A 144,179-nucleotide genomic window follows, 5' to 3' on the forward strand; every position below is an offset into this window, starting at 1 on the left:
GAGTCTCTTGTCAGCCTGGATCAGGTCCTTTAGTATCTACACATGAACAGAGCCCCCTACTGAGCCATAGTGTACATGGGGTATGAGGGAGAAATACACTTGGTGATTTAAGCCACTGAGATTTGGCGATTATTTGTTACCACAGCATTACTTGGCCTATCCTGACTGATCCAGGGGCCTCACTAGTATAACTAGGATACAAATGTAGAATATAAAGAAACAACATGACTCAAGTAGAGGTGATTGAAGGACGGTTTCTTGAAAGAGATGTTTTAGGGAAAGGTTTTAAAAAAAAAAGACTAACAAAATAAGAGATGAGCATTACTAGTAAAGAATTATTATGTTCATATAGCTAGTCAATTTGAAATATGGCTATAAATTAGATGGTCAACAATAATTATGTGATGTTTATAGATAATATCAAAGTACTAATCTTTTACACTCTATAATACCTAAATTGGCCTTAAGGAAAATAAATCATTGACCTGAATTTCTATCAGGCTTGTATATTAAAGAGAGTAATAAAAATTCTAACATGAAATTTTCCTTTTTTCCAAGTAGCACTTATTTTATTTATTATGCCAGTGGAAGACTCTGTGAATTAGAAGCACAGATATCATTTTTAAAACATTAGAATTTGTACAAAAACGAGACATAAACAAGTAAGTACAAATTCATCAACACATTTCTCATCCCTCTTCATCTCTGCTGAGTGTCAATTTCAAACTCTTGATGAGGAAAGGTGCCTCCAAGTCTTTATGTTACCACTCTTGCCCACACCTTCTCGGGGTGATGAAAAATGACCCAGAAGATATTGCTGAGTGAAAGGATACCTTACCAGGGTGATGACACAATGAAAGAGAGAAATAGCCGAACAATGAGCCCTTTGATGTCGAGCCCTGGGATTTCCCAACAGCAAATGAGACTAATAGGACTAATCAGTAGTTATGAAAGGAGTAGCTCCAACTCCCATTAAAACAACAGGCACACCTCTTTCCACAACTCCGAAGGAGAAGCCCACGGAGAGCAGTTCGTGGCGCTCTTCGACCCAGACAGGTTGAACTTCTTTGCCCTTCCTGAGTGCAACATGAAGAAAGCATCTACGCAAGGGAAATATTTTTGTTGGCAGTCAGATCAGAGCATGTTGACATCCCTGTTTTTGACAATCCACTGGTCAGCCTGGGTGTGGTCCCTCTGTTTGAAAGCTGGGTCTTGAGGAAGTAGGTCAAGTGAGCCAATGTTGTTGTTGTGTTTTCCCAAGTGGGGCTGCATCCTTGCACGCAGCCCGTGTCGCTTTGGAACCCGTGTCTGCTGATACAGGGTTGCCACCTACTGATTCAGCAGCCGGCATTTCTGGTTGTCCCAAATGACCAGCAGGGCTGGACGAGCAAACAGCCTGTTGTGCTGAGAGTCAGAGGAGTAGGCTCCGAGTACCAAAGGTAGCTGAGGAAAGCCTGGTGTGTGACGTTGAGGTAAATAATCTAAGGGGACCTATACAGGAATTGAATGCAGACAAGGACCAGAGACAAGCAGACAAAGGGCTTGGAGGGGAAGTGTAAGCAGTGGTTCTGATTAACAGCCCACCAGCGCTTCCCTCCATTACTGCAGCCGAGACTGCATCTCTTCCCAGCTCCTCTTCTTCCCGGCATAAAGCTGGGCTCCATTTTCCAGATGCCTTTTGGCGAATGTAGCCAGGAGACTCCATTTTGACTGATGAGCACAATGTGCTATTTTCAGGCCTGGCCCATAAAAACCATCTACTCAAATCTGCTTTTCCCCTTCTGTGGTGGGGACATTGGGAGCCATGTGTTAAAGACAGCTCAGCTGCAACCATCCTGGGTCTGTGCGAGGAGCAGAGTTCACCTTCTCCTTTCCTACTCCTGGCGACTGACTTGAAATGACTCAGTCCTGTAAAGTGAGAAAGAAACTTCTTGTTTTCTCAGGCACTGAAGTTTTAAGATCTTTTTGTTACTGCAGCAAAGCCTATCCTGACTCTTACTGTTTTGTTTTGTTTTTCCACAGCCATGACATTATCTGACACCAAGTATGAAATATATTTACTATTCTATAGAAGTGTGAATATGCTAATTGACCATCACACCCTCAAAGATGGTGACACCCACAGCCACAAGATGAAGGCACCCAGACACCTTAACCCCACAGGAGCAGCAGGTGCACGGCATGGCCAGGCCCACCCCCAGGCGGGTCTGGCTGCTCTGCTTGCCTGCCTCTGAAGTCGCCCAGTCCCTCTCAGTCCCCTCCTGGTCTGTACCTGGTTAATTCCTACTCATTCTTCCGATTGTGGCTTAGACATTATTATCTATCTCTTCAAGACTACATTAGGTGACCTCTGTGCTCCCACAGCACCCTATCTTACAGGTCCGACTATACTAGTCTCCGTTCAGGAATCTAGGCTCCATTAGAACATGAACTGTGTTTGTGATCTTTATAACTGAATCTCCATCTACTAACTTGGTACTTCCCCTCAATAGATATTAATTAAATGAAAGACTTACTTTTGAAGTAGCTATCAGAATGCTAATTTAGCCCTAGCTGTTTTGGCTCAGTGGATAGAACAACAGCCTGTGGACTGAAGGGTCCCAGGTTCGATTCCGGTCAAGGGCACATGCCTGGGTTGTGAGCGAGGCAGCTGATCAATGACTCTCATCATTGATGTTTCTATCTCTTTCTCCCTTTCCCTTCCTCTCTGAAAGCAATAAAAATATGTTTTAGCTGAAACCGGTTTGGCTCAGTGGTAGAGCGTCGGTCTGCAGACTGAAAGGTCCCAGGTTCGATTCCGGTCAAGGGTGTGTACATTGGTTGCGGGCACATCCCTGGTAGGGGGTGTGCAAGAGGCAGCTGGTTGATGTTTCTCTCTCATCGACGTTTCTAACTCTCTCTTCCACTCCCTTCCTCTCTGTAAAAAATCAATAAAATATATTAAAAATATGTTTTAAATGCTAATTTAATCATCTGAGTTAATGTTTGAGAACAGCACAATGATTTTATGCCTTTTTATGATTCCATAATTTAATTCAATCCCTTGTACATGAGTGTTACCTATACATGTTTAAGTGACAACTTTCTTTGATAAAAACTTGTTTTATTACTTAAGGGAAAACTGAGTGAAGTTTTGATGCCTCATCCAATATGTGCATTTTATTTAAAAAAAATGACTCTTTTATCCATTTTCCTAATGTATAAGTAAAATTTTTCTTGAGTGATAATTGGGAAAATTCCAGAAAAAGTAATGTAACAATTAAATATAGATGAGGAATAAATTTCCTGATAACTGATGTAGATGCAAAGGAAATATTTTAGGTAAATAGGCCAATATCAGGTCAAGTTTTGATTTGAGGCCAAGGTATTAATCTAAAAAGTGCAGAAGATTTTAGTGGGTTGTTAAAACGTGTAGGACAGCAAATAATAATCTGATCAAGAGCTCTTAGACTTGTGAGAGCCTTTTGGAGAGAAGCAATTTCAACAATAGAAAAGTGTATACACACTCACATACAGGCACACAAGAATTCTAAGGGAATGGATTCTAAAGAACTAAGTCTAACAAGGTCAAGAGGGGATAAGGAGGAAAGAAAATCTTATTCTTGTCAGGTTTTGAATTATAATGGCAAATCTTGACTTTCCAGGTAAATTTTTAGTAACACACTTTGTACTGGTACTGTATTATGATGAGAGATTGCCTTATAGTAGATCGTTAAAGTTGTATATTCTTCTGAGCATATTGGAAGCAGACAATCCTGAGTTGTAGACACAGGATGAGTGCTCATCACAGTTGTAGGTTCTATACCCATGACTTTTCACAGGAATGGTCTTAATCAGAATAAACTGGAAGCAAATGCTATCATTACAAACTTCCAGGGTATGTATAGTACCTCAGGGAAAACATGTCTAACACCACTTTAAGGATCTAGGTAGCGTATTGGACAAAATACTTGAGGATTAAGAGGGGATCAGTAGCTTAGAAAGTAGAGCAAGCCTCAGTCCTTGGCTTTGGAAGAGATTGTCACTGGAGAGGTTAAGCCATGAGCAGGTGAGCAGCCTTAAGAAGGGAAGTCTTCCTTTCAGAGGGCCTCATACAACATTTGCAGTAACTGTATAATAGCACTATAAGCATTTGAAAGTTATCTATGAATTGGAAACTTCACAAGGTAAGGAAAGGGATTCAGGGGCAATGGGAATTGGTCAAGCAGTTGGTGCAGGGTAAAAGCTCTCATTAGGAGCGTCATACTTAACAGTAAGAGCCAGCCCATCTTGAAGTGAAAGCAAAGCTACCAAATCTGAGTCCTGCCAGCAGAGGGCAGACCATTGAACTTTGACTGGGCTTAAATAAGTTTGGCAGATGTTAGCATGAACCAGAGCCTGTTAGTGAATAAAAGGTGATGGATTGCCTGTGGAAGATAAGGAAAGCAACAGAAGTGAGCCTACACTTCTGATGAGCAGATTTTAGAAGTATGACACTATGGTTTTAATTTGCATTTCCCTGATTACTAGTAAAGCCCCTTTCCATGTGTTAATTGGCCATTTAAACATCTTTCATGAACAACCTATTTAAACATTTTGCCCATTTTTTAAGTGGGCTGATAAATGTTTTCTTACTAATGTCTCAGAATATGAACTTTTCCCAATACCATTTATTAAATAGACTGTCTTTACCCACATAGTCTTGCCTTTTCTATTCTTTTTTATTCATAGATTAATTTAATATACAGGTATGGGCTTATTTCTGGGTTCTATATTCTATCCCATTGATCTATGTGTCTGTTTTTATGCCAATATCATGCTTTTTTTTAAATTATTACTATAGGCCGAAACCGGTTTGGCTCAATGGATAGAGCGTCGGCTTGGGGACTGAAGGGACTCGGGTTCGATTCTGGTCAAGGGCATGTACCTTGGTTGCGGGCATATCCCCGGTGGGGGGTGTGCAAGAGGCAGCTGATCGATGACTCTCTCTCATCGATGTTTCTAGCTCTATATCTCTCTCCCTTCCTCTCTGTACAAAATCAATAAAATATATTTTAAAAAAATAAATAAATAAAATTATTACTATAGGATTATTGTAGTTTAACTTGGCATTGGGTAACATGATATCTTTGACTTTGTTCTTTATCAAGATTACTGTGACTATTGTTTTTCTTTGTGGTCCCATATAAATTTTAGGATTATTTGTTCTAGATCTGTGAAGAATGTCATTGATATTTTGATAGAGATTACATCGAATCTATAGATGGCTTTGGGTAGTATGAACATCTTAATGATGTTAATTTTTCCTATCAATGAGCATGGTATATGCTTCCATTTGTATCTTCTTCAATTTCTTTCCTCAATGTCCTATAATTTTCTGAGTACAGGTCTTTTACTTCCTTGGTTACATTTATTCCCAAGTATTTTATTTTTTAGATGCAATCATAAATGGGATTTTTTTTTAATTTCTGTTAGTTCATTATAGCTATATAAAAATGCAACTGATTTATGGATATTAATTTTATATCCACTGCTTTACTGAATTCATTTGTCAGTTCAAATAGTTTTGTCGTTGTTTTTTTTTTGGCAGAATCTTTAGGTTCTTTATACACAGTGTCATGTCAGCTGCAAATAATGGCAGTTTTACTTCTTCCTCTACAATTTGAATCTTTTACTTCTTTTTTTCTTTATTGATTTTTTACAGAGAGAAAGGGAGAAGGATAGATAGTTAGAAACATTGATGAAAGAGAAACATCAATCAGCTGCCTTCTGCACACACCCCACTGGGGATGTACCCTTGACCGGAATCGAACCTGGGATCTTTCAGTAAGCAGGCCAATGCTCTATCCACTGAACCAAACCAGTTTCCACTACTTCTTTTTCTTGTCTAATTACTGTGATTAGGACTTACAATAGTATATTAAGTAAAAGTGATCAAAGTAGCCATCCTTATCTTGTTCCTGATCTTAAGGAAAATACTTTTATCTTTTTCGAAGGAGTAAGATGTTTGGAGTTTGGCCTTTATTATGTTAAGGTATGTTCCCTCTATTTCTACTTTGCTGAAATTTTTAAATCATAAATAGATGCTGAATTTTGTCAAATGCTTTTTTCTGCATCTATTGATATGATTTTTATCCTTCACTTCGTTTATATGGCATATCACTAATATTGAACTAACCTTGCATTCCAGAAATAAATCCCCTTTGATTATGATGTAAAATTTTAAAAAATGTATTGCTGAGCCCTAGCCAGTTTGGCTCAGTGGTTAGAGCATAGGCCTGTGGACCTAAGGATCCTGATTTTGATTCCAATCAAGGGCACATACCTCAGTTGCAGGCTTCTCCATGGCCTGGGCCCTGGTCAGGGCTCATGCAGGCGGCAACCAATTCTCTGCTTCTCTCAGATTGATATTTCTGTTTTCCTCTCTCTCTCTCTCTAAAAATCAATGGAAAAATAGCCTCGGGTGAGGATTAAACAAACAAAGAAAAATGTATTGCTAAATTCAGTATGCTAATATTTTGTTGAGGATTTTTGCATTTATGTTTATCAGGGATATTGGCCTGTAGTTTTTTTTTTTTTTTTTTGGTAACATCTTTGTCTGGCCGAGACCGGTTTGGCTCAGTGGACAGAGCATTGACCTGCGGACTGAAAGGCTCCGGGTTCAATTCCGGTCAAGGGCATGTACCTTGGATGCGGGCATATCCCCAGTGGGGGGTGAGCAGGAGGCAGCTGATCCATGATTCTCTCTCATCGATGTTTCTAACTCTCTATCCCTCTGTCTTCCTCTCTGTAAAAAAATCAATAAAATATATTAAAAACAAAAACAAAAACCATCTTTGTCTGGTTTTGAAATCAGGGTAATGATGACCTCATAATATAAGCTTTGAGCATTATTTTTTATTTTTATTTTTTAAAATAGTTTATAAGGATAGATGTTAATCTTTAAGTGTTTGGTAAAATTTATCTGTGAAGTCATTCAGTCTAGATCTTTTCCTTGTGGGAGATCTTTTATTCTATTTCAGTGGTAGAATTTTCTTGGTTCAGTTGTGAATAAGTTATATTAGCCATTATAATTTTCTTTCCTGTTTTCTGTATAGTCTAGTCAGATTTTTATATCTAGGTTATGTAACCCTAATAAATGAATTGGAAGATAGTCCCCCTTTTTCTATACTCTAGACTACTTTGTATAAAATTGTGATTATTTTCTCTTTGGATGTTTGATAGGCTGAAAATCATCTGCGTCTGGATTTTCTTAAGTTTTTAATTCATTTACCAGTTATAGGTCAATTTTCTTTCCTTTTTTCTTTTTATGTAGCACTCAAACGATACAGTTTTCCGAGAATTTGACCATTATACTGAAATTTTAAAATTTATTGGCATAAAATTGTTCATGTCATCTTTGCCGGCACTATGCATATAATTCTGTCTACTGTCCCATTCTGATTTTGCTCATTCTTTTCATTTTCTTTTATTATTATTATTAACCTTAGGAGAGTTTAATGAATTGTATCAACCTTTTCAAATACCTACATTTTGGTCATCAAGATCCATTATCCCTTCCCTTCCAAGTCCAGAGTCAGAAAAGGCTATGGACATTAGGTCACCTCCAGCTTCCTGCTCTCAAGGCTAGGGAGAGGCAAGGTCCCTAAGGCCCCTAAGGAGCCCCAAACCAGGAAGATGGGGGACGGGTTCCTAAGCACCCCCTGCAGGTCCCTCCCTTAGCCTCCCGCCAGAAGGCCCCAGGCAGCTGGAGGGGGGGGACTTCCGGGAGGAAGGAGGCGGGGGAGGCAGGTTGGCCCCAGCAGGGGTGATGGGACCTGGACTCCTCCGTGCAGCGGCCCGGGCTACCCTGTGGGGCGCGGCCCGGGGCGGCGTGGGTCCAGCTCCAGCTCCAGCTCCAGCGCGCGCCCTGCGCGGCGGCGCGGGCCGGTGTGCGGGGCGCGTCCCCGGGCCGCCTGTGCCGGGCGCGGAGGCTCCAGGCAGCGGCCCGGCGGCCCCGTGCGCCCGGCGCTCCGGCAGAGGGAGCTGTGCGCCCGGCCCGGCGCACGCACGGCGCCGCCCGCTCCCTCTTGCCGCCGCCGCTGGGCCCGCCCGCCGGGGAGGGGCTCCGGCCTCGGCGACAGCTGCTTCCTGCTTCCCGCACGCCTTCGCCGCCGCGCGCCCTGGCCGCCGCGAGCTCCCCGCGTGCCGCCGCCCGCCCAGCTCCCGCCCGCGCCCCGGCCTCGCCCCGCACAGCACGGCTCGTCCGCGCCCGCTCCCGGAGCTCGCGCCCCACGCCGCCCTGCGCGCCCCGGCCATGCTGTCCTTCCAGTACCCCGACGTGTTCCGCGACGAGACCTCCGTGAGTGCCCGCTGCTGCCCGCGCCCATCGGCTTCCCCCGCCCAGCGCGCCGCGCCGGCCGCCGCCCGCAGCTCCGGGCCCCGCGCCCCCCGCGCCCCTCCTCTCCCCTCCCCTCCCTCTCGGCCTTTGTTCCCGAGAAACGGGGCCGGGGGCGCGGGCTCCTCCCCAGCCGCGGAGCCTCCGGGGGCTGGGCGCTCCCCGCCTTCAGGCGGCGCGCAGCCGGGGATGGGCCGCTGCTGGGAGGTTTCCTGAAATCAATGGGGAAATCAATGGGGTCAAGGGCAGATGCCCAGGTAGGAGGAGGGATCCCTGCTTTTGGACCGGAGAAGCTCTTGGGTAAATGTAAATATGGTGGTAGGAGAAAGTGTGAGGGGATGGATGATGTAGGATTTATACACAAAGCAAACTTTTTGAACTTCCAAATGAAGAATTCGTAGAGTTGAAGTTCATTCATTCGGTTTTACAGCGTGTCCTGAGCGCGCTTACCCTGCCTGCCCCAGGCCGGAGGGGCGTTGGGGAGTTGGGGATAGGACAGAGGAACGCTGAGTGGAGCAGGGCTGATCCAAGTTTTCCTAAACTAGAAAGGAGCTGAGAGGGAGGGAGTGAGAGGAGGACTTAGAAGGGAGAGGGGATGGCCTTTTTTTTTTTTCAGGATGAGCTTGAGTTTTGCTTAGTGGAGGGGTTAGCCACCATGAACCTCAGCTGTAGATGAACTCAAGGTGGCTGTTGAGATCAGGTGGGTGGAAATTACCCTTTATGTGCGAGGAAACGTCAATTTGGCACCTTAAGGACTATAGTGCGACCAAATGTTGTAGGCATGATTCTCTTAGGAAGAGCCAGGTTTCTCAGATTATTTAAAATAGGATCAGATTAAAACTATTTTTTGTGAAATACAGTTGTGTTCTCTTCTGCTTTCTAGGGCCCAGTTTACGCCGGATTGTGCGTTAAAGCACATATCACTTTAGGTTTAAGGGGACTACGGCTTTATCATAAAGGATGTTGTTTTAAATGACAGAAAATATGTGGCCTTTACTCTTCCAAGTGGCACTGATGCACTCATGGTTCCTTTGACCAGTGGCCATCCGGTGACCATGTTTTCTCAGTCTGTCCCGCGGCTTGCTTATTACATTTGCTCCAACAACCCAAGAACCCCTATTCCTGTGGTTCAAAAGGTTGTTTCCTTTGTGTTTGGGAGTGAAGTGATCCTGCTGGAGTGGGAAGAGGACAGACAGAGCAAGTGGGGAGGCCCGGGGGCTCGCTCTGGTTTTGTCACTCACTAGCAGGATGCCCGGTGGCACGTCATTCACCTGTTACAGGTCTTCTTTCTCCTAAGTGGGATGGATATTTAGGGCTGGCTTGTTTCCACAGTAAAAATATCTTTCATTCATTCACATGACAGTCTGGCCCTGCGGAGAGAGCTAGGCTTTAGTAATGGGACGACATGGCAATGAATATCTCCGTTCGGTCTTGAGGATCTTTGAGGTTTCAGGTTTGATAAAAATGTAAACAATTGCCCATTAGGTGGTTTGTTAAGTGCCCTTTCAGAATTGTACTGTTTTGTGTAGTGGGTTTTTTTTTTTGGAGGGGGTGGAAGGAGGGTTGTTTCTCACTTTATTTTCCCTTGTTTGTGTTACCAGAATCCTACGGTTTATTTATTTATGTTTAATAATACTTGAAAGGGTTAAGTGAGGGTTTCATGAAGACATCAAATAAATTATGAATAATTAGGTCAAAAGAGTGTATATACTGTGCCATGGGTTTTAAATCTCTCCAGTTCCTTCTTCCCGAAGAACTCATAACCCTGAGCCTCATGGACAAAGGGAAGGTGGCTGAGGTCCACAGTGTACTCAGCCCAGCCCTGATAGTCTACACCGGGTATCTTTTCCCTGTGACAAGAGCCCCGATTACTAAGCTCTTGGCTGGACGTAGCATTTCCCCAAGGGATAGCCTTGACTGCTAGGATGGGTCTATTTCTGTCTGGCAGGGACTAGGGATTGCTGTAGCTCCCCGTCTCTCTCACCTGAACATCTTTCAGCCACATACTGGGCAGTGTCCTGCTGCCCTGTGGGGTTCGAGTATACAGTCCCTTTTGGTGGATTTCTGCTCATGAGCAGAAGTGTGGAAACCATGACACTTCCTGGGTAATGCCATTGCCCAATCCGTGGGACAGGCTTGGCCCAGGCATTAGAAGGGTGTGTAGGGTGAGTGGGGAACGCAGGAGGGTGGGGGTTAATTTCTATCAGGAGCAGAAGATAATACTCGAGTTGAGCCTTGAAGTTGGCAGGTTGGATAAGGCAGAAAGGACACACCTTGCCTTATGACTAAGAGAAAGCCGTAGTTATGTGGGGCTGAATGGTCTTGAAATGGCATGTTTGTAGGATGGCAGGGAAGGCCGTTGTGAACAAGAGCATCCATGGACGGACACGCTTGGATGGGGTTTGAGAAATCAGATCGGGACAGGTTTCAAGGGCTCCGCCTGCTGTGTGTCCAAGAGTCTACATTTTGTCCCGAAGGCAGCAGGCACGTCGTTGAACCTTCAGAGTAAAATATTGAGTAGCAACAGTGGCCTGTCTAGGCTCTCGTTTTTGAGCTCTTGGGGGAGGTGAGGGGTGATTGGCAAACTTAAGTGAGGAATGAGAAGCTGCATAGCTTGAATTCAGGGGCTGCGGCTGTGCGAACTCCCAATTGAGGATATGGTACGGTGAAAGAAATAGGGGGAGGGGGCGCTTGGCCGCTTGGGGTTGCCTTGGGGAGTTCTCATCCTGATTGCTCATGTCCGCTCAGTAACTGACCTCAGTCTGGTTTGGATGACAACACTGGTTCTGAGCAGACGAGGCCGCGTCCTCGGTGGTCAACGCCGCTCAGGGGGCAGCGTGCTGTAGGACACGTGGGCTCCGAGTCAGGGTCCAGCTGCCCACCTGCCAGCTGGCACCTGACCCGGCTCCTTGGCGAGAGGTTAAGGACACAGGCTTTGGGGTTGGCTCGGAGGGGGCCACAGCCCTACCTTAGGAGCCACCTGAGCTTTATCAATTGCTGCCGCTCTCACTGGCTTCTGTTTCCTCACCTGAGGAATGAGGGGGAATGAGGACACACGAGGTGATGCGGCTGCTGTCTAAAGCGCAGTGGTTAGCTCACAGGGGTCTCTGAGCAGACAGCAAATATGTGGCCTTTCCTCTTCCTAAGCTCTCCAAATAACATCCCATCATCTGTAAAAGAGGAACATCTAAAACTTGGGGCACAACAGGGTGGATATTCAGTTAAGGTTTATTGCTTCAGGCTTAGCGCTTGGCAACGCCTTCCCTTAGTCATAAAACTATCACAGTCTCCAGTTAATCTTTCCCGCTTCCTTTTGAAAAGGTAAGTCTCTGGATGTGTCAGAGTCTTAGGAACACAGTCCCCGCGGCTAGTCCTTCCCCTCTGAGGAATATCGGGGGGAAAGCTGTAGGCGGGTTGTTTTTAGTCCCAGCTCTGGTTCCGAACTCCGTGTGGTCCTGGGCGTGTGGCCCAGGCTTGTTCTCGCCGTGCCTCGCTCCTAAAGATGTCCAATTGGAAGATCCTTTACCCGGTTTCCTATTGTCAGGAAAAGGACGGTGGTGGTTTTAAGCATAATTCTTAACCGCTTCAAGGTGTGTCAAATGTAAAAGACTTGAGGATGGGAAGATGAGTAGCCTTCATTCGGTTGTGACAGCTGACATGTAGAGGCCTTAGGTAGGGATTGAAAATGGGTGTGTGTGTTTCCCCCCCGAAGACTGGTCATTTTATGAAGACTCCCCAGGAGAGGTGTTAGCCTGGCTGTTGAGAGCAGGTCCCGGGTGTTCCACCTGAACCGCCCATCCTTCCGGGTGACATTTCCCCAGGTGTGTGCTTACACACACACACACACACACACACACACACACACACACACACACACCACCACCCCCCCCCCCCCCCCCCCCCCCCCCCCGGGGAGGAGGACAGGTGCAGACCCTTTGCATCCTGACGGCCTGGGCTTTCCTGCTCATACAGGTTCTTCTCACTTGGCAGCAGCTGCCCTGGAACTTGGACCAGAAGTAGTAACAGCAGGTTTTTCTCTTCCAGGAGAGTGTCTGCTTTCCTTAGGGCAGTGTTTCCCAAACTTCTCTCATGACGAGAATCACCTGGTGGAGTTGTTCAACGACAGATTCCTGAATCCCAACTAAGAAGTGCTAAACTAGAATTTTTGGGAACATATAGATAAAATTGTATACTTAGTGCTCAGTTAAGTATACAATTTCACATGTATGTTCCCAATTTTACCTGTATGTTCCCATTTTCCTATATGTTCCCATATAGGAACATACAGCTCCACCAGGTGATTCTCGTCATGAGAGAAGTTTGGGAAACACTGCCTTAGGGAATAGCCCCTACCGTCTGGATAGAAGGGAGCAATAAAACTGATGAAAAGTTCATCTGAGATGGTAGGGGTCTTCCCAACAACCTTCTAGGACACATGTGTCAAACACAAGGCCCGCGGGCCAAATCCGTCCCGCCAGGCCTTGCAATGTGGCCCGAACCGCGCTGTCATCACTGCACTCCGCTGCGTTTCCATCACAATGACAGTTTATGACTGTTCAGTAAACCATTTGGCCCGCGATTTAGGCTGGATTTTAGATTTTGGCCCCTTCTCTGATTGAGTTCGACACCCCTATTCTAGGAGAAGCCGTAACCAGAATGTTGGGATTGTTCAGAGAGACTTGATTGGAAAGACGTCGTCAGTGGCGTCTCGGTTATCTGGATTAACCCGGGTGGTTTAATGTGGGAGGGATTGTAACGATTTTTGCCTTTGCAAACTGTCTTTAGGCATTATCGCCTGAGGAGGCATGATTCCAGGTGGCTGCTCCAGACTGGGACAGTCTCCGAGGCCAGGCCCAGGAATCCGGGCTTCCAGAAGCCCCCCCACCTCTGGTCGTTCTGAGGACCAGCCCCCAGGGGAGCTCCCGAAGGCTGCCCCTCAGCCAGGCCCTGCTCACACTCAGCAGTTTTATTGCTGTCAGGGTGGCTGTGCCTCCTTTTATAAACAGCGAAAGAAAGCATTTCATTACAACACACACAAAAGGGAAGGAAGGCTTCAGTTTGGAAGTGCTCCTTCATTGCATCGGAGGCGGCATTTTCAATTAGAATGGGCTGGTGTCAATTGGAGTCCTTGTTAACTACACATTAGTTAAGTTTCTTGTGGGCAGGTTAGACAGCAGAGCAAACTGATCGCATTGGGTATTGAAGGGAGGCTTTCTCATCGGGAGCACGCTCGGTGAGAACAGGGGAGTAAGCGCTTGGCCGTGCCCTCCGCCATCCCGGCTGCGCTGTGTCATTCTGTGCTGTGCCGCGGGCAGCGTGTTTCTTCAGCCCAGCAGCAGCCTTGGCTCGGTGTACAGACAGAGCTGCTGCCTCTCCTGACCTTTCCTCTGTCTTCCCTCTCCAGTAAAGCATTCCTTTCACGGAGGGCGGCCTGACACCTTTGAGAACCTGCCAACTCCAGTCCACGTGGCAGTGTGGGCACAGGCGCCGCTGCCCGTGAGCCAATGGGGTGTTTGTGTCTGTCCCTCTCCTCTCTCTCCGTCACATTCGGAAAAGACTAATGTCGTTGGGGACAGACACTAATTACCCACTAACACATTTTGTCTTTTGCAGGTGCAGGATTATCATGGGCATAAGATTTCTGACCCGTACGCTTGGCTTGAAGACCCAGACAGCGAGCAGACAAAGGTAATCCGGGCTTACGATTGGTTTCGACAGCCTCAGTGGCTAGCACCAAACTGTGCACACCGGTCACCAGGGCTGTTCCTACCTGCACTTTCTGCTCTGGTATGGCGGATGGGTGAATATACTTGTAAGCACTACCACGTTGAGTCAGATGATTCATGAGAAAAGTTGAAAGCACGTTTAGCCCCAGAGAAGATCAAGTAACTGGTTTCACATTATGTTTATGGTTTATAGCACATGTGTCAAACACAAGGCCCGCGGGCCAAATCCGTCCCGCCAGGCCTTGCAATGTGGCCCGTACCTCGCTGTCATCACTGTACTCCGCTGCGTTTCCATCACAATGACAGTTTATGACTGTTCAGTAAACCATTCGGCCCGCGATTTAGGCTGGATTTTAGATTTTGGCCCCTTCTCTGATTGAGTTCGACACCCCTAGTTTATAGTGACACCGATGAACCAACTATTTGAAATGAAAATATTAGAAAGAAAATTGATTAAAAAACAAAAAACAAAACTAAACAGCGACAAAGTAAGAATCTTAAAAGCAGCCAGAGAGAGAGAGAAAGTTACATACAAAGGAACCCCCATCAGACTAGCAACTGATTTCTCAACAGAAACATATCAAGCCAGAAGGGAATGGGATGAAATATACAAAGTCATGCAAAGGAAGGGTCTGAATCCAAGAATACTGTACCCAGCAAGGCTATCAATCAAAATTGAAGGGGAAATCAGGAGTTTCACAGACAAAAAAAGACTGAAGGAATTTATCTCCACCAAACCAGCAATGCAAGAAATGCTAAAGGGTCTACTGTAAAAAAAAAAAAAAAATACTGTGAAGAAAACAATTGCCTAATACATTTTTTTTCCCCTAAAGAAAGAAAATCTTATAATTGAACAAGAATCAGGTCTTAAAAACTAAGTGCTGATATTAGATGACTTCTTGATTTTATTGCAACAACAAAAAATGAATGAAATGATAAGTAAAATAGTAAATCTCCTATTTTATAGATATAAGGGGTGGAGGAGAGGATTTTCTGCTCTGTCTAAAAACATAAAACTTACCCATTATTTTGGAGAAACACTTTCCTATTAGTTTGGAGAAACGCGTAGTATTTTGAGTTGAAGTCTCGTTTCATTAAAAAGCTACCTCTGAGTGCTACAGCCCTCAGGTATGTTTTCTGCCTTGTGCTCAGGACTTGGCCCTTGGACTCCTCATTTACATATTCCGTGAGTGGTTAAGTTCTTCTGGGTGAGGGAAGAGTGTTTCTCAGTCCACTTCAAGTTCTTGGACTCTTGCTTATAACCGTATTTACATATACTTAATACATAAGAATATATTTACAGTTTCTAATAGGTTCACATTCCAGAAGTTTACTTGAGCTTCTTTTGAATCCCAGAATATTTACCATTGTTTCAACAACAATGAAAAATCTTAAATGCACTCTCAAGTTTTACAGACCAGCTTCCGAAAAGCCTTCGTCTCAGTACCCTCTGTATTGTGGCCCCTTGATGCTGTATGTACCACTGTTCTCTGGAGAACTGATCTGACTTCCAAGGCCGTTCAGATTTGCCAGGAAAACACTCACTCCTGATGTGAGGGGGGAAGAGCTTGACGGGTTGAGGGGAAAGGAGTGGGGTTAGCTGGGCGAGATAATCTGTGGAAGAGAAAACGTAGAGGCAGGAAGAGGTTGCTCCTGCTTGAGTAAATCCCACATCATCTCTTCCTTTTTCCTTCATTCCCATGTGCTCCTCTCACTTGCCTTCTTTTTTGCCACCCTCACATATTCTTTCTGGCATTTTTCTTCTCCTGGTACAAATGGTGGCAAGAGACCACAGATACTAGAGGTGCTACCAGTGAGACAAGACTGCAGAAACGACTGCAGCTTCTTCCCTATCCTTACTTTAAGGATAATAGACTTTGTAATGCTTTTTTTTTTTTTGAGACTTTGCAATGGTTTTTACTTCTGTCTACTAGAGGCAGCCCGTTGCACGAAGATTCGTGCAATAGGCTTTCCTTCCCCTGGCTGCCAGCACCAGCTTTCCTCCGGCACCCGGGACCCAGGCCTTCACTCCGGCCACAGTGAAGAAGCCAAACCTTGAAGCTTCTCCGCTCCTGTCACAGCAAGGATTGGATTCTCTGCTCCAATCGCAGTGGAGAATCCAAGCCTCTTCAGTCGTCTTCAGCTGGAACCTTCTGTCTTCACTCCGCACCTGCATATGCATATTAACCCTCCATCTTTGTTGGGTTAATTTGCATACTCCTGATTGGCTGGTGGGTGTTGTGGAGGTATGGTCAATTTGCATATTTCTCTGTTATTAGTGTAGATAATCCTCTCCCTTTCTGGGTGAGAATAGTATTTGAACTTTTCCCTTTTTCTTTCACGAAACACTGGGTTATAGAGCTGGGTGGGTAGAGCTTTCCAGATGAGAAACAGACGGGTATCTTGTGTAGCAGGCGAAGGCTCTCCCTCCGCAGGGAAGGCTAGGAGGAGCAGGGAGGAGCTGTGGGGCTGCCTCCTCACCTGGAACCTGCCACAGGCTGCCTTGATGGCCCAGCATTGGGCCAGGCTGGGACGGGTTGAGCCTGGGAATGGAGAATCACAGGCAGCGGCATAACCGGTGACGGATGGAGGGCACCCACAAAGGGAGCGAGCCTCCTGTGCGTCTCCGGGAAAGCCTTCCCCAAGGACTGTCTCTGTGATGAGGTCTCAAGTACAACCTGGACTTTTTCAGTCTTTGATGGTGATGAAGTCATTCAGCAATGTCAGAATAGCCCAGTTTTGGTTTATATGTTAATGAACACACACTTTGCTATTCCTTAATTAATAATGGCTGGTCCTGTGGTCAACAAGGCACTTATTAGTAGATGAGACCTGGGTAATTAGTGATTTTACAGTCAACCTTTGATGGAACTAATGAGTAAACCCTGTTATTTTCAAGGTGTATGTTTATCGGATGCTTACTGAGTGCCAGGTAGTTCACTGGTAGTTTTGCCTGCTCTATCTCATTTCATTCTCAAACTCTTAAAATAGATCTTTTTATTTTTCCCATCTTACAAATGTAGAAGTTGAATTACTGAGTGATACGGCCAAGATCGGTCCGCTAGTAAGTGTAGAACTGGTATTGGAACCCAGGTAGGCCAGGTTGTCTTCAGCTTTAGATTTAAGAGGAGGACTTGGGTGTAACAGCCTTGGGAATGCAGGCGGAGGGAACATATTCATGCCCTGGGACGTGATAGGTCCTCCTGTGTGGGCTCACCTGCCCACACCTGCCAGCCTGTTCCGGCTGCGAACCTCAGGTGTCAGAGGGCCGTGCAAGTTCATCTTTCCCTCGGTATCCTCCACGCACGCCTTTCTCACTTCTCTGTGAACAGGCTTGTTATTCACAAAAGCTCGTATGCCATCTGGGATCTGATGAGTTGAGTTTGGGTCTCAGACTGAAAAGGTAGGGTATGTTTTTCAAATGAGCAGAAGAGCAGCACAGACATTTTCTACTCATAGTTATTTGCGTGTACAGAAAAAAAAGTGCATTAGCCATATGCCTTCGGGTAAAGAGGAGAATCTTCACGTTGCTTCCAAAATAAAGAAAAGGCTACTTGTATTTATACGCTAGCCCTTTACCCTAAGATCTGAAATGTATCAGTAGTTCTTTGATTTAGTCCATGGCTAATACAGGTTATCGAGTTCTGACAGTGCCTGGCATGTAAGGCTTTGCCCTCCGGAAAGGAATACCAGAGCAGATTGTCACTTAGAGCATTCTCTAAAGCGAGGGTGGGCGAGTTGAATCTGGATGAGTCCTAGCCAGCTCCCAAAGCCCAGAGAAGCGTATTTTATAGCAAATGTTCCAGGTTGTGGACAATCCTACACGGCTTAATTGATTCTCTGGAGTCAATCCAACCTTGATATGAAAGCTTATCAGAGATGCTTTGCAAAGAGGAAAGAGTAGGCCCATGCTGCTCAGTAGATATCTGACACCAGCCACATATAATTACAATTTTTCTTGTAGCCACATTTTAAAAAGTAACAAGAAACAGCTGAAACCGGTTTGGCTCAGTGGATAGAGCCTTGGCCTGCGTACTGAAAGGTCCCGGGTTCGATTCTGGTCAAGGGCACGTACCTTGGTTGCAGGCACATCCCCAGTGGGGAGGGTGCAAAAGGCAGCTGGTCAATGTTTCTCTCTCATCGACATTTTCTAACTCTATCCCTCTCAATTCCTCTCTGTGTAAAATCAATAAAATGTATTTTTTTAAAAAGTAACAAGAAACAGGTGCAAATAATTGTAATATACTTATTTAGCCTAGTGCAGTTGGCCCTTGAACATTGCAGGAGTTAGTTGCGCTGACCCCCGAGCAGTTCAGAATCTATGAATAATTTGGGAGATTGGATATAGGGCCCCCTACCCTCCCAAACTTCAGATTCCAAAATATGGGTTGAAAATACTGTTTTCGGTCCTTGGTTAGTTGAATCTGATGAGAATGCAAAACCCATGATACAGAGGGTGACTATATATTTATTGAAAAAAATTCATGTAGAAATGGACCCATGCAGTTCAAATTTGTGTTGTTGAAGGGTCAGCTGCATACTCAGAATATTAACATCTTAACATGTAGTTAATATAAAGTACTAAGGTATTTTACATTCCCTTTTTCAAACTAAATTTTTAAATCCGGTGTATGTTTTACACTCATACCACCTATCAACTCAGACCAGCCACAGATGCTCAAGTAGCTACATGTGGCTAAAAAGAAATTTAAAAAATCTATCTATCTATCTATCTATATATATATATATATATATATAATTGATTTTTTACAGAGAGGAAGGGAGAGGGATAGTCAGAAACATCAATGAGAGAGAAACATCGATCGATCAGCTGCCTCCTGCACACCCCCCATTGGGGATGTGCCCACAACCAAGGCACATGCCCTTGACAGGTATCAAACCTGGGACCTTTCAGTCTGCAGGCCGACGCTCTATCCAAGGAGCCAAACCGGTTTTAGCTAAATAGAAATTTTAAAAAGAAATTAAAGAAAATCTAAAAATCTAACTTGGAATAATAGTGTTTTAACAAGATGACATCTCAATCAAAACAACAACCTAAACATTTGGTTGACTGTCTCTGTCACCACTATTTTTATGTTTGCAAATCTCTGACCAGTGCAATAAAACATGAGCCAAAATATGGATAGCAAAAATAAAATTATCATTCATTGTAGATTATGTAATTGTGTATCTAGGCAACCCAAGATTTCCAACTTAAAATTTTGTAGAATTAATTAGTTCAGTAGTGTGAATATGTACAAAGTAAATATAACATCAGTATCACTTATATATACTGTCAATAATGAAAAATTAGATCTGTCTGATAGCAATAGCCAAAAAGCAAATAATAGGGAATGAAGAAGCAATTTCAAGTCTACTGGGAGAGTACTGTCATGTCTGGTCGAGCAAAGGGCCAGTTGGGGGCATTATTTATAGTGAAACATTGGAAATGATGTCTGTTTCCAGCAATAGTGTAGTGTGTGAGCAGAAGATAGTGAGTCTGCATATAGTGAAATCCTAGGTGCAGTTGTGAAAATGTTGGGCTATATAGACGGCTTACTAAGATGAAAAAGTGCTTCCGATAGACTATTCAGTGGGAGGAGGATACAAGATTTCAGTGCTCCAACTGATTAGAACTTTAAAAACTATCTTTGTAAAAACGATTCTAGGAGAATTTATGTGGAAATACAAACTAAAGAACAAAACTAAGATAAAGGGAACGCTCTGGTAGCTACTAACTATTACATGTATTCTTGAAGAGCCTGAGCTGTGGAGAGGTTTCACTGGTGTGGAGTGGGAAGTGTCAGCGTGAGGGGGGTCATTGCAATGCCTGGAAGACTGGATAGGCAGATCCAACAGGCAGTTGGCCCATACTTCTCACTCAACAGGCATTTCCAGTGTGTCCTTTGCAGATCGTAGGAGGAAGTTTGTAGTGTCCTGTTGTACCCCAATATTTCGACACTGAGATAATTTGAGCCTCCATTCTACTAATAACAAGTCTGCCCCATATGCGAGTGGTTGACTACCTAATCTTTTAACTTCCTAAAATGTCCCTCTAGTTTCCTGCCTCAAACAAGTGAGCAAACCCCAAGGCCCACGCTCTGCCTCAGCTCTTTTTTCTTCCCTCGGTCGGTCTCCAGGCCCCTTCAGGTGTGCCCTGTTCAGGTCGGCCATCTCCCTCTTTCCCTCTGCCTGTCCACAGGCCACTCTGCATGCCCCTCCATGTGGCTGGAGCCCCCCTCCTCTGTCACTGCTCCCAGTAACCTCTCCCATCCATATAAGTTGTTCTCGTTATGATGAGCAGTGGCCCAGTGGCCAAATGCAGAGACTTTAAAATTGTCATGTGATCTTCCCAGCGTAGATGATCATGAAGGGAAGGGAATCTGACTCTCAGGCCTTTGGAGTTGCTTGCTTTGCTTTCCTCACGGAGGCGGCAGTTCACTGACAGGTCGCAGAGAGCACTAAATGAGTAGGTATGTGTTTTCCTGGCCCCTCTGCCCATTGCCGTGCAGTCGGTCCGCACTGCTCCGCCATTTGCTGTCCTTCTTTCCAGTGATCAATTCTCTTGATTTCACTGGGCTTGGTTTTGCAGCCCCAAGGTCCACCTGGAAGCACCGTTCTTGCTACCTCTTGAGGAGTCTCCCTATCGTACTATTTACTTATTTATTATTATTATTATTATTATTTTGTAGTTTCAGTTTCATAGTTGACTATTCCAGAATTTGTTACTGAGTTACTGAAAGGGAGACAGAGAGAGAAGACTGTATGCGTTTCAGAGGATAACTGCCTTAATTGCCACTAATTGCTCAGTCTAATTGTCACAGAAACTGCCCTGGGGCTTTGAGGCAGGAGGGAACCAACTGTAGAATATTAGCTGCATATTAGAATGACTAATTTTTTTTCTTTTTCTCCCTGAGAACAGCCCTGGGAAAAGGGAGAGAAGCAACAGCTTCATTTCCTTTGTGGGTCATTTAGCTGACTCCCTAAATCAGAAGAGCTGATTTAGGGAATCAGCTAAAAGCACAACATTTGTTTTTGCTTATATCCATTCTTTCTGAAAATGTGAAATTACTGTTTGTTTCGGAGAGGATCGAGGAGTACACAATATGGGTCTTCTTTCCTAGGACATTCTTTGCTCTCTCTTCCCAGATCCCAGTTTGGCTGACCAGTTAGGGATAGTCCATGACACCTCATAAGTGGCGAGGGAGAGGAGAGAGGAGAAATCCTTGTCTTGCAGGGTAGGAAACGGGAATTTTACCTTTCTCTTCCCCTGTCCGCATGCTGTTTCCTTCCTTGGCAGGGAAGGTTTAAATCTTAAAGGACTTCTGATCATCTCGAGGATGTTTAGGTAGCCTCAGATTTCTGTGTAGGTGTTTAATGTCACTGTTTGGGGAGGCCAGCAGCTGTTTTTGGGTATCCTTCCTATTATGAAATTTTGGATTTTTGTTTGTTTCTTGCTTTTGTTTTCATTCTTCAAGGTCAACCCTAAAAGTGTGTGGTGTGAGGAATTTCTGCTCAGTTCTGGCACCAGTGTGGCCTTCCCTAGGGTGGAACAGAACCAGCATGAGCAGAGCTAAGGGGAGTGAGGGGGGCAAGAATTCGCCTGCCCAGGAGCCACTGTGCTGTCAGCTGTAGAACCAGCAGGAGAAAGCTAGTTCCTAGGACTTCCATTACCGTGAAGTTCTAGTTCAATGTCTCTAAGCCAAAGACAGCAGATACAGCCTCGGGACTGAGGAATGCATTCAGTCAACGTATAAAAGGCTGGTTTGGTGTATGATGTTCTCTGAGGACTTTAAGACAAACTGTGACTATCCATTTTGCGAATAGCTCCTTCATCCTGTGAGCTTTGCAGGCATTTGGGATGGTATTTCTGTTGGGAAGCAGGGTGAAGGAATAGAGTGTTTTCCAGGAGGGACCAGAAGTCAGAACACACAAATCGTAGCCCTTCATGTTCTTGTTCAGTGAGCATAGTAAGTCACGATACCCAGATGCATTTTCTTCATCTGTAAAACGCATGTAATCATACTCAGTTCATCTAGCTCCAAGGTGTGAAGGATGCCTGGCTGAGCAAAGGCCTATAAAGATTCCGGTGCTGTACCCAGCGATGGTCAGACAAAGAGTGCCGCTTGGGCCCCCTGCTTACATGTATTGGCATACAGACCTTCAGGCTCCATACCTCCAATTGCCCCATGAGAATGTTGAACTTTAAAGACTTAATTTTCATTCATGAAACTAAGCAGAATTTTCCTTTTGAATTCTAGGGTTGTTGTTGTTGTTTGGGGTGTGTGTGTGTGTGTGTGTGTGTGTTGTTTGTTGTTTGTTTTGTTTTTTGTTTTTTACAAAAAGACTTAACATTCTGAATACTGGTTTTTTGTGTGTGTTTTTTAATGGACTTATGCCTTCTGAGTGTTGTTCCATTGTTCCCAGGCATGATGACTAAACTAGGCCAGGAGTACCTTAAAGCTGTGTGGTAGCATTACTTTTAATTACTGCCTTCTGAACCCCATTGGCAAGGCTGTGAGACGCCCATTAGGGTTTCATTAAGGACCTGGATCATCACCCCTTCTCTAGTGGAAGCGGGGAAATGTTTTAGGTAAATATATTAACCCCGTATTATTCCAATCTTCAAGATGTCTGAGGTCTTAAATGTCTCACCAGCACCCATGGAAATGTTTGGCTTTATTATAGTTTGTAAACAGACTTCTCTCAAGTCCACAGTTGAAATATGTGCTTAGGGAACAACTTATCTTTTGATCTGTGGATGAGATAATCGTCCTAACCAGGGCAGGCATTGCTGGTACTGGGCCAGCTTTTTCTAAGCACTGCTTTCTTCTTCCTCTTTCTGCCTCCTCTTGCCTCCTGCAGCAGGGTTTTTCATGTAAGCAGTAGAAGCTTGTGGTGGCAAAGTTAGACACATAAGCAATTTGCAAGTTAGACAAGCATAGGCAGCCAGCTCCTGGGACAGAATGAAGGGGCCAGGCATGGAGCTGGCAGGGACCAGATGGTTTCAGTGCTGCAGGGCGGGAACTGCCACTTTCCCCCCAAACAGTGCGACTGGCATGAGTGATCTCCAGACTTCACCCTCTGCCACTTGTTCAAGTGACCGTGCCCCAGGGAGGGAGTTTTGGTCCCCGAGCTCCAGAAGACTGCTCACTCCTTGGCTGTGCTGCCGGGAATAAGAAAAGATTCGGGAGAAGCCACAAGGACCCTCTTAGTGTTCTGTCCGGCAGGACAACTGCTGGCGTTACCATCCCGCTAAGAAAGCAGGAAGGACCCCGGGGAAGGAGAGTGGATGCTGGCTGCCCCACCTGCCACAGTGCCACCCGCTTCCTTCCCTCTTACCTCTGTGTGTGCTTGGTCCCTCCCTCTCTTCCCCTGCCCCACGTTCGCCTCTGAGCCCACTGAGAATTCAGTTAAATGGGAGAGCGGGCAGAAAAGAAGGGATACACTGTCACAGGCAAGACAGATGTGGCCGACGCCAGCATGGAGTTCAGTACTAGCCTAGGAGGACCAGATTGGAGATGGGGCAAGCCACTTCACCTTTGAGCTGCCAGAGGTCAGTGCTGAAAGGAGGCGGAGCCACGTCTTAGCTAGAAGCCAGGCATCTGGCCTTGTTGGCTCACCATTTTAGAAAAGCAGACCCTAAACCACCGATTTAATGCTAAAGTGCTGGTGTACAGTTAGCATCGACACTTTCCCTGTAGGCCTTTGCTCAGCTTTGGTTTCAGTCACCTACCGTTTCTGAGAAATGCTGCTCTCAGGTATGGTATTTTTGGGAAGAACTAAAGAAGACTGAGCCGAAACCACTTTGGCTCAATGGATAGAGCGTCGATCTGTGGACTGAAAGGTCCCAGGTTCGATTCTGGCCAAGGGCATGTACATTGGTTTCGGGCACATCCCCGGTAGGGGGTGTGCAGGAGGCAGCTGGTCAATGTTTCTCTCTCATCGATGTTTCTAGCTCTCCCTCTCCCTTCCTCTCTGTAAAAAAATAAAATAAATAAAATATATTAAGAAAAAAGAAAAAGAAAAAAAAGAACTGAGATAACTCTGACTTCTCCCAGGCTTGCTCTTTTCTGTTCTTCCTCCACACTTAGGTACCTACAATCCACTCACCACCCCATTCTGCCATGTTGAAGGGAGAAAGTACTCGGTCCTAGAAATCACCTGGCCACTCTTGAGTATTTCCCAGCTCTACTCCTGGAGCATCTCATTTCAGTAGGAATCTGTTTCCCAGGCACCTCACCAGGTAATCCTTAAGGTCCAGAACGCTTGGGAAACCTACCCTAGAGACAGCTTAGACCTGATGAGGGCCAGATAATAACACCTTTGGTTATTACGAGACCCACTTTCAAGGAGCTGGAGTTTAGTAGACACCTCACTGTTGTTTACAGCATCTTTGTAAATTGGGGGGTTGGGGGGAGGGAGGAGAGAGGGTGACCGTGTTTGTGGCTCTTAATTGTTCTTCTTGGGGGAAACCAAGGCTTATGCCATAATGAACTCTTCTGTATAATGTTGGTGCTCTGACTGTTGGAAACTAATAGCTTTTCTCATTAGCTTTATCTATAGAAAGACAGGTTTGAGTCTTAGCTCTAGAATTTACTAGATGTGTGACTTGGTCATGGTGTTTAACCTCTCTAGGTTTCAGTTTTCTGATTTATAATTTGGAGAAAACCGTGTGCGATTGTGGTGAGAATTAAGTGATAGTGTTTTTGAACGATGCAGCTCAGTGGTAGATACAAGTAAGTGCTTACTAAATGCTTGCCGTCGCATTTATTATTGAACAGTTCAGATAGCGTGGAGATTTTCTGATGAATAATTGAGAGACCTCATCTGTTGAGCTATCTGAGGGAAATTATTTTATTGCAATTTGGGGCTCTTTTCCCCAACCTTCTTTCATGGTTATTGCTCTGTTCAGATCTTTTTTCTTTGTGGATCAATTTAGTCATTTGTATTTCCTAGAAAATGGTCTGTATCATTGGGATTTTAAAAATTACTAGCAGAGGTTATGCGTCGTATTTTTTAATTATAAGAAACTTTACTCTTCTTGTCTGTAGTTATATTCTTTATTGCCTCTAATTTTGAGTTGCCCTTAACTTCTCTCCCCTTTTTTGCTTAGTTTAACCAGAGCTTTGGTCTAATGTGTGAGTTTTTTCTTTTTTTAAAAAGCAGCACTTATTTCTAGGTCTTTTAAGTTATGCTCCTTTATTTTTCTCATTTTTTTTTTGTTTTGTTGCTTTAAAATTGTTTTGTTTGAACCATGGGCTTAGGTTTCAGCTTAGAATGAGCGCTTTGCTAGTGACTAGATTTGAGAACTAGATTTGAATTTCAGGTCAAAACTTTGGTTGACAGTAAGTAACTAGCCCCTGTGAGGGGCCTGGTTTGCCCTGATGGGGACAGGCAAGAAGGTGGAAAGGCACCTGGTCTGCTCAGTGTGTGCAGCTGGGAGCTCCGGAGCTTGCCTTACCTGAGAGCAGGTGTTCTCAGAAAGCAGACTCTCCGGGGTTTTGGAGTTAGAAGACAAGCCCAATGAATTCCAGATTTCACAGGTTGAATTCGGTACTTCTCCTCTTTGGAAATGAGTTGGGGTGGGGATTGGGGGGTGAGGCCAGGGAGAGAAAGGCACCTCACTTAGTTGAGGTTAATGGCATTGCAGCCACAGTGCTGCTTGGGCTTCAAGGATTCCTTTGTTGTCTGGTGGACTGCTGATTTTTAAAAATATTTAGTGAGTACGGGAAAATAAGGGAGACGCTTTACTCTTTGAAGTAGTGAGCCCACTTATTAGTCTTACTAGAATCTCGTTGCAGGAAGAGTCCTGCAAGAATAGGTCTTCCTGTGGCCATCTCCCCAGCCCTACCTGCTTCGTCCCTTCTCAGCCCACTTGCTTCTCCACAGCTTCGCTCCCTTCTGCAGCTCTTGGCGCTCTGTGTCTGGATATGCAAATTAATTGCAGTCTTGGTTGGGCTAATTTGCATATTCGCTCCTGATTGGCTGGTGGGTGTGGCTTGTGGGCATAGCAGAAGTAAGGTCAGTTTGCATGTTTCTCTTTTATTAGATAGGATAACATGCATTATTCCATCTATAGTCTCAGTTTCTAGGCATGTTCCCTAAAGCTACTGCCTCTTTCTGTTTACTGCGTGTTTTCTGCGAGTTTTCTGTGTGGCTGCTTGGCCCCCCTGGCCCTGGGTCCTGTAGCTTCAGGGATGAGTTTTGCCACCTGTTGACTTTTTTTTTATGGGGTTATCCCTGCCCGTCCAGATCCTGCTAAACTTCCAGCAGAGGGGGTGCAAGTGTGTGTCCCCTCTGGCCACCTGGATGTGTGGATCCTGGTGTTCTGCCAGGCCATGCTGTGACACCCACATTGCCTTCCTCAGAGCCCCCGATAGTGGCTTAAACAGGTCATCTCACACATACCACATCTCCCTCTCTCTCTCTCTCTCTCTCTCTCTCTCTCTCTCTTTCTCTCTCTCTCTCTCTCTCTCTCTCTCACACACACACACTTGTGATTTGCAGTAGTGGGATGTAGATAGCACTACCCTAGCTTTTATTGGTATTTGGAGGTGGATACTGGTGCCCAAGTTGGTCTTCTCCCTCCTGGTTGTCCTAACATGACCTCTACCCAGTCTGTCCCACCTTATCCTGGAAGTGGTGTCCCTTCATTTGTCTTCCTGTAGCACTTATTTTTATCCTTAATTCATCTTTGTAATTCCATGTTATATAGTCATGCTGATGAGTGAGTGTGTGTGTGTGTGTGTGTGTGTGTGTGTGTAATGAGTAACTATGCATCATTTTTTATTACATATGTAAGAACTGTACTTGTAAAAGGACTCGAGGTATTTTGTGGATTGAAAGACAGGGCAAGTGAGGACAATTTGAAAAAATTCTTGCTGAAGGCAGGAAGGCAGTTGGGGTAAAGCAATCTCCAGCTCCCATACAGAATGACCCTCTGCGAAGGCACTTTGCTTCCCCCCCCCCCCTTTAATGGTAAGAATTAACTTACATGAGGCCCACCCTCTTAAAATTGTATGTGTACAATACAGTATCGTTAACCACAGGCACAACAATATTGTACAGCAGACCTCTGGAATTTATTCACCTTGCATAACGGGAACTTTGCTTTGAAGCTTTCTAATGATATGTGGACAGGATTTCTTTGTTTTGAGCAGCTTTTCTTAGGAAAATGTGTTCAGCTGTAGCATCTGAACTGTTGATCTTTTGGAGGCTTTGCTGCAGGTGTCGTTAATGGCCTCTCAGGTTTCCGTTCTTTTGATAACGTCGTGACGTGTGCCTTTGGATACTGAGACATCAGAGGAACGAAGGGGCTTTTAGTTCTCCCCAGTCGGCTTCTTTATCCTCATGTCATTCTTCCTGGTTTCTTCCTTTAACCTTTCCCCAAAATTTCTCCTAATTTTTAGACTTAAGAAACCAGACTGTTAGATCCATAAAGGAGCAAGAAGGTGTTTTCCTGGTTAAAATGCCAGTAGAATTTTTATTGGCATTCTTTGGAGCCTTAGATTTCACAAAGCCCGTTTACAGAAAGTTTCCCACCACCTCCAGGAAAAGGATTTGCCCGAGTTACAAAGACTTCAGATGTGAAGGAATGTGAACACTGCTTGGTTTTGCGTCTGGGTGTTTGACTTGGAAGGGTGCAGTCCTTACCTACTGCTCCGTGTAAAGGAATTGCCTAGCACTTGTGGGTGGGAGGTGACAGATTTGGGTGTAATACTCCTAGAGTCACGTAGATATTCGGTGGCATTGTTACACCTGGCCTCGCAGTTTTGTGAACATTGTAAACGGGAAGAGCCACACGTCTGCTTTCGCCTGTGGTGGATCCTGTTGCAGCGGTTGTGATTGTGCCAGGAGGCGTGTGAGAGAAGCAGAGCAGCATTGAGACACGACCAAAGAACACAGTTCCACCTTTCCACGGAGCACACCCGGGCAGTCTGTGACACTGGGACTCACCATGGTCCGCCTGGAGCCAGGCTGTCCTGCAGCCAGGGGAAGGCCTCGATGCAGCCTCATCCAAACACAGATCAGAGGACGAGAAATGACGTTTGCAGGCCACCCTCCTCAGAGGGCGGGGCCAGGCCCTCCTGGGAAATAGCTGTTGGAACGACACATGACTGTGCACTGTGCTCATTTTCCCCATCTCACTCCCCTTGTAATCGCCATTCCTGCTCCTTTTAGGGACCAGCCGTTCCATGTGGTTTCTTCTCTCGCTGAAGCCGGTCTTAGGCTTATCCCCGCCTCCATTCACCATGCCAGGATTAGTAGTGCTGAAGCACCCTAGGTTCTTACTAAGTCCTCATTGGCGGTCCAGCACCCCAAGGTGCCAGTCCTGCCCAGCCCCAGCAGGAGAAAATCAGAGGAGGCCCGGGCTGCCCCCCTGCTCCCCTCTGCTTCGTCTCCACGTCCCGTATCAGACGTGGAGTCAGCTCCAGCCACTGTTCAGCTTCCGTCACAATCTCTGGAATAAAGTAATTCAGAGCTATTACTAACTAACTCACTGCATGACCTTGATTGGAGACTGGCCCCTTCCAAGGCCATGTCTGCCACGCAGGTCTGGCTTTCCTTCCTGGTGAAATCGGGTAATGCTCCTGCTTGTGCTTAGTAATCTACAAAATGCTGCCTCTTGAGTGGCTTTGCAACAATGTATCCATTTTGTAGCAAAAATCAAAAGCTACTTTCTAGCTGCTAGCTGCTTAGTTATCAACAGGGAGGATATGCTTGGCTACAAGTGATAGTTGTTGTAAAAAAAACGATTCTGGCAGGGCCCCTGCCTTCCTGCGTGCCACCACTTGTTCTATGTCTAAACCATGTACAATATTATAGATATTCCATGCCACTCATTTTCCAATTTTAAAAAAATATCAGTGCCCTAACTGGTTTGGCTCAGTGGTAGAGCGTCGGCCTGCAGACTGAAGGGTCCCAGGTTCGATTCTGGTCAAGGGCATGTACCTTGGTTGCGGGCACATCCCCGGTAGGGAGTGTGCAGGAGGCAGTTGATCGATGTTTCTCTCTCATCGATGTTTCTAACTCTATCACTCTCCCTTCCTCTCTGTAAAAAATCAATAAAATATATTTAAAAATATTAGTGAAGTTGACAAGGTCTTAGAAGTAAGTCAAAAACAAAATTGATAAAAGTAGTGCCTAGGTATCCCTAACCTTATTTCTTTAACTCTGATGTTGTTTGGGACCCCAGCTGCTGACTCAGCAGCCAAAGCCTCAGCACAGCGTGCGTGTGGTTTGCTGGCCGTGTGTGACCCCAGCAGCCGCTTGTTCAGAGCATGAATTCACAGGAGCCTGCTCAGCCATTGCCTAGCTGCACGATGCTGGGCAGCTTTGTAACCCCTCTGAGGCTCAGTTTCCCTATCCACAGAGGTGGGCTCATTAAAGAACCTCCGATTATGAGTTCCAAATAAGTTCATACTTGCCCGGTACGAAGTTTGTGCCATGTAAATATTCCTTATTATCGAGGGAAAACATGCTTTCACTGTTACATTTTTAGTCTACCCCTACTCTCGCCCCTAGTTCTGTGTAACATTAAGGTATACAGCATAATGACTTGACTTACACATATATTGTGAAATGATTACCACATTAAGTTTTGTTAACATCTATCATCTGATATCGATACAAAGAAAAAAAGAAAAGGTGTGATGAGAACTCAGGATTAACTCTCCTTACAACTTTTTCACAAATAGAGCATACAGCAATGTTAACTATAGTGATCATATTGGACATTGCATCCTTGATACTTACTTACTTTATAACTGGAAGTTTGTACCTTTGACCACCTTTATCCAATTCCCTCCCTCCCTCTCCCTCCCCATCTCCCTGCCTTTGGTAACCACAAATCTGATCTCTCCTTTGTGAATGTTTGTGTGGGGTTTTTTTTTTAGGTGAGATCATACGGTATTTGTCTTTCTCTGCTGACTCATTTCACGTGGCATAATGCTCTCAAGGTCTATCCCTGTTGTCACAAATGGCAGAATTTCCTCCCTTTTGTGGCTGAGTAATATTCTGTTGTACACATGTATTTATCACGTTTCCTTTATCCATTTGATCCATCAGTGGACACTTTGGTCATTTCTATATCTTGGCTTATGGTAAGGTAATATCTCTTCAGTATCTTTGGATCGGGTCCCAGAAGTGGACTTGCTGCATCTCTCTGATACCAGTTGTTAAAGTGTAACATTCCTCATGGTAAGTTTTATACCTTTGCCTCTTTCCTGCAGGCTTTCGTGGAGGCCCAGAACAAGATCACCGTGCCGTTCCTTGAGCAGTGCCCCATCCGGGGGTTGTACAAGGAGAGGATGACGGAGCTGTATGACTATCCCAAGTATAGCTGCCACTTCAAGAAAGGAAAGCGGTACGTGTTGTTGCTTTCACTTAATTTTATTTCACTTTTCTAATTGATTGCATTCTTAAATGATAAAACAAGTTCTGAATAACTTAGCAGTTTATCAAATTAATTCGTTTTAAAGAGGATTCATCTCTATGCTTAAATATGAGAATATCTTTTGGTCTATTGTCCAGATTTTTAAAATAAGGATTAAGAAATTTAGTAGATGTCACTATAATGAAAAATAAATTTTGAACCACAACAAACATGATCACCAAAAAAGAAGAGCAGAGGAAGAAATTTAGTATAGATGTGTCCTACGATGGAATTGGGGTGTAAACTATTGTTTTCTTATGGCTGGTAATTGGTGAGATGGCATGGTTCATAAACAACAATGGAGATTTGTTTGCCTCTAAAATTTAATTATCTTTGGTTTGTACTGCTTGGAAAGATTTTCTTATTTGCATTTCTTCTATGCAAAAATGAAAATTGCCCAGGAAGTATTGTAGAACCTGATAATGTGCTTCTCTTGTTTTCTTACACACACTCAAGCCTATTCACTAGTTGGTTTTTTAAGCCTCCTTGGAAGCATCATCAATAATTCAGTACTCCCTTTCCCTCAAGGATCAGCAGCGTGGAGCGGCATGCCAAGCCCTGCCCACCACCTGCTTTTATAAACGAGGCTTAAATGGCACGCACCCATGTCCATTCACTTATGTATTGTCCATGGCCACTTCCGTACAACTCACAGTGGTGTAGTAGCAGCGAAGATGTGTGGCCACAAAGCCTGAAATATTTTCACTCTTGCCCGTTACGGAAAAGGTTTGCTGACCCCGATCCATCAGCCTTTTATTTAGCAAATAAAAGTCTTTGTCTCTGTTTAGTTAAGGTGCAGGATTTGGATACTTAAAGCAATTCAGATCAACTCTGGGTACAGGGAGATGGTGGGACCTACAACCTAATCCCCATGTCCTGTTTGCTGCTGTGTGTGTGTGTGTGTGTGTTTGTTGTTTGTTTTTTTGCTTATGTGCATTTGGTTTTAATCCACAAATAGAAAACTCCACCGCTAAGTAAAGACTGTCTCTGCCCCGCAGGTATTTCTATTTTTACAATACAGGTTTGCAGAACCAGCGAGTGTTATATGTACAGGATTCCTTAGAGGGTGAAGCCAGAGTGTTTCTAGACCCCAACGTCCTCTCCGACGATGGCACGGTGGCCCTTCGAGGTGAGTACTCCGCAGCCAGGCCCCGGGAGTCCCAGGCCCCCACTCCGAGCTCCGTGCTGGAGCAGTCACCGCGCCTCTGAAATACCAGACAGAGCGTGGACCCTGTTGCAGAACAGATGCACACGCAATGTCAGGAGAGCTATTTTTGCACAGTATATTTAAAACAAGAGCGTGATCACGTGTCCTTCCTATGGCATGAAACAGATCTGGAGGATACTTGTCACTGGCCTCCAATTACCGCCGAGGGCTTCTGAGATCCTGAAGTATCTTCATCATTTCCCATAATATCCCTGAGAACCATCTGTGATTAGAAACACAATCCTCTTCTGTAAGAAATTTAAACTATACCAAGAATGCTTCAACAAAAATATAAAAAGGAGTATTTATGAGATTCCCTTTCCTTGGGGGGGTTGGGGACTGGTTACGAGTTTTAAAATTTAGGTCATTGTCAGTATGTTAGAATTAAAAGTAAAAATTAGACAGCTTGGTACCCTGACCTCTAAAGATGCAAGTTTAAAAATTGAGCCAAAACCGGTTTGGCTCAGTGGATAGAGCGTTGGCCTGCTGGCTGAAAGGTCCCAGGTTCGATTCCGGTCAAGGGCATGTACCTTGGTTGCGGGCACATCCCCGGCAGGGGGTGTGCAAGAGGCAGCTGATCGATGATGTTTCTAATTCTCTATCCCTTTCTCTTCCTCTCTTCCTCTCATCGATGTTTCTAATTCTCTATCCCTCTCTCTTCCTCTCTTGTAAAAAATCAATAAAATATATTTTTTAAAATTGAGTAAGGTTAGCCTACTGTTGCTGTATGTCTCCTAAATAACCTGTCCCAAAGATACCCTCCTCCACAGGCTGTAAAGATTACCCCAGGTTTGGGCCATACACACTAGTCCTAGGGTCAGGAAGTATATGGTTCTGTGGCTTAATAACTATCCTCTGAGAACCATATCTTGGTAGCATTACAGGTGTTTTAGTGCAGTTGGCTCATCTTCTGTAACAATTTCTGTTTTATTAAGAAAGCATGGTTGTAGGTTCAGTCCTACAGAATTGAGCAGTTGGAACACTGACGTCCTATAATCAGTTAGGTGGGAATTAAACAGATCTGTGCAGGGACCCTTTTATAAAGGCATTCAGTCATTCAGTGGTTCCCTCTCCTCCTCTCCAAAGGGGCTGTGTGTGTAAATGATGATTCTTCACTAACTGGTATTGAAAGTAATAAGATGCCAGCCAGCTTCATAAGAGTGTTCTTCCACGAATTGGAACTTGGAGTTGAATGAACTTATTAATATGCTGGTTCTGTGAAATATTATAGGATTCATTTAGTTTTAACAAAGGTCTATCTTGCAACTCATCCAGAAAGACTTCATTATAACAGTCTCACCTCTCGCTTTGATAGTTCATTCCTGTAACTTTTTTATGGAATTGTTGCCATCTTCATGTCCTGATGGGTGGAAAGGAAAATTCAACACGGGGCCTGGCTTCAGTCTTTGACAGTGGTATTTAGGGAATTTATAGGATGGGTGGTAAACATTCAGATTCTTTTGATAGTATATACATTTTTAAAAATATATATTTTTATTGATTTCAGAGAGGAAGGGAAAGGCACAGGGAGGGAGAGGGAGAGGGAGAGGGAGAGGGAGAGAGAGAGAGAGAGAGAGAGAGAGAGAGAGAGAGAGAGAAACATCAATGATGAGAAGGAATCATTGATTGCTGTCTCCTGCACACCCCCCCCCCCCCTGGGGATCAAGCTTGCAACCCAGGCATGTTCCCTGACCAGAATCGAACCCGGAACCCTTCAGTCTGCAGGTCAATGCTCTATCCACTGAGCAAAACCAGCTATGGCTAGTATATACATTTTTTAAAAATATATTTATATTGATTTCAGAGAAGAAGGGAGAGGTAGAGAGAGATAGAAACATCAATGATGAGAGAGAATCATTAGTTGGCCGCCTCCTGCACACCTCCTACCAGGGATTGAGCCCGAAACCTGGGCATGTGCCCTTGATTGGAATCAAACCTGGGACCCTCAGTCCGTAGGCTCATGCTCTATCCATGAGCCAAACCAGCTAGGGTGTAGTATATACATTTTTAAAATACATATTTGAACCCTGGCTGGTTTGGCTCCGTGGGTAAAGTATCAGCCTGCTGACTGAAGGTTTATGGGTTCAATTTTGGTCAAGGGCATGCATCTCAGTTGCAGGCTCATGTGGGAGGCAATCAATTGATGTGCCTCTCTAACATCGATGTTTCTCTCTCTATCTCCCCTCCCCCCTTCCTCCTCTCTCTCTAGAAATCAATGGAAAAATTACTTTGGGTGAGGATTAACAAAAATAAGTAAAATATAATTTGAAATAAATTTTATTTGGAATTTTTCTGAAAAATTTTTAATTACATATAGCTAATTCAAACATTACAATGTTATATAGAGTGGAAAGTGAATATTTTCTCCCCATCATCTTCTAGATTCTTTGCGATTATATACACATGACCCTGGGTGTTGTATAGGAATTGTAAGTGATTAATAAGCAGGCTTTTTAAAGTTTTAGACGTATTTCCCATTAATAGAGGTCTCATGTAAAACTAGTAGAAAACCTCTGAAAATAGTTGGGTTTCTTTATAATAATTTCCACTCTCCCTCCCCCTACCCCACCGGTAAAGTTCAACAAACATCCTAAGAGGAAATTGGAAATTTCTGGTGTTGGTGTCTGGTACCAGGTGCTGTACCATAATGATAATTCATAATGATGAAAGCTGCCATGCATGTGCAACTATTGAATATTTGTCAGGAAACATTCCATGGTGATTACAATGATCTAGCTGTCATGTCCCTAAAGAATCGGGCACAGTGGAGTAGTCCATGGATGGCGTTGCTTTTCTTCCTTTTCCACGGTCACTTTTGGAATGTGGGCCATGTGAGATCTTCCTCGCAGGCCTCCTTTGCCTGGGCTGGTGGTGTTCGGATAGTGTGGATAATCCTCCAGTACCAGTAGTGCTCAGTTGTAAAGAAGGATCTCAGATGGTTTGGGATCCATTCTAAAAATTACCCAATGACCCCCAGTTTAGTTCTGTTTCACGGTGTGTGTCCTAATTTAGTCATTACTCCAAAGGCAGTTTCCTTACTCCTTCCTTGTTCCCGTCAGAGGGTAAATAAAAGGTGCTGAAAGTCCCCTATGAGCTCTGCTTTCAACTGAGAGAAATGGAAAAATGGAAGCGTCTTAGTGGACATAGAATCCAGCACTTCATTTTACAGATGAAGAAAGGAAGACTTGCTTACAGTCATCAGGCAAATGCCTGTAAGACATGGGCGTGGCCCTCAGAGTTCCTCGCCAACACATTCTACCTCCGTGTAAGGCAGCGTTGTGGGACAGGGCAGGGCATCGTGTCCCCATCACTGTTTGATTTCTCCTGTGTTCCATAGGCTATGCGTTCAGTGAAGACGGTGAATATTTTGCTTATGGTCTGAGTGCCAGTGGCTCCGACTGGGTGACAATCAAGTTCATGAAAGTCGATGGTGCCAAAGAGCTTCCAGATGTTCTTGAAAGAGTCAAGTTCAGCTGTATGGCCTGGACCCATGATGGGAAGGGAATGTTCTACAACTCTTACCCCCAGCAAGATGGAAAAAGTGACGGTACGTTAAGACTTCAGGTGAAGGCACCATTTTTGTTTTTTATGAAATAGAAGTGTGACTCCCATAACTTTAAAAGAAAAACTAGTCTCTAACAGTTTGGTCTAGGGCAAGCATGTCAGACTCTCGGCCCACAGAGAATATTTTGGTATGTATCGGTATGTAAGAAACATTTTAATAAAAATTCTGTAAGTTAATTTATACATCATTTATATATATATATACACACACACACACACACACACACACACACACACATATATATATATATAAAGGCTAAGTGACCGACTGTATGTCCAACCGACCGGCCAGTACATATGATGCGCCCTGACCATTTAAAAAAAAACATTGCCTCTCGAATGTTACATGTGAAGCTCTCACTGGCACCAATCCCACACGTCTGTTTCAATCTGTCATTGTCGATCATGAATTTGATTGTTTTAGTTGATATTCAATGAATAGAAGAGCCCAAGTGATCGAAGGACTAGTCAACCAGTTGCTATGATACGCACTAACCACCAGGGGGCAGATGCTCAACACAGGATCTGTCCCCTGTTGGTCAGTGTGCTCCCACAGCCAACCTCTCATGGCTCCTTCCGCCAGCTGACCGGCCAATGTCCCACAGCCTCTACCCCAGCGGGGTGGCCTGATGGCCCTGATCAGGGCAGCCAACCTCCCACAGCTCCTCCCCCTGGCTGGTCAGCCCCAACCACTGGCCTGGCTGAGGGACCCCACTCATACCCAACTTCATGCACTGGGCCTGTAGTTATTAATAACGAACTACAACATTCACCAATGACTGATAACTATAATCGTGTTGCATTCATTTCCCTTAAGTGCGTTATGTGCAGGTGCACCATTTCTCTCTATTATTAGCAACAAGTATTTTAGCAGCCAATTGCCACATGGTTAGTTGCCCCAACCCGCAGGGCAACAACGAGGGTACGCAGGAACCACCTAAGAGAATGAAACAAACAGGGAACACGAAGAACGGAGGAAAGACAAGGTTCTGATCAAGCCTCCAACTTTATTTTTTGAAATGGCAGTATATATACAGCAGGAACAAAGGGGGGCAGGGTTGCCTATGCAGAGGGGTCTTTGGCAGTGTATAATTGGTTTAGGCACTGAGTGACAAGGTGGTAAGGTATCTGGCAACACAGGATTGGCTAACTGCCAGGGCGGCTTAACATTCCAAGGTGTAACATTCCAAGGCTGGACTAGCTATGGGGGAGGATCAGGAAGGGGAAGTTTCAGAGATGCTAAGCAGCAGGTTAATCTTTAGCCTCTGGCCAAACCCTCAGGGCACCGCATAACTTCTTCTAGAAGGAACTTAATTCTATTTCCTTAAGACGGAGTTGCTTGTCTCAACTCTGATGGCTCCCAACAGTTAGTCTTGGACTGACTTGTTTGGTGTGCATAACAGGAAATATTTTGCTTTCAGAGAACAAGAAAAAAAATAGGTTCATTTGTGTTACACTTATTAATTTGTGCAGTTATTTAGTGCCTGGTAAGTTAATGTTCAAGAAAAAATATTAAGTTTTTATTAAAATGTTTATTATTTTATGTTAACGATTACTCATTTATTTCAGCCCTTTGTATTTAGCATGCCTATCGAAATAAACTTATGTTTTTATGAAAATTGAAGCTTTGGTTTAGTTGTGGCCCACATAGACTTAAACCTTGTTTGTTTGGCCCGTGTGAGCCTTTGAGTTTGACATGCTTGAGTTCTTCAAAAAATGTTATATACCAGATAACTTTGTTGTGTAACAGGTCACCCCAAACCTCAGTGGTTTAGAATAACGACCATTTATTTTGCTTGAGTCTGTGGGTTGTCCAGGCAGTTCTGGGCTCAGCTGAGTTCCATCACGTATCTGTCTGTGGTCAGCTGCAGGTCAGGTGGCTTGGCTTTTACATGTCTGGGGTCTCGGCTCTGCTCTATGTGGTCTCTCATCCTCTAGCAGGCTAGTTCCCATGGAAGCTCAGCAGGATTCCAAGAGGGAGAGCTGAAGGCACAACTTCTTAGATGCCTGGGCTTGCTGCTGTCACTTTTCTGCATTCTGTTTACCATCCCCTATTCAAGCATGTCCTGGGAACTGTGAAAAATTGAGGCCATTCCTGCCATCAGCCTTTCACAGACGTGTTCTACGTCCCAGGGGGATCATGGAGAAGATGGATTTTTTTCATAAAACCAGCTTATTTAAGGATGTTAAGTGATTATAAATTTTTTCTGCTGCAATCATCATTGATCTCTTTCCCCGATCAGCAGTTACAGTCCCCTGTAGGTTGCATTTATCTTGACACTTTTCTCCTTGTTAACGTCCCATACACATCTCTTCTTCTCCTCTTCAATCTCAAAGATCCTATAGTGTCCAGGGGTCCCTCTTTCTTTCCCCCCCCCCCCCCTCCTCATCTTCCCAGGCAGGAAGGGTCCTGTACCTTATCAGCGTCTTTATGCCACTCCATATTCCACTTGGGGATAGCATTCTCATGTTTCTGGACTGGTCTTGACAGGTGGCTATTACAATCCCTTTGTTAGAGCTGTGGAGCTGGGATGCAGAGTCTCGGGTACCTTTTTTAGATCCTGGGCCTGGCCAGTGCTTTCTACCTCACATGTTGCCCCTTTACCATGACCTATATCTATGTTATCTTTAGTTATGCTCTCCTTTCTGTCTCCCCTCTCTCCCTCCCAGTTGAATTAGGAATAAGGCTGTAACACTTTCCATCTTTGGGCTGTGTTTACCGTCTGCTGCCTTTGATTATGCTACTCAGTACCTTTCTCTGAATTCACCAGGGATCTGCAAGAGGAGCTAAGAGGTTTTAAAATCAAAGATGTTGGCTAAAGAAAGACCTCTGTATCTGTACTGAGAGTGCCAGTGGGTTAGAAATTGTTGGCTATTTCCAAGTTCTTGGAGATCAAAAAAGCATATAACTGGCCATTTATTGTTAGAGAACAATGTTTATTAAGTTAATTTGGGAAAAACATGAAAATTTCCAGTTATCCTCCGCTTTCAGTGGCAACTATAGCAATTGCGATTGACCTAAGAAAGCCGGTACCTCCCGGCTGTCAGTTGCTGCCCTCTTGTCCAGAGAACCTCAGCAGCCACTTAGGGTGAGTGCTGGAGGCCCTCGCAGTAAAAGCTGAGCCGTTCTGACTGCGCACTTCTTACCAGTGTTCCCAGAAAGCCTTTGGAAAATCACCAAGTGCTCTAAGGTGGTGGTGGTTTTTTCATTAAATTTACTGGGGTGACATTGGGTAAGAGGATCCATAGAGATTTCAAGTGTACATTTCTGTGATACAAGATCTGGATATTGCACTATGTGTCATGGTACTTTTTTTTCATTGTTCTGAAAGCTTGGCACATTTTCAGAATAAAAGAAAAATAGTTCAGTCTTACAACCGCCTCAGAAATCAGCAGATATGTGTGAATTACTTCCAGATGATACTCAACTGATTCTTAACTTTTTTTTTTTTAATAGTTCACTTTTAGAGCCATTTTAGGTTCACAGCAAAATTGAGCACAAGATACAGAGATTTCCCATATATCCTCTGTGCGCCCACCTCCCCACCCCCACATGCATAGCCTCCCCTATTATCAGCACATCCAGCACGGGGGTACAGTTGATGAGCCTACATGGGCACATCATGATCACCCCAAATCGGTCACTTACATACATTAGACTTCAGTTTATGTTGTACATTCCATTGGTTCACACAAATGTGTAACAATATGTATACGCCATTGTGCCATTATACCTGGGTAGTTCCACTGCCCTGATAATCCTCTGTTCCACCACTTTATCCTCCCTCCCTCTCTCCCTCTCTCCTAACCCCTGGCAACCATTGATCATACTGTCTCCTTAGCTTCGCCTTTTCCAGAATGCCTTTAGTTGATAGCGACTATCTGCCCTTTTCAGATTGGCTTCTTTCACTTAGTCATGTGCATTTAAGATTGCTCCATATCTTTCCACAGCTTGATAGTTTATTTCTTTTTAGTGCTTAATAATATTCTGTTGTCTAGATGTAACATTGTTTATTTATGCATTCACCTAAAACATCTTGGTTACTTCCAATTTTTGACAATTATGAATAAAGCAGTGATAAACATTTGAGTGCAGGTTTTCACAAAACACAAATAAGTTTTCAACTCCTTTGAGTAAATACCAAGGAGTGTAATTATCGCATCACATGGTAGAGGTTTGTTTAGGTTAGGAAGAAACTGCCAAACTCGTCTTGCAAAGTGGCTGTGCCATGTTGCATTCCCACCAGCGGTGAATGCGAGTTCCTGTTGTTCCACATCCTCATCAGCATTTGGTGTCATCCATGTTCTTGGTTGTGGCCATTCTGATGACTTCATTTGCATTTTCTTGATGACCTGTGATGTGGAACATTTTTGCATATGCTTACTTGCCATGTCTACTGTCAAGATCTTCAGCCCATTTTTTAATCAGGGTGTTTGTTTCCTCATTGTTGAGTTTTAGTAATTCTTTGGGTATATTTGGGATAATAGTCCTTTATCAGATATGTTTTTTGCAAATATTTTTCTCCCAGTTTGTGGCTTGTCTTTTCATTTCCTTGACAGTATCTCTCACCGATGGGATGACTTTAATTTGAATGAAATTCAGCTTATCAGTTCTTTCTTTCATGAATTGCATCTTTGGTGCTGTATCCAAAGTCACCACCAAACCCAAGGTCACTTAGGTTTTCTCTTGTGTTGTCTTCTAGGACATTTATAGTTTTGCATGTATAGTTAGGGCTGTGACCCATTTTGAGTCCATGCTTGTGAAGTGTGTCTGGTCTGTGTCTAGATTGTTTTACATGTGGATAGCCACTCTTTGTTTAAAAAAAAAAAAAAGATCTTTTCTCTGTTTTATAACCGTTGCTCCTTTAGCAAAGATCAGTTGGCTGTATTATATGGGTCTGTTTCTGGGCTATCTACTCTATTCCATTGATCCGTTTGTCTGTTTTTGCCAGTGGCATCAATGTCTTGATTACATACAGTAAGTCTTGAAGTCAGATAATGTCAGTCCTCCAGTATCTTATTGACTGTTGTTTTGTTTTTGCTTCTCCACATAAACTTTAGAATCGGTTTGTCAATATCCACAAAATAACTTTGAATAACTTGCTGGGATTTTGACTGGGATTGGATGGAATCGAAAGGTCAAGTTGAGAAGAATTGACATCTTGGCAATATTGAGTCTTCCTGACCATGAACATAAAGTATCTCCCCCATTTATTTTAGCTCTTCTTTGATTTCTTTCATCAAAGTTTTTATAGTTTTCGTCCTATAGATCTCATACATATTTTGTTAGACTTATACCTATTTGGGGGTATTCCATTTGGGGGTACTCATGTAAGTGGTATTGCGTTTTTAGTTTGAAATTCCATTTGTTCATTGCTGGTATATAGAAAAACGATGAACTTTTAGGTAATAACCTTATATCCTACAGCCAGATATGCGATTTTGACTCTAGTCTAGAACAGTGTAGGTGGAATAGATTCTCCTAAAATTGCACCATGCGTTTCAGCCTGCATTGTTAACTCTTCCAGGCACAGAGACGTCCACCAACCTCCACCAGAAGCTCTGCTACCATGTCTTGGGGACCGATCAGTCAGAAGATATTTTGTGTGCTGAGTTTCCTGATGAGCCTAAATGGATGGGTGGAGCTGAGGTATTGTACTATTGTGAAATTTTACCCAGAAAGACCATGTCCCATGGATGGTATATGTCAACATCCTTGTTTCGTGATGACCTTTATGCATGGTAGAAGTCCTTTGAGGGGATAGTCTTTTTGTTAAAAATATTGGCATTCGAAATTATTCCTGATAATGGAGTTGATGATATACCTTTTATCAGCAGTCACAACGTAAAAGTCTTAATACTAAAAGCTATACATGCTTATGGTAAAAACATGTAAAAGTACAGAATAACATGAGGTGGAACATGAACGTTGTGAAACTCGGAATCCTACTCAGAGGTGAGGAGAGTATCCTAAACATTTTCCTTTCATATGCAGGTGAGACTGTAGCGAGTGTGTTTTCCTGTTTTACACAGTTGTGCTCTTTGTGTAGATTTTTTACTTGTTTTTATACCAAGAAAATGTATCCTTTAGATATCTTCCTGTTTTATTTTTTTAAATGTTTTTATTGATTTCAGAGAGAGAGGTAGAAACATCAGTGATGAGAGAGAATCATTGATCGGCTGCCTCCTGCACACCCTCTACTGGGGATTGAACCTGAAACCCGGGCATGTGCCCTCACAAGGAATCAAACTGGGACCTCCTGGGGCATGGTGTCAGCTCTCAACCTCTGAACCATGCCAGCTGGGCGATACCTTCCCATCTTATAGATAGTTCATATATTCCTTGGGGATCTTGACAATAATAAACCTCTATTGAAGTGATACGTATTTGAAGTAACTGGCCTAGATTTTATTCTGTGTCTTGCTAATCAATTGAAAAAGCTTAGAGTTGCTTAGAATAAGAATTTACTGCTGGGAGTTCACTTCTGATTACTAAGAAATACTTTTTTAAAGAAAGCAAAACAGCCCTGGCCAGGTTGCTCAGTTGGTTGGGGCATTGTACCGTATACCAAAAGGTTTTGGGTTCGATTTCTGGTCAAGGCACATACCCAGGTTGCGGGTTCAATGCCCTCGTAGGGCACACATGGGAGGCAATTGATTGATGTTTTCTTTCATATTGACGTTTCTCTGTCTCTCTTTCTCTCAAATCAATACACATATCATTAGGGAAGGAGGGAGGGAGGGAGGAAAGAAGGGAAAAGAAGGAAGGAAGGAAGGAAGGAAGGAAGGAAGGAAGGAAGGAAGGAAGGAAGGAAGGAAGGAAGGAAGGAAGGAAGGAAGGAAGGAAGACGTTCTGAATGTTTTAATATAAGTAGATTATCATTCCATTTTTAAGTGGGAATGAGGACTCCAAATGAAACATTTTAGCTCATTGATCCATTTAGCTCTTCTCTGAGAGACAATAAAAAATTTGGTATGAAAAGGACATTTTAAATTTGAACTTCTGCTCGTGGGTCTGGTTCATTGGGGCAAAGAGTAGGAACCCATGGATTTTAGTTCATGTGTGTTGATATACCTTATTCCAAAGTGTCCCTTTATTTCTTTATCTTGCTTCTCTGGACGAGGGCTTGTCACACTGTTGTCCGTAGGCCAGATATGGCCTGCTGCTGGTTTTTGTAAATAAACTTTTATTGGAGCAGCACACCCCTTTTTTATGGAGTGTCCATGGCTATAGGCAACCTCCAACACCAGAGTTCACTAGTGGCCACAGGAGGCCACAAGGCCCACAAAGGTTTACAGGAAAACTTTGCCAGACTGTAACTCACTGTGTTAAAAATGAATCGAAAGGACTTACATTTTATTACCTGAAACTGTGCCCTTTTTTCATGCTTTTCTTTTCTACCTAATTCCCCACCCTACAAGCTTTGCTTGTATGGTTACTATTGCCATATTTCTCACATATTTGTTTTTAATGGCTCTCCTGACTCTTTTTGTATATTTCTACTAAATTTTCTTCTTATGTCAGCTTTTCCTCATACCTAAGGCTTCTGCTTACTGTGGATATGTGTTTATTTAAAAAATAGTATAGATTTTAACTTCTGTCTGAATTTAGGGAGACAAAATATGCTACCAAAACAACCTAAAAGCATTAGGTCACGTCTTTCTCTTTACCTTTATTTGGGGGGAAACCTAAAATAACATATTTTAGTAATCAAATTTTATTCCTTGTTGACTTACCATAAATTCAAAAACATGTTGTGGTGGAGAAATTTTTTCCTTCCAGGCTAATAATTTCATTGAACCAGGCCTGTTTTAATCAAAGTAAAACTATTTGTTTGATACAATAACAGGAACACTAAAAATAAATGCCAGAATATCAGTATATTTTAGCAAATTGGTATAAAAGAAACCAGTTTAACTGGAATACATGCAACTCTGGTTGGTCAGATCTCTCTGTTAGCACTTGGTTGAGGCATCTATCGATAGTTTTTGTTCAATACTTTTTGAAATCATGATAAATATACGTAAAATAAAGTTTACTAGTTTATTCATTTTATGTATACAGTGGCAGTAAGTATGTTAACACTGCTGTGCAACCATCAGCACTATTCACCTCCAGGACTTCTTTAATCTTGCAAAATTGAAACTGTTCCCATGAAGCAATAAATCCCCACCCTCCTCCTCTCCGATCCCTGTTCAACACCGGCTTCTTTCTGTCTCCATGTTTTTGACTGCTCCAGGGGCCTCATATAAATGTCGTCATAGAGTCTTTGTCCTTTTGTGTCCGGCTATGTCACTTAGCATAATATTAAGGCTTGTCCATGTCATAGCGTATGCCAGAATTCTCTCCTTTGTAAAGTTGGAGAATATTTCATCGGTGTATATGCCACATTTTTTATGCATTCATTCATCGATGGACTTGTGAATTGTCCCAGTAGCATCGTTAGGAATAATGCAGTTACGAGCAGCAGTTTTTACAAATCACAGGGGCGATACATCATGTAAACATTTAACATCTGCATATTCCATTCTACTAGCTAGGCCACTGAAAAGAAAAGCGCATGTAAGTAGTTCAGTGATCCTCCTACCACTCATTCAGTAGATGAGTAATGAAATTATCGCCACACCCTTGAGAAGCAGTGATCAGTCCTATTGCATGGACAAAAGAGGATACCTGCCCGGGTGGTTTCCATGCACGTCCATGGCTGAATCTGCCTGCTGGGTATGTCAGGTCTCTGTATCTTCTTAACACCCATGTGCTCTGTGACTCTGCTCAGAGGAAGAGGTCACACAAAACAACAGCAGGGACTGTTTAAAGATCAGCAGTAAGTGAAGAGATGGGTCTTCACCGAATGAAGTTGTTTTTTTTTTTTAAATGATACAGCGCCGAAACCAGTTTGGCTCAGTGGATAGAGCATCGGCCTGCAGACTGAAGGGTCCCAAGTTCAATTCTAGTCAAGGGCATGTACGTTGGTTGCGGGCACATCCTCAGTAGGGGTGTGCAGGAGGCAGCTGGTCGATGTTTCTTTCATCGATGTCTCTAACTCTCTATCCCTCTCTCTTCCTCTCTGTGAAAAATCAGTAAAATATATATATATTTTAAAATGCTACAGGAACAAAGTGGGACCTGAGGGACTTTATAATTGGATCAGGACCCTAATCGGTGAATAGTGAGAACAAAGTCTATAAGGCTTAGGCAGGTCAGGCTGACGAAGGCGAGCGTCCCCATCCTTCCTCGCCCTGCTGTGTGTGATCGTGCTGAGCTGAGAGGACCTTCTTGCTGCATAAGGAGACCCCTCTGTCATTTCAACATGAATAATACAGCTCTGTAGGTATGAGCCCTCAGAAGCCTGAGGCCCATCCTAAATTGATGATTCAGTTCCAGGTCAGAAAAAATCTAAATCAAGGGGAAAAGAATATTGATGTGGGAGTTTCTTATACCTGACAAAGAAGTGTGATAAAGCTGGGGGGTGCAAGAGGCCGGTGTGCTCTTGGCTGTCTAGACCAGCATCTCCCATGATAGGTGTACTGATGAGCAGTCAGGACATGGGCTGGAAACGAAGTAGACAGTTTCCTCTCAGCCTTTATTTAGTGACCCACATCCTGGAGAAAAGCAGTCTCCTTTATAAAACCATACTCCAAATACACGTGTTGCAATGGTTACTTCTATTTTTCAAGCAGTTGCTTTTAGGATCATCATTTTGAACCTGGTGTTTCATGAACGCATTTAGCAGTATCTCAGAATGGAGAGCCAGTGTTACAGGGATGGTGTGCACTGCAGCAGAAACCAGGAGAATTTTTTTTTAAAATATATTTTATTGGTTTTATACAGAGAGGAAGAGAGAGAGATAGTTAGAAACATCGATGAGAGAGAATCATCGATCAGCTGCCTGTTGCACACCCCCTACTGGGGATGTGCCCGCAACCAAGGTACATGCCTTTGACCGGAATCGAACCCGGGACCTTTCAGTCCCCAAGCCGACGCTCTATCCACTGAGCCAAACTGGTTTGGGCGAGAAACCAGGAGAATTTTATTCTGGTCCTACCTGGTGGCCTTAGGCAGGTCACCTCATCCCTGCAAGCCTTGTTTTCTCCGGGGCTTTTCAGCGCTGAAAGTCTGTGTTGGGAGGAACAGTATCACAGCCTCTCGCAGACCCTGAAGTAGGCTTCCTGGGTGAGAACATAGCTGCTGGGTTTGAGGTCAGGAGGGTGTGGAGCACCGGTGCTGTGGGTGCCATCTGAGGCTCTCGTGGGCAGGAGCAAAGTGTGTGAGTGAATAGGATTCTCTGGCTTGCTGCCACCCTCCTCCCTTTGGCTGTTGTAATCAGGTTCACCGGGGACTTCCCTTTGTGTCCTAATTGGTGTCTCCTCATGACTCAGCTCCTCTTTCTCAGATGTCTCTGCTTTCCTGCATTGGACAGGTCTTTCTGACCTTGGACAAGTCTCTCAGCCAGTTGTCAGCAAACTCATTAGTCGGCAGAGCCACATAGCAACAGTACAATGATTGAAATGTCTTTTGAGAGTCACATTTTTTTAAAACTTAAACTTCTTCTAACACCACTTCTTCAAAATAGACTCGCCCAGGCTGTGGTATTTTGTGGAAGAGCCACACTCAAGGGGCCAAAGAGCCGCGTGTGGCTTGTGAGCCGAAGTTTGCCGACCATGGCTCTAAGCTACTGTCAGGAGGCAGCCTTACTCTTCCCATTGTTGCTGATGACCCACCTCTCCCAGGACCACCTTCCACCTGGCAGAACCCACGGCCTTCTGGCCACTTAGGGGTATTCGGTCTGTTGCTAAAGTTCCATGGCAGTCCACAACCAGATACCAACTCCAGTTTCTGTGCTGCTTCCCACTCCCCAGCTCAGGTTTGGGGAGCACATAGGGTAGGGATTTTTGCTCATCGGGAGCTGTTTCTTGATTGATTCTGGCTGCTCAGCAGTCCACCAGCTCTTGGGCATCCTTTAGGAGTGAGATTCCCTCAATTCCGGGAACCTCCGCGCTTTGCTGTTCCCTGATGTGGGTTATAAACTCTCTGGCTGACCTTTCTGTGTTTTTGCATTTGTCCCTCTGCGCTTCTGCTCCCCGTAGGGCTCCCTTGAGAGTTGTGCCTGTCTGCACCCTGCACCCCATCCTTTCTCAGCAGGGACCTTTCAGGTGACTGGAGGCCAGCTACCTTGTTGTTGCCTCTTGATCCAGGGAAGCCACATCCGTGGTTCTCCGTGGAGAGGCAGGGGGTGTTCTCCACTGACCTCCTCCCACCAGCACCCTCATGATCTGGAGTAACAGCAACAGATACCTAGCATTCGGCTTGGAAGAACAGTGGCATCAATTGCTATTTAATACTGACCGTGAGGCTTTTGTTGCAGGGCAGTGATTGTGGAAGGATAGAAATTGTCATTTTAGAAGGTTCTCTTGGACAGAAAAGGGGGGGGGGGGAGAAGCTCTTTATTTAAAATGATTTGTAGAGCATTGGGGGGCACGTGTATAAACACACACACACACACACACAGAAATCAAGCATTTTGAGGCTCTTTGAGCCAGCAGAGGGTGCTCTAGAATGAAGATTCTGAAAATAGATTCAGTTCCTTTAGAAAAGATCAGGGAGAAAATAACCTGCCTCTCTCTGATTATCCAGCTGAATCTTATTTTGAGAACTTAATTCCATTAAACCAATTTTTCGATACAGAGGTAATCCTAATTCTTAATATTCATTACATGTCGCTCTTCAAGCCATTTTAATGTGTTCACTTTTGACCCTTTGAGTTAATATGTACATGTTTGTGCACATTTATATATATTACACTTATATTAACATTTAAAAAGCGTTGCCTGATGCTTGACTCACTGTGGCACTCGTGAATGTTAATTTTCTTACTCTCCCCTCTCCCCTGCTGAGGTCCATGCACAGAAGACCTTCTGGGCCTGGTGTGCACCCAGCTCGCCTACAGAACATACATGCTCAAAGTGCAGCTGTTCCTCAGGGAACTCTGTCTCACCTGCCCTCCCTCATTGGATGGTTTTCACTTGGGATAGTAATTGCTCAGCAGCCTTCTCCGTGATCAGGACAATTCATGCATTTATTCCACAAATACCTAGTAAGTCCTTGCTTTGTGTCCAATATTGTGCAGGGACCTGGTGATAATCGGAAGCAAAGAGCAGAGCACTGGCCCTTAAGGAAGATGTTTTTGTCATGGTAACCCATTCAATTTCAGTATTTTTATATAATACAAAGAGTGAGGGGCTCATGGCAGAATTTCCCCCATGTTTGGTTTGTGTGTCATTTTAAAGACACCATTGTCCTCTTGACTTTAACTTCAGTAATTGAGCCTGAGACTGTCAGCAGCACACCTCAGAAGGCAGAACAGTCAGGAAGTCAAACTGAAGAGCTGGTTGTGGGTAAAACTAGAGGCATGCTGCTCTGTATCTATATATAAAAAGCTAATGTGCTAAGTGTCCGTCTGACCGGTCTCTATGACGCGCACTGACCACCAGGGGGAAGATGCTCAATGCGGGAGCTACTGTGATGCGCACTGACCATTTACTGAGAAATGGCACTGTGGTCCTGGCACTTACAAAGCAACACTCTGCTTCTCCCAAGTGGGACACAGGTCCCGCCACCACCCCGGAGCGACAGCTCACCGAATCGCAACTGTTGCTGCCAAGATCCCATGACACAAAATGAGGCCCATAGCCCAGCCCACCCCAGAAATGGTCTCTGTGGATGCTGGGTAATAATGTCATATAGCAACGCCCAGGGCTTCCTATCCTGTGGTTACTAGCTTCCTTACAGTTTCTTCAGCCCAGGAACACAACTTGCTTTATAGCCAGGTGCAAACATTTCACCAAATGTCTTTGAAGCATTTTCTCATGCCTCATCTCATTTGATCCTCACAGAAGTCCTGGAGTAAGTAGATACGAGACTCAGTGGAATCCTATTTTCTTTTCATTAGCTGGAAAACAGATTTTAGAAACCTTTGAAATTTGACCTGACTGAAAAGAAATAAGAACTGGTGCACCTTGAAAGTCACTTCAGGTTTTGTCACTGTGCAGAATATAGTCAAGCACTGCTATAGTTAAATATTTTACCCTTTGTTCTCTCTGTGTGATCTACAATAATAATCTGCTTCTTGTTGATATTTATTGCTTTGTTTCTAACAATTACCTGAAAGAGAAGTTGGGAGTGCTTCACTGGGCTGGAAGAAATATAGTTAAATCAGAAAGCAGGTTTAATTAAACAAGTTTATCTCTATATATAAAGCTCTCGCTGGCACCAATTGTACTCGTGTATTTCCATCTGTCATTGTCGATTGTGAATTTGGTTGATACTTCTATTATATAGAGAAAGGGCGAATAGCAATATTAAAATATTTCTTCTAATTAATTTCCTTTCAATGTACATGAATTTGTGCGCCAGGCCACTAGTGTATACATAAAACAGCTCCTGATGGGGAGGCAGAGGGGAGAGTGTAATAGTCAGGTAGGATGTGCCAATCAACCACTTGTCTCACTCTGCCCCTCTATTGCTTAGTAAGGGAGGAAAGAAAACAAACAGTAGATTTTTAAATAACCAAGCTTACCTGCCAGAATAACCACCATGTAGATTGGAAAGAGTATTGGCTCTGTCATGTGTAAACCTACATTACTAACTTTACTTTGAATGGGTTATCTTTTCCTAGAATGTTCTGTTACATCTGTATTTGGCATACAAGCCGCACATCAGAGTGTTGGGGCCGATGTCTCTTTCCCATTGCTGTAGTGTTTGTATTGGGAAGTCTGGGTAATTTGATTTAATGACTACCTATTAGAAATGTTTGTTGATGCATATCCCATGTGTTTATGACTATCCTTTACTTCTGTTACTGACATTCTCTCTTCTTTTTATCACAAGCCCGTAATGAGTCCCATAAAAGAAAAGCTATCATTGTCAGTGATTTAGTTTGACATTTAAAGGTTTTTCTAAGTTAAGTTTTAATATTAAAGGGATTTTATGATTAACAGCTATTACAAGAGGAATTCAAAAGCTTCTCTAACAAAATTGACAAACTTCCCTGCTCTGACAGGAACATGATTAACTCTGAAAGCTATTAAAATCCATTTTCACTCATTTTGTTAATTTCCTGGACAATTTTAAGTCTCACTTCTTTTCAGTATACTTATTTTTATACACACAATTCTTTTATCATAGTATATAAAAGAAGATATTTTTCTCAGTCTGAAAAAGTGCATGTAGATTCAAATTATAAAAACCTTTCTCCACCCTCTTGTTGCATTCTAAGTTTTAAGTATGTATATCAAAGAAACTTCATGGCCATGAAGATTCGGTTATTAACACAAGCCCTGGTGCCTGTGTAGTTCAGCAGCTCTAGCACAAAATCCCTCATGAGTTTTTCTTTGAAAATGATAATATATTTGATGAAAGTCCGTCCACATATTCTGTGTATATATCAATATAAGTATTTGCTATGTGTCCCGTCACTTTGAAGGACAAATAACCTTGTAGATAGTTAAATGATTGGAGAGTTTAAAACACATGTGTCAAACACAAGGCCCGCGGGCCAAATCCGTCCCGCCAGGCCTTGCAGTGTGGCCTGCACCGCACTGTCATCACTGCACTCCGCTGCATTTCCATCACAATGACAGTTTATGACTGTTCAGTAAACCATTCGGCCCGCGATTTAGGCTGGATTTTAGATTTTGGCCCCTTCTCTGATTGAGTTCGACACCCCTAGTTTAAAACATTAAGTGATCTGCTAATTTTCTCTTAATAAAAGATGCATGAAGGAAAGTTCGCTTATTCCAGCCATTTGGAAAACCCAGTTGTTTTTTTTTAATAAATTACTTTTTTGTTTTAAAATGTATATTTTTATTAATTTCAGAGAGGGAGGGAGAGGAAGGGAAAGAAACATCAATGATGAGAGAGAATCATTGATTGGCTGCCTCTTGTATCTATCTTCGATCCTCCTGGGGATCGAGCCCGCAAACCAGCTATGTGCCTAGGGGAAATTGAACCATGAACTTCTTGTTCATAGGTTGACACTCAACCACTGAGCTATACTGGCAGGACCCAGTTATTCTTATTATGTAGTATTGAGACTGAGAATAGCCAGGTTCATCAGCTTTAAAGTTTTTATAATGCTAGTAATCTACACTAATAAAAGAGAAAGATGCAAATTGACCATGCTTCCACGACACTCACCAGCCAACCAGGAGTGAGTATGCAAATTAACCCAACAAGGATGCCGGGTTGATTTGCATATGCAGGTGCAGAGCGAAGACTGAAGATGACTGAAGGGGCTTGGCTTCTCCGCTGCAGCCGAGCAAAGCCCTGGGTACTGGGTGCCAGAGGAAAACCAATGCCAGCAGCCAGGGGAAGGAAGGCCTATTGTATGAATCCTCATACAACAGGTCTCTAGTAATAAATTGTTGACATGTTAATTGTATTTTACAGTTATTTGTGTAGATCCATATTTTTTTATATATATATAAAGCCTCAAACTGATGGTAGAGCTGATGATAACCTTTTGTGAAAATGAAGCCCCTGGACCTAGACTCTGGTCTGAATGGATTCCCATTACCTCTACATGAGGCATTGAACTGGACATTTGATACACACATACTGTTTGGGACAAGTTTCCCCGAGGTGTGCTCTGGTTGCTGCTTACCTCTTTAAATTCTGTGGTTTCATGTCTCTGGGGTTGGTAGGGATTATAACCTTGAATAAGCTAAGTCATGACCCATGTGTGTGTTGGATCAGAACATATGAACCTGACAGAATACAGTAGAAAATACTCTGAATGGTATCTACCAAGGGTTTCCTTAGTAAATGTTGCTATCTTAGTGTAGTTTAATATCACAGTATGCACAATTAAAATTTCCTGTGGCTTCTTTAGTGTAAGTGTAAAGTCTGATACCCCCATGCTTTATACTTTACCTGTTGATAAATGCAAATGAGGATGGTAGCTGTTATTATGGGGTACCCCCTTCAAAAACAATATTGCATGGACTGAAATCTACACTGTCCCATGAGGCATGGTGGGGCCCATAGCTTTCCTGTTTTTCTCGTTCATTGGATTTCAGGAAAGTCACCTTTAATTCTGTTAATTTCCAATTCTTTTAATTTTCATTTTTAACTCTCTAATGGTATTTAGGTGTCTTTCCTCATCAACATGATTTTTATCTTCCCCTCTCAGTGGTTTCCAAATTCATTTTTTTTAATTGCCTTGAAATATAGTCTAAATGTGAGGCCAAGGTTCACTATGTAGTGTTATTGATTAAATTATAGTGCAAGAAAATATATTTCTAATCTAACAGTGACTTGCAAATTATTTTGAAATTTGAGGCCTTGTGCGTCTGAAAGTTCAGAGCTGTGTTCAAAGTTGTTCAGATTTGTTCAGTGGCTGTGGCACATTTGTGACCAAGGTCATTGTAGTAAAATAAAGCTGACTTAAATGCCATGCCACAACACTGCATCCAGAGACTCCCTGCCTTAAGATTAAATATAAACTGCTATTTACTACAGCCCGAAATGGTGAGAAAAACTTATTAGATGTGCTTGAAGCAATTGTCATCAAAGTTTGGTGTTTCTTTGCAGGGAGTTTTGCTGCCTTATCTTACTGTTGGATGAGTCACTACAACTAAATTAACTATCATTTATGACTGATGTAGCATGACTTTTAGCGCTTTGCTCTAAAGATTCTGTCTGCCTTTAAAGACAAAGAACAGAACTATGAAGTGTTATTAATGAGGTTGAATTTCATTATGTTTAGTAGTTATAATTGTGAGATTGCTGGTGACAGATGGTTTGAAAATAAGGTGGAACTAAAATTTTAGAGGCTGGTCTATAGACCATGTATATGAAAAGCTTAAGGAAACTGAATAAAGGACTAGAGATAGAATATGTAACACCTAAAGTAGTTAAAGGAGGGGGAGAGTTTACAAAGAAATTTATACAGTACAAAGAAGAAAGGAGAACGGAAAAGCAAGGTGAATAGAATATTCTGAATTAATCATGTGGAAGCCAGCACATCAATACTAGCAGTTAATGAAAACAGAGTAGTACAATTCTTAAAGTTTTAAAAAGTTAATTCAGTCATATGTTCATTTGCAAGAGACCCACTTAAAATGTAGTGACAGGTAATATGGAAATATAGTGAAGATGAGAATGGAGGGGGAAAATTAATGTAAATAAAATTTATGTGAAGTTTTCCAAAAACTCTGGCAATCTTGGAAAATACTATAATGAACCTAGAAAAAGATGAAGAAAATGCATCTGAGTCATTTGATATCATATGCCATTTGTGACAAAAATTCATACTATAAAATATGATTCATTTTTGGTATAGGGACTGCTTCAGAACTCAAGGGGGGGGGGGGGGGGGAGTCACTAAGGAAAAAACAGCCCAAGTAAACAGGACTTTCTAGAATCTTTTATAAAACTACTAGTGGCCCAGTGCACGAAATTCGTGCATGGATGTGGGAGGGCTGTCCCTCAGCCCAGCCTGCACCCTCTCCAATCTGTGGCCCTTGAAGGATGTCTTACTGCTGGTTTACAGGGATTGAACCTGGACATCCCTCTCGCAAACCGGGACTGCTGGTTTCTAACCTCTCACCTGCCTGCCTCCCTCATTGCCCCTAACCATTCTGCCTGCTGGCCTGCTCGCCCCCAACTGCCCCTTGCCACTGGCCTGCTTGCCCCCACCTTCTCTTCTCACTGGCCTGTTGGCTCCAATTGCCCCCCTGCTGGCCTATGCACTCCAAACTGCGCGCGCCTCCCCCCCCCCCCCCCCCCCCCAGTCTGCTCATCCCCAACATCCCCACCCCAACCCCGCCGGCCTGATCACCCACAACTGCCATGACATCCTGGCCTGATTACCCACAACTGACCTCCCCTCTTGGCCTCTGACCTCCTCTACTTTGGCCCCACCACCATGGCTTTGTGCAGAGGAACACCCAGAAGGTTTCCTGGAAGGTCTCCCAGTCTGATTAGCATATTACCCTTTTATTAGTATAGATAGAGGCCTGGTACACAGGTGGGGACCAGCTGGTTTGCCCTGAAGGGTGTCCTGGATCAAGGTGGGGGTTCCCTTAGGGTGGCCTGAGTGAGGGGCCTGTGGTCATTTGCAGGCTAGCTCTGTCCCCATTGGGTGAGGGTCCCCGCTGGGGGGCGTGGCCAGCCTGGGTAAGGGGCTGAGTGTCATTTTCAGGCTGGCCACACCCCCTGGAGACCCAGGCTCCCAGCCCTTTTTTTCCCCCCAGTGCCTCCTTGAGTGGGGGCCAGGGCAGGCAGGAAGCTTGGCTTCCTCTATAACCCAAGCCTCCTGCTTGCTCCAGTTCCATGGCTGCTGTTATCTTTGTTGGGTAAATTTGCATAGTCACTCCTGATTGGCTGGTGGGTGTAGCTGAGGGACGGTCAATTTGCATGTTTTTCTTTTTAGTGTAGATCACCTGGAATCCCACTTTTTTTTTTTTTTTTTTTAATATATTGTATTGATTTTTTACAGAGAGGAAGGGAGAGGGATAGAGAGAAACATCGATGAGAGAGAAACATCGACCAGCTGCCTCTTGCACACCCCATACCGGGGATGTGCCCACAACCAATGTACATGCCCTTGACCGGAATCGAATCTGGGACCCTTCAGTCTGCAGACTGACTCTCTACATTGAGCCAAACCGGTTTCGGCTCATGCACTTTAATTATATGCAATAATGTACCCCAAAAATGTAATTATCCAATAACAAATTAAAATGATATTAAAACATAATGACAGATTTTTTTGCTTCTGGCCATGACAGTGAAACTGGTATTGGACTAGACCTCTTGCTATAAACAGAAAACCATTCAAAATAGACAAAGCAACTGTTTTCAGATACTGGTCAGCAGGCGTCACAGGACTTCCATCTGTGAAAGTGACAAGTCCTATGCTTGCCCAGCTCTCTGCCTGGAAGTATTTTCTGGACGCCAGCACAAAGAGGAGGAGCCCCAAAGTATTGCATTCTCGCTGAACTTAGGATACAGGAAAACTGAAGCCACTGGAATTTGCAGGCAGAGTTCCAAAAAAAGGAAACTACCCACTAAGAAATCTGCCTGGGTATCCCCTTGCGTCTTTCGCTGACTGCTAAGTGGTGCATGCACAGGAGGAGACTCCATGATTCGAGCCAAGGACAACTACCAGGAAGCTGTTAAGCCAGCCACTACCATAGGTTTAACACAGCTGGGAGACTCGCATTCTTACGAAGTGAAAAGACCTTGTGAGCACCCAGGGTATTCAGCAGAGACCCCAGAGGTGCCATGCCTCAGCAGTAGGACTGTAGACCTTACCAACGAAGCTTGAAAACAAGCCTTGAATGAAACAAGCTGATTTACCAACAAAGTATCTGCCTCAGAACTTTTAAAGGAAGGAAGAAAAAAAATCCAGACAACATTCAAAATATTCAGAATCCAATAAAAATATACTGTGTGTAAAGAAGCAGAAAAAAAATGTGACACAACTTGGAGAACAATTAGTCAATACAACAGATCCAGAAATGACAGGTAGAATTAGCAGACAAGGACTTCTTAAAAGCTATTATAAAAAAGGATTTAAAAAGGATTTTTTAAAAAACATTATAGTGAACAAAGAAAAAGAAAATATAAAAACAACCCAAATGTTCTTCTAAAGGTGAAAAATAAACTATCTGAATTTTAAGTTTTCTACATGGGTTTAACAGTAGTTTAGATACTATTGAAGAAAATATCAGGGAATTTGGAGATGGAACAATTGAAACTAAACCATAAAGAGAAAATAAATTGAAACAAAAATGAATACAGTCTCATTGACTTAACAGATAATACTAATTGATTTAACAGAGCGTAGTTGACATCTTAGAGATAAGGGGACACAAAAATAAACAGGGTGGGGGAAAGTAGGTTGTGCATATGGAAAATAACACATTAACAAATAATAATAATACAATTATAAACTCAGTGTTTTGTGTACTCACAAGTGTAAAACTACTTGTTCCTCACCCATATGAAGGAAAACTGGTAAAAAGTGGTATGAATTTGATAAATAGGCATACCCACAGATTCAAGACACTCAACAAATCTCAAGCAGGCTACCAAAGCAAAGCCCATATAATCAATCTGCAGAAAACCAATGATAATAAAATCTTTAAAGCTGCCAGAGAAGAGAATACATTAACTACAGGGGGGAAAAGATAAGAAATGACTTTTCATTTGAAAATAGTGCAAGTCAGAAGACAATGGAAAGATAATTTTTTTTTTATTTTTTTTTTTATCTCCTTCCACCTGCCCTCCACTGCTGCCGGCTTCTTGGAGATTCTTCTAGAAATGTTCCATGCACAAACATAGCAAATGCATTTTAAATTATTTTAAAGTAGACTTTAGAACAGTTAGCAGGAATGTATCCTGCTTACAGAGTCATAAAAGGTGTGCTGTGTTTATAGAGAAATGATGATCTTTCCTAGGTAAAATAATCCCGAGAGCAGAGAGGGCAATTAATTACTTCAGCCCTAATCCTGTGCTGCTTACACAGCCCTTAGTTTTATCCTCTGGTCTCCTGAGTTCATAGCCCGAAGAAGGGACTGTGACTGGTGTTAATTCCTTTGCTGAGGATAGGTGCCCTTAGAAATACGCAAAGTGGCACCTTGGCTTAGAAGGCAGCTGTACAAAGAATAAAGGAGACGGAATTTGGAATTAGGTCCAGCCTGGGCTTTGCAGCTTAGTTTTGTTTAAAGATAGAGAAGTGGGGCCCCTGTTGGGAATAGCCTATCCAGTTATTGATGGGATCCCTAATGTGATACCACCCACCAGCAGCGAGGATGAAAACACGTCAAAATAAGAAGCAAGAAGATACGGAGTAGCACTAGATGATAATCAAAACCAACAGATACAACTAGATTTTCTTAATGCCATCTACGTTTTAAAAAGTCAGGGTGGCAGATAAATGGGAGAGGAGAATGTTTGTCTCTTCCTACGTTGACCATCCTCATTCCATTGATCTCCCATAGGGCTGCACTAGCACAGCCAGTCTGTGCTCTTACAGTCTGCTCTTGCCCATTACCACACCCGTGTGTGTGTGTGTGTGTGTGTGTGTGTGTGTGTGCTTCCACCTGTGGATGTGGCTGGGTAGTAAGCTCCTCAGGCACAATGAATGCACCCAGAGCCAAGATGGTCTGTACATTAATGATAAAGTCTTGAGTGGCTAGTCAGCTGCATGAAAATACTGGAACCTACTTAATTTCTTCAGGAAAGGTGCGTTACCTTGCTACTGTCAGAGCTTGGGACTACGGGAGGCTTACACTGCAGAAGCTCCTTTAATTATTCTTAGGTTCTTCCTTGGTTTTTTTTGAAGGTTCTAATTTGTAACTGCTGTATCAGAAGAAACATTTCAACACACTGTCTTATTGGAAGTTAACACCTCAGCCATCACCTAATGACTTTTATTTCTGATCCCTTTCACCTAAAACTTAGTATTTTGAAATTTTATGTTTGAGATTCAAAGTCTTTGATAAAGTCATGTTATGAAATAATTCCAAAGGAGCAATGCTGGAGAAATATTAGAGAAATGGATTTGAACTAGTGTGATATAAACCATAATAAAATGGAAATTTTATAGAAAATTTAAAAGAAAGAAAGAAATGGGGCCTTGGCCAGGTGGTGCAATTGGTTGCAGCGTCATCCTGGACACCAAAAGGTTGGGGGTTTGATCCCTGGCCAGGACAAGACACCTTCTTAATAGACCTACTGTGGCTGCAACACTGAGAACTATAGTCCCTCCCCCCACATTCTGCCTCCCTTACCGAGATTGTTCATGTTCTCCATGCCATCTCTCATTGTAGAGTATGCTACATAATTCTATATTTGTGTGTTTGTCTCCTCCCCAAGACTGTAGCATTTTTTTCTTCTTGGTTTGTTCACCCATGTATCTTTAATACCTAGAAAATGACTTGAACATAGCTGCTTAGGAAATTTTTATTGAATGAACAAGTGACAGTTGTGTGTTAGGGTTCTCTAGAGAAATAAAAACCAGCAGGACCTGTGTATATGTAGAGAGAGAAGTACATATTTTTTAAGGAATTGGCTAGTGTGATTGTGGAGGCTTGGCTGGTCCAAAGTCTGCAGGGGAGGCTGGCAGGCTGGAAACCCAGGGAAGATTGTCCGTCAGAGAAAATCTACTGGCAGGATTCCTTCCTTTAAGGCAGTCTTTCTCCAGTGAGGCCTTGGACTGGTTGGATAGATGCACTCATGTTACGGAGGGTACTCACTTTTACTCCATCCACTTAAATGTAAATCTCATCCAAAAAATACCTTCACGGAAACATCCAGAATAATGTTTAACCGAATATCTACCCTATTTCCCCGAAAATAAGACAGTGTCTTATATTAATTTTTGCTCCCAAAGATGCGCTAGGTCTTATTTTCAGGGGATGTCTTATTTTTCCATGAAGAATACCGTACACATTTATTTTATTATTATTTTTAAATATATTTTATTGATTTTGTACAGAGAGGAAGGGAGAGAGATAGAGAGTTAGAAACATCAATGAGAGAGAGTCATCGACCAGTTGCCTCTTGCACACCCCCTACCGGGGATATGCCCACAACCAAGGTACATGCCCTTGACCGGAATCGAACCCGGGTTCCTTCAGTCCCCAAGCCGACGCTCTATCCATTGAGCTAAACCGGTCCCGGCCCATACACATTTATTGCTAAATGAAAATAAAGGAAATTTATTACCCGTATACGATATGGTAGTATGGTAGTATGGTAGTTGTCAACACAAACCAGACAAACTGTGAATCCTACAGTATCAAGAATTTACTCATTTATTCAGTGACAATCATGTCATCATCATCTTCTGGAACATCATCACAATCCAATTCCTGAATTTCCTGGTGAATTTCTTGTGACTCCATTTCTTTCAGAATCAGTGGACCAAATCTCTCATGTTTAGCAACAGCATTCTGAGACAGAGTCTAGGGGGCCTTATTTTCGGGGGGATGGCTTATGTTTCACTCAGAAGGAAACCTGTAAGTAGGTCTTATTTTCAGAGGATGCTTATTTTCGGGGAAACACGGTAGGTGCTGTGTCCTTGTCAAGTTGACATATTAAATTAACTATCACAATAGGATGTGGAGAAATGGGAACTGTTATATACTGATAAAATGTAAGAGGCTGAGTTGGTACATCACTTACTTCGGCAATATCTCGTAAAGTGGAGTTTGTGCATGCCCTGCCACTGAACAATTTTACTCCTAGTTACATAGAAACACTTATAAAAGGCCATACTTATCTAAGGGAAACACTTATATGAGGCCACAAGTAAACATGTTCAATAATTTCTGAAGTGTTGCTCATGAAGAAAATGGAAATAATCTAAATGTTTACTGGTGGAAAGTGGATCAATTCACTGTGGTATATCTTTAAATTGGAATGCTATACAACAGTTAAATGAAGTAAATGTACATATGCCAACATGGATTATTTTCTTAATTATGTTGAATTAATTTTTAAAAAGTAGTTACAAAAGGATATATATATTAATAGTTTGATAGCACTTAGGTTTTAACAACTCAAAACCATAATGTTGGTTGCATTAAATTTTTACCAAGATTATTTTTGTTCTTTAAGATTCTCCTGTTTAATTATAAAAGAAACCCGTTGAAGCATGGGCCTTTGTTCTCTGACAGCTTGTGTGGCGGGGACTAAAGATATGCATGAAGAGTTGGTCAACAGAAATTATTAATGTGACCGATATGAACTTCTTCTTTTTAATATTTTAAATATATATTTTATTGATTTTTTTACAGAGAGAGGAAATTTTTAATGAGAGAGAAAACATCAATTACCTGCCTCTTGCACACTCCTTACTGGGGATGTGCCTGCAACCAAGGTACATGCCCTTGACCGGAATCAACCTGGGATCCTTCAGTCCTCAGGCTGAAGCTCCATCCACCGAGCCAAACTGGTCAGGGCCACACATGAACTTCTTTACATCCATACTTATTTTGGTAACTTTTACTCATTTAGAACAACTTCTAAAATGCGTAATCTGAACCTGTGACGAAACTTCGAAGTCAGGGATATTAACATTCAAAATGACAGATTGCATATATTTTCAGTTAAAGAACAGGCTGGAGTTAAATAAAAACCACATAAGTCATTATGACGTTCAGTTACATCTATTGATATTTTCTACTTAAATATTTCACTGTGTTTTGTTAAACGTGGATTAGGAGTGAAATAAGTTAAAATGGATGATCATCTTTTTTTCTGCTAACTTTCTTATCCATTCATGAGTTTGGGGTAAATTTATTGCAGCTGAGTTTAACCTTTAGTTTCTGCTTAATATTTAATAGTACTCTCACAGAAAATACGTTCTAATCAGCCTCCTGCATTGTTTTTATTTTCTTCTAGCTGTCTGACGATGGTCGCTATGTCCTGTTATCAATAAGGGAGGGGTGTGACCCAGTGAACCGGCTCTGGTACTGTGACCTGCAGCAGGAATCCAACGGCATCACCGGTAAGTTACCTTTCACCCACAGGTGATCACTCCAGAGTGCCTTTTAAAAGCAGTTGTCTTGTCTTCTAATTGATTTTCTAAGAAACCGTCTTCCGTTTAACCACATTGTCTTAGATCATCTATCCTCCCCCCCCCAATATTATCCCATAAAATGAAGAAAAACTGAATGAACGTATTTGTTGGCTTTAGAATTTTCTCTGTAGATTGAGGTTAACCATATTTTTTGCATATGAATGTGGAAATATCCTGCGAGTACTGCAGATGGAGAGTGTTAAGGAGACGCTGGCCTTTTGGTAAAACAGTATAAGTTTTGTAAAACAGTATAAGTGTCTAGACGTAATGTGGCAAACCAGCATAGGCAAGAGAGAGGGGACCAGTGACAATTAACCAGGGTAACAGATAATATTAGGACAGCTCCTCAGTACTGAGCCACATGCACAGTCACAGCCTGATTTTCCTTCCTGAAGCTTTAGATGTCATGATATGAGCATAAAACTAGCCAGTCACAAATTTTGGAGATGGCTCATTTTAAATATTCTCTCCCAACATCTATCAAATCATACCAGTACCACTGTCAAGCATTAAAGCTTTTCAACTGCATGACTTTCTGTGCTGAAAATTCCCAGACCCAGAAATTGTGTCGGGTATGTTGGCATGCAGGTAAGATATCATACTAATTATACCATATTCTGGTTAATGTAAAATAAGCATATTTTAGAGATGGCGGCATAGATCTTTAAACTGTACAATATTGAGTGCACTTTTAGTTATTACCTCATTGGTCTATATTGTGTGTTACATTATAGTAAGATTATATAAATTCTTTATTATTGACTGGTCACTGCATCATTTTTAAATTTCTAAAGTAAGATTTGCATCCTAACATACTTAGATACCACAGAATGCCATTCACACATAAGCAGGATGAAGTCAACAACTTTCATGCTAGTGTTAAATATACTTCCATTTAATAAAACTACGGTTTGTGGGGGGGTGTTTTCTGGGGTTTTTTTTTGTTTTTTTTTAAAGATCCATTTTAATCTCAAAAACATTGGCTCAACCACAGCAGTTTCACATTCTCTGACAGGAGCAGGCCACCACCCAAGAATTGTTCATTTGAGCTGCAAGAGCAGCTGTACATAGAACTGTGCAACCTCTGAATATAGAATCTGAAAGAAACAATAACAGCTGCTAAACTGTGCTGTTGTCTTGTGTAATATGCCCATGTGGCTGTAAGATAGCGCTTTCTCCAGTTCTTTATGAATGCCAATTACCGTGTTCTTTCACCATAGAATTCTGGTTTCATTCTCTACTTATTACTTCATTTTTATATATTTAAATTGTTAGGTGGGCTTATTGTTAAACAATGTAAGTTAACTAATTAAGAAACAAATTGGCCCTGGCAGGTGGCTCAGTTGGTTGCAGCAGCATTGTCCCTTACACCAAAGGTTGCAGGTTCAATCCCTGGTTGGGGCACGTGCGGGAGGCAACCTATCGATGTTTGTCTCTCTCTGCCTTCCTCTCTCTAACATCAATTTCTTTAAAAAAGTGAACCTGAATTGGCTTTTATGTCACAGCATTTATGCAGTGTTTGGTGGAAAAGCTGGATGGTGCTAACATATTTGGCTTTTGTAAGCAAATATCAGCTTACTGTTTACTTTGTCTAGACTTTCATTAACTTGTCTCTCTCCTTTGTCCTTTTATGCTGAAGGTTTGATTATTTTAGATTGATGAAATTTTCAGTGCTCCCCATGTCTTTATTTTCAAGCTTTCATGTCATAATGAAAATTGTCTTTCTCCCGCCTAAGAAATTAAGCTTCCCATGAAGATGAAAGGAAGCTCAGTATTTGTCAGATACATACATTGTACATCCAGCCATCTCTGGCTAGTGCAAAGCAGATGACCTCCTGTTTTTAGGTAACTGAGACAACATTGACTCCAGGTTCAGGCCTGGCAGGACTGGGCATCTTAAGGGGTTACAGAGGAAATAGAGAGAAAAACATTCAAGAACCTTTAAATGCTTGATCCAAAGTTTAGCCAAGTCATCTGAGCATTAAAAGCCAGACCAACAAAGGAAGAGGACTTCTGTGATGGGCAGGAGTTATTAGAAAACACTGTGTGTGTCAGAGTGACTTTGCCAAAGGGGGGAAAAAAGAATGGGAACAGCAAGAGTAGTATAAAAATATGAACTGTGAAGTAAAATAAGAATGATAAAATCAGTATTTTTGCTAATTTTAAAATTAGGGATTAGAAGGGCTTTTTCTAGGAAAGCAGCTGTGTGCCATGAGAGATGAAAACTAAACTTGAAAAGTTCACCATTAGCAAATCATGCTGTTCAAAATCCACATTTAGCTTATTTGTCATTTGAAGAACACGGATTATTTGGCAGAGTAGTAAGTATTGCTTATTTAGCATTTATGTGGGCCAGATTCTGGGTACAAATTTAGTTATTTCGTCTTCTCAGCAGCCTCTGAGGAGCACGTGCTGTTACTCCTAGGAAACAGGTTGGTGAAGCCAGTTAGCTCTCCTGATGCCATTTAAAGATTCAGACCTATGTCAGTTGAACTCCCCAGCCGTTGTTCTAACCATAGTTAGAACAGTTGGCATTGATTTATCATCGTTACATGTCAGAGCTATACTTTGTAAAGTATAAAAACACTTCTTAGCTCCTGTTCTTAGAGAGCTTGCAAACAGTTTCTATGAAACGTAGTGAATACCATTGATTTTTTCAGAGAAAGCAGTATAAGTAATGAGTTCGCTCTCAGGAAAGCATGAGATGGCTTACTTTAAGCTAATCATCACTCAATAAATCATTCTCCCACCCAGAAGCAGGTTTATAAAAAGTAATTTTAACTTGGATGTAGGGAAGTTTAGGAACTGAATTCTGTTGGCTTCAGAGTGAATAATGCCATTACGGACAGGAACCTCAGAAAAGGGGAGCAGACAGGGAGATGGTTAGCGAGGTTACCGGTCTATTTTTAAAAGTAATTTTTCTGTTTTCCATTTAAATCAATAATGTTCTAATGTATGCATAGCAAAACTGAATGAGCGCCATTCTTCAGCCAAAATGCCATTTCTTTTTCTTTTTTTAATATATTTTATTGATTTTTTACAGAGAGGAGGAGAGAGGGATAGAGAGCAAGAATCGTCAATGAGAGAGAAACATTGACCAGCTGCCTCTTGCACACCCCCTACTGGGGATGTGCCCGCAACCAATGTACTTGCCCTTGACCGGAATCGAACCCGGGACCTTTCAGTCCACAGACCTACGCTCTACCACTGAGCCAAACCGGTTTCGGCCAAAATGCCATTTCTTTAGAACTGTGTCAGGTCCAAAGCCCTGAGGAGCAAGGCCTTCAGAAAAGCAAAAGGATTTATTGAGCTCCCGTCTTAAACACGCTGCCCTGTGAGCCCTGTACTTCCCACTGCTTTTCAGGTTTACAGCTGGATTTGTATAAAGCCAGCCACTTTCCCTAATCTGCATAAACGTAAGACTTACTGCATCTATGTATGACCAAGGTTAATGCTTCAGAACGTGGGTGGCAGATAAGACCACAAACTTTGATTTTGTCTGTGTGTTCAGAGGAGCGTGATTATTTAAAACGTGTGCCACATTTCCAGGCTCACCCGATTAGGTAGGTACTGGAGGAAGTCTCCACTGTGTTTGGCTTTTGGTGGATATTCCAGTGACTTTTTGCAGAGGTGGGTGGGGTCATAAGAAATACCACTGCAGTGGCCACGAGACCTTTTCAGGCAGAAATCTAGGATGGTTACTTTGAGGACTGAAGGGTTTACATTACAAAGTGTTTTATTGCCAAGGGAACACTTAAGGAATCTGACATTTCCATGAATCAAGATTCTGTCTCTATAAAAGTCGTAGTCCAAAAAATTATGTTGTAAGATTCTTATTATAAACCAGAGGCCCAATGCATGAAATTTTGCACAACAGTAGGCCTTCTGTCCCGCGGCTGTCAGCACCGGCTTCCCTCTGGCACCCGGGTCCCAGGCTTCCCTCCTGCTGCTGGCTGGCACCCTGGACGCAGCCTTCCCTCACAGTCCCGGCTTCGTCAAAAGGTCATCTGGAAGGACGTCTATTCTAATTAGCATATTATGCTTTTATTATTATAAATCAACTAGAGGCCCAGTGCATGAATTTGTGCATGGGTGGGTTCCAGGGCCTGATTAGGGTTGGGCTGGCTAGGCGGAGGGGCTGTGGGCGGTCGACCAGCTGGCCTGCCCCTGAATTGGGTAGGGGGGGCAATCGGGGGTCAGCGGCCGGGGGAGGGGCCCTGTGAGGTTGGCCGGCTAGCCCCGCTCACAATTGGGGGGTGAATCGGAGATGGAGCTGGCTGGGGAGAGGGTCCATGTGGTGGGGGCTGATCAGGGGTGGGGCTGGCCATGGGGAGGGGCTGTGGGCCGTGGACCAGCTGGCCCTGCCCCAAATGAAGTGAGAAGGGGGGCTGATTGTGGGCCAGTGGCCTGGGGGAGGGACCATGGGTGGTTGGCCGTCCCTGCCCTTGATTGGAGTGGGGAGCTGGTCGGGGGTGGAGCTGGTTGGGGGTGGTGGGGCCCATTGGGGTGGGGCCAGCCAGGGGGAGTGGCTGCAGGCAGTTGGCTGGCTGGCCCTGCCCCTGATCAGGGTGGGGGGGCTGATCTGGTGGGGGATGTTGGGGGCAGCTGCAGGAGGTTTGCCAGCCAGCCCCACCCCCTATTTGGGTGGGGAGTGATCAGGGGTGAGGCCAGCTTGGGGGAGGGTTGCAGGAGGTTGGTTGACCGGCCAGCCTCACCCCCTGATCTGGCGGGTTTGCTGGCTGCAATGGGCATCATAGCAACTGGTCGTTCTGGTCATTACATCATTCTGGTCACTGGCTTTTATATATATATTTAATAATAATATATTTATATATATATTATTTATATATAAACAGAAATATATATATAAATATATTATTATTAGATAAACAAATATATACATATATATTTCTGTTTATCTGCAAATTTTGCATTGGTGGCTAATTTTTTACTTATTCTTTTAAGAAATAGTTTTTAGGGTTGTTTTTTTCTTTTAAAAACATATTTTATGTAAACTAAGATAGAGGTTGGTTACCATTGAGTGGTCACCTGTTTTTGAGGTTAGCCGTTTGAACTTGAATTGCAGAGCTTAACCTTTTATGAAAATTAATTGTATGGACTTCAGTTTGAGGGAGTTAGCCAGATTATATATTCTGAATAGCCTCTTAATTGAAGCAACTAAGATGCTGTAACAACTTTATAAAGCACATTTCTAACCGTATTGCTGAGTTGGCACACAAGAAGAGAACCCATAGGAGACAAAGGAATCCTGAATGGCTCCTGAATGTGTCTGCTGGGGCGTGAGGCTGAGCTTCCCTCTGCTGGCCACTAGGGGCATGGGAGACAAAGCCCTGGGTCTCCATGGGCGAGTGTAATGAGAGATAGCCTCAGTGTCAGGGTGATTGAGAAATAAACCTGGCAGAGGTAGACTTGGGGGGTGAGGCGGAGGTAGGGTATAAGAAGAAAACCTGCCTGTTTTTACCTTGTCACTGCGGAAGGGGTGGGGTAGGCAGGATGTCAATGCTCCTAAAACATGAGAAAGGCTGACCTTCACCTGCCTGCAGGTTGTCTTGATTGGCCCTATGAGGTCCAGAAATCCTCATAGCAAGCATTTAATTTAATGTGCTCCCAGTTTGGTTGTCTCCCAAAAGGCAAACAGAAGGCCAATGCACATCTTCTCTGGAAGAGTGCCACTTCTACTGAGGCTGGTAAGATTCCCACAGATAGTGTTTCAAGGGGAATCCGTTCACAGTCAGAAATCACAAAGACAATGAAGAAATTTACCAGCATGAGTAGAGCCAGCAGAAACACCACCATGGAATTATCAGATTCCTAATGTAAAACTAGTACATACACTTTTAAGAATAAACAATTAATGTTTTGCTTTTACAAAAAGTAAACGAGAAGCGTGGTAGCAAAGCAAGAATCAAGTTATTTCAAGAAAAGAAAAGATAAAAGACCTAACAAATTTAGAAGAGGACTAATAGAACTTCTGCAAAGAAAGTTATGATTATTACCATTAAAAATTCAGTTATAACGTTAAAGGCAAGATTAGACACAGCTGAAGAGAGAACTAATAAGTAGGATATAAATATAAAGAAATTAACTAGAACCATGGTCGGCAAACTGTGGCTCGCAAGCCACATGCAGCTCTTTGGCCCCTTGAGTGTGGCTCTTCCACAAAATACCACGGCCTGGGCAAGTCTATTTTGAAGATGTGGCATTAGAAGAAGTTTGTTTAAAATATTTGGCTCTCAAAATTGACTAATGAGTTTGCAGATCACTGAACTAGAATATATCCCACCAGGAGGTGGAAAGCATGTTAAGGGATATGGAAAAAAGCAAATCTTTTTGGAAATGATAAGCTACATAATTGGGACCAAACATTCTACAGAGGACAACTGGTCCAAGTTGTTATCATGAAAATGATATGGCTGTCACAATAGACTTTCAAGTAAAAAAGCATTACCAAAGAGAGAAAACTTCATAATCATAAAAGATTCTAGCAGGTGTTTTTTTTAAATCTATGTGTATATATAAAATCATTATTTCAAAATACAGAGAGCAAAAATTAATATAAATCCAGGTAAAAATAGATAAATCTACAATCCTAGAGGAGCATTTTAATAGCTCTTTTCTGTAACTGATAGGAAAAAAAAAATGGCTCTCTAAATCAGTAAATATATAGATTTGAACAATAAAACTTAATAGACATTTAACATATCACACCCAAAGCTGCAAAATACACATTCTTTTTAGTCACATACAGGAACATTTAAAAGTCATTTAAGAGAAGAAAAAATTAGGCCATAAAGCTTTTCTGAACTAATTTTAAATGATTGAAAGCAGGCAGAGCATGTTCTTTGAGTGCAATTGGATTTGCCCAAAAGTCAATAACAATGACCAGAGGGTGAAGATCTCATAAACATGATGTCACGTGAAAGAAGTCAGATACAAAGAATGCGGGTTGTATGTTTCATTATATATGAAGTTCAACAATAAGTAAAATTGTGTTTAAGGATACGTATTAAGGCAGAAAAAGAACAAAGAGAAATAGGATCACCGTAGCATTCAGGCTGGTGATTACCTTCAGGAGGGCGGGGGGCTTGGCCAGAGAGAATCATAGCACAAGAAGTTCCTCCTCATTCTGTTATCAAAAGCATGTTTATTATCCTTCGGTGCCGATTCTCCCAGCTGTACTTTTAGAATGATATTGTCAGCCAAAACCGGTTTGGCTCAGTGGATAGAGCTGACTGAAAGGTCCCAGGTTCGATTCCGATCAAGGGCATGTATCTTGATTGTAAGCACATCCCCAGTAGGGGGTGTGCAATGATCGATGATTCTCTCTCGTCGATGTTTCTAACTCTCTATCCCTCTCTCTTCCACTCTGTAAAAAAATCAATAAAATATATATTTTAGAATGATATTGTCAGATTCATTAAAAGTCTCATTTGGATTTTGATTGGAATTGTGTTAAATTGGTAAATTTTTCCTAGGATTATTTGCACCTTTGAAATAGTCTTCCCCTCCAAGGATATGGTGTGTGTTTTCAGTTATTAGGATTTGTATGATCTATTGTTTTGTTGTTTTTAAGATTCCTTAGAAGAAGTTTAGAGCTTTCTTCATATAGATCCCACATTTCATGTTAAGTGCTTTCCTAAACATTTTATTAATTGTGCTTCTATTGTAAATGAGCTCTTCCCCCAGTCCTCCCTTTTTTTCTAACTGGTTATTGCTAGTATATAGGAAAGTGATACTTTTTTTTTTAAATTGTTTATCTTATTATTAGTTTTCATTTCAATTATTGATTTAAAAATATTTGTTGAGGTTTTGTTGTGGAGTAGATAGGTATTAGTAGTCACTTTAAATTTTTTTATTAAATTCTTTAAAGTATTACATATATCTCCTTTTTCCCCCATTGACTTCTCCCCAGCCCTCCGCCCCCCCACCCCCACCATGCCTTCACCATTACCCACATCTGTGTCCATTGGTTTTGCTCATATGCATGCATACAAGTCCTCTGGTTGATCCCTCACCCCTTTACCCCCTGTCTTCCCTCATGGGTTGGACAGTCTATTCGATGCTTTTATGACTCTGGTTCTATTTTAGTTCCTCAGTTTATGTTGTGCATTATATTCCACAAATGAGTGAGTCATGTGATACTTATCTTTCTCTGACTAGCTTATTTCGCTTAGCATAATGCCCTCCAGTTCCATTCATGCTGTTGCAAATAGTAAGAATTCCTTCTTTTTTATAGCAGCGTAGTATCCCATTGTGTAGGTGTACCACGGTTTTCTAAGTCACTTTAATATTTTTAAAATCTTTTTTACTAGTGCTAGTTTACACTGAGAAGACTAGGCTTATCAAGGGATAAAGAGATTGCTCAAGATCACACAACTAAATATTGTTGAGCTGGAGTTTTAATCCAGTTGTGTCTGACCAAGAAACTCACTCTCTTTTTAATCATGGGATATTTTTCTTGATGAATTTAACTCGACAGCCAATTATATAAAGTTATTATACTCTAAAGATGAATGAGATAATAAATGTAAAACTGCCTTGAAAAATTCAAGGACTATAAATGAACTATCCAAATTAATGTAGCAATTTCACTGTGAAATTGAAGCCAAGAGATTAATTGGAGAATAGCCGAGATCTGGCATTGCCTTCCAGAAGTTTAGAAGGCGTAGAACTCGTTGTTTATAAAACTTGTGAGATGTACACTGAACATACTGTCTGATACCTTGTGAAGCCGGTGTCCTCCCAGTGCATCTTTTTAACGTTAAAAGTGGCATTTAGAGAGTCGTTTAGCTAACAGTGAGCCACATATAAGATTTTTTTCATGATGTCCATCTCTAGACTACTTCTTAGCACCAAGGGGCTGGGAAATGCTCTTTCATTCAGCACCAACTTTATTTTGCACCTTTGAAGTACCTGCCACTTCCTTCAGGTGCTAAGTATTAACTTCTGAATAGAAAAGACAAGTTACAAATAGGCACATAGGTACATACCTTGAGAGAAGTGCTATGAAGAAATGGTCTGGGTACCGATAAGAGGTTCCTGGCCCTCGAGAGCGAGCCAGGCCGAGGAAATGCCCAGTAATAACGCCTTGAGGCATGTGTGGAGGAGCCTGACCAAGACTCGCAGGTCAGAAGTGCAGCAAACGTTGGAACAAGCTGAGGTTGGCCAAGTGGAAGGTGCTTGTTCCTGAGCCTTCACCCAAGGACTGTGACATGCGAGACCAGGGAGACCATGAATAGGAATTTGATTTTTTTTTTTTAATATATTTTTTTTTATTTTTTTTTTTTACAGAGAGGAAGGGAGAGAGATAGAGAGCCAAAAACGTCCATGAGAGAGAAACATCAACCAGCCGCCTCCTGCACACCCCCACCGGGGATGTGCCCGCAACCAGTGTACATGCCCTTGACCGGAATCGAACCTGGGACCTTTCAGTCCGCACACCGACGCTCTACCACTGAGCCAAACCGGCTTCGGCAGGAATTTGATTTTACTCAAAGAGTAATGGGGAGTTTTTAAGAAGGGCACCAACATGAACCAGTTCAGGATATTCCAGCATAGTGGTAATGCTGTAGCTGCCAATATTGAGAAGGTCTGGAGTGGCTGCGGGAAGGCCAGGCAGGAAGACCGGGGCAGCCTAACTCTTGGTCGTAGAGGCTGTCCTGTGAGGCAAAGCACCTTTCGCGGTGTCTCTGGCCTTGACGCACTAGACTTCTCCTCTCCCCTTCCAAGTTGTGACAACCAGTCTGTCTCCCACGATGGTGGAATGACCCCCGTTGAGAGCCCCTGGTGTGTAGACCCAGCGGGAATTAGTGAGGACCGGGCCGGAGGGAGGGCAGCGGAGGTAGAGAGAAGTGCTCCCATTTGGGAACAGGCTCAGGTGGAGAAGGACCCCTCCCCACCCCACCCCCAGTTTCCATGGGGCAATGTTCACATCTGCCAGGCTTTTCGAAGGGCGGGGGAGGGAATTCCTCCACATGTTTTAAAACCTTAAAATGTGCCCATTGTCCTCGCTCTTTCTCAGACCTTAGACTAGGGGTGTCGAACTCAATCAGAGAAGGGGCCAAAATCTAAAATCCAGCCTAAATCGCGGGCCGAATGGTTTACTGAACAGTCAGAAACTGTCATTGTGATGGAAACGCAGCGGAGTGCAGTGATGACAGCGCGGTGCGGGCCACATTGCAAGGCCTGGCGGGACGGATTTGGCCCGTGGGCCTTGTGTTTGACACATGTGCCTTAGACCTTCCTGATAGTGTGTCTACTTTTTCTGTAGACACATAAGATCTGCCCTCTCTTCCCCATGCACAAGCCACGCCCTCGTAAGCCCTGGAGAGGTGACAGGGATGCTTGGTCTCTCTCCAGGAATCCTGAAGTGGGTGAAGCTGATCGACAACTTCGAAGGAGAATACGACTACGTGACGAACGAGGGGACGGTGTTCACGTTCAAGACCAACCGCCATTCTCCCAACTACCGCCTCATCAACATCGACTTCACGGACCCCGAGGAGTCCAAGTGGAAGGTGCTTGTTCCTGAGCACGAGAAGGACGTCTTGGGTAAGACTGCGCGCTGCCGGAGAACGGTGCTTCCGCGTCTGGTGAGCACATCCAGCACACCGGCCTGTCTCTCGTCCTCTGGGGGCCCGTCACAGGGTAAAGGACCCACAGCCTCTGAGCTCTGGGCATGAAGTGTCTAAACAGTGCCACCAGGTTTGCACTGCAGGACATCTTCGTAGTGACTACAGTATTATGCAGGGTCACCCTAATTGTGAAGATAGGAATCCAGATTTTCTAAGGTTTTGTGTTTTTTTTTTAAATATTAGTTGTCTTTGTGTAATAATCCCATATAATAAAAGCATAATATGGTAAGTGTCCAACCAGTCACTATAACACGCACTGACCACCAGGGGGACAGATGCTCAGACTGGTAGATTAACTTGCTACTGGGGTCTAACAAATACAGACTGAGTGATAGAGCTGGACATGCCCTGAAGCCTTCCTATGCCCTCCCCAGCTGGCCAGCCCCCGTCGGCCCCAAAAGGGATTGGGACTGGGTGAGATGGCCCCAAGGCCCCAATCGCTGGCTAGGCTGAGGGACCCACCCATGCACGAATTTGTGCACCGGGCCTCTAGTATGATAATAGTCACTTACCGTTAATTTTTTCAACCATTGGATTTAACAGCCTCAGCTTTTCGCTTTTGAATAATCTTTGGCTGTTTGTATTGTACCTATTAGAGATTGTAGGGTGGGTTTACAGCCCCCTTATTAGGAAAGGAGTAGACTGTTGTCAGATTGAATTGAAATCCAGTGCAGTTGCTGCTGTGTGCCCTGAGTGCCATTAGCTTTTCAGGAATCTCACCTCTGTGTCCATCCTGTTTCAGGGTGCCCTTACATCCCCTCGTTCATTTTCTCTGTGATGTTCCCAAAATGGTATGCTGTGTTATCAATGGTTCATTGCGTGAAAGCTGGATTTGATTAGAATGAGACTCACCAATTTTGCTACAAGTTTTTTTTTACACAAAAAGAAGAGTCCACTTATCTTCAAGTTAATGAAGAATTTTGGTTGGAGGTGAACTTCTGCTCATGGGTTCAGTGGGGATAAAAGCAAGGGCTACCCCCAAATAGGAAGGTGTAAGGTATGTAATTAGGAAGATAAATCCTTTTGACACCTGCATAGTGTCCCTGTCTCGGCTGAAGCGCTCCTGGAAAAGTGAGAGACTCTCTCCCTCCTGACTCAAGGCCGTGCTCTCTGTGCCCAGCGGGCACTTAACCCTGGCCTTGCATCGTGGGGAAAGGGAGAAGGTGGTCAGGTGGTTACGCTGACTGCCTCGGGGATTGCTGCCATGGGCACCCCCTCTGGGCCCTTCCCTCTGCATGGAGCTTGGCCCAGGAGGAAGCACTGCTCTGGGTCTTTGCTCCAGTTTCTGCCCAGCCCCTGGGCAGCTGGCTGCACCCCTCGCCCTCTTCAGTCCTGAGCTCTCCACAGCCCGGCAGGCAGGTGTGTTGGCCAGGACCCGAGAGGACCTCATGCTTGCTCTTTCTTACAAAACCCACATCTGCACCTCCAAGGCAGCAGCCCATCCGTGCTCTCCCTCAGGTACTCAGTCCCCCTTCTCCTGCCTTCCAGCTGTCCCAGTCCTGGTCCCTTTAGCCTTTCGCATAGAAGTGGACGCTAGTGCTGTCTCAAGCTGGCTCTCCCCAGCGGGGAGAGGGGCTTACAGCATGACTGGGCTTTCTCCAAGGAAATCTCTTCACTTGTCTCTCCAGAAGCTTCCATTCGCTCCGTGCCCTCATTTATATTTGGGTGAGGGGCCCGTGAGTCAAGAAACAGGTTTTTGGCCATTGAGTGCATAGTGATTCTGGGTGCCTGGTGGCTTCTGTCCAAACTGAGACTGAATGGCCCCCTAAGGGTGGTAAGAGCCGGGCACTTAGTGAGTGCCTCTTGAGTGCCACTGAACTGGCCTCGTGCTGGCAGGTCCCAGGGAGACTTTGGTGGCACCAGTCTTCCTGTATGGTGTCCTGGGTGGTTTTCAGACACAGGACAGGTCAGGTCAGTGCTTCTTGAATGGGAAGCTCTCAGAGACGTAACTGTTTCCCAAAGCCCGTGACTTTTCCGCCTTTTAAAGCCCCCCTAAAAGTGGCTTGGCTGTGCCTTAAGGTGATATCCTATTTCACCGGTGGACCTAATGAAATGCAAATCACTGCCCAGAGACGTGGGGGTGATATATCTGTATAACCGTCGTTCTGGAAGATTATAAGCTCCTTGGACTGGAAAGGGGAAACCTTCACCATTCCCTGGAACTCATCAATCCCGAGGGAAGCGCGGCTGAGTTTGCTATCTGTCATTAGCACAGAGTGCCCAGTGGAGAATAAGAACTAGAGATGAGTCATAAAGCACAGCCATAAAGTCAGAGCCGTTATTGATGGTGCCCGCAAATCTCCTTGTCCTTTCTTCTTCCCTCTGTCTGTTTATAATTCTGATGTGCTTGCAGTTAACACCAAGGATTCCTTGACAGGTAATTTACTTCTGTTTTCCCTCTCTGCTTTCTGTAAAACATTCAGGCCACATGAAATATATTACTTGATTGAGGCACTTTTGTTAAAAAAAAAAAAAAAAAAAGTCGCACTGGAGAAGGAGCACAGGACTCGTGGCAAGTTCTTTGTCTTCCCCGAAGGAAGGGTTTGCTGTGGTGGACAGCTAACCGGATGGGAGCGCTGGGGGTCCTCAGAGCTCCCTCTGGCGATGCCTGGCTTGTGCTGATAGCTGCTAATGTTACAAGCATGAGCTACTAGTTTTGTGGGTTTTAAAAAATGATCACGTGGCCCTCGCCGGTTTGGCTCAGTGGATAGAGCGTCCGACGCCTGTGGACTGAAGGGCCCCGGTTCATTCATGGACAAGGGCAACCCATCTATGAATCTCACATCGATGTTTCTCTCTGTGTCTCTCCCTTTCCCTTCCACTCTAAAAAATCAAAGGGAAAAATATCCTCGGGGGAAGGTGAAAAGTATTAGTAGTAAACGTGAGTTTAAAATGAGCCACATCAAGGATCCCACCACCACACTTCCCCGTGAACCCGAGAAAGGCTTGTCCCCGTGGTGCAGCGGTTACCTGCAGCCCTGTCCTCGCATCTGTCCGTGCATCACAGCACCTCTCCCTCCGGGCAGCCTGGCCTCCCCTCAGGCTCATCTCGTCCAGAACGAAGCGGATGGTGCTCTGTGCCTGCCCTTCCTTCTGTGTTCCGCTCCCTGCCCTCCCCAGGGCTGCCGCAGGGCCGCTCCGATACTGCAGTCGCAACCCTGGGAGTGAGGAGGGCGCATCCCTCTACCTGACTTCCCATTTCCCGGCCACCAAGCCCTGGATTCTTGTGGGGTACTTGCCTTTCATATTTTTATTTTTATCTTTTGCCTTTCATCTGTTTTCTTACATCTCCAGACTTGATCCACACTGGTGTGACTTCTTTTTATTTTTATTTTATTGTTTGTTTTTGTTTTTTTTTACAGAGAGGAAGAGAGAGAGTTAGATACATCGATGAGAGAGAAACATCAACCAGCTGCCTCCTGCACACCTCCCACTGGGGTTGTGCTCATAACCAAGGTACGTGCCCTTGACCGAACCCGGGACCTTTCAGTCCACAGGCCAACACTCTATCCACTGAGCCAAACCGGTTTCAGCCACACTGGTGTGATTTCACTGGCTTTCTGCAGGCGTGTTCCTCCTGGTCTCCCCTCCGTCCCCTGTGCACCCCCATTGTTCTGTGTCCTTCATGGATGGCCTCTCTGTTTGTATCCCCTTTATCCAAACAGCAGCTCCACAGTAACTGCCGTGTCTGAACTACACTCCGCTCCTACCCAGCTCACCGAGGCCCCCTTCGATCACCATCGCCACTCACCCCCAGACTGAACACCGTTTTCTTCTTAAAAGTAGATCTCTCGTGTGTTTTTTTTAACTCCCTCCCTTCCCTTTCCCTTCCTCCCTCCTACCTCCCTTTCTTCCTGCTGTGCATTCATTTGTTCATTCTCCTCCCTTTTCTCTCTCCTCATTCCTAGCTGTGGCCTGTTCCTTTGGCCGCCTGTCTTCCTGCCACCTCAACCCGCTGTCCCTCCCAGGCACCTCCATCCCACCCCTGTCTGTGCTCGAGACTCAGCACAGCACTTGCTGAAAGGCTCTCCCTTTTTTGGGTCTGCAGCCAACCAGTGACTCACCTTTGCACGCTGTGCTTTTATATGGTTGTATCCTAAGGGCGGAGGTGCTGGCACCTTGCAGAGGACCTGGACTATTCCAAGGGCTTTGATACATTTTTGTTGAATAAACAACCCCGATGGAAAGGGGCTGTGATTTGGTTGTTGTTGTTTTCTTCTGTTTCCTGTAGCATGGTATTAGACACTGAATAGGTAGGTTACGTATAGTACACACTTTACCTGTAGAATCACAGCCCTGGGCTCCAGAACTGCTGTCTGGTGAGGTGATGTGGGTGTGCCATCCACGCCTTTGCAAACCCGCCTTAGGCCTTGTCTGTCCCTGTCTTTTCAGAATGGGTGGCCTGTGTCAGGTCTAACTTCCTGGTGTTGTGCTACCTCCACGATGTGAAGAACACGCTGCAGCTCCACGACCTGGCCACGGGCGCCCTGCTGAAGACCTTCCCGCTCGAGGTGGGCAGCATCGTGGGCTACAGCGGGCAGAAGAAGGACACCGAGATCTTCTACCAGTTCACGTCCTTCCTGTCGCCAGGTGAGTCCTCCCACTTCCAGACTCAGACTGATGCTTATGTTTCTTTGGGGAAATGGGAAAACAGTGCTATGAGGTTGAAAATCACATGTGCTGTATTACAGCCAATTCACCTAATGGGAGTAAAGCAGATGCTCAGAACCAAGGGAAATGCAGCCACTGAAACTGCACCTTCATTAGTTTTGTATCCTGAGTCCTGAGTCTGTCCTGGGGACAGGACCAGCTGTTGTTCTAGGTTAGGAGTGTCGAACTCAATCAGAGAAGGGGCCAAAATCTAAAATCCAGCCTAAATCGCGGGCCGAATGGTTTACTGAACAGTCATAAACTGTCATTGTGATGGAAACACAGCGGAGTGCAGTGATGACAGCCCGGTGCGGGCCACATTGCAAGGCCTGGCGGGACGGATTTAGCCCGCGGGCCTTGTGTTTGACACATGTGCTCTAGGTTGATGAAAAAAATCCGCAGGAGCAGGTATGATCTTCGATTCAGCCTTGGTCTGTGTGGACCAGGCCAGTCACAGCGCACACAACTAAAAGCTTAGAACAAAAACGTGTGGCCACAGCTGATGTTTCAGTTGTTTTCTAGAACAAACTGAGAATAAATTCTGCAGTTGTTAAACTGAATTAAAGATAAGTCTGAAAATATAGTCGCGTCATATAGAAAAAACCTGGTCTAATGCAAAGAAAACATGCTCATCAATTAGAGTTTTACTATGCATGTAAATTTCATGTTGTTAATTTTACCCAAAGTCAACATAGCGGTCCTTTTTACTTTTTAAAGAGTCATTCTGCTTTGTTTTGGTTTTGTCTGCTTCTCCCCTGGGCTGTTTTGGCTATCGCCGAAGCCTTACGCGTACTCCAACTTATCCCAGAACCTGGTTCAGTTAGCAGTTTGCCTTGGACCGAGCAGGCCCTATACTAGATGGGTCTGGCTGAGAAAGTTTGCGCACATTTCCTTGTTCGTTTTTTCACGTTCCTCCATAGCCCTTTTGGCCCTAACCAGTTTTGTTGCGATAGTCTTATCCTTGGCAAATACAGCAGATACGGGAGAGCTGGGCAGGTACTGGGTTGGCACTGGCGTTTGGCCAGATGACCGTGATGCCTCTTTTTTTATTCCCCACCTCTGAGTCACAGAGCAAGCCATTCATAGGAACCTTATCACCTGGCAGGTTGCTGTCAGGATTATTAAAACCCAAAGAGTGATGTTCTGTCAGAAGGTCTGATGGCATACCCAGAGCACGTAGTAAGCTTTCCTTTCCCACGTGCCTTTCGGAAGATTGAGGGGCCAGGAAAAGTGCCCACGAGGATGTGGAAACCGGGGCCAGGAGTCAGGGAGGGACGGGTGTCCTGCACCCCGCCCCTCTCCCCCGGGTACTGAGGAACAGTGGCAGCCCGTGGCCAGGAACCAAGAACAGCCCGTTTCCCCCAGAGACCCATTCCCAGCCCCGTGCCCCAGGGCCCACCGTTCACGCGCTCAGGTTACACGGGTCCTCGAGGTGTGACATTGGAAAGTCGCATTGCTTAGAGCCTTAGACCATTTAAATGGAAAAGGGGCTGAGGAGAACAGAGTGGAGGGTGACTCACCTTCACTTCGTAAAAGCCAGAGTCACCAGAGGCCTGTAACCCTCCTTCCGCGACCCCACGTGGCCCTTTATTTCAGGAACAAGCTCACCGTTTCCTGGGGAAGAAAGGACTCCTTGTCCCAGCGTAGCAGGGTGGGTTCGGTGCCAAGGAAGGAAATGTTATCCGTGACCGAGGCTGCGAAGGTTGGGAAGAGAAGCGTGTCCTTCGTTCGGCAGCGCCAGGCAGCTTCCGAGCGAGCGCTCGTTTGCTGCCGTAATGCTTTGTTCCTCTGTCTGTTCCTCTGTCTGTTCTTCTTCATGTTGCCTCCAGCTTTGTGTTTTTCCTCTCTCCTTAATGCAATTGGATATCTACAACCGAAGAACAGGACTTCGTGACTTCGGCCTTTGGGTCCAGGTGTAAAAATGCTCACGTAATTAATTGTCAGCGTGTGTCTATATCCATCCACACGCATCCATGTCACCTTCAAGGCTGCCTCGCCCTGGCCTCTGAAGGTTCGCTGTCCACGACAGCTGACTAAATCAGGAGCAAAGCTCCAGAGCCCAAAGGCGCTGCAGCTTCGGCTGCTGTGGACATGGGAGCCACCTGCAGGGGCCTGCCACAGCTGACTGCGGTCCCCACGGAGGTGCGCAGTGCACAGTGCCTTCTGCCCAAGCCGTTTAGGAGTTTTGTATCCTGAGTCACACCTGGGAGAAAATGGGCAGCCTGGGCAGTGTGACGAGGCTCTTATTCCCTGTGGCCCAAACCACATAGCTGCAGAGCCAATTAATTGTGTGCTCATGGAACCTCGGAGGGTTGTCTAAGGTTAGCTCCGGACAGACTCGCACATCGTAAAAATCCTGTACAGCAGCCCCAGGGGCATGGCTCTGGGAATCAGAAATTAACCTCAAACTGTTTGGGAAAGGTGAAAAAATAAAATAAATTTAAAAAAAAATATATATATATATATATATGTAAATTTTTTAAGAGGTTTAGAGCACAGCAAAATTAAGGGCAAGGTACAGAGATTTATCATATAACCCCTGCACATGCATAATCTCTCCCACTAGCAGTACAGCCCCCAAATGTATTACATTTGTTATACAGCTGATAAACCTACACTGACATCCTAATCACCCCACGTCTATAGTTTACCTTAGGATTCGCTCTTAGTGTTGTACATTCTATGGATTTGGATAAGTGTATAATGTCATGTATCCATTATTATGGTATCCTACAAAATGCTTTCATTACCCTAAAAATCCTCTGTGCTCTGCTTTCTCACCCTACCCCATGTCCCAACCTTTGGCAACCAGTGTCTATTTTATTGTCCCCGTAGTTGTGCCTTTTCTGGAATGTCATGTAGTTGGAATCACACACTATGTAGCCTTACCAGATTGGCTTCTTTCTTTCTTCCTTTCTTTCTTTTTTCTTTAAAAAAAAAAAATAATATTTTATTGATTTGTTTTTTTTACAGAGAGGAAGAGAGAGGGATAGAGAGTTAGAAACATCAATGAGAGAGAATCATCAATCAGCTGCCTCTTGCACACTCCCTACTGGGGATGTGCCCATAACCAACCTACAAGCTCTTGACCGGAATCGAATCTGGGACCTTTCAGTCCACAGGCCGACGCTCTATCCACTGAGCAAAACCAGCTTTGGCAAGATTAGCTTCTTTCACTTAGTAATATTCATTTATTCATTTAAGGATACTCCGTGTCTTTATTATTTTTTAGCACTGAATAATATTCCATTGTCTGGATGTAGCATCATCCATTTACACGTTCACCTACTGAAGAACCTCTTGGGTGCTTCTAAGTTTTGGCAATTGTGAATAAAGCTGCTGTAAGCATCCATGAGCTGGTTTTTGTGGGGACATAAATATGTTTTCAACTCCTAAGAAAATACCAAGGAGCACAACATTTTCTAAGAGACTTGTTTTAGTTTTTATTTATTTTTTTTCTTTTAAAAACCTTAAAACCCAAACATAATCAGACAAAACAGTCTCTATGTGGGACTTTTTTGCAAAGTTCTTTTGCCTTTTCTTTATGTCTCCAATCTTCCTATCCTCCTGATTCTTCTTTCACAGTTTCTCATAGAGTTACCCCTTTCCCTAACTCCCATTTCTTTTACCTCCTTACATTTATTTCAAATTATAGCAGGAATATCCCAGCTGGCCATCCCTGCCTCTTCCCTATTGCTAGAATAATCTTATTAAAGCCCTTGTTTTCATCTGTGACCCATCTCCTCAAACACTTTAAGGGACTCCCAAAATCCAAATCTCTTCCAGCCTTACATTTTGGAATTGATTTCCTAGCAATCACCCATCCAGTCCTTTCTGGTTCATGATCCTAGGGTTTCTCCAAACCCACCTTCACTTGTACTTAGACACCAAGCATCGTTACATGGTAAGGATTCCCATTACAGCATGAATGTGCAAATATGTAAATAGAAAGTATTGATCAACTAACGGTATTAAGTAGTAGTAGTAGCTTCAGGGTTAACACAGCCTCTTCCTAGAAGACAGAAGAATATGTGAGGCAGTAGCCAGCCCCTGTGGTATGCTTGCTTCATTTCGCTGTTAGAGGGTTCGATGTCGGTATTTTTTCTGGATAAACGGGCGTTTAGAGTGTATGTTCTATTCATTGTCTTTCACTAGGGAATTTGCATTCTAGTCCTTCGGTGGCCTGTCTAAGCTCACTGGCCCAGTCACTGTCAGCTCTGGGAATCCTGGCTCCCGGGTCCCTGTCAGTCACTGTCCTAGAGGTAATGGTGATGCCATGGCGAGTCAGGTGCTCAGATGGTACGTGGTTGGTCTGCCACCTCTATTTGTAGTTGTCTGGTGGTTTGGTGTGCTTTTTTTCTTCAAAGATTCAGATGTGGGGGTTTTTTGTATTTTGGTTTTGGTTTTGGTTTTTGTATTTTGTGAAAGAGGGAAAGCAGATCCTGAACAAGCAGCTTTTCAAAAATTCACAAGTATCTGAAGATGGCCATTGCCCTCCAGATGACATTCCTCTGGGAAACCTCAGCGTGTGCCCAGTGTGTGGTTGGGAAGTATTTAAGTTGTACTTTGTACCAGAGAAAGCCAACACTTGAATCATGTTACATATCTCCCCACCGTTGATGTTCATCATACACCCTGTGACCGTGCCTTCACATGCTGTGTCTGTTAGCGTGATGATGGGGATAACATTCTTCGGCATTAGCAGTCGTGCTGTTAAGGAATCTAAATGCACTGCTCTTTGCCAGTGGGGGGCAGAGTGTGTTTCTCAGCTGTTCGTGAGGAGCATACATGGAGGAGTTGAGAAGAAAGCAAGCCACGGTTTTACCTCCAGATCAGTCATTTAGAATGTGTCCTGTGGGGAGACCGTTTGGTTTCTGGTTTTCCAGCAAGCATGGGGATCACTACGTAGATTTTATATCATATATTTGACAGTATGTGCTTAAAGTATTTCATGGGAGGGCTGTTTCCACTCCAGCCATTCTGGGCGACTAATTCTGTTTCATAAACCACGGCAGTGTTGCTGTTCTCAAACGGCGGGGCTTGTCCTATTTATTGTTCCTCCAACGTAGTTAAATGTCAGCATTAAATTCAGGAAATAGAATTTTAATTAGTGGTTAAATAAGCTGGGAATCTCGGTGCATATTTTTCAATTTGCGTTATTATGCACAATTACTGGGACAATCGAAATTTAAAAGCAGTTTGAGAACGGCTCCCCGGTCCTCGCTGGTCCCCGATTGCTGTCCACCTGTGTGTCCGTGAATGCATGGGTGTCGGGTAAGGTAGCAAGGGCCCCAGATTGCCATCAAGAGACCCCTGGCTGGCTCTTGACTTTGGGCCACTCATTTGCGTTTTCCGTTGTAATCGGCTCTCGGACATCACGGTCCTGTGTGAGGTTCCCCATGTTATTTCGCCTTGCTCCTAAGTGACGTGGCCACAGTTAGCTCCTCCCTCTTCTCATGCTCCCTGACGCTCCTCTCGGCATCTGATTACACTTTGAGATCCTCGGCCCCCTGGTGTCTGGTGTGTTCACGGACTGAACGTAGACCTCTGCTTCCTTCCAGGCATCATCTATCACTGTGACCTCACCAAAGAGGAGCTGGAGCCGAGAGTCTTCCGAGAGGTGACGGTGAAAGGAATCGATGCTTCGGACTACCAGACCGTTCAGGTACGAGGAGCGTTTGCTCTGAGAGTGTGAGTTAGAAGACCTGACTTCTCAGCTAGGCCTTTCCCAGGCCCGCTCGTCAGGAGCGGTGGAGGGAGGTGACCCACAGTCATACAGACGGCAGATCCTTTCGGAGTTCCGGGTCTGGGCATGGAGCCAGGATGGCCTCAAAGCAACAGTTTGTCTGTGTTAGTCGGTTTGCTTGCAGTAGGTTGTGTTCTAGCTCAAGTCTTATGGAGTCATAAATAGCAGCATAGATTTGCACTAGGTGAAGTATTTACTCAAGTGCTATACGTCTTTTCAGTCTGAATTTCATATGTGTTTCTGCCTGGCACGGAGGGGGCACGTCGTAAAATATTTGAATGCCCTAGCTGGTGTGGCTCAGTGGATAAAGTGTCAGCCTCCATGTTCAATTCCAGTCAAGGGCACGTATCTCAATTGCAGGCTCCGTCTCCGCATGGCCCTCATCGAGCCTGTGCAGGAGGCAGCCAATTGATGTGTCTCTCGCACATTGATGTTTCTCTCTCTCTCTCTCTCCCCCTCTCTCTCTCTCTCTCTCTCTCTCTGTCTCTATCTCTATCTCTATGTCTGTCTCTGTCTTTCCTCCTCTCTTTTACTCTCAAAGAAAACAAAAAACAATGGGAAAATATTCTCAGATGAGAATTAACATAAAATATTAGAATGGATGAATTAACTAATGCATCATCATGGCACCACAAACTCAATCTGTGGTCACCATCTTTTTAGGCTAAGAATCTCCGTTTTTATCTATTCATCTCCCCAAGACCCTGCATCTCCCAGAAACTGAATCACTTACCGGTCGATGATGCAGAATGTCTCCGATCCTTCGCAGTGAGAGGTGACCTCTCGGGCACCAGGTGTTGATCAGGCTCTCCCACCTGGAGGGCTGCACCCACTGACCACAGGTTAGGAATTAGGAATGAAGGGAGGTTAGAACGAAGAGCACTGATGCTCCTGAGAATGTTTCTGTGAAATGAGGTCATTATTTGAGCTCGGTGCATTACTCTCCACTGTCTAGAAATAATCTAGATGATGGGCTAGATCTCCATCATAAAAGAAATAAAACTTTGTTTATAAAAACCAATGGTGGGCCAATTTGGCTCAGCTCTGCGAGTGCCAACCCCTGAGCTGTGTCTGGAGCTGGCAGACTGGCCTCCAGTTACTGGAGAACACCCATGCCCATTTGTTTACCTGGTCTCTCTGGCTGCTTTTCCGCTTTACCTGGGCGGGTGTATCAGAGATTGTACTGCCCACAAAGCCTAAAACACTTAACCGTTAGCCCTCAAAGAAAAAGTGTGCTGCTGCCTGGTCCATGTAAATAGGAGTCATAAAATCAGAATGTTCTCAGGAGATGTGTAAGGGGCCTTGGTCAGGAAGCCACGTCAGGCCTAAGCTCTGCACCCCCTGGTCGGGTGACATTGGGCGAGTCCCTTAACCTTTCCGCCACCATTTTCAGCAGTAAAATACGGATAGTGTCTACTTTGCCGGAGTCCTGTAGGATTGTATGAGAAGATGTATAATGAGCACCGGGCACATAGAATACAATGAATTTTTTCTCGGTCAGCATTGGCAATAAATATAACAGACTTTCAGTCTTCCGTGTCTGTTTCTTCTTTCATTGTTAAGGTGAGCCGTTGCCTGGAGGGAGACCTTGTAGGGGCCGGTCACCCTGTCTGGTACTTACACGTTCGTTATTCAGCCTCATCTTGTATTAGGCTGTCGTTCTTTGCTGTTTTTTCACTTTCTCCGTGTGTAAAACATGTGTCCCGTTAACTGTAACGTTTGGCCATTTTGGGGTCTAATTTAGTCCTCAGGGGTGAATGTGTGTGCACGCCTCATTGCCTCAGAGGTCAGAGATCGGAGATTGGCAGTGTCAGGGATGCCCAGGAACAGTGACATCTGCCGCCCTAGAACTGGGCAGAGTTGCCTATAAGAGCTCCCCACCCCCACCCACAACCTTCCACCCCCCTACCCCCCTCCGTCTCCTCATATCTGCTACCCAGCCCCTCAGGTCTAGATAAAAAAAACAACAAAATTCTCCTCTCCATCTTCCCACAGCAAACTGCCCTCCTGAGCAGTTACCTTTGCAGTTCGGGAGGGAAGGGGACTTGGAAGGGTGACACCTGTCAGGGAGGCAGCTTCTTAGCACGACAAATCCCTTCTCAGCAAGGGTGGTTGGATGGAATCGTCCCTCCTGTCAAGGAGCTGGTTTTTCCTGTCCTGATAACACCGTGTTCTTCACAGGTGCTGCACAGAGACCCGTCACCACCTAACGTGTATTTCCACTTACAAAGGAAAAGATAAAACTTTACGGCTGAGCACGTGCTTGTGCAGATAGAAATCTCTCTGCCACCGGCACAGGCAGCCGCCTGCAATCTCCAGGGGAAATGAGGGGAAGGGGCCTGGGTGATGCCAGTTGCCGCATCCTAGGAAAACCCCCTGAATTCCTCTCTGGCTGACGCTTTGCCTCACAGTGAGAACTTCCCTGGCTGCTTTTTATTTGTGCTGCTACCGCCGGGGAGAAAGTTCATGGTCAATGTTTATTTATATTTATTTTTAATATATATTTTATTGATTTTGTACAGAGAGGAAGGGAGAAAGATAGTTAGAAACATCGATGAAAGAGAGTCATCAATCAGCTGCCTCTTGCATACCCCCTACTGGGGATGTGCCCGAAACCAAGATACATGCCCTTGACCAGAATCGAACCCGGGACCCTTCAGTCCCCAAGCCGATGCTCTATCCATTGAGCCAAACTGGTTTCGGCCATGGTCAATGTTTAGAGAGATGATGCCTGGACAGACCACGTTGGTTCACAGTCCTAATGCGCTGCCCCTCAGAGCTGTGCCCGCAGGCAGAGGGGAGCCTCTGTGTGAAATGCCCACGGGAGATTTTACATCTATCGATTGTACACACCGCACATACTGCGCCGGGTCGTTAAAATAGAGCCCGTTCGTGTGTAACGGTGCCTTTGGGACGCACAGCAGCCTGGGCTTGTGTCACGGAGCACCCGCGGCGCCCTGGTTGACATCCGAGTGTGCAGTGGGCTCGGACGTCCGACGTGAGTGTGGCGGATGTCCTCACGTTGTGCTGAGGCTCCGGGCGGGGTGGCCGACAGGGACCGGCCGCGGTAAAAGCCGCCCTCCCGAGGGAACGGTGTATGAAGGGGAAGCATCCTGACGGCGTGTGAAACGAACCACAGCATTTTGGAAAATAGATGATACTCTGTTTCTGCTTTCAGTCACGTTAGGGGGATGCCGCTCTCGATTCCACACGACCCTGGTGCTCATATTCATCCCGCATGTAATTGAAAAAGGCTCTCCCCGGGCTGTTCATTCCCTTTGACACTCCGTGAGGCACCGTGGCCGGGCTGAAGCACACACTGCAGCACCGATGGCCCCGCCTGGCTGGGCAGTGCAGTTAGTGGTGGTGGTGATCCTGTGAGTCCGCCTGGTGGTGTAGGTGGTAGCAGACGATGCCCGAGAGAGAAGGGAGAGGAGGGGCGAAGAAACAGGCAGCTGCAGCGGCCACCGAGGTGCGTTTCGTGTGACCTCCATGCAGGCAGGGCCCAGAGCCCTTGAATGGAATGGTGAGTGGGGTGGTGAGTGGGGCGGGGGTGAAGGATATGGTATCGGATTTTGCTGACAGCAGAGCAAAGCTGCTCTCCATGGCCTTGATCCATTCCTGACTGCAGCTGTGGGTAGGAAATTGATCTGTATCAGAAATAGAATTTTTAAATCAGATCCTGCAAAACTGTTCATTTTACTTCCAGTCTGGGGTACACTAGGAATGAAATTTTAGATAGGTGTATCAAACCTACACTCAACTAGTCTTTTTCCTTTTATTGTGAATGACATGGCCACATCATTTTGGTTACAACCTCTGGGCCCATATTCTTAAAAAGAAGTAGAAGTAGCCGAAACCGATTTGGCTCAGTGGATAGAGCATTGGTCTGAGGACTGAAGGGTTCCAGGTCGATTCCAGTAAAGTGCATGTACATTGGTTGCCAGCACGTTCCCAGTGGGGGGTGTGCAGGAGGCAGCTGGTCGATGTTTCTCTCATTGATGTTTCTAGCTCTCTATCCTTTTCTCCCTTCCTCTCTGTAAAAAATTAAATAAATAAAATTTATTTTAAAAAAAGAAGTAGAAGTAGCCCGAACTGGTTTGGCTCAGTGGATAGAACTTGGGCCTTCTGACTGAAGGGTCCCAGGTTTGATTCCGGTCAAGGGCACGTACCTCTATTGCAGGCTTAATCCCTGTCTCTGGTCAAGACTCATGTGGGAGGCAGCCAATTAATGTATCTCTCTCACATCGATGTTTCTCTCTCTCTGCCTCTCCTTCCACTCTCTAAAAATCAATGGAAAAATATCCATTGATTAACAGCAACAACACAGAAGAGAAGTAGAAGTACTGAACACTAGGAATGACCCTTATTAAATGGGCTTGGTAATGAGAGATTTACCGGAAAAATCTGTCTACGTCTATCATTAGTTATGTGTTTTCCTTTTAAACAAAGGTGAAGCAATAGGGAAATGCTGGCTAAATTTAGTCTTCAGCAGATATTTCTGACACGACATCCAGTGCCAGATGGAATATAGAGAGATTTCAGGCACAGGCAATTCATATTAATTTCCATACATTAACTTTGGAAATGTATAGTCAGACTGAAAAGTAGAGACATAGTGATCTGGAAGGTGAAACACCCCACGTATGTTACCACAGTGATGGAGGGTGAGGTGCAGGCTTCAGTCCGAGCTGCCGGGTAGGAACCCTATTGGCCGGGGTCGAGGAGGGAGCCTTCTCTGCAGAGGGGGGAGCTGGTCATGGCCCTGGGGTGCTTTCAAAGCTCCCCACAGATACTCACGAAGGACTTTCCCACCACCCTCCATCAGATACTGCCCTGCCCTTTCGTAGCAGCGCCATTTCCCAGAAACTTCGAGAAAGAAAGGACTCATGCCCTCAGTGTTCTGTGCAGAGGTCGCTCCTGTGAATGGAGTGGGGTTTGTGGGGTTTGTGCTGCGGTCGATGTGGCGACGGGGGAGGGTAGTAGGGCAGTGGGGCACTTTTTTGGTTTCTCAGTAGTATCTCTTTTTTGTTCAGCCGGCTGAGAAATTGGCTGTTCTACCAAAATGAAACAAATTTCATAGATGTGAGAAAGAACAGTGAACGGAGTACACTATGAAGAAACTCCATTAACAGCTCCCACTTTTTTTAGAAAAGGCAATTTTTCAGAAGGAAGAGCCAATTGTATGGGGACAAGAACAAAGGTAAATCAATATAGTACAAAAATAGTAAGAATTGTAAATACATAGCATACATTTTTTAGCCTGATTTCTGTTCTCTTACACTTTGTAGGAATTCTACTTTTTAAAAATATATATCTTGATTGAATTCAAAAAAGAAGGGAGAGAGAGATAGAAACATCAATGATGCAAGAGAATCATTGATCTGCTGCTTCCTGCATAGCCTCTACTGGGGGTTAGGCCCGCAACTCTGGCATGTGCCCTGACCGGGAATCGAACCGTGACCTCCTGGTTCATAGGTCAGTGCTCGACTACTAAGCCACACCACAGGGCAGGGATTTTACTGTTGATGCTTACCTACAGTTAATACCCTGGAGACATCAAGAACATCCCAAAGGCGGTTTGCTGTGCAGCTGAACAGAAATGTTAAAATCAGATGATTCTTTGAGTTTACCTAGATGCCTTGGGGTAAAGGGATTTTTTTCCCCCTTTAGTTTAATCTAGATGTGGTGATAACTAGTTTGGCTGCTTGCCTGCAGCCTTTCCCATTCGGAGAACGTGTTCTCAGGACATTAATTCGTGTTTTGATACGAACTTCTGCGCTGAGCGCACGGCACATGCAGTTTTTGAATATTCGCTCCCTCACGGCCTCGGTGAGCTGAGAGTTGAAGCAGAGACAGTGTTTTCTCTAAAACTGAGTTCTCAGACATCTTCAGGACGTGTCTGAAGAGTGAGTGGGGAAACATCTCCAGAACTTAGTGAGGGGCACCATGCTTGCAGTCAGAAAACTGCTTTGCATTTAGTCAGTTCTCAACAGTTCATTGCCTAAGTAGTTCTGTTATTTTTTATATTATGCTTCGCTGTAATGTAGGCACCATGGCATATAAAGATCCCTCCCCTTCTTTAGAATTCCCTTTGTCACGCAGGCATCCTCCATAGAGGGCACATGTGTGTGTCTTTCCCTGTAGGTGGCAGCTGTTGGGACAGTGTGGCTGAGTGATAAGAGAGTCAGCTTTCTCGCTGACTGGTAATAGAGGAATGAGCTGTGGGGCCCACACCTGTAGTTGCTGCGGCCTCTGTATCACTGCACATACATCCTTCTCCGAGGTTAGAAAGTACATTCCTTTGCCTCAGCCTGAGCACATGTAACCCCCTTTCAGTAAAAATCAGAAGGTGGCCTTGAGCTTTGAGCCCGCAAACCCCCAGATGGGCCGGGGGAGGTTCCTTGCGCAGGTGGGCTTCCCTGTGGGCTTCCCTGTGGCAGGTGGACGAGCGCTCCAGGCGAACCCAGGCCTGTGCTGCCTTCCTCTGATGTCCGGACGTGGCTCTGAGGAGCGGGTCCTGTTTACAGGATGAACGGGGCCTGCAGCGAGCCATGCCTGGGGACTGAGAGCAGGGGATTCGCCACGGAAAGAAGCCCCATTGCCGGCTCTCCGGGGGCATGTGCGGTGACTCCGCAGCTCAGGACTTTGCTCAGCTTGCTTCGCCAGGATGTTAGAGGGAATAGGTGTTGGTTTAATTTGAATGTTTAGATTGACTGCTGGAAGGCAGACTAGGTTTATTGTTTTTTAAATATTATATTAGAGGCCATCACTGTCAGAGGTCAGGCTCTAGGTGACAGCTCTGCTCATAGGAGCATACACAGGGTTTTTAATATGTAGACATCTTTAGATGATACGGAGTGTAGAGGCTTAAATTTTGTTTACATTGGCCTGAGAATTGCATGAAAGCTAAGGTTGGGGAACTTTGCTGATGTTGAGGCGAGTAGATTTCAGGGTACTCACACCTACAACCAGCTCCTTGCTAGAAACCTATGTTTTTGGGGAAATGTTATAATTCATTATCTTATTTTTTTTTTTAAGTACAAAGCCACTTCCTGCTTATTAGAACTGAATCCATAGCATAGTATCATCTATGGATAGTAGGTGTGCCGATGGTACTTATCTTTTGCTATTTAATAACAATTGTTTGTTTTTAAAACCGAGTCTGAAATCTCAAAGTATGGTACTTAGATTGCATCCGGCTGTGGGCAGTGGGAAAAAGTGCGACTAGCCATGGCTTCGAAGGAGACAGACGTTTGTGTCCCTTGCACATAAAAGCAGCAGAGAGCGAGTCAGTCAGGGGCCAACTTGATGTCCACGGTGTGAGGAATCAGAGCTGCTCTCTCTCCTGGCTTCATCAAGGCGTCTGCTTCCGGCATCGCCGCATGGCCCTGGAGGCTGCTGGGGTTCCAGCCACGGCACAGCCACCGCCCGGATGGCAGGAAGGCAGCGGTGTGGGAAGAGAGGGGAGGGGACAGAGGCGGTGCATGCCAGCTGTTGAGTAAGGATGTTCGTGAGAAGGGACATGTATTTTGTCTGATTTCATTTTTTTTATTTTTAGCAAAAACACGTGGCCACACCTAGTGCAAAGAGGAGGTTTAGAGATGTGTGCCAGGAAAAAAAAGAACCCAGCTAAAAACTAGGGCCTTATTGTTGTGGGAAAGGAGGGCATGGATGTTGGTGGACAACTAACAATCTGCCACCCATGGCAGAACAGGCCTTCAGTTAAAACTTTTTGTTGTGGACCCCGAGTCCAAGAGACTCAATGCCACCTGGTGGCCAGGTACCTAAATTTCAGGATCCGGGCTGGAAAAACAGACTCTAAAAAAGTTGAATTTTCACATATTATAATTGTGGCCAGCAGAAATCACATGGCCCTGAGAGAGAAACACCTTCTGAAAAGGCTCTCCTCCCGCGAAGACAGACATGCGTGTTGCTTCTAGAACACGACCGTGCGCCGTTCCTGAACTCTTGTCTTGACGTTAGCAGACGTGTGATACAAGAGCGTCTGAGGTGGTTCTGAGCATTAAAAGCGAGCTGAACTCCGAGGGGTTGTCTCTGGCAGGATGAGGAGGCTAGGTAAGCCAGGGTCCGATGGCTGTTCAGGTGCTTCATTTGGGCTGGAGAATTCTTGCCTGGGATAACCCACTCCGAGCCACCCTCCTAAACTTACCTGCAAGGGCGCCTGCTGTCTGGAATGGAAGCGTGCCATGCGCCAGCCTCCCAGGAGGTGGGCAGGTCCCTAACGTCCTAGCTGCTCTCTTGTTTTTTCCTCAGTGTGTATTTTTCTGCCAGTATGGTTTGGGGCTCTGGACAAAATTATATGCCTTCCAATTGCATCTACATTAGTGTTCAACTAGCAGAGCTCTCTCGTTTTATAGAGAGGAAATTAAAACTCATTCCATGTGTTTTAACAAAGGCCACACCGTTAGTAATTGACAGAGCTGCCGAGACAAAAAGATAGAACTCCAGAGCTGTGCCCATCCTGCACGTTTGTTATCAGGGTAAGTTCTTTGTGCTCTCTGTCTAGCTCAGTTTGTTTTTCGGTCTGGGATTGTGTTTGTGGGGTGTTTTTTTTTTTCACCTCTAAAATAAACAAATCCTTAAGATTCCTTATCTCTAAAAGAATGTTTCTCTATCCTGTATCTAGTGAATACTTTGTAAGCTCCTAGAGGACCTGTTAAACAATAAAAATACCCTCTGTATGAAAGGGGAGACAGTCGGCCCGTAGGTTCATTTTTAACGATTTATAAATATTGTTTTGGTGTTCACTTCCAGTCTCCTTATTGCATGTTAATGGAATTCTCATGACCTTTTCCATTTATATCATATATATATATATATATATATATATATATATATATATATTATACACATGCATATGCATACATAACATTTATAGTTTAATATGAGGGGCTTTAAGTCTTAAATGTTGGTCACACTTGAAATTTCATTTAAAGTATGCTCAGAAGTGAAATGAAACTTATGTATGGTATTGCTTTTTTTCATTTCATTTCTGCTGGACCCTCAAGGTCTTTCTTACTGGGGTGGGCACTGGTGCCCCTACTGGCACCAGGTGGCTTCTAACTCAAATTCAGGAGAATATTCACCGGCTTATTTTGGAAGCGCTGGCCCAAGTCCTTTGCTGCTTGTGCTGTGAACTTGCAAAGCAACGGCTGTGCCCAGAGCCGGCACCCTTCTTACCTGCTGTCTCCTACAGGCGCATCCATTCCGGTGACTGTCTGCTTTTTTGCCTTCTTCATCGGTGAAGTTAGAGAACTAATAGCACCGGGAGGGCGTCTAGAAAGGGGAATAGCACCAGGAGGGCGTCTAGAAAGGGGAATGTGGTCATTGTTTAGGTTTTCTGTGCACCAAGAAAGTGCAGCAGGAGAGAGTTGGGATAACCTCCTGCTTTTCTTTGATGGTATCAGACCTAAACCCCAGGGGTACATCTTCTCTAGGTTGCCCACTAGACAAGTGTTTTTCAACTTCCTGCTCAATCTTTTAGGACAGAAGGTAAGAAGAGACAGAGACCATAGGAGGTTAGCTGGGGGGAGACGGGGGTTACCGTCTGCTCCCCAGTTTCTTCTTTCCTCTCTTCTTTGCCCACCTGTGTTTCTGTCTTACCCCTCAGACACAGCCCTGACCTTCCCAGCCTTGGGGAGTGGAGCTTCCACAGCACAGGGGGCCCAGGCCTGGGGCCCCCACAGGGCTGTGTGTGGCGGGGATGAACCTGGCTCCCTGCTGGCGTGCCTCTCCCACGCTGCCTTTTCCTCGGTGTAAGGTGTGTGTGATCCAGCCAACCTCTCCTTGGGGTGAAGGTGAATTTCAGTGTCTTGTCCTGAGAGTTGGTGCTGGTGTCTGTTTGGGAAATGATTTATGTTCTTGATACATTAGTGGGCAGACTTCCTGGCTGGAGTCAGTATTAGCAGGCACGGCAACCATTTCTGAGATCAGCAGTCAGAATTGGCTATTTTTCATAGGATAAAGTGGCTTCTTATTAAATAGCGTATCCCTTACGACCATGTTTGTCTGGAAGGGTGGCCAGCTCGGAGTAATGCCCGTGTGCCCACCGTCAGGCCCTGCCCCTCTCCCCTGGTCCACTCAGCTGCAGGCAGACGGGCTGGGCCTCCTTGCTTTGCAGGTGAGCACACACTCCCCACACCCCAGCATGTTCACCCCGTGTCCTTCGCTTCCTTTTGTTGCGCGATCAGCACCCTGCCCCTCTCCATGCTGCAGAGATAGCCAGCCTTCCCAGCCCCTCCTCCCACCTCCAGCGTCTCTGGTCCCCCATGGCACACATCACCAGCTGGCACTATCTTTTCATTTGCTTGTGTTCTTTAGAACGTGGTTTTGCCCACTGCCGTGTCCCCAGAGCCACAGAGTAGGTATATGTAAATAGTGAGAGAGGCGGTGAGAGAGGATGCATTCTGAAATTACCCACTGTGATTGCGGAACACGTGTAAATACCGGGGACATTTCCTTCCTGTAACATGTCTGTGTTGGACCAGCTGCCTCTCCTTCCCTACGGTGACTGGTCCTGCCCATTCAAATCCGACAAATACTGTCAGAAAATGAGCATCACTTCCATGTGTACTTTGGTGGAGTTTTTTGCATGATCTAATCTTTAAGAGTATGTTGGGTTATAGTCTGTGACCAAAGCAGGAAATTATACGACTGCCCCTCCCTCTTAGAGTATCAAAGTAATTTTTTAGTACTTTCCTAGCACCTGTTTATTGCATGGCTGCCTGTTTACAAATGTGTGAGAACCTTTTGGACAAGTTGACCTGTAAAAATAAATAAATAAATAAATAGTAATGCCACTAACTTGTAAATTCAATTAACCCAGTTCTTATGTTTCATGACAGTTTTAATGATCATTACTTTGGCTTCTTTTCTTCCTTTTTTTATTTTTTTATTTTTTAAAGATCTTTAGTTTTTCAAAGCAGCTTATTTCACGCATTTAAATTTCCTTTTTCATTGTTTGTGTTCCTTGTAACGTCCTTCATATGTTTGCCTCTGAGGTTCTGGGGTCCTTGTGCTCCATGGTGCTCGAGATAACGATCGTTATACTGACTAATCCTAATTCGGGTAACATGGAACTTTCCAGTGAGAAGATTGCTTAAGTAAATGAATAGGTGTAGTTATTTCACAAACACACTTACTAAGCTACTACCTTGTGACCTGCCAGTGCTGGGGCTGTAAGGAAGAGTGGCACTAACTAGGGGACGTGGGATGTGATCAAACATTTTTGGCAATTTGATGGCGGGGGCCTGGGAGGGCATATGAAAGTTGATCACAGGTTCGGTGGGACCCGGAGGAGGAGGAGTGGCTAGGACTGCTCCTGGGAACAGGGCTGCCTGGAGAGGGGCTTTGGCAACCAGCGGGAGGGGGAATCCTCAGCACCAGGACTGGGACCCAGCGGCAGGAAAACAGCCTGGAAAAGCCGCCAGTCCACGCCCAGAGGGTCTGACGTGCACCCAGATGGGGTGAGAATGTATCCTCACTCTGATGGCGAGCCCCTGGAAGGGCCTGTGCCAGATGCACTCGTATCTCCCAGGAGCTCAGAGAACTGGGGTCAGGAGTCAGGGAGCATCCCGAGGCTGCCAGGGTGGGAGAGGATGAACCAGTGGGCTTGGCTTGAAAGCCCCAGCGCTGTGTACAGTCTCAAGGAGGCACTAACAGTTTTGTGTGTGTGTGTGTGGGGGGGGGGGGTTTGAGAGATTGCATCATGAGAGTCAGGGGAGAGGTTTCAGGGAGGATGGCGTGGTGTAGAGACGTCACAGGGACATGTTTGCAGTGTTGGGACGGGCCATGAGCATTTGAGAACAGTCAGCGACCTGAAGTCGCACCGGACCGAGGAGGCTGGTAGGAGCCCATGAGCCCAGCTGCTGCCAGGAGTGAGGGGCCTTCTCCCAACCCTGGGCCTTGTGTGTCAGCTACTGGGCAGTAGCTGTTGTTCGGTCTGATCAAATAATCAAATCAATACCCCTTGCCCGGGAAACTGACCTTTCAGATCGTTTCACAACCGACATTCCCTGTGGCTTAGACCCCATTCCGTTTGCTGAGACCAGTAACTTCCCCTCCGCACTGCCCAGGATCAGGGCCGCCCAGGAATCCCCTGCCCACAAAGCCCACCCGCAGTCCTTCACAGTCCGGCTCCCCGGCCCAGAGCTGCCGCTGTGCTGGGGCTCAGCCCATCTGGCTTCCGGATGGCCTAACAGAGTCGTGATTCTTACCCCTCTCGCCACGTGCGGACCTCCTTTGCTGAGTGACCCTAACAGGTACTAAGGGGAGTTCGCTGAGAGAGTTTTAGTACTTGGTGTGCTGGCTTTTAGCCAGCTTTTCTGCACAGACACCCGGCACTTGGTAATGGCCAAAGGCTCCCGGATGCCACCCATCACCCGCACAGCCCGGCATCTTCTCTAGGTCTTCCGTGGACCACCGTGCGCTGGTTCATCTGAAACTTTCGTTTTTCTTAGACTTTGATTTCTTTATTGTCTTAATGCCACCCTGATTACTTGGTGATAATAAAAAGGTGTGTGTGTGTGTGTAATTAACAATACATTATTTCTGCGTTTTAAAATGAATGGACATCGCCGAAACTGGTTTGCTCAGTGGATAGAACGTCGACCTGGGGACTGAAAGGTCCCAGGTTCAATTCCGGTCCAGGGCATGTACCTTGGTTGTGGACACGTCCTAAGGTACAAGATGGAGTGTGCAAGAGGTAGCTAATCGGTGTTTGTCTCTCATTGATGTTCCTAGCTCTCTATCCCTCTTCCTTCCTCTCTGTAAAAAAATCAATTAAAAAAAAAAAAAATATATATATATATATATATATATATATGAATGAAAAAAATGAATAGACAAGATCTTTCTATCATGGTAGTGCTGGGGTAAAGGGGGGCGGGTGATTCATAGCCAACAAAAGAGAAAACACTGTGTATGATTCCATGACGCGACCTTTGCCGCCGTCACTCTCCTGCACAAATGTGAGCCGTTCACACACCCAGGCAGGGGTTCCGAATCACAGAAGCATCTGTGCTCGGACCTTCGCAGCAGGACCTGCCTTCCACTTCCCCGCCTTCCTCTCTGCCCCCTGGTGAGTGGCCTCCCGCTGGCGACTTGGATGGTCCTCTGAGCCTCCAGCTCTGGCTCCTCTAATTGGCCACCTCTCTGCACCTGCCTTCCCGGCCAGCGTGAGGCCGAGTCTGGCCTCAGGGCTCCCAGCGGGGGCAGTGACCGGCGAGGTGGTGCGCATGCGCTGGCGTCTTAGGATTACTGCCTCAGTGGCTCAGGGCCTCTTATGATGGGTTTCTTTCTTGCCCCTTACTCACCCGAAGGCTTTGTTTGAATGATCTGCATTTGTGTCGTCTGGGAGACTCTGGGTAGAAGTGGCTCGGAGTGTAACTGCAGCGTTAGATGTGCCCAACAGAAACTGGCATCCGTGTCTTCGTGCCCGAGAATTTTACTTCCAAATTCGCCTTTTCAGTATTCCGATCACTCATCTCTCTGCAGCGAAACCGCGCGCCGTTGCTCCTCACCGTGACTTGCCGCATCTGTTTCCCCTGGATGTGCAAACGGCAGGTGGTCCCTGGCCGGTTGTGCCAGCTTCCCGGTCCCTGGGCTTCTGTCACGCTGTCCTCGGTGCAGGACCAGCTCTGTGCTGTGCGGTTCACCTGTCCCCCCAGCCTGCCTGAACGGCTGGATCGCACACTGCTCTCCCTTCTCACCGGCATCCGGCTCCCGGAGTGCCCCCTTTGAAGGAGCCTTAACTCCCAGCCTCAGACTGTTAAAGCTGTGCCCAGAGTTTGTCTTTTCCACACTTTGGTTATTGATTTTATTTTTTTCAAATACAATAAAATAAGTAAGCTGTCTGCTGGTTTTGTGTTCATGAGGATCTGAAATAGATTTCAGGTGTTCCTGTCTGGCTTTGTGATGCAGGTACTGTCTCTTGCAGTAAATTACCATAACTGATCAATTCAGGAGCCACAGAGCTCCCCTGCATGTAAAATTGATTAACAGCTGTGTGTAAGGAAAACGCCAGATATTAAATATTTTTCAGTAATAATAAGTTGGAAATGTGTAATCTTATCCATGCTTATGTAGCCTCTTTAAGTCTCTCAGCCAGAATTAATTTGTATTTTATTACTCTGCTTACAGGCATTTTGATGCCAGACTCTAGGCTGCTCTGTTTGTGTGGAATTTTTTTTTTTTTTTTTAAATAACGAACTGCCATTTAAAATGCCCTTATGTTGTTTGATTCAAAGCATAGGTCTAGTTTGAGCATTCACTCATGCATTTATCTAGCCTTTGTTTTCAAGTGCCTGCTGTCTTTCAGGTGCAGTTCTAGGTACAGAAGTAAATAGATTCGCAGCTCCCTGAGGGAGATATGAGAAGGCACAACCTGCCAGGAGGGGCGGGGGGAGGAGGGGAGGCTGGGGGATCCCTGGAGAAGGGGCCTCTGGAGGAGGGGCCAGAGGATTTGATGATCCCTTGTTTATGGTGACTTAGTGCAGGGAGTCTGGCATCCGATGGCCCAGGTTCAAATCCTGACTTCATCACTTAGGAGATATATGGCTTGGACTGGTTACTTCTGTGGGGCAGAGTGATCCTCTCTAAAACATGGGGGATCAGACCTCATATGTTAACATGAGGGGCTATTTATAAAGCCTGTAAATGGTGCTTGGTACATGGTGAGAACTAGGTAACTGTTTTAAACAAATCGAGTAAAATAAATAACATGTATTTTGTCTGAAATAAGGACTAAGGAAAACTCTGAAAAATATAGAAACTAACTGGCAGGTATTTTGCTATTTGCTTTTAAATGTATGGAAATTTTAGTTGACGGCTTATATAGGAATTTACTGTCAGTAGGATCTGTCTCCAGCACCCTCGCTAATTTTTGTTTCCTTTACTTTCAGTTATTTTGACATTTCCAGGGAAAAAAGAACTTTCTAACAATTAGAGAGGCCCTCAGATGAACTGAGCTTCATTTGTGTGCTGTTGTAAAGTCCTTCCTGTGACTAGAAATAGCCACATAGAGGTTGAACCTGCCTGAGATGCATTGGGTAGGAGCAGAGGGGGCCAAACAAGTGAATGCCTAAAAGCCAATTAATTGGGGGGAGGTCATACTTTAGTCTATAAACATTAGGAGCAGGGGGTCTGGAGGTGGGAAATGGCCATTTCAGTGCAGAGGACAGAGGAGGCTGAGAAGGACTCAAAGAAGTTGAAGGCGGAGAGTGAAGAGCTTTCATTGCTGGTCTAAATGTGAATCTATCCTGTGTAGAGAATGGGGAGGCATAGGGGAGTGGCCCAGATTAAAAGGAAGATCTCAGGGAGGGTAATCTGGTCGCCGTTGCCAGATTGGAAACAGGAGGCCTGTTGGATGGTGGGGAGAGGAGGATGTGTGAGGGGCAGCCAAGAAGATATTGAGCCTCAGGAACTGAGGCAGCTGGGTTAGGAAGAGAGCATTTGACATGCAATTCTAACTCATTTATTTATTTGGCAAATGTTTATTTGAATTCAGACAGTGCAGAGCTCATAGCCTCGATGATGGATTTATCCTGCTGTTTTCATTAAGAGCAAAACCAGCAAACGTGCATTCTATATTCAGTTTCAGTCCCACTGTAGTGAGCCTTATTACCGGACAATGGATGCCTTCTGCAAGCGCCTTAGAGACAGTGCCTATTGCAAAAACAGTGCTGCTTTCTCTGCACCTCTGCCTAGAGTAGGTTCTTCACTTTAGTGAAAATATCTGATTAAAAGTGTTTGCATTGGCCGCAAATCTGAGCAGTGGCACTGAAGACAGCTTTTATATTTTACCGTCAAGTCATATTGATTTATCATAGCCCTGAATGCCTGTGTGCCTTAAAACACTTGAATACCTCTCAGATAAACTCATCAAAGTGCCAGAAGTTCAAGATCTAATTATGCCTCTGCCACTGTTCTCCTTTCTTGGTTCCAGAACCTTCCACTTTCTGTCTCACTTCTGGCTCCACAATTTGAGACTGGGAATAGGGTTTTTTTAATTCAGAAAAACAGATGGCTGAGCCTTGGGGAGTTGAAGCATTTCTGCAGACTCTCAGTGGAGCACTTAGCACATAGTTAGTGCTCCAAAAATTAAAACAGATTTCTAATAGGCTGACTTTATTATTGTTGAGGTACCCTGTGAAAATTTTTAAATCTTCATCCATCCTTTGAAAGGTAAACCAAAATGGAGTGGAAATTTTCCTTTTGGCCTAAAGTGACTCTTCAGCTCCTCCTCATCTCTCCAGAATTAAATGCCTACAAAACAGACAGGATTATAACTATCTAATGCATTGTCATATAATAACAAATGATATAATCTATAATAATAAAAGTGTAATATGCTAATTAGACTAGACTGCCAAATGACCTTCTGGATGTCATTCTGGATGTCTTTCCAGCAAAGCCACTGCATTGGGGGCCGAGGCAGAGATGGTTAGGAGTGATCAGGAAGGCAGGCAAGCAGGAGTGATCAGGCAATCAGGCTGCTGGTTAGAGGCAATCAGGCTGCTGGTTAGAGGCGATCAGGCAGGAAGGTGAGTGGTTAGGGCGATCAATCAGGCTGGCAGGCAAGTGATTAGGTGTGAGCAGTTAGGAGCCAGTGGTCCTGGATTGCAAGAGAGTGCAGGCTGGGCTGAGGGACCCCACCCTCCATGCATGAATTTTGTGCACTGGGCCTCTAGTTCATATTAGGTCTAGTAATAATTAATGTCGTTTTCTAATACTTTTTTAAATCGAATTTATTTAAACAATATAACAAAATTTAATCAACAATATAGTTGCCGTTGTTTTCTACTACTTGTGCCCAATGCTCAGGAAGCATTTTAATCCCTCTGTTGTAAAATTCTTGTGATTTTGATGCAAAAAATTCGGTCAATGCATTTTTGAGGCATTCTTCATTATTAAATTTTTTTCCAAGAAGAAAGTTTTGCAAAGAATGAAACAAATGGTAATCGGAAGGGGCAATATCAGGAGAATGTGTAGGTTGAGGGAGAACTTCCCATTCCAACTGGCGCAGTTTTTCAGCAGTGATTCTTGCAGTATGCGGTCGTGCATTATCGTGGTGAAGAATTACGCCCTTCCGATTAATCAGCGCGGGTTCTTTTTCTCTTAAAGCTTGGGCTAACCTTTCCAATTGGGCACTATACACTGCACTTGTAATGGTTTGGTTAGATGGTAAAAGTTCATAATGAAGAATTCCTTTAAAATTCCACCAAACACACAACATCACTTTTTTCGCATGCAAGTCAACTGGTTTTGGCGTGGGCTGCGGAGCCTCATTTTTGTCCAACCATTGAGGCTGCCTTTTCAAATTAACATACAGCACCCATTCTTCATCTCCGGTAACAATTTGCTCTAAAAACGGCAAACGGTTTTGATGAGAGAGGAGCAAACTGCAAATTGTGACTCTTTGATTATGGTTGTTGTCGGTCAACTCATGAGGAACCCATTTTCCAAATTTTTGGACTTTGCCAAGTGCACGCAATTGATTGGAAATTGTTTTTTGTGAACAATTTAAAGTTGTCGCAAGCTATGTTGGGTAATTTGAGGATTTTGCACCAAAAGAGCTTGAAGAGCTTCTTGATCAAAATTGGATACTCAGCCTCGACCACTCTTGTCATCTATAATTGTATGTGAATAATTATATATGGATGTGTCTCTATAAACATGTGGAAAGGTATACACCACTGGGTAGAGGTAAGGATGGAGGGAAAAGAAGAAAGAGAAAAACATTCATTCATGCCCTTTGAAAGAGCAGTGGTAGGGACAAAGGGATGAATAGTGTAACCCAGTATGAGTTGTGGGTATAGATTATTGAAGATATGTTTGATCAGGAAGGAAGAGGAAGATGGAAATTTAGCTTGAGGGGTAGACAGGGCAATACAAAAGGTTTGGGGTCTTTTTGTGATAGGGATAGGAGAAATTTTAGTCCGTTGGTATGCAAGGAAAGGAAGAGAATACAGAAAGGAAATTGTGGTACTTGGAAGAATGAAGTAGTGGTGAAGGTGGTAAGGAATGGAATCGAGGCCAAGAGATCCTTCTTTCTCTGAGGTTGTAGACGGTGAGTGAAGATGGCAGGAAGAAGGCTTTGTAAGAACTCCAAGCCGGTGGCCAGGTACAGAGCAAGGGATACAAATAGTGGTGTTGGGAATGGAAAAAAATGGGAAATATTGGAAAGAACTACGCTGGAATTGATTTAGGAACAAAACAAAACAAAAAGGTAAAAGGAAGACATTTAAAAAAGAAAATAGGAAGCAAAACATTAGGAATTCGTTTGGGGGACAGAAGAGACATAAGGCATAAATAAGTTCAGAGCCCATGCGTTCAAGTATTATAAATTTTCAGTGAAGCGAGCTGGCGTTTCCTTTGTGCCCAGCAGCCCAGAGGAGAAGGAACCCAGTGGGTTAGGTTAGAACTCGAGGCTTTTCGGCATTAGTAACACTTAGAGGGCTGGCCAAGGGCCCCATGCTGCCCAGGAAAGCCCAAAGGGAGCTGACAGCAAGATAGAGTATAAGGAACTGAATGTCATAGTAAGAGTTAAAAAATAAATAAATAAGGGGGGGGGGGGCAGATGCTCCAGAAATAAGGGAAGGAGGTGGTGAAAGGACAAATTGGAGTCTTGGGGGTGGTTGATGTCAGAGTTCCTTACAGAAGCGTTTGAAGTCCTAAGGGCAGAGGTAAAGCTGAGGCGATGGGTGTTTGTGGTGCGAGCTTGTGTCTGTAGACTTGCAGTACATCTTTGTCTCCAGTGTTCAGCGCAGTGCCTGGCAGATAATGGACCGCACAAATATTTGAATGAGTGGGATGGAAGTAAAGGTCTGGACATTGAGGGATTGAAGCCTGTGGAAGGTCAGCATGCTAGACAGGTCATCAATTTCATTGATTAAAGTCACTGGAGAAAGCCGTGATGCTCTGGTTGGAGTGCTTCAAATTCTCCCCCATTCTGAGTTGAAGGCCCTCAATTTTAGCTCATCAGCCCCTGTGAATCCCTTGAAATGGGATCCTCTAACTCCTCATTTACTTGTACCACCCACAGAGTTACACACGTTATCAGAGGCTGCTAATTGCCACTACATTAACTTTAAATAAAACTGTGCTCCTCTGATAATTTTGAACTCTGCAGAGTATATTCTTCTCCATGACTCCTAACCTGTCACATTTATCTATTTCTTAGTATTTTTACCCAAGTCAGAAACAAATGCTTCTTATACTACTATTGGCATAGTGGCAGGTTTCAAAAACCTGCCAGACTTGTTGGCACATATTGTAGCCTGTGGTGCCTTTCTCCAAATCTGCATTCCTCTCCCCCAACCCCACACACACCACCCCTTTATTTCCAAGCATTTTGCAGCATCTATCTAGGATAGGACTGCTACCTAAAAAGCTTTGGATAAAATACGGCTGCAAGTAACACTAAGTATAAAGGCTTCTGCCCTTGAACTGAAACTTGTGAGGTCAGCAAGACATTTCGAAGCTGGGCACGTTCTAGATGTCATTTGGGGTAAAGAAACCATATTTACCCAAAGAGAAAGCTATCTATAGATTTTTTTTGTCCAAAAGGGGCCATTATCATCTTTTGATGGCTTATTGTTTACATAGCATTGAATATTCTCTTTCTTATCCTTTTACTCTTTTTATCAAAAGAGTAAAGGCTATAGAAATGTGGACTGAAGTTGCCTGAGGTTGCTTAGATTCAGGAAGGTTTTATGAGCTTTAATTAAAAATACTGGAGAAAAAAATGTCTTTGTTTGACCTGAAGTAATAGGATTTCTGTGTTTCCCCATCTATTTTCTAAGCTAATATATGTTTTGTTGTTGCTAACATTAATTTAACTGTTGTACATAGACACACGAGGCCAGTCGAGTTATCTTAATATTTAGAAAGGCGGGTGAATGTGAAATTTGTTTTCCAGAAGATAAATCTCCCTAAATTGAATTGTTTGGCAGGATGGCCAAAGCTGACTTCTTCCAATGCTGGGAACGGAAAACAAATGTGTGTTTTCTGTGCACCTTGGGAAGGCCACGTTTTAGGGATGAAGAACTGAGACTGAGGGAGGGTGAACAGTATGTCCACAGTCTCCTCGCTAGACAGCTGTGAAATAAGAATTCAAGTCTCCTTTCAGACTCCTGTGCTTCCCACTGTTCCACGCAGGCTATCGCCACACAAGCCGCAAGGTGCTCCATCGTCAGCGACCTGCTGCTTCCCACTGCTGCTCCACATCTGGAGGAGAGAACCACTGCCCGTGTGTGTTTCCCAGGGAAAAGCAGGCAGGTAATGGCGAGGTAGTGCTAACTCTAACCATTCTGCTCTTGTATTCTAGATTTTCTACCCTAGCAAGGATGGCACCAAGATTCCAATGTTCATTGTGCATAAAAAAGGCATAAAATTGGACGGCTCTCATCCTGCCTTCTTATATGGCTACGGCGGCTTCAACATCTCCATCACCCCCAACTACAGGTAAGCATGGGCCATGATCCCTTCCATCCAGTGGAAGGAAACCGGAGCCTCATCTGTTAAATCATGCTTTTTTTTTCTCATCTAGTGAACCATATATATTTTTTGGCTTGTCATTTTCATGGAGGGATAGGATTACGTTCACTACATGCATTTTTGGCCAGGAATTCCAGCATCATTACAAGCTGATCTTGTGTCTTTAGTGGAACAGGTTGTTTGGGAACTAAATGCTGAAGCTATAGCTGCCAGGGTATGGAAGGTTAGTGTCCATTGAGTTTTGAACAAAGGAAGTGCCTACCTTCCGTGTTTGGCGTGTGCTCTCTGTATCTCTTCATAAGGAATGCTTTTGCAGCTTCTGATGATATTTTTTCAGCAGCACAAGTCTTAAACTAGACTATCTTAACATTCAGCCATAAATATATTTTTTTGTGTACTCTATTATTTCATCCATTTTAAACTGTTCTACACAGTTTCTGTGATTATGTCCCAGTAATTATGTTCGGGGGGGGGGGGGGGGATCTAAATTTAAGCATTTTCTATTGTTTATATAAAAGTCTCCTGATTTTACTACCCCATTCATAGTATAAAATGGAATTTGCTGTGAGCATCTATGTATATAAAAGCCTAAGCTACCAAAGGACTGAAATGAATGAACGACTAGTCGCTATGATACACACTGACCATCAGGGGGCAGATGCTCAACACAGGAGCTATGCCCCTGGTAGTCAGTGCGCTCCCACAGTCGCTCAGCTGACCAGCCCATCCCAGCAGCCCACCGGCCCGGCAGTGGCCACTCATTCCCTCAGTAGTCCTGCAGGTCCAATCTCCGGAAAACAGGCCAGGCATCAACAAACTGGTGCTGCCGGCATGATCCTGACAGCACTGCCAGCCTCCGAGAAGTCGGCTTTGGGCACTGTGGCCGCTACCCCTCCCTAGACACTTCGCAAGGAAGAAACAGTCTAAAAGCGGCCGCCATATGGCTCCCAACAACCAGTGCAAACGTCAGTGGGACAGATCTGAGCCAGCAGGGCCATTCTGCTGCCCGCCCAAAGGTAGATCGTGTCTCAGCCCCCACCCCTACACCCCTTGGGACGGACACCAGACACAGGTGATCTCCCAATCAGGACTGACTGGGCACAAGCCCACAGCAGGGTCAGGATGAGCAGGAACTGCAGGAAGGAGCAGCAGGCAGTGTCAGACTGCCGGTTTTGGCCTAATCCCCGCAGGCCACACTGAGGGGGACCCCCCCCCCCACCCGTGCACAAATTTGTGCACTGGGCCTCTAGTTTTTAATAAAAGCAAGGCGACTCCTACCAGCAAGATCAGTTTTAAGCCAACTTCTAAATAGTGCCACCATGAAATCCGATTCTCAGATTCATCTTCCTTATTTGGAAAGAAATGAGGGTGACTATTAGGACATAAATTCAGAGTAGATTCCCAAATTTAAATGTTACTTTATTCCAAGTCCTAGATATCAGTAGCATGCATTCTGCTAATCGTTCAGGATTTAATGAAGTTGTTTATAGCCAAATTGTGGACTGTCTTGACCATCTGGCTGAAGAGTTTGATTTTGTTAGTGAGGAGCTGAAAAGGTGTGAAATCATTGTGTAGAACAGTCTTTTCAGAAGACTTGTGAGGCATTGTCGTATGAGTTGCTCTTCATTCATTGCACAATGACAGCACCATGCTACATTCTAGATTGCTTTCTCTGTAACAGTGGTCAGCAAACTGCAGCTCGAGAGCCACATGCTGCTCTTTGGCCCCTTGAGTGTGGCTTTTCCACAAAATACCACGTGCGGGAACACACGTACAGTGCAATTGAAACATCGTGGCCCATGCGCAGAAGTCAGTTTTCGGCTCTCAAAAGAAATTTCAATCATTGTACTGTTGATATTTGGCTCTGTTGAGCCAAATATCAACAGTACAATGAGTTTGCCGACCTCTGCTCTATACCAAGCACCGTGCTAGGCAAGGCCTAAGCCCACAGATGGACTTCCCATCTCTTATCAGAGTTTCCCCAGGCAGTGAGACTCGCTATTTCATTGGCATTCATGTCTGTGGTAAAGCCAGAAGCATATTTATTCCCTGCGACTATTAGTCTAAGGATGCAAAGCAATAGCTGTTCACCCAATCCTTACAACAAAATGTACAGTATGTCATTATTTGTCCCTCTTCTCACCCAGAGTGATAAAATGCAAGCTTCAGTTTCCACTTGCAGTGAGACCTGAGTGTAGGGCCAGGGAACGTGTGCTTCATCTAATGGACGAGTCAGAGGCTCGTACCTTGAGCCCCATACCCTTGGTCTCCAAGGGTAGCGAGGATTCAGACAACACTGGTCCCTGAGCAGATCTGAAGTTAACATCATTTGTCTCTGGTCATTTGTGCAACAAGTATTTATGAAGCGTGCTGCGTTGGGAATGAGGAGATGAATAAAGAGGAGCCCCTAGCCGCTTTCAGCCCAAAACCCAGTGGATGTGCTGATGGTTTCAGTGGAGACCATCAGAGATGCATGAACAAGATCGAAGAAAAGACCAAGCAATTGAAGATCCATTTGGAGAGTCTAGCGTGATGGCATGCTCTCATGGCTTACCCAGCTGTCCTTTCCTCTTCATCCCCGAGATCCAGGAGATTAGCTGCAGGTTGCAGAAGGCCATGGTTTCCCCAGTTACTGAAAGGAAGAAGGATAAACTTCTCAGAAATAGTTCTCAAGTAGTTAAAATATAATTTTAACTGCAGCTAGAAAAATAAATGTCACTCAGCATTTTTAGGACCAGAGTGGAAAGAGGAGGAGAAAAACATGGAATCCAAATTTTCCAAAGGACTTAATTCTTTTCCCTAGAAACTTGGTGCTGTCGTTTTTCCTGTTTATTTCTAGAAAACATTCTCCTGCCGTGAGCTCTCTATTCTTACATTCTGGTCAGTGACCTCCACCTCCCCCACCACTACTTCTCTTAATGTATGTTTTCTAGTTTAACATCTGAGCTTCTGTGAAACTATTTAAAATCCATGCTTCAGAAGGAGCTTCCTTTTTTCCAATTTGATCCCTGGAGAGAGAGACTGGAAAGAAAGAAAGGTGGCAGCGCAGGGGCCGTTGTTGGTGTTCCCAGGAGCCCGGCACCACTTATACCAGGCCTGTGTCACCTAGCTGGCAGTGTCGTCTTTGCCAAGATAGATGTTAAAAGATGTTCATTATGAAATGAGGGCCTCTGTTTTTCTCTGTCTGCATTATGCATTTTGTATTCCCAGCTTGTAGGGTGAAATATTAACCCATAGAGTTCAATGAGATCTTCTGAATGCTCATAAGCATGTATGAGCTTTGCAGTTAAACAATCAGAAGTTATATGTTTAACTTTAATCAGGTAATATAAAAATATTGAGCTGTGTTTTGGGGGATACTTTTTTTTTTTTTTTTTTTAATGGAAATAATGTGGTCCTTACTGGGCAGTTAATGGAAGTTTAACTGTTTTGTTGTTTCTCAGTGTGTCCAGGCTTATCTTTGTGAGACACATGGGTGGCGTCCTCGCAGTGGCCAACATCCGAGGAGGCGGTGAATACGGAGAGACGTGGCATAAAGGTGAGGTCTTTTCTCCTCAGAAATGCAAATACGCCGTAGTCAGAGCTGTGTTTGAGCTGAGGGGTCAGGACCAGAAAGACATTTCACTAAACAAATGAAAATGAAGGCTATTTTCAAACACATGGCAGGTACCACTCCCCCTTTAAAAATAACTTCATGTTGTTGTTCTCTTTTTTACCTTTAAAAAAAAAAAGTTTTTTTTAACCTTTTTAATTGGTTAATAAAATTACATAGGTCTCAGGGATACAATTCTACAATACATTATCTCTATGTTGTATTGTGTCCACCACCCCAAGTCAAGTCTTCTTCATCACCACATGTCCCCCTATACCTTCCTCTACCTCCCCCACAACTTCACACATTTTCTTTCCTTTTGTATTCTGTTGACCTGTTTTTCAGAAACACTCACTCTAGACCAGCGGTCGCCAACCTTTCGGACCTCACGGACCACCGGTGGTCTGCAGACCACAGGTTGGCAATCACTGCTCTAAACCATAATCAGAACTAGGTATTTGCTTTGTTGGCGGTGCAGCCGTTAGATTTTTATATTATCGCTATCAGAGTAAGTCGGGGAGGGGGAGGGGGGGCATTTTTGGCATTTGTTTTGTCTCCTGTTTGGCCTGGCTTTTACTGCTCATTATTTGGTTCTTTCAAACAGACTTTAAAGCGAGTCATTTTTTAAAAAAAGAAAAGAACAACCTAAACTAGAGCTTTCCTATTCTCAATATGGGCATCCTTTGCTTGTATTCTCGTTTCCCCAAAGTTACTGAGAAATCTCACCCTCCCAGCATGCTGCTGTGACTTTGGCACCTGCAGCCACTAGCAAAGAGCTAAGTCATTGTTCTTGTCTGGTTTAAATGATTCCGTCTCCATTCTCTGGCCTCCTGAGCATGTGTTCTAGTTGACTGAAAATATTGCTTCTATCCTCAGCTTCATTCCGGGATTGTCACAACTTGCTCAAAGAATAGTAATTCTTACTTTGAAAGCCCTATCTCTTCCTTTTTTTATATACACGGAACACATCCCGTCTCCAGGGCTTTTGTGTATCTGAAATTCATAAACTAACCAATAGCCTGATGCTATTGGTTCTCCCTTGTCTTATTCCTGTGTCCCATGGAGGAGGTATGGCACTTCACTCCACCTCCGCTCCCTCCGCATCAGCCAGCGTTTACAGAAAGCCTGCTGGGGCAAAGGGAGCCAGCAGCACCAGGTGAGAGGGTGCTTCTCCCACAGGAGGAACCTCAGAGACCACCCTTCACCCACCTGTTCTTCTCTACCATCTCCAACCTGAGGCCAGTGGCCCTGGTTTTCTGCATAAAATCAGCAGAAATGGTGGTAGAACTGTAAAGAGATGTTTCATAAGAGTCTGTTAGGTGTCAATTTAATAGGAGAGGCCCAGGCCTGACCCATGGGCATCCGTATGCATCCCAAGAGCTGACCACAAACTGTCTAAGCCTCTTAGCAAGAGTTCCTAACTGATCCATGGGCTCCAGGCCTGCCTGTCATCTCAAGTCAGCTTCTGCCATGACATCCCCAAAGACTTACCAGTTGTCATTGTATTTGAAACAGCATAAAATTCATTACGTAATTCTAACTTTGACCTGATATTAGAATTCAGTTACACTAAAATCATACTGTGAAATTGTGATAATTGAGATGACTGATTAAAGAATATTCAGGAAGAAAATCTCCCTGTACCACAGGTTTTATTTAGATTCCAAATCCACATGCTCTTTCTGGACCCCTAATCTTGCCTGATCTCCTAGTTTAAAGGTTTGTGGTGTACCCAAAAATACACACACCTGCACAAACTCCTATGGTATCTGTAAAGAGCCCATACTCTCCTCTATAAGACCCCTCTGGTCATCAGGTACCCACCGTGCTCTGATAGGGCCCTTGGTCCTGGTCAATACCTTCTGTCTCATCTATTAATTAAAACAAATTTATTACCCAAAGCCTTGGGGAGCTTGACTGTAGACCATGGTTAGACTGATTCTTAACTTTTCTCCAAATTTAGGCAGTGAAAGGACCAGAAATGGATTTTTTCCCAGTAGACCGGAATATACTGATACAGCTAAATTCCCTTCTGTTAATGTAATGCTTCTTAAAAAATATAGTTCTATACCCAAAATGATATTATTCCTGGAAACTTGAGTCATCCTAGCTGTTCTAATTCACTGATAATTTCTTATTAAAATCTTAATAACATTTGGTTTGATATGAAAAAGTTCCTTCAGTAACACTGCTTCATCTTTAATTGAATTTCTGCAGACGTGGTTAATCTCAGATATCTAATTAGATGTCTGCCTTTCTTACTTCAGAGGCAGTTATCTTGGACATCTGTCCCAGTAGGGGCATGCTTGGTCATTTGGCTTTTACTTTTACATGTTCCAAGACAGATGTTCTCTCTTTAAGGAATTGCTTTGTGTGGTATTATACATTGGAATGACTTCTAGATGAGAAAGCCCAGCCTCCCTGGGAAGATGTTTGGGGCCCTCTTCATTCAAGACGTGAGAAACCTCCCTACCGAATTCTTATTATATTTACAACGAAATTGGAGGACCTGGTCCTCACTTACCCGTTTCAGGCTCCTGCAAAGCACTTTGGTCTTGAGGGGAGCCGCACAGGCCCATTGGGTGTGATGGGTGGAGCGCAGAGAGGACTGAACCCTGCTCTGATCTTGTTCATTTTAAGTCCCACTTTTCCAAAGTATAGGTTCTTTTGTTCTCATGGTTCACATATACAACAGACCATCTCTTCCCTTTGGGGCACATGCCTTTTAAATTCTAGGAGTTCTTAAGGGAATATAAGTCCACCAGATGGATTAGCAGTTGTGGAATTGATGGATTTTTGGTTGAGGCATTTTTGTAGAGGTAGTACTAGTCCATTATGTTTAAAAAGAGCAGTAGTTGAAACTATGCCCTGTCATCATTTGAATTCCCTTAGGGTTAACCTGCCATGCTTTCTCATGTTTTGTGCTCTTAATTAACTCTCTTGCACTTTGGCTCATTGTAGGAGGTATCTTGGCCAACAAACAAAACTGCTTCGATGACTTTCAGTGTGCTGCTGAGTATCTTATAAAGGAAGGTTACACGTCTCCCAAGAGGCTGACAATTAATGGAGGTTCAAATGGAGGCCTCCTAGTGGGTAAGGATTACATTTTCTTCATTGTACTAGTACTTCCTGGTTACCACTCTTGGGATTTTCCTGTGCACTGTTGACAGTTCTTGACTTACTCTGGCTCAGGGATGGCAGCAGTGGTACAAAGAAAACAAAACCCATTTGTATTTGGGCCTAAAGACCCAGCTGACCCTACATTTCCTAAACTTGATTTAGGACAGCCTAAAAACTGTCCAGCCTCCCTGCTCTGAGCTCTTCTGGGCTAGAATGCAATTCTCTCTCCAGCTGGGTTGGACCCCTCTCCCCCCACACACTGGAGCCACAGGTTTCTAGAGTCCAAGCACAACAGTCCTGAGCCTGATAACCACTTTGACTGTGAGAGTCAGGACTTGTAAGATGTAATTATCACTAAACATTTGTTGAATAACTACACCCGGTGATGCAAAGTGCTGTGGGCACAGAGAGAAAAGTCGTGAAGTAAATGAGATACGTATAAAGATGTATCTGCAGCATAAGGGTAATGAAATAGTCACAGAAGTTGTTCCCAAAGGATTGAGTACCTCATGTGCCAGGCCCAGGCTGAGACCCTGATGTACACGCAGCCTGGGCGGTAGGGGCTGGAAATGCCCCATCTTACGTAGGACACACTGGGCACCCAGAGGTTGAGTGGCTTGCCCAGCATGTCACGGTTGGGAGTGGTGAGGCTGGGGCTAGCACGGTGTGGTCTTAGATTCTGCTCTTTTAATCGTTTTGTGGCACTGCTTCTAAGGACCTAATTTTTGGTAGTTAATGAAATTTGAGTTTGCATTTTCTTTCTCAGTAGCACTGAACGTTGTAATGAAAATCTGTAGCGGACCTGAACTTTGCTGGCTGGGTCTTACACCCAGTGTCATTAGCGCATGAAGGGCCATTGCCCAAATGTAGAATAGCATACATAAGCTCAGCTTAAAACACACATGACAGTTCTTGGGGTTTTCCATCCACGGTTGTGGAGGAGGGCGGCAAGTAGCGGCTCATGCACCCAATTTTCTTGTCTTGAGAATGTGCTGAGTCATGTCAGCAACTGAGTTCCTGTCCTGACTCTTGAACTCTTTACCTTAGGGGTGTCGAACTCAATCAGAGAAGGGGCCAAAATCTAAAATCCAGCCTAAATCGTGGGCCGAATGGTTTACTGAACAGTCATAAACTGACAATGTTAACCAGAAATGTGAATTTAAAATGAGTGGAACAATCTTTTCCTTAACAGTGCTGTTAACCAACTCACATGCTATCAAGGATTTGGCCCGCGGGCCTTGTGTTTGACATGTGTGCTTTACCTCTAGAATATAGTCTTGGGGGAAAAAATTTTCCCCCCTTTGGAGGTAAAATCTCTTATGTCCAAAATGTTCCATTTCAAATTTAGAAAGTGTATTGATAACAATGTTGGGAATAACACAGACAACACCTCTGCCTTCCTAGAGCTTCCATTCTCGTCCTAGAAACAGACAGTACACCCGAGGCCCTAAGCCCAGCACGGGCTGGGAGGGGCCTAGCCGCCGGGAGGAGACCCAGGCCTCTGGCTGGGCGCAGGCAGCGACGGGGAGTAAGTGTGGCAGGACCTCAGCGCCAGGCTGGCGGACCTGGTTTACTGTGAAGTAAGCCTTTGGGGGAGTTTTGAGAGAAGTATCGTAATTTGACTTTTTTCATAGGATCACGCATTGTTCCTATTACAGTGTTAGTGCAGGTGGAAGGAGAGTCAAGGCCAAAAAAGCAGGCCAGGTAGCAGACTTCTGTCCAGGGAGGATCCGTGGAGCCTGGCCCTGGGGCACGGTGACGGAAGTCCTTCAGCCCGCAGGCCAGTGCTCTGTCCGCTAAGCCAAACCAGCCAGGGTGTGATGGAAGTCACAACCGAATTTGTATATGGATTACAGGTCAGGTGTAGAAGGGAGAAGAAATAAGGGCAAATTTAAGACTTAACGAGAGAAGCTGTTGAAAATACCATCTGCTTCCAATAGTGGAAGAATTGTTTTGTAATTTACTGGTTCACCCAGTAACTCCTTTATATTGAAGGCATTAGTTTGTGTCTGTTGACACATCTGGACACATCTGATCCCTTAAGGACCCTGCAGAGATGGAGTCCCCCATTTGGATGCTAAGAGCTTATTTAAAGGACAGTCTCCTGCCCCTCCCGCCTCTGAGGGCTCAGTATTAGGAAGAAGCCCTGAAATCAGAATTGGGGTGGGAACGATGTTTTTGCCAGCTGTGATGCAACTTCCTCCCTAATGGCCTTACACCTGGTTAGGTAGCCCTACACCCCACCTGAATGTTTTGAACACTATCGTTGCTTCCTCGGTTTTTTTTATCTTTCCCACCCACCCCCAGGCCTAGTGCCAGGCACGTGCCAGGCGTTCAGTAAATACAAAGGAGAGTATTTTTAAAAAGGACAGAGCCCTGAGCTGGGTGTTAGGCCCTATGCTGCCTCGGGCTGTACAAGCTCTTTCTACTCAAAACACTTTTCCGCATTGACCGGGCATCCTCCAGTTCGCTTCCATTCCAACACTGCTCAGGGTTAGCACGCACCCCACAGAGTAAGGGCTCAGACCCACAAGACTGCTCCCAAGATGCCGGTCGCCAGTCCTCGGCCTCCCAGCACCCCCTACTCAGGTTCAGACTCTTTTCTTACATTTACCATTGGTTCTAGAGGATGGAACCCGGGAACAGGCAGATGGAAGAGCCCATTGGAGGAAGGTATGAGGAGGCGTGGGTGTGGCATTTCCGTGCCCCCCCTGGGCACACCACCCTTCCAGCTCCTGAGGATGGTCACCGACCGGGACGCTGTCTGAACTCTGCTGTTTCAGGGGTCTTTTGGAGGTTCTAGTAGATGATCAGCCCAGTGATTGAGTTAAGCTCTAGCCCCTCTCCCTCTTCAGAAGCCAGAGGTTTTGAGGGAGAGGTGACAGTTCCGGTCTTCCAAGCACATGATTGATTCCTCTGGCAGCTGGTCCCTATCCGGAAGCCGTCTAGAGCCCACCCAGAGTCACCCACTAGCATGAATTCAGGCACCATTGAAAGGGGCTGGATTTGAAGGACACAAGACACTCCTAGTTCTGTGCCAGGAACAAGGACTAAAATGTATGTTATTACACTAAAGGCCCGGTGCACGGATTTGTGCTCTGGTGGGGTCCCTCAGCTTGGCCTGCAGACATCCCCCGAAGGGTCCCGGATTGCGAGAGGGCACAGGCCAGGCCAAGGGACCCCACGGGTGCACGATTAAGGCCAGGGGGAGGGACTATAGGAGGACCCTAGGACGTGTCCTGCCTTGCCCAGTCCCGATCAGCCAGACCCCAGCAGCAAACTAACCTACAGGTCAGAGCATCTGCCCCCTGGTGGCCAGTGTGTGTCATAGCAACTGGTTGAATGAACCGTCGGACATTTAGCATATTAGGCTTTTATTATATAGGAGGATTGCAATATCACAGGCTTGCTTTGAGACCCCTCACCTGTGAAAGCAAGTAGGGAGGAGAGGACACAGGTTTTTCAAATAACCCTCCCCTCTTAAAATTCACCTTGGTGAGTAAATCTCTATTACTGATGAGACTGTCCCTCCTTGGATATCCTGGAAGGAAGGGGAAAGCTTGTGGGCCTTTAGGCAGGTGATTTAAGATGGTTCCTTTCTGTGCTCTAAGAAGAAAGGCAGCCAAGGTTCTGGAAGCACCTACGTGTTCTTTTGCTCTGGTTTACTTATTAGCTGTTTAATTAACAGACTGCCTCCCTTTTCTTTCTGTCTCGGTTTTTAGCTGCTTGTGCAAATCAGCGGCCTGACCTCTTTGGTTGTGTTATCGCCCAAGTTGGAGTAATGGACATGCTGAAATTCCATAAATACACCATCGGCCATGCCTGGACCACCGATTACGGGTGCTCGGACAGCAAACCCCACTTTGAATGGCTTATCAAGTAAGGTTTTAATTCATACTTCATGTATATGTTGCTAGCGATTTGATCTCTTTTTGATTGACTTTCAGACTTGTGGTGTTTAACTCCTTACTCTCCTCCATCTCTTCTATTAGCATATAATTTACTGCAGAAGTAAGGGAAGTGATGGGAATACCTGTCTTCCTTATTTTGATCTTGTCTTTTAACAAGAACTACAGAGATGTGAAAGGCAGAATCTAAATGTACCCCCCACACACACACACTCCAATTTACCCGTCTCCTCCTCTTACACACCAATCCAGGCACTGCTGTGAAGGGACTTTGCAGGTTAAACTAAGGCTTCTAATCATCTGACATTAAAATAAGATTATCCTGGATTGCCCACGTGGGCGCCCTCTACAGTGACATAACCCTTAAAGGCAGAGCATCCTGGCTGGAGTCAGGGGTGCAGGGGGAAAGGAGGTCACGGAGATCGGAGCATGAGGAGGACTTGACCCTCCAGAGCTGGCTTTGAAGATGAAAGGAGAGGGGCCTCTAGTACCTCAGTCAAAAGCCTTAGGGAACTGGATTCCACCAGCAACCTACATGTGCCTGGAAATAGATTTTTTCCCAGAATTTCAGCCCAGCCAACTGACGACTTGATTTCAGTCTGGAGAGATCTAGAGCAGAGAACCCACTTGAGCCAACCCAGACTTCTGACATACAGAACTGGGGATTAAAAAATCAGGGTTGTTTTTAAAAGCTACTAAATTTGTGGTACATCCCTCAAAAACCACTTTTTTAAAAGGTGTCCTTATACCTCACATCAATGTATATGGGATTTCCTTTTTTAAAATAAGAAAATAAAGAGGCATATGCAAATACAGTTAAACTTATCTTGTGCTGTTAGTATAACTGAGTATTTGAAACTACAGGCTGTGTATGGAAATATCATGTCCCTCCACCACTGAGGCCAGTGGTCGGCAAACTCATTAGTCAACAGAGCCAAATATCAACAGTACAACAATTGAAATTTCTTTTGAGAGCCAAAATTTTTAAACTTAAACTTCTTCTAATGCCACTTCTTCAAAATAGACTCACCCAGGCCATGGTATTTTTGTGGAAGAGCCAGACTCAAGAGCCGCATGTGGCTTATGAGCCTCAGTTTGCCAACCACAGACTTAGAAGATAACAAGACAATGGCAGATAGATTCTCAGGACTGACCGCTACTTTTTTTTTCTTTTCTTTTCTTTTTTTTTCCTGCCTCTTCACTCTCTCTTCTTCCCACATGTAGGGGTTGGGGATGATCAGTATTTAGGAATTGCCCTTGGAATAACAAGCCTGTGTCCCAGTCTTCTCAATCAATTATAAAGTTATAAAGTTTTTTCTTTCATTTTATAGGCTTTTTATGGCTAGGTCTCTCCAGTTAGAAATTCAGCTAAAATGACTTGAATTACTATTAATAAATTTAGTTCTTTGGTGAGGGAGTTGGAGGGACTTTGTAAAGCTATTATTAAGTGTGCAAATACTGGTAAATTGGCACATACTGGTAAAAGCTGAGTATTTGAAGAAGCCATAGTGCAAATTAACTTAGAAAAAAATAAACATTTTAGGGGATAAGTCCCATTTTAAAGTCAACTGAAAATACTGAGTAAATTAGACAACAAATACAACAAAATATTTTATGGAACCTGATATTTCTAAAATTGATTTGAAAACAGAAAAAAGAAAAAGTTCTAAATATTGTTTCTCCTAAGATGTCTGTGATATATGGGGTGGGCAAAAGTAAGTTTATAGCCATAATACAAAAATTAATAAATATTAATACAAGTGTAAACTGTTTTTGCACTACAACTATTAACCTACTTTTGGGTTGTGGGTTGTAGGACAAAACAGTTTATTCTTGTATTACTTATTAATTTTTGTGTTCTGTCTGTAAACCTACTTTTGTCCACACCTGTATATAGTATTCTCTCTGGATTTGAATTTTCCACCCTAGCGCTCATAGGCCTGCATTTCTCTCTTTATCTGCTGCTTCCATTGAGCAGAGAGCTCAGCCCCACACACTAGAGCCAGAGGGGCCCTATAAGGACCTGCTCAAGCCCTGCACCCCCACCCTGGAGTGTGTCCCATAAGCACCATGGGGCCCCCCAAAAGAGAGCTAGAAAAATAAAGCCTAACAGATTTTTTTTCTACAGAACTTGTTAGAATCTTTAACATATAAATGTGGCGTGTGAATCTTGAAAGGGGGGCGGAGGGGGTTGTAATATTAATAGGCAGAGTCTCCCCATAGATCTATTATCTGGAGGTCTGAAGCTACTCCAGAAACCCTGAAATGAGATCAGAAAACAGTCCATTGCCCCCATCGCAACTACTGGGAGCAACTAGAGTAATTGATTATATTCATTAATGCTGAACCCTTTGAAAAACATGACACCCATCTATATAATAAAAGCCCAAGCAACCGTTGTGTGGAACAACTGGCCGCTATGATGCACACCAGATGCTCAATGCAGGAGCTGCCCCCTGGTGGTCAGTGTGCTCCCACTGGGGGAGCTCCACTCAGCCAGAAGCCGGCTCATGGCTGGCAGGTGCAGCAGTGGTGGCGGGAGCCTCTCCTGCCTCTGGCAGTGATAAGGAGCAGTGTAAGGAGCAACTAGCAGGCGGGCAGTAAAGAGCGAAGGTTCCTGGTCTGTGAGAGTGCAGGCCGGGCCGAGCGCCCCTTCCCTTGCATGGATTTCATGCACCGGGCCTCTAGCATTGAATGAAATACACAGAAAAACTATCCGGAGATTTCCCTCACTTAACTATTATCTACCACTGTGTAACTCAGCTGTGCTTTCCTTCTAAAACTCCCTTTGCTACCGTGACTGGCAACGTACCTTGTACTTCAGAAGGCGCCGCCTCTGCTCGTCCACGGACGTTCGCCATTGGCCAGGGGCGGTTTCTCTGCTGGGGCCGGCAGCCTGGTGCACAGGCAGGAATCCTCCCCGGGCTGCCGCGCTGAGCCTGGAATAAAGGTTTCATAGACGTTCAAGGGCAGAAAGCGGATTTCAGGTTCATCAACAGAAGAAAGGCTTGTGCCTGTTACAGCCACAGTCAGTGGTTTAAAAAGGCAGTCAGGCCCTGGCTGGGTGTCGCAGCAGGCGAGCACCATCCAGGACACCAAAGGTAGCAGGGTCAGTAACTCCCGGTCTGGGCGCACACAGGAGGCAACTGGTCAGTAGTTCTCTCTCTAAAAAAATCAAGAAAAACATATCCTTGGGGGGAAGGGTTTAAATAAAAACAAAGACTGTCAGCCACTAAGTAAGAATCTGAAAATAGTCCATTCCTGACCACCAGTGTGCACCCAGGTGTGATTATTTCAGCAGCCCTGGGAATTCCGTTTCTTTTTTTTTTTCTTTTTTTAATAAATCAAGAGAGCTGAGCTCCGATACCAAATCGAGGAATAACTTTCTGTTCAACCTCAAGTAAGTCAGTTGTCTTTCCCTCAGCTTCTCCAATTTCTTTTTTATATATATATATATATTTTATTGATTTTTCACAGAGAGAAAGAGAGAGGGATAGAGAGTTAGAAACATCAATGAGAGAGAATCATCGATCAGCTGCCTCCTGCACACCCCCTACTGGGGATGTGCCCGCAACCAGTGTACATGCCCTTGCCCAGAATCGAACCTGGGACCTTTCAAGTCCGCGCAGGCCGACGCTCTACCACTGAGCCTAACCAGTCCCGGCGAGTTCCGTTTCTTATTCAATCCTCCAGGATAGGAGCCCTTCCCGGTCCTCAGTGGCCCTGGCGTCACCACAGCGTGGCTGCGGGCCTGTGGCTCACAGCGTGAGGCCGGTGAACCTCGTCGGTCACCCTGCCCCAGCAGCCCTCCTCGATGGCCCCGGGGAACGAACACCTCCGCGTTTGGCGGCCAGCATCACGACCGTGCGTGCCTTTGCCTTCCAGGTACTCGCCGCTCCATAACGTGAAGCTGCCGGAGGCGGACGGGATCCAGTACCCGTCCACGCTGCTGCTCACCGCCGACCACGACGACCGCGTGGTCCCGCTCCACTCCCTCAAGTTCATCGCCACCCTCCAGCACGTCGTGGGCCGCAGCCGCAAGCAGAGCAACCCCCTGCTCATCCACGTGGACACGAAGGCGGGCCACGGGGCCGGCAAGCCCACGGCCAAAGTGATCGAGGAGGTCTCAGACATGTTTGCCTTCATCGCGCGGTGCCTGAGCATCGACTGGATCCCGTAACGGCGCCGCCCGCCCCTCCCGACAGCCACACGGAACCTCAAGGGCTTTCCCGCCGTCAAACCCGAGCGACCACTGGGCGCGCTGCTTCCTGGGAACGCCGTTCCCGCGCTCAGACTGCCACCGGGCAGCTCTGCTGCGGGGACCATTTTATCTTTTTTAGCCTCCCTCTCTGTAGCAAGCCCTTGGCGTTGTTTTGTGTGTGTTCTCCCCTCCGCCCTGTGCAGGCACATGTTAAAAAAAAAACAAAAAAAAAAACAACCACAGGCATGTTCGGGTAAATAAAGGGCAGTCAACACATGGTGAATATTAGATTGCTGAGTGAAGAGTCGTAGGTGGGCATCCTTCGTACAGAACACCTCATGGAATTTGCTTCTATAACCCTAACCCATATATCTCTACATAAACGTGAGACCTGTTCCTCATGAGAGACTCCTTGGCAGCAACAATAAATGTAATTTAAGAATGGGAGGCGCGGTTTCCGGTTCCTTTGTGTTGAGGGGCCAGCTCCAGAGGTGCAGTCCTTCCGGATCCTGTTGCTTTTCTATGGGAATAAGCAGTTCGCCTTTCCCCACAGATTAATGTCTGAATAAGGGAGTCCCAGGATATTAATTAGCACCAGAAACAAGTTGAGTGCATTCCATTCCAACTCCCTTGTTGGTGCGTGATGAAGCTATTAGAGGTGGCTCACTGTCTTACACATTGATTACTCAGTCAGCTCAGAATCTGGGCCTCCTTGGTTTGGATGCCTCCTCTGAAAAATGAGTGGACCAGAGAGTAAAGATTATGCACCTGTTTGTCTATCCATTTGGTTACAAAGTATCACTGGAAATCGGAGTACAGAACTAGGATGTAAAACTAAGACCACATGAGTGAACTATCCAAACAAATACATTTATCCAAACTTATCTACCAGTCAGAAATTTCAACATCTCCCAAGCTGTTTTTTACCCCATAGATCACTTTCTAGAAATAGAAAAGGTCATTTTTTTTTTTTAAGGGTTTTCCCTAGCCCCCAGTCAGGGCCCGTGTGGGAGGCACATGTTTCTCTCACATTGATGGGTGTGTCTTCCCCTCTCTCCCTCCCTTCCACTCTAAAAGTTAATGAAAAGAATATCCTGGGCCCTAGCCTGTTTGGCTCAGTGGGTAGAGTGTCAGCTTGTGGACCAAAGTGTCCCAGGTTCAGTTCCAGTCAAGGGCATTTATCTCAGTTGCAAACTCCGCCCAGGCCCAGGCCTTGGTCAGGGTGTATGCAGGAGGCAACCAATCCATGTGTTTCTCACATCGAAATTTCTCTTTCACTCCCTCTAAAAAAATCAATAGAAAAATATTCTTGGGTAAGGATTAAAAAATAAATACATTAAAATTTTCAAAAAAGAATATTGTCAGGTGAGGATTTAAAAAAAAAAAAAAATGGGTTTCGATCACCTCAGAACACCCTGAGTTCTTCAGAGGAGGATCAATCATTCCTCAAACTACTGGCTATAAAAAAAATTTGACTCATTTGTTTTATCATCTCATGAAACATTGTTCCTTTGGGCATCAGTTTGGGAATTGCTGACTTATGAAAACTGCTTCTTTGTCTTGCTTCAGGAGACAGAACAAAAATTATTTTGTATGAAGTGTTATATCTTAACCTTTAAAAAAAAAGAAAACGCTTACAAGGCCCTGGACAAGTAGCTTAGTTGGTTAGCGCATTGTCCCAATACACCAAGGTTGTGGATTCAGTCCCTGGCCAAGGCACATACAGAAATCAACCCATGAAGGCATAAATAAGCGGAGCAGCAAAATCAATGTTTCTCCAGAATCAAATTTTTAAAGAAGCTTAAAAGATTACTTCATTAGTCCAATAACGTGCTTCTCCAAGGAAGTCCTATTTTCCAAGTCATTCATATCTGTGCTTTTAAGTTCTCTCTGCCTCTCCAATTATGGTCTAAAACCAATCACAGTTTTCTCTCAGGCAGATGACTACCTACCAATAACAGCTGGAAGGTAGCCACCTTGTTTGGCTTTTCTAAAGTCATGCTTTCTGTTACCGCTTGTATAAATGAGCACTGTACAGATGCCGCCGTCAGTGAGCAGAGGATGCACTATGATCCCCTGGAGAAAGTCTGTGTCACTAGATAGTGCATGCCGAGGCTGACATCGCCGCCGCCGTCGCAGCGAGATGCTAATGCTAGCGAAGCGCCATGTAACTGCTGACCGGCGTGGCAGGGACAATGATGCATCTGCACAGACAGACCAGAGGCAGCCTGTTTCTGGACCAGCTGGGTCATTTGCGGTACACAACCGAGTTGTACCCACTCAGTCCAGAGCGTTTTCCCCACCCCACTTTTTAATTGAATTTATTGGGGTGACACTGGATAAAAAAATGATACAGATTTCAGGTGTACAATTCTATTATACATCCTCTGTGTATTGTACTGTGTGTTCACCAGAGCACTTTCCAAGCTTGCACAGACCCCAGCCATCCTCCCCACTGAGATCTACTTGGCAGCGGAAAGCGGAAACACCGTGTGCGGAGTCTCCGCTCCACAAGTCAGTCAGGCCCAGCTCTGTCATTTAGTAACTGGTGAAATAATACATTTCTAAGTACCTAGCATGTACTTGGCTGTCAATTGTGAGTTCTCTTTCCCAAGCTACTTTTCATTTCTAGAGCTTACCTGGACAACTAGACCCCAAAACTGAAGGTAGCTTTTTAAAGCCTTAACATTGGAATTAAGACTTGAGGGTGTGCTCCTTCCCAGATCGCAGGGTATCTTCCCTGTTCGATTCCACCTTCCTCTGTGTCCTGGTTCTGACCCTCTGCTCTGCCCTATGTTGGTCGATAGCAGTGGTCGGCAAACGGAGGCTCACGAGCCACATGCTGCTCTTTGGCCACTTGAGTGTTCTAACGCCACTTCTTCAAAATAGACTTGCCCAGGCCGAAAACTGACTTCTGCGCATGGGCCACGAAGTTTCAATCGCACTGTACGTGCATTCCCACACGTGGTATTTTGTGGAAGAGCCACACTCAAGGGGGCCAAAGAGCCGCATGTGGCTCGAGAGCCATGGTTTGCCGACCACTGGGCCTATAGGGTTTTGGAAATAAAAGCTGTGCACGTCACACAGGTGGTCTAGCTGCCTTGTTGCCCAGGGCCTTGCTGGACATGCCGCAGAGCACTGGCACCTCAGTAAGATAAAGTCACATGGATGACAATGTGGACACACCTGGAATTTTGCGAAATGTTGCAAGTGGTCTCGATTCCTAACACTCCCACAAATGTTTGGCGATTACACACACATGGTGCTGCTAGTTTGAAAGTTTAAATTTCAACTAAGGCCCTCACCAATTTCTCCGTATTTACCAGGCAGTTTTACCAGCCTAGGGGAGTACCCCAGATAGAGTATATATAACCAATTCCCAGAAGGGTTACAAAGACTCAAAGAAGAGTTAAGGAGAGGTGGGAAAACTAAGCGGAGAGGGAGATGGGGGTTGAAGGGAGGCGTAGAAAAGCAACGGTCCAATTATAAGGGGGTGGTCAGGCTGGTGGGGTGAGAACTGAGGCAAGTAATAAGGAACATTGTGATATATTGCACATGCATTCGTATGCTCGGGGCTGGTGGTGCAGAGAGAAAAAACTGCCTCCCTGAAGCTGGCACTGCAGAGGGAGGAGACGATGGTAAATTACGTGGCTGCGTCCCGGTGCCGCCCTGCTCGGAGCCCTCTTAGTGGACCAGGATGGATGTGTCCATCCTCCAGCCGCCTCATAAACCATGCCCTACTCTTACCCCCACTTGGCGAAGGGCCAAGTTCCCCAGGCAGGAAGTGGGCAGGCAGGGCAGTAACCCTGGCAGCTGGACCCTAAAGACCACTCTTGCCCACTAGTCTACTGACAAATAAGAGGGCTCTGGTTCCAGATAGTAGGAAGGTCCTGAACTCACCTCCTCCTAAGGTCTCACCGAACTGATAGCCACAGCAGAACAATGTCCTCCGAAAGAAATTCAAAAACTAGGTGAGCGGCACACCTACACTGTGCAAAGGAGAAACCCACACCGAAACAGGAGAGGCTGGGACACGGGCACCATGACCCCCGCGGTCACTCACAGAGGGAACCCACACCTCAGGGCTGCTTCCTGAGAAACGAAGGGTTTGAGCCCACATCTGGCACCCCAGCTTTAAACACCTGCTCCTGAGAGACAAGCCCCCGAGTCCTCTAGCTTTAGAATCCAACAGCGCTTGCAGCCGTGAGACCCATGGGCTGGAGCAAACTGAAAAACAGTTTTGATTTTTGTTTTTTCAGTCTGACCACAATTTTTAATTTGGAAGATAAAAAAAAACGATAAGACTATAGAAAATGAATCGTTTTTTAAAGAGCCCTCTTCACGTTCAAATACACAATATAGTATTGTTACTATATAGTTATCATGCTGCACTTATAACTGGGTATTTGTATATTTTGGCCACTGTCACCCATTTGGTTCACCCAAGAAGCAGTTCTTAAAGAGTCACAGACTCACCTCACCTGGCTACCTGCCAGCAGAGAGGCAGCCAACTGAAAAGCTTCCAGTCTTTCTGTGAAAGATGCCTATTGGCTTATCTTAAAGCTTTGGCACGAGGGGCAGGCTTCTAATTTAACAGCCTCTGCTGAAATACTCTCCAAAGCCCGCAGAGGCCAGGGGAGGCCTCTTCGCACTCTGCCCTGATCCAGTGGAGCATCTGCCAGAAAGGAGCTTGTGTACATGTCTAGTGCCCAGCATTTGTGGTTGTGCCAGACCCCTTGGTAGCCTGGTGGCCAGCAGGGCTTGTGTTCACAGAGCTTCTGTTCTTGTGATAACTGGACAGCAGCAAGCAAAGAAACGGCTCTTAACTGGCTATTACCCCAGGGTTCAGTGCAGAGGAAGCAGGCAGACTTGTCCACCTCCCAGTCTTCCCCTGACAGAGGAATATTCACATGCTTTAAAAAAAAAAAAAAAGTCTGTATTGTTAAAAGTATTACATATGTTCCCTTTTTCTCCCATTAACCTCTCACATACTTTAAAAGCTCTGCCCAAGGGTCTGGTGTTCAATCAGCTTGCATCTAGGAGCTGACGGAAATCCTCCCCTTTAGGACACTGACACGTCCGGTACACCCTCAACTACTGGGAGCCACTAAGAGTAAAGTAGGCTACCTGGGCAATCACAGAGGTTTGAGAAACAACCAAGACGTAAGGAGAGGCTGAACAGTAAGGCTCATCTCCTTTAGGAGCAATCCTGCATGGCTATGAGATATGGCTGTTTTATCTAATGCAGAGACCAACATAGAGAGTCAAAAAAAAGAGAAGAGAGAAGAGAGAAGGAGGAGGAGAAGTAGAAGGAGGAGGAGGAGGAGGAGAAAGAAACAGGATTATTTTCTAAATGAAAAAAAAAAAACACAACAAGATGAAAGCCCTTACTAAAATGGAAATAAATGATTTGCCTAATAAAGAGTTCAAAGTAACAATCATAAGGAAACTCACAAGCTTGGGAGACAAATGGATGAACAAAGTGAGAACAACAAAGAGGAGTGTCAGGCCGGCAGGTAGGATGGTGATCAAGATGGTGGAGTAGGCTGACCCTGAGCTCAACTCCCTCATGACACACCAAAACTACAATTATATATAGAGAGAGAAAGCAACCATCTCTGAGAACGACCTGAGTGCTTGCAGAACAGAGTCTCTCCAGTGGAGAATATAAACAAAAAGCCACATTGAGAGGGTATGAGGGCCAGCAGTATAGTGTCACACACGCACACACATGCAATAAGATGTCTGAGATCCACATCCATCTCCTCAGCCCAAGACACCTGCACAAGAGGAGCCCCCATAATATCTGTTTTCAAGAACCAGCAAAGCTTATCTCCTGGAGAGCTGAGGGGCTGTGGGAAACAGAATACTTGCTAAAAAGCCTCATGCAAAAATTCCCTCACTCTGAGCCACAGCACAGACAACAGTTTGAAAGTCACCATATCACACATGAAGAAGATATGTTAATTGATTTTAGAATATGTGCCAGAGGGATTTGTTGGGGCTCTTTCAGGGGACATGGACAATGGCAGGCATTGTTCTTTCTTTGCTTTGTTTACTGTCCTTCCATGGTACCTGGTGGACACCAGGTCTGACAATTTCCATTAACTTGTTATTTGCACCATCTGGCATTCCCCCAGGGATTCACCCAGTCCAACCACTCTTCAAATCAGCACCCATCAAGCAGCATCAACAGACTTCCAAAGCAGGACCTTGCCCCTAGGTACCAGTAGGCCTCAAAAGTGATGTCCCATTCCCCACAGTTCCGGGCAAGCCTCCTAAGTGGTGCTCCAACCCCCAGCATCTGGCAGTAGAGTTAAACAAACCCAAAAGAGGTTTAAGAGACCAGCCCCTGCACACCAACACAACAGTAGAGGCCAGGCTCACAGCCACCCACACTGGAGATCTACCTTCCCTGCATACCAGTGTTCCAGGAGCAGGAGCAGGCAAATCCCTTCATCCAGCCATTCCACAGCTCTGTGCCACACACCAGCATGCTTATAGCCATTGCAGACATACCTCATAGTCAGGGATAAGCCAGACTCACCAGTGCACCCACAGCAGTTGGGGCTGGGCCTCACAGGTGGGTCAGGGACCAGCCGCATTCTACAGAGCACCCACAACTGTCATGGTCCAAACACAACAGGTGGATACATGCAGTTCACACAGGAGACACCCCCCAAATACCTGGCCCTGGTTACCAGAGGGGATTGTGCTAATTGCCCCACAGGACACCTTATATAGACCACTCTTAAAATACTATGAGATGTAGCTGATCTATCTAGTACACAAAAACAAACACAGAGTCTTAGGTAAAATAAGGAAAAAATAAAACATGTTCCAAATAAAAGGACAAGACAAAACCCCAGAGACAATTAAATGAAATATAGTTAAGCAGTCTACTACATAAAATATTTAAAGTGATGGTAATAGGATGCTCAGCAAATCCAGGAGAATAATGGATAAACACAGTGAGAACTTCAACAAAGAGATAGAAAATATATTTTTAAAAACCCAATCAGAACTGAAAAAATGCAATAAATAAAATTTTTAAAAATACTCCAGAGGAAATCAATAGCTGATTCAATGATGCAGAGAACAGATTAGCAATGTGGATGACAAGGTAGTGGAAGTCACACAATCAGAATGGCAAAAAAATAAAAAGAAATTTTAAAGAGGAGAGTTTAAGCAACCTCTGGGACAACTTCAAACATACTAATGTTCACATTATAGGGATCTCAGAAGGAGAATAGGGAGAGAAAGAGACAGAAAACCTACCTGAAAAAATATAATAACTAAAAACTTCCCTATAACCTGGCAAAGGAAACAGACATGTAAGTCCAGGAAGCACAAAGATTCCTAAACAAGATGAACCCAAAGAGACCCACACCAACACACATCATAATTAAAACTTCAAAAGTTAAAAACAGAGAAAATCTTAAATGTAGCAAGAGGAAACAAATAATAATGCACTAGACCAGTGGTCGCCAACTGGTGCTCTGCAGACCACTGGTGGTCCATAAGGTCTGAAAGGTTGGTGACTGCTGGTTTAAGGAAACCTTTGGAGCTGTAGTTGCCAATTGGTGGTCCATGAGGTCCAAAATGTTGGTGACTGCTGCACTAGACAACTCCTACCAGACTATCAGCAGAATTTTCAGCAGAATTGTGCAGGACAGGGAGAGTGGCTTGATATATTCAAAGTAACGAAAGAAGAAAAGCTGCAAACAAGAGTACTCTATCCCACTAGGCTATCATTTAGAACTGAAGGAAAGATAGTTTCCCAGATAAGCAAAAGCCAAAAGAGTTCATTACCACTAACATGCATTATAAGAAATGCTAAGTCAGCTTATTTAAGTGGAAAATAAAAGGCCAAAACTAGAAATAAGAAAATATATGAAAGAAAAATCTCACTGGTAAAGGTAGGCATATAGGAAAGGTAGTGGATCAACCACTAGAATGAAGTAATAAAATCACCTATATCTATATATATAAAAGCCTAAGCAACCAGACAATCAGCAGATCATTCGACCGTCCAACAAGTAGCTATGACACACACTGACCACCCGGGGGCAGACACTCAATGCAGGACCTGCCAAGCTGCAGTGACTTGGCAGCTATGGTTCTCAGGTGATGCATCCAGACCAGAAAGGAGAGAGTCTGATTCTGGGGTGTATCACCCGAGAACCACCCTCTCACAATCCAGAATCTTCCAGGGGTCATCAGAGAGCTGGTTTCGGTCTGATTCCCACAGGCCAGGCAGACTGTACCTGTGCGTGAATCTGTGGACCGGGCCTCTAGTCTATAATAATAAGGTATACACACACAGAGAATATGTAAATTGTGAAATCAAAAGCATAAAACATGGAGAGGGTGTAGTAAAAATATAGTGCTTTTAGAATGCATTTAAACTTAAGTAACTACCAACTTAATATAAACTGCCATTTACACAATAAATTGTATATGAATCTCAGGGTAACCACAAACCAAAAACCGATCATAGATACACACAAAAAGAAAGAGAAAATAATTCAAACTTACCACTAAAAAAAGTAACCAAATCCCATGGGAAGAGAATAAAAGAAAAAGAATAGCAAAGTTCTAAAAAATAATCAGAAAACAACAGAACAGAAGTAAGTACATACCTATCAATAATTACTTTAGTGACTTTGGGCATGTTTTCATATGTCTCTTGGCCTTCCTTAGTTTCTCTTTCAAAAGGTATCTATTTAGGTCCATTGCCCATTTTTTGGTTCGGTTGTTTATCTTCCTTAAGTTGTAAGAGTTCCCTCTAAATGTTGGAGATTAAGCCCTTATCAGAGATAACATTGGCACATATGTTCTCCCATGCAGTGGGCTTTCTTGTTGTTTTGTTGATGATTTATTTTGCTGTACAGGAGCTTTTTATTTTGATGAATAATAAAAAGCTTATCAAAACCACAATGAGGTATCATCTCACACCTGTCAGAATGGCTATCATCAACAAATTAACAAATGATAAGTGCTGGCGAGGAACTTCCATTTGACCCAGTGATCCCACTTCTAGGAATATATCCCAAGAAACCAGAAACACCAATCAGAAAGGATATATGCACCCCTATGTTCATAGCAGCACAATTCATCATAGCTAAGATTTGGAAACAGCTTAAGTGCCCAACAGCAGATGAGTGGATTAAAAAACTGTGGTACATCTACACAATGGAATACTATGCTGCTGTAAGTAGGAAGGAACTCCTACCATTTGCAACAGCATGGATGGAACTGGAGAGCATTATGCTAAGCGAAATAAGCCAGACAGAGAAAGATAAATATCACATGATCTCACTCATCTGTGGAACATCATGAACACATAAACTGACTAACAAAAAACAGATCCAGAGACAGAGAAGCATCAATCAGACCATCAAACCTCAGGGGGAAGATAGTGGGGCTTGACGGGGACTTGAAGCTGCACCCCCCTCCCGGTGGAGCTTGATTGGGGGACTTGAAACTGTGTCCCCCGCCCAGCGGGGCTTGACAGGGGTGGGGTCGTCCAGGCCTGGGTCTCACCAATGGGGGTGGGACCAGCTGGGTCTGGGTCTCCTGTGATTTTGAAGTGTGTACGAGTGGGTGGGGACTTGACTCTGGGTCCTGTGGCATGCTCCAGACCCTAACAGAAGGGAGATTTTCATATGCATTTTACTTCTCTGACACTTATAGAAAAGGGAAAATAGTGATATTAAAATATTTCCTCTGATTAATTCTCTTTTAATGTGCATGAATTTCATGCACCAGGACACTGGTTTGTGTATAACAGTCAGTCGCTCCCTTCATGTCTGTTAATATTTGCTTTATGCATTTAAATGTTCCTATGTTTGTTGTGTAGATATTTACATATGATATGTCCTCTTGTTAGGGTGATCTCTTCATCATTATGTAATACCCTCCTTTTTTTCTTGTCACAGTCTTTGTTTTAAACTCTATTTTGTCTAATGTCAGTATTGCTACCCCAGATTTCTTTTTACTTCCATTTGTATGAAGTATTTTTTCTCATATCTTCACTTTTAGTCTCTGCGTTTCTTTAGGTCAGCATTATAGGTGGGTCTTGTTTTTCTAATGCATCCATCTATGTCTTTTATTTTATTTTATTTTTTTTATTTTTTTAAATATATTTTATTGATTTTTTTACAGAGAGGAAGAGAGAGGAATAGAAAGTTAGAAATATCCATGAGAGAGAATCATTGATCAGCTGCCTCTTGCACACCCCCTACTGGGAATGTACCCACAACCAAGGTACATGCCCTTGACTAGGATCGAACCTGGGACCTTTCAGTCCGCAGGCTGACGCTCTATCAACTGAGCCAAACTGGTTTTGGCAACCCTATGTCTTTTAAATGGAGCATTTACATTTAAAGTAATTGTTATTATTTATTTTCTTTATTGATTAGGGTATTACATATGTGTCCTTATCCCCCCATTTTCCCCCAAACCCCCACTTATGTCCTCATCCCCTGTAGTCTGTGTCCATTGGTTATGCTTATATGCATGCATTCAAGTCATTTGGTTGATCTCTCCCCCTTACCCTTCTCTCTTGTTGATGTTGCTTTTCTTAAATAAATAAATAAATAAATAAATAAATATATACATATATATATATATATATATATATATGTGTGTGTGTGTGTGTGTGTGTGTGTGTGTGTGTGTGTTATTATTATTATTTATTTCAGAGAGGAAGAGAGAGGGCGAGAAAGATGGAAACATCAATGATGAGAGAACCATTGATTGGCTGCCTCCTGCACACCCCGCACTGGGGATCTAGCCCACAACCCTGGCATGTGCCCTTGACTGGAATCAAACCCAGGACTCTTCAATCTGCAGGCTGATACTCTATCCACTGAGCCAAATCAACTAGGGCTCTAGTTGATGTTTCTCTCTCTTTTTCTCACCCTTTCTCTCTATATATAAAACAATAAAAACATTTTTAAAAATACCAATGGCATTCTCAAAATTAGAACTAATATTAAAATATAGATGGAACTACAAAAGACCCCACATAGCCCTAGAAATGTTGAAAAAGAACAAAATGGGAGGTATGGTGCTCCCTGATATAAAATTACACTATAAAGATATAATAATCAAAACAGTATGGTACTGGCATAAAATATATATATATATCAATGAATAGAATAACGAGCCCAGAAACAAATCCACACTTAGACTGTCAATTAATCTATGACAAAGGAGGCAAGAATACACAATCAGGTAAAGATAGTCTCTCCATTAAGTATTGCAAAAACTAAACAGATACATGCACCAAAAAAAAAAAAAAAAAGAAAAGAAAAGAAACCAAACAACAAACAATCTTCTTACATTATATATAAAAATAAACTCAAAAAGGATTAAAGACTTAGATATAAGACCTGAAACCATAAAACTAGAATAAATCATAGGCAGTAAACTCTTTGACATTGCTCTTGGCAACATCTTTTTTATATGTCTCTGCAAACAGTGAAACAAAAAATAACAAATGGGATTATATCATACTAAAAATGTTCTGCAAAGGCAAAGAAAACGATCAACAAAACAAAAAGATAATCTATCGAATGGGAGAAGGTATTAGCAAATGGTATTTCCAATAAGTGGTTAGTATCCAGAATTTATAAAGAATTCATATAACTTATCGAATAATACCCAAAAAACAAACAGCCCAATTTAAAATTGGGCAGATAATTTGAATAGATATTTCTCCAAAGAGGACATACAGATGGCCAACAGACATATTACAAGATGCTTAACATCACTCATCATCAGGGAAATACAAATTTAAACCATAAGGACACTATCTTATATCTGTCAGAATGACTATCATCAATAAAGCAACATACAAATGCTGGCGAGGATGTGGAGAAAAGGCAACCCTCCAACACTGTTGGTGGGATTACAAATTAGTGTCACTACTACAGGAAAAGGATGAAGGTTCCTCAAAAAAATTAAAAATAGAACTGCCATAAAATTCAGCAATTCCACTTCTGGGCATTAACCAAAGAAAACAGAAACACTAAATCAAAAAGACATATGCACCCCTATGTTCATTGCTGCACTGCTGGTAATAGCCAAAATATGGAAATAGCCTAGATGTTCATAAAGAGATGAATGGATAAAGAAGATGTCACATATGTTTGACAGATACAATGGAACATGATTTGGCAATAACAGTGAAATCTTGCCATTTGTGACAGCATAGATAGACCTAGAAGGTGTATGCTAAGTGAAATAAGGCAGACAGAGAAAGACAAATACTGTATGATTTCACTTAGATGTGGCATCTATAAAAACAAAACAAAATAGAAACAGATATATAAGTATAGAGAACAAGCTGATGGTGGCCAAAGGGTTGGGGTATGGGGAAAAAAAGTCTAACTTTATGTGTACAAAAGGAGTAGGCAAAAATAAAAGAATTCTCTTTCATTTGCCATTTTGTATTTATTAGAAAAAAGAAATATTAAATAAAATGTTAACTATCTCCAGAAAATATTTTCAAAGATAATCAACAGAAAATATAATTTCAGGAATAAACTGTGAGAAAACATGGAGCAGGGCACGTGACTAGTTGATGGCAAGGATGCTATTTTAGTCAAGGAGATCAGACAGGGCCTTTTTAAGGAAGTAACATTTGAATAAAGACCTGAACCTGGTGGGACAAACCGGAGAGGGTGGGGCGAGGCAGTTGAGGCCAATTGAGGTGTTGAACAGAGAAGAAACAGGGTCAGACCCCATAACCACGTGGAAACTGGCTGTAGGGGCCATGGAGAGAATCAGGAGGGCCATTTAAAGAGCAGGTAATCTTAGCACCTTTAATGAATTTGGGGTTGGGGACAGCAGAATCCCACCATCCCCTAAATAGTTCTGACCTGCTACCTCAAACTACCATATTACCTATGGATGAACCTCAAAACATTATGCTAAGTGAGAGAAGTCAGGCACAGGCAACCACACACTGTACATTTCCATTTATAGAAAACTAGAGGCCTGGGCATGGATTTGTGCACTGGTGGGGCTCCTCGGCCTGTTCTGCACTCTCTTGCAATCTGGGACACCTCAGGGGATGTTGGAGAGCTGGTTTTGGTCCAATCCCTGTAGGCCAGGCCAAGAGGTCCCTCTGGTGCATGAATTTGTGCATTAGGCCTCTAGTATGCATATAAGATCTTTGGTTAATCTCTTCCTGCCTCACCTCTCCCCCTTTTCCTCTGAGATTCATCAGTCTGTTCCAAGTTTTCATGCCTGTGCATTGAGTGTCTGCCCCCTGGTGGTCATTGCACATACGTCATAGTTACCAGACAGCCAGCCTGTTGCTTAGGCATATATACAATATATAGGCAAATCTATAAAGACATAACATAGATAAGAGGTTGCCTGGAGTGGGAAGTAGATTTTGCTATTTCCTGGTGAGTAACTGGGATAACTGGGAGGGACTTCAGCATTTGCACACACCTGAACTTCTGAGTTGATTTTGCTATTTCATGGTGACTAGCAAGGCTATGTGGGCGAAAGGGTTTCAGGTTTACTTGGTGAGGGAGAAAATGGTCAGAGTAAGCAGGGAGTTCAGGAAAGGGATGATTTCAGGGGTTTGCTGCGCTATTGACTAATGAGTTTGCCGACCATTGCGTAAGGCATTACCCTTACCCAGAAGTTTTAACTTCAGGTTAAAGACATTAGTACATTATTAAAATGTTTTTTTAAGTGTTTTTCCCTAAGGCGGTGGTCAGCAAACTCATTAGTCAACACAGCGGCCGCAGTTTGTCGACCACTGGACTAGAGTGATGAAATGTCCTGAAACTAGATTACAGTAATGGTTGCACAACCTAGTAAATTGACAAGAGAGGAATTGCACACCTGATAAGGGTGAATTTCATGGTATGGAAATTATACTTCCATAAAGCTGTCAAAATAAACTCTGGTAAAAAGGAGGAAATGAATCTCTGAGTAGGCACGATCCAGGAACAGTCACCTGGAGAATTGCCATGTCAAGTAGAAAAGACAGACAGAGAGCAAGTGAGTTTAAAGTGTGTGTGTTTTATCAGGTTCAGGCAAAGAAGCAGAGGACTAGCTTGAGCAGCGGTTCTTATGCTAGAGTTGACCTCTGGGGCACAGCTGTCCCTCTGCTGAGTCTGCTCCTGTACATCAGACAGTTGAGACTGTGTCTTGTGAAGCACACCCTGATCCCTCCCGGCAGGCTTCTCCCTGCTCAGGAGCCTCTTCCTACTCAGGAGCTCAGGGCCAGGCCAAGGTCTACTGAGCAGCGGAGGGCAGTCAGGGGTCACACAGACAGGTGGCCTCCTTTAACGCTGTAACCGGCTGAGAAAACTATCATTTTCTCTCCTGTTCAAGAGAAAACTCATTGGTGGCCATTCACGAGAGCCATCAATGCCAAATAACCTTAGGAATTGTACACAAGCGACCTTAATGGTGATAGGAGTTAGGAAGTGATTTATGTACATTTAGTTGGCAATGAAAATATTACACTGTTCTCTAGTTCCAAAGTATATGAAAGCCTTTTTAAAGAGGGAGTCAGACTGAGGCTAAGCTGAAAACAAGGTCAGCCTCAAAATGTCACAACCCTAAATTCAGGGGGAAACGATGGACATTAGCACAAACACTGCCACATTGCTTCCCTCAGGTCTTTCAGACACTGGCCCGCGATTGGCCTTTTCCAGAATGCCTGGTTCCCCACAGGCTCAATGCCCAGAAGGTGCACCTACCTGACTCCAGGAACAACGGGAACACGCCGGCTTTGCCACTGCTCTGGCCTTGCCTCGGAGAGTAAATTCCCTCCGACGCATCGAGGATGGCTGGTACATGCAAGTGCGTTTGGAGAGGGAGGGTAACTGGGCGGGGCTTCAGCGATTGTTCACACCTGAACTTCCGAGTTGATTTCGCTATTTCCTGGTGAGTAGCAAGGCTACGTGGGTGAAAGGTTTCAGGTTTACTTGGTGAGGGAGAGAATGGTCAGAGTAGGCAGGGAGTTGAGGGAAGAGATAATTTCAGAAGGGAAACTGGGGAACAGATACTGCGGATGGAGTTTGCCTACTTCTCACTCTTGCTCTGGGTGTCTCCACCCAAGAGACCTGTCACGTGGCCTCACGTGGCACACAGTTTCCCCCCAGCAATCCCACAACGTCAGGAGCCCCAGCTGAGAGCAATGGTCCAGGTGGTAGAAACAGAGATGTTGAAGCCTGAATCAGCCCAAACAGGCAAAGCAGCAAAACACACAGCAACCAGGGCAAATTGGCATAGCTATTGGCCACATTGTTTCAAGCACCAGGGGTTTATTTTTTAAATCCCAGAAGCTTATATACCTTTTAGGAAAAGTGTCTTTTACTATTTATAAAAATCATTGTAAAAATTGTTACCGCTTTGACTACAATAGAACCTGGTCATGCACTAGCAGGTGCCCTGCTCCATTTTCTTCACAGATTATTAATTCCTGACATTATATTTTCTGTTGATTATCTTTAAAAGTATTTTTTGTACTTTAGATGGACATAAAAGCTGCTAAAATAGTAAAGAGAACACTCTTGCTCCTCACCCAGATTTCCCTAACATTTTACATAATCACAGTACAATGATCAGCACCTGAAAACTGTCGAGGAGATAGTGCTGTAACTCACCTACAGCTGACCTAGATGTCGTCAGCTTTCTCACCAAAGGCCTTTCTTCTGGCCCAGTCCCACACTGTATTTAGTTGCCATGCCTCCTTCATGCCTTCAGCCCCTGACAGTGCCTCAGCTTTCCCTTGCCCTTCAATAACCTTCACTCCTTAGAAGGGGGCTGGCCAGTTACTTTGTAGAATGTCCTTCAGTTATAGTGTGTTTGATGTTCTCTCAAAACTAGAATGAGATTTATACATTCCTGGCAAGAAGGCCCCCATTCCAAGGCTGTGTCCATCTCGGTGCGTCTCATGGGGCACTCAGTATGTCTTACTCCTGGCGACATTACTTTGGGTCACTTGGCTAAGGTGGTATCTGCCTGATTTTTCCACTTCTGCTAAGTTGCTACTTTCTCTCTTAAAGATTACCTGACAACTTAATGGTAGCTATATTTTGCCTAGATCAAAATACATATTTAAATGCCATCTTTTTGGGGGTGGGGGAAAGTATTTGAGGCCAATGCAATATAAGATATATACAAATAAGGTTCTCGTGTGTCCTCTCTCAACAAACAGTCCTTCCCTGTTTCCAAAGAGGTCTTGCAGTTTCCTCCTTAAATCCAGTCATCACCAGGTTCTACCAATTCCACCTTCTAAATAGGCCCCAGCTGTGTCCCTTCTCCTCAGCCCCAGCACGTTTCACAATTTGCCTCTTTGACTCCAAGTCCGGCTCCTCTCAAATTCGATCTACTCACTAACTGGAGTCCAGAGTGAGCTTCGAAGAGCACAAAAGATGAGGTCACCTCTCAGTTTGAGTCCTGAGTGGCTTCCCACGGTCCTTAGGCAGCAAGGCCTGGAGGGGCCCTCCGGGTGAGCCGGTGATAAAACAATCCCCTGGGTAGCTGGACAAGGTAATCTCCCAGCGGCAAGTCAGAATCAGCTGGGGAACCTGTTAAAAATATCAGCCCCTAGGCTGCTACCCAGGGAGACGCTGACTCAGAGCAGGAACCTGGGACTGCGCTCTAACAAGCTTCCCAGGTGACTCAGATACCGGGTCGGCCGAGGAACCACTGATCAGACACCAAAATGACATTAGTTCTTGGAGGAGCTATGAGAAAAATGGTCTCTAGTTTCCTCACTTCTGTAATGATGTTGCAGTCCTGTCAGAATTATTAAGTGCACCTAGATTTATTGAAAATTACATTAACTTCGAAACTCAGCTAAGTGAGAAGTCCTAGCATATTCTAACTTCTGCTGAATTTGCACATATAAGAATGTTGTCGCTTTTCTTAAGAAAGGTGATCCTTTCCTTTCCTAAGACTCATTATATGTAACTTCCTTGTGGTAAGACTAGAATCCTTTTAGAGTCATTCTATGCAGTCTTATTATCCTATTTTAAAGATCCCAACCCCTGCAGTGTCCAGCAAAGCCACTGACCCAGCTTTAAAACCCAGGTGGGGCAGTGTTTTAAACTCCTGGCTGTGGAGTTCAGAAAACCCTACACCTCTACTGGCACCCAAGGTTTGAAAAACAAACACAGTCCCAGCACTAAGCAATTTCAAAAACTCAAGCAAGCAATTATTTACGTCAAGTAAATAATTATCCTCTTAGAGGGGTCAAGACATTCTGAAACCCCTGTGTCCAACTTATGTAAGCCCCAGCACAATTCCCAACAGTGACTCAGCCTGGGATTTATAAACAAAATACATATTACACCAATGAGATTCAAGCATATAATGTGAACACAGTTCATCTCCCAACAAAATAAAAGCAGTGGCATTTAATCAGATTTTTTTTCTGCAATACATGCACCTCCCTCCACTCTGGTTTTGCAGTTGAACTTACCTGGGAAGTGCTGGCAGAGAGAGGAGGTAGGGAGCCTCGTGTCGGTATGTAATGGCCTGGGATGGGCTGCAGCCACCTGGTTCCCATGCTCCTCTGCTCTGAGCCAGAACCACCTGGCATGCGGTGCCCCTTTCTCAGGCCGAGTCCTAACGCCTTCTCCACCCCATCCTTTGTCAGTTTTTCTCTCATGACAAATGTGTATCCTTTTCAACTCTCAAGAAAAACTCGAGGACCTAAGTTATGACAAAATCTTGATTAAGAATGAAGTTTCTTTGGGTAGTAGTCTCTGTATGGGTTAATTAATGAGGAAAATATAGGTGCTGAGATGAATCTTTGTCACAGACTCTGACCACATGCAAAACAAAGAGAACTGGGAAGTGTGATGCATTTGAACATTCGGTGTTGGGTTGTGCTCCACTATTGCCTGCTGAGTTTGGAGTCCAAAATGTAAACCCAATCAGCTCCAAACGAGTGAGTCGTAAAGTCACCTGGGAGAAGCAGGCACGGGCTGCTCCACCAGCCACTTTTTTCCTGTGCGGAGCTTTTCATTCAGCATTGCTTCAGCATTTTTATTAAAAGGTAATTGACTGAGTCATTACCACAGTGCCGTTTTATTTGTTTGGAGTATGTATCTTGGAAGAATCCCATGCACCCTTCAAAATTGAACAAGACATCTTAAAAGTGGAAACTAGAAAACATAAAAAGCTTCACAGGAGCAGAAACCGTGATGCTGAGCCCCTGGATGAACTGCGGAGCTGAATGCTGGCTTTAGCCTGAGTCTGCCTGTGAACTTGGGTAAATCACCCTCCACTTCAGGAGCTTCAGCTTCTTTAGGGGGAAAAACACACACACAAAAACTAAAATACTATTTAACTCAAAGGGCTCTTACATAACTCATGGATTCAATAAACAAATGTCTTCCCGGACTAAAGACTGTTTCTCCTCTAGCTGGTCTCCCTCTCCATCTTCCTCCTAGGGCCCAGGCCTCTCACACAATAAACGTCTGCTCTGTGACCTGCCGTGGGGACTGCGGATGCTCAGGAGGCCGGGGCACCTGCCCACTTCATTCTCTTATCCACCTCCTGACTCCAGTGTGCTGGCCACGTTCCCTTACTCCCCCATTCCTCCATCCTGACCTCAAGCTCCAGGGAGTCCTCCATCCTCCCAGAACCCCTGAACGCCTCCCGTGGGCCACTTCGGGACCTCTGGCTTCCCGCACACCTCCTGCAGGTGTGGAGATCCGGGAGCTGCCTCAGGCCGATCTGTCAAGCCGACTTGTCCTTCAAGGATGCCCAAGGCAGATGTGCCAACCAGCGGATATTGCCAACCTCCTAGGGATCTGGAGGGGTGGAGGGCACAAAGCCCTGCGCTTTTGTCTCCATCTATTTACCATGACTCCTAGACATCAGCCCAAAGAGGACACACTTGGTTCCCTGCTGCTTCCCCCATTTGCCCTCTTTTTTCGCACCCGCCATCTCTCCTATGTCATATGCTGATTTCTCTCCCTGCCTTTTACTGTGGCCCATAGGATGGCATATATGTATATAATTGATTTCATAGAGGAAGGGAGAGGGAGAGAGAGATAAAAACATCAATGATGAGAGAGAATCATTGGTCAGGTGCCTCCTGCACGCCCCCTACTGGGAAACTGTGACCTCTTGGTTCATAGGCCTACGCTCAACCACTGAGCAAACCCAGCTGGGCCCCAGCACAGCTCCTGATATATGCTACAGAAATACTTTCTCCACAAAGCTTGACTTTTAAAACAATGCTTTTCTGAAGACCCCGAAGTCCTACTCTAGATGTCAAAGGCTGGATATCAAATCTTTTTCTTTGTATTCTTGCGTTGGTTCTCCTAATCCTCCCTCAAGGCAAACCAGCTATTTCTGGTCAGGAAAGTGCAGATCCATCCATACTTGAATATATTATATTTCAAAGAAAAACCTCTTCCTGTAAGAGTTCCTCTCTCCGCCTCACATTTCTTCTCTCCTGACTGAACAGAGATGAAAAGTTGCTCTAAAAATACTAGCTTAAACTGGGAACTTGGGGAAAACATGGAGAGAAAGGGGATACTTGAGGATGAGGCAAGCCAGGTGGCTTTCTTCTTTACCACATTAACTCCTGCCTTCAGTCTATCCAAAGATGACTGAGTCAAGCAAGCACGCAGTCTCCTTTCCTTTACATATTATTTCAATGACAGTACACTGAATGCTGCTAGACCTTCAGATTCTCAACCCTCTCGCAGCTGCAAAATGGCCTTTGCTACCTAATGGCTCATCACCACCGGTAACAGATTCTCTGCATTCTCAACCACAGTTCTATTAAACATTTTGTGAAATTCCTTATGCAGACATTGTATTCAGCTCTGTCTAGAGCACAAAGCTGTAGGCAAGGTAAAGGTGAGTAAGTGAGGGTCTGCAAGCCTGGAATTTACAATCTAGTGAGAGAGCAGGCAGGAGAGATGAGTAACTACATAATAGCCATCTCACATGTGATCCTCTTTAGGCTACCCTGAATCATGTGCTAGAAAAGGTCCTGACAGTCATTTTACAGCCTGCAGGAGTGGCCTCTGGGAAACTGAGTTCTCCTAATGACCACCTTGAACCAAACCATCATGGTTCAAAGTCTATTGGTTCCTACCCAAGGAGAGGAGGTTGATGTGGCAGTGATGCCCTCAGACAGAAAGGCACATCTCTGTGCCAAGCTTTGTTCGAAGCTGGAGGGTGGACAGAAGCCAGGAATAGATTACTACAAGGGCTGGCACAGAAATCTGCGGCCCTTCTACATGGTGTTCGATGCTGCTGTCTGGGCATGGACCTGGGCTTTGGAAACCAGATGAGTGGAGGCTAAGGTTGCTATTGCACCGTGAAACTTGAGACCCACATTCTTTATCCCCAGAAATGCCATCCAGATAGAAGGCAGAGAGGGGAATACCGAGAGCAAAGGAGCGCGGGATGAACAAGAAGAGCTGGCCAGGGTTCGCTGTAAAAGCAAACAGGAAGAATACTCAAAATTGGAGGCCGCTGACATTATTAAATATTGCATCCAGAAGTTGTTGTGTATTTGATAAATCCTTTAAGGAAGGAGATGAGGAAAGTGGGAGGAATCAAGCAAAATTTGGACTAAGCAATGCAGACATCCATTAGGAAACTGTTGATAGGGACATGGAAATTAAAATAGATCCACTTAAATAAATGCCTAAGGGCCTCTTATTTCCCATCATGTGCCTGGGCTGGCAAAGCCCTATCACAGTGACCGGGGTATAACTCTGGGCCTGGAATGTGGCCAGTGAGCTCCACTCCACTGTACCATAATCTGACCGTGGGGCGGAATATGTTTAGGAAGCTGTTCGTCCAGCCCAAAGTCTAGAAAGAGGTGAGTCAAGGGGCCAGGAATGAGGGTGTTAGCCAGCTCTGTCCAGGAAAAGGGACTCTGGCTCCAGTTACTTTATGTCTCCAAGCAAATGAGAGAATTGGTGTTCTGGCGTGCATGCTCCTGGGATCTGACAACCCAGAGAATTTGGAGTCTAGAAAGCGACAATTTCCACTGGCCCTATGTGTATGTCTGCAATGCATAAGAAATGGGCCAGTGAAAATTCTTGCCACATACTTTAAATATAAATAGATTTTTTTAAAAAAAATCTGTAACACAAAAATTAAGTAGAAAGGATAGAATCTAAATGGCATATTTGGACATCAATCGAAGGACGCAGGACAAAATGTAAACTAAGCACATTCTTTGTATTGGAATTCTCTGTGTTATACATGGCTCATAGGAACAAGTGTGGAGATCTGCTAGGCAGAAAACTCTGTGGCCAGCCAATGATGTGGGGACATAGACTCAGAAAGCGTTACTTGACGCTACCATCAGAGGAAGTGGTACTGCATATGTACAATGTGTTCTTGGTCTAATAAATTTGTCTAAGGCAGAAGATGACAAGATATGGCTGTCAAGGGTCAACACCCTCCCCTACAGAAAGTGATGGAGCTGGACAGATACCATCGATAGCCCAGAAAGGCATGCAGATAGTCATGGTAAGTGGAGCACCAATAAAGGCTAAGGATCAGGGCACAAACAGGAAAATATATTTTTAAGATTTTTAAATTAGTTTTTAGAGAGGGGGAGAGAGAAACATCAATTTGAGAGCAAAATATAGATCGGCTGCCTACTGGACACCCCCTACTGTGGATGGAGTCAACAACCAGGGGCATGTGCCCAGACTGAAAATCAGAAAGGTAACCTTTCAGTGCACGAGATGATGCCCAACCTATTGAGCCACATCAGCCAGGGCAAATAGGAAAATCTTATATCAGGGGATAGAAATTTGAGAAAATTGAGGACTTGAAGCAATCCTCAGGAAATGCATTTTAACTGTCTAGACTCAGATTCACATCTATAAAATAAAGTTGGATTAGACAATTACCAAGATCAGAGTCAGCTTGAAAAATTTCATTACTAAATGATATTTAAGAATCTGCAGAAAGCAGGAGAATTAGGCAAAGGCAGAGAAATGTTTTCTGGGACAAACTACATTAAAAGCAATAAAAAGCCTCTATCCCAGAATTTGAGCCACAAATGGAGCAGCAGCATGTGATTTATGCACAAAGATTGTTTGAAAGCTGGTTCTATGGGATTAAGAAGCAGCCACGATGCAAGAAAAAGATGATGGGAGAGAAAGTGAATGGAAAACAAAATAATTTAGAGACCTTATAGTTAAAATGAATCATACTTAATATCTCTACTTTTCATTGTTTTTAAGGGTAGAAAAAGAAATTCAGCTGTCTCAATTTAAAAAAAAGTTGTGAGCACAATTTTAAAGCACTTCACAAATATACAGTAATTTGTTATCACTTAATTAGTTCAATGGGAACACAGATTATTTGAATTCCTAGTGCACTCAGCACTTACCTGGGGACATTTGAATATATTTTTGCCACAAAAGCAGTAGTTGACAACCAAAATCATAAGTGATCTCTTAAAACAACTAATGTGACAAAATAATAATCTTGAAATAATGAGGGTAACAATTAGGAGGGCCAAACAGCTCCAAATGCAAAAGAACAAGACAAAGGTACCAGAAGAGCTTACACTTTTAGTGCCTTTAAGGTCATTATTAGTATGAATATTAGTGCAAGTTTATGAAAGATTTTACTAAGGTCTTGGAAATCGCTCATGCTTTCATCAAAGACTACAGAGCAGGAGAGAATCCATTTCAAGACTGAAATGAATGGTAACCATGCAATTGTCAAACATCCTAAATATGAGATAACTCTAGCACTGGTTTCTAAAGAACATGTGCCAATGTTCTGGGAATTAGAGTACTTAGTTATCTTCTTGATGCTGCCATTCCTGCTCCTGTCATCTTTGCACGGATCAGCAATGAGCTGTGATGAAAGTTTCCCTGCATTACAGGGCGTCTACCCTGCTGTACTCTCTCAGCTGTCGCAATGACAGGCAGCTGTACCTCGCCAAGAAGTAGCCTAAATATTTAATGAGGCAGGAAAGTCATTCCTCAGTTGTAATGCACACCCACTAGACGGTCAGAAAAGATCACCTCTGTTTGTTTTAAACTGGGGATAGATTGCTAAATATTTCATGAGGGCCACAGTATTCAGCTCTGTGAGGGGCCGGGCAAGGGTCAGGCCGTGGCTGCCTGCTGTTCCCTGCAATTTCAGACTCCCTCCGGTTTCTTAAAGGTGGGAGATATCAATAGCAAGGGCAAACCAAGGAAGTCTCCAGCAACACCATTTGCAGCACGGTGCATGTGGAAAGAAAAATGGGAGGACACGTGCCTTTTCTGCTGAAAGCAATGTTAGAATCAGGATGGATCTTTCAGGGGAAATGAGGAAGCATAGCCTTTATTCACAATTAATCACCCTTAATCACAAAAGCGGGGAGAACAATAGCATTAGGAAAGAGATGCAATAAAAAATCCTGATTGTGATTATGCCGGGAAAGAGATTTTACATCCAGTTGATTCCATTATTTATTTGCGGTATTAGGTTCTCTCCACATCTGAGCAATCCTAGTCCAGGAAAAGAGTACTTTTGTGCACAATTTCCTCATAGCCAGAGTCCATCTTTAACTGATTTAAAATCTGTTACCCTAATATGGGTGAGAGTTGATAGTGCTTGGACAAGGATGGTAGCAGTAGAAGTAAAACCTAGAGGCACTTTCTTATTGATGGAATGTGGAAAATAAAATTTTTAATAAGTATCAGAATAAATCAAAGGTATTTCCAAACCATTTTGGCCAGACCATTTACTGAGATGAAAAGGAAATGAGAAAACAGTTTTAAGAAGACTATAAAGAGTATAGTTTTAAATGATGTTAAATTTGAAATGCTTTTTAAAAATATATATTTTTTATAGATTTCAGAGAGGAAGGGTTAGGGAGAGAGAGATAGAAACATCAAAGATGAGAGAGAATCCATTTCAAGACTGAAATGAATGGTAACCATGCAATTGTCAAACATCCTAAATATGAGATAATTGGGTGCCTCTTGCATGCCCCCTACTGGGATCCGAGCTTGCATCCCGGGTATGTGCCCTCACCAGGAATCAAACCGTGACCTCCTGGTTCATAGGTCAAACACTCAACCACTGAGCCACCCCAGCTGGGCTGAAGTGCCCTTTAAACAACTAGACTTAGATGTCTCCTGCACCGTTGGGTACACTGAGTGCTAGTCTGCATCAAGATGCTTGAGAATCACCATTATAGGGTTGGAATATGATGAAATCCAATTGCCTAGGGAATAGTTGTGAAGATCGAGCCCTCTCGCACTTCAGTATTTAGTGGAACAGGAGGATTGGAAAACCCCCAAAGAAGACTGAGGACTAGTCCTTCAATTTGTCTCTGTGATTGCAAGATGGCTGCTGCCAACATAGCAGTGTCTGACTGAAGAAGAGTAGCACAGGGGAGACGTGCTGACATCCCTGCTCACATGTCCTTGTGTCCAGGTGGGAAAGCGTTCCCATCCAGCAGACTTCCTCTCAGTCCCACCAGTAAGGGTTCCATCACATGGATGTGTCCTTGAGAGATTAGTTGGCAAAGTGAGCATCTGACACTTTCAGCACCTTTGTGGGAGGCAAACTCTATGATACTGAAGATAGAAAGATTAGCCTTTGGGTTGGCTCTCAACAGTGTCAGTTCCACTTAGACAACCAGCAACAACCCCCCACCCCCACTTTGTCCTAATTCAACTGGATTTATTTCAGTCTATACTCTGGTTCATGTAAATCAAATATTTAACCAATACTTACATAGGATCCACCCATTCTCATAAAATAGATCTTTCCCCCAGTTGGAATCCTTTTGTCTTTTTCCAAACATTTTCTCAAATGCACCTAAAACATTTCCTTAAATGTTCAGAATTCATTTTCTTTAGGAGTCCGTTCAGAATGTTCAGAATTCATTTTCTTTAGGAGTCCCAGTTGTCACTAGTTGTACCAACAATGTTCTTGGGACAACCCCACCCCACCCCTTCTCTTGGGAAGGATCAGAAATAAATTCCCCTTTCAATGGCATTAGCCTCTGTGTTTGAAAGTGGAACAGCCTACTTGTGGCACTCTGATAGATGGAGATGGTGGAGCTAACTGTGGAAGGCAATATGGTTGTTGTGCAAGTAGGAACTTGGATTAAGAGTGTAGTTATCATGTTTTCAAATTTTACTTTATAATATTCTGACATTTTGGGGGTCTTGCTGGTAGGGAAAAAAGTCCCTGATAGGGCTAGCTAATTTCTAGAGATAGTAAACAACTCACCTGCAAATATTTTCATGTACAAACCAACCAATTCCAAGCCCATATCCCCAACCACCTCCTTTATCTAACTCTTACACACCAAGCCCTAAATATTCCCCCTGCCCTAAATCAACTTAGGGCCAAGTACCAGGAAACCAGAGACCACCCCGACAGCCCAGAGCCCACTGACATTAGTCAAATTAACTAACCTTTCCTGCCTTGCCTTTCCTGCAGGAAACACAATTAAGCTCCAGGCCATGCTTTCTTTGTGATCCTTCTGCCTCCTGAACAAGCCTCGTGCTTCCCCATGTGGCCCCGAGGGGCCTCCTTCCTCCACCCCACCCCACCCCTTCTCTTGGGAAGGATCAGAAATAATTCCCCTTTCAATGGCATTAGCCTCTGGTGCTGCCATTTGTCACCTCCATAAATAAAAAATACTGTGGGTACAATTGAGAAACAAAGGGCCAGTCAAAACCACTCATGGTATCCAAACATTCTGAAGGGGAGTGAGAAGAGTGCAAAGGTTCTTGTATCAACTGGCCCTCCCTAAACAGAACGCAAAAGCTCGCTATGCAGGAAAGAGTTACCGTTAGCAGACCTGGTGCTATCTTTAGAAAGTCCTGCTTAGAAAGCTGGCCCTTGGCTGGTGTCCGGGAACTTAGATTTCGGGAGGGTTCCTATCACTAACTGCTAAGAGTGGTTCGCTGTCTCTAAACTATTTGTACAAGCAATGTGGTTCGTGATAAACATATACTTTCCTTCTGTGCGTTAGGAATTTGGGTATCTGCCAGGCAGAAGGTGACCCCAGTAAAAACCCTGGACACTGGGTCTCTAATGAACTTCTCTGGTTTGTAACATTTCACATGTGCTGTCACATCACATTATGGGGAGAATTAAACACTCCTATGTGGCTGCCCTGGGAGAGGGCCTTTGGAAGCTTGCACCTGGTCTCCCTGGATTTGCCGCATGCATTTTTTTTTCCTCTTTGCTATTTGGGCTTTTGCTGTAGTAAATCATCACCACGAGTACAACTATGAGCTGAGTCCTATGAGTCATGATAGCCATTCTTCCAGTTCAGATGCTGTAATTTTCCCTTGCTGTTCTAATCAAAGCAAGTCTGCTCCGCATCTATCATCCACGAAGGCTGATAGATGCTGTTGTCATTTTTTAGGTTCTTTGCTCTCCTTAAACTTCGGGAAGAGCCCTGCAGAAAGTTCTCAGTTGGTGGCTGCTGCTGTTTCGCTTCTGATGCTTTCCCTGAGGCCCAGGCTCTCCGCAGTGGTCCCCTCTATGTGTGCTTCCTGCTGTCCACAAGCTGGCGTGTGGGCATTCCCCTCTCCCCTCTCCACCCCTGTGCCCAAGTCCAGACGGCTCCAGGATAACGGAAGCTTAGAGGTTCCACTCCAGCCCCTTCCTTTCCTGACGAGTACACCCTTCCTCTCCCTTTCAGACAATTAGCTGAAATTTGTGCCCCTTAGAGTTTGGTACCCAGTCTGACAACTGTGAATTCCTTCCACTACCTATGCATCCCAGAGTCCAAAGACCTAATACCTGATGGATGGAGTTGTGGGTGTATATGTATGTGTGTCTATGTTGTGTGTGTGTGTGTGTGTCTGTGTGTGTGTGTCTGTGTGCATGCCCGCGTGAAGAAAGCAGAGGGAGAAGAAAGGAGGAATAAGTGAAAAAGACTGTTTATTAACTGACAACACTTCTAAAATATATATATTTGTACTGATTTCAGAGAGGAAGGGAGAGGTAAAGAGAATTAGAAACACCAATGATGAGAGAGAATCATTGATCAGCTGCCTCTTGCACACCCCATGCTGGGTATCGAGTTCCCAACCCAGACATACGCCCTGACGGGATGGAGCCGTGACCTCCTGGTTCATAGGTCAACGCTCAATCACTGAGCCGCCCTGGCTGGGTTCTACACACAACACTCTGACACCAAATGTGTGGAGAGATTCTTACCCACATCAGCCTGCTCTAAACACTCTGGACACCAACTGAGTGTCCTAAAATTTAATTCAAACTTGACACTATCTGGAGTTGGCATCAGACTCCACAGGCTAGGGGCTCAGTCTCACAAGAGTGTCTCCACTTTTTATGCCTATCACAGGTCTCTGGTACTTCTGACCAACTTGGCTACAGATTGGGGGGTTCCCACTCCCCACTCCTCAGGCTCGATAATTTGCTATAGCGGCTCACAGAATTCGGGGAATCCCTTTGCTTACTGTTTGAAGGCTCCTGAGCACAGGATCTTCTGTCCCTGTGGAGTTGGGGTGTGTCAACCTTTTGTCACATGAATGCTGACCTGCAAAGCTCTCTAAACTCCTGCGTTTGGGGTTCATGCGGGCTTTGTTCCACTGGCATGGCTGATGGAATCTTTGGTATTGGTGATTAGGTCAATCTCCTCTCTCTCTCCCCTCTGCAGAGGTCAGAGGGTGGGGCTGATTGTTCTAGTCCTCTAACTGAGTGGTTGGCTTCTCTGGCATCCAGCCTCCAGCCTTCAGAAGTTACCTTATTAGCATGAATTCAGGCATGGTTGAAAGGAGCTTATTTCAAGTAACAAAAGGTGCTCCTGTCATTCCTATTAGGAAATTCCAGGAGCTCTGTGTGCGAACTGAGGGCAGAGAGTAAACATATCTTTCTTAATATATTACAATATCAAGGGATATTAACTATTAT

The 144,179-nt window shown here is 44.4% G+C and overlaps 1 protein-coding gene across 1 annotated transcript; it reads left to right on the top strand.

Annotated features, from left to right (window-relative positions):
- The first annotated feature begins 8,082 nt into the window (after window positions 1–8,082).
- On the top strand, window positions 8,083–116,726 carry LOC118706083 (prolyl endopeptidase). The gene is made up of 15 exons (XM_036415255.2): window positions 8,083–8,320; window positions 13,970–14,044; window positions 30,318–30,451; window positions 31,519–31,649; window positions 35,065–35,274; window positions 40,820–40,941; window positions 59,710–59,815; window positions 70,268–70,459; window positions 74,935–75,132; window positions 80,754–80,857; window positions 101,289–101,425; window positions 104,902–104,996; window positions 108,012–108,143; window positions 111,893–112,049; window positions 115,964–116,726. The coding sequence occupies exons 1-15, from the start codon at window positions 8,276–8,278 to the stop codon at window positions 116,256–116,258; spliced, it is 2,133 nt and encodes a 710-aa protein (XP_036271148.1). The 5' UTR covers window positions 8,083–8,275; the 3' UTR covers window positions 116,259–116,726.
- The last annotated feature ends 27,453 nt before the right edge of the window (window positions 116,727–144,179 follow it).

Source organism: Pipistrellus kuhlii, unplaced genomic scaffold (genome assembly GCF_014108245.1).
Source record: "Pipistrellus kuhlii isolate mPipKuh1 unplaced genomic scaffold, mPipKuh1.p scaffold_m20_p_5, whole genome shotgun sequence".
Taxonomy (NCBI): domain Eukaryota; kingdom Metazoa; phylum Chordata; class Mammalia; order Chiroptera; family Vespertilionidae; genus Pipistrellus; species Pipistrellus kuhlii.

Excerpts from the sequence above, each read along its gene's own strand:
- LOC118706083 (XM_036415255.2), top strand. The coding sequence starts at position 8,276 with ATGCTGTCCTTCCAGTACCCCGACGTGTTCCGCGACGAGACCTCC. Across the intron at positions 40,942-59,709 it reads AATGGATGGGTGGAGCTGAG|CTGTCTGACGATGGTCGCTA; the intron begins GTATTGTACTAT and ends ATTTTCTTCTAG. Across the intron at positions 59,816-70,267 it reads GGAATCCAACGGCATCACCG|GAATCCTGAAGTGGGTGAAG; the intron begins GTAAGTTACCTT and ends GTCTCTCTCCAG.